Source organism: Bos javanicus, chromosome 15, assembly GCF_032452875.1.
Source record: "Bos javanicus breed banteng chromosome 15, ARS-OSU_banteng_1.0, whole genome shotgun sequence".
Classification (NCBI taxonomy): domain Eukaryota; kingdom Metazoa; phylum Chordata; class Mammalia; order Artiodactyla; family Bovidae; genus Bos; species Bos javanicus.
In genome coordinates, this window is record NC_083882.1 from 24386297 (window position 1) to 24510583 (window position 124287).

The window sequence follows — 124287 nt, forward strand, 5'->3', positions numbered from 1 at the left end:
TCCTTTTGTATATGTTCACTTCACATACACAGATCTAAAAGCCTTAGGTAAATGAATTTTTCAGTATAAAAGGGGATTGCATCAAATTTGTATTCTGGCCTTCTCTGGTTTTGATGCCCATTTTATCAACTATCCTTTCTCGATTACATTTCAAAGATCTCGAGGCCAAGTTTCAATCAGGCTGCTGCTGCTAAGTCACTTCAGTTGTGTCCAACTCTGTGCGATCCCATAGACGGCAGCCCACCAGGCTCTCCCGTCCCTGGGATTCTCCAGGCAAGAACAGTGGAGTAGGTTGCCATTTCCTTCTCCAATGCATGAAAGTGAAAAGTGAAAGGGAAGTCGCCCAGTCGTGTCCGACTCTTCGAGACCCCATGGACTGCAGCCTACTAGGCTCCTCCGTCCATGGGATTTTCCAGGCAAGAGTACTGGAGTGGGGTGCCATCGAAGCTCAAATAGCCAAGAGTTGTCCTTGGATCCCATAGGATCTACAAGGAGGACCCATGTCATCATTCATCCATCTCTTTGAACAAATGTTACTGTCCACCTACCACATCCCAGGCATTGTGCTAGCAACCAGGAGTAAGACAAAACTTGTCCCTGCCCCTCATCTAGGCAATTAGGGGACACAAATATTGACAGGGAGTCACATCAGTGGAAATTGTAATTGTGACAGACTTTACAAACTTGGAAAGGTACATGGTTCCATGGGCTTCCCTGGTAGCTTGGTGATGAAGAATCCACCTACCAATGCAGGAGACATGGGTTTGATCCCTGGGTGGGGAAGATCCCTTAGAGAAGGAAATGGCAACCCACTCCAGTATTCTTGCCTGGGAAATCCCATGGACAGAGGAGCCCGGAAGGCCACAGTCTGTGGTGTTGCAAGAGAGTCGGACATGACCGAGTGATTAAACACCACCACCACATAGTTCTATACGATCATGCAATAGGAGGACTTTAACCTAGTCAGGTTCGATGAGTGGGTACCCTAAGGAAATGGTAACTGGCTAAAAGCTAAAGGGTGGACAGCAGTTCTAGATGGAAAGAGAAGAAAGTGTAAGGCAAGGCTGGTGAAGTAGGAAGGAACCAGACCTTGCAGGGCCTGTAAGGCCTGAAGAACGTTATCTGTGTTCTTAGAACCACAGGAAGCCAAGCATGGGGCTGGGAATAGGAGCTCAGCTGACCTGCAGCAGGAGCCCACCCCACTTTCCTAACACCTAAGGCTATGGTTTTTCCAGTGGTCATGTATGGATGTGAGAGTTGGACTGTGAAGAAAGCTGAGCACCGAAGAATTGATGCTTTTGAACTGTGGTGTTGGAGAAGACTCTTGAGAGTCCCTTGGACTGTAAGGAGATCCAACCAGTCCATTCTGAAGATCAGCCCTGGGATTTCTTTGGAAGGAATGATGCTAAAGCTGAAACTCCAGTACTTTGGCCACCTCATGCGAAGAGTTGACTCAATGAAAAAGACTGATGCTGGGAGGGGTTGAGGGCAGGAGGAGAAGGGGACGACAGAGGATGAGATAGCTGGATGGCATCACTGACTCGATGGATGTGAGTCTGAGTGAACTCCGGGAGTTGGTGATGGACAGGGAGGCCTGGCGTGCTGCGATTCATGGGGTCGCAAAGAGTCGGACACAACTGAGTGACTGAACTGAACTGAACTGTCCCTGTGCCATATCCCTGCCACATAGCTGGGTGGGGTTTAAGAATGACAATGCACTTTCACATATCTTGTGCTTTATTTACTGTTATTTTGAGGGTTGGTGTTTTGTTTTTTGAGCTGGGGAGAACAGATATTGTTTTCCTAATGAGGAAATGAAGAATTTAGGCAACATGCCCACAGTGAGTAATTAGCTGGCAGAGACTTGAATCCAAGGTTTGGATGCTGCCGAAGTCTTTCATCACCCCGCTGGTTGCTTCGTGGGGGTGGGCTGCCGACAATCCACCAGAACAAAGGAAAAACCAGCACCCCAGCAGAAGAAGAAAAAAGACCTGTCAGAAAAATCTCGTTCTCTGTGCATTTGTTGGGGTCTAAACAGGGTCTTTGTTGTCAGATAGCTCACCTGCTCCTGCTGGTGGCTTGCAGCCCTCACCCTAATCCCCAGGGTGCAGGTGCTGACGATGTTTTCCATCAGCATGTGATTATGGCTTCCTCTGCAAAGAAAGGGCACAAACTAACATCTGTTAAAAAAAAAAAAAAAGTCTGTTTTTCTAACTCTCCTTTAAAAAGGACACAAAGGCATTAAACAAAAAAAATTCGGGAGTGGAGCAGGCCCTGTTGATTGATTCCCAGGCAGTCAATAGCATGTCATCCCCTGAAGGAAGTGATCTGCATTCTGGACAGAGTCTACTTTTCGAGAAAGAATCTGAGGAAGAAGATGTTTTTCACCTAAAACTGCCACGGTGCTTTTATCTACCTGCTACTTTGTAGGGAAAATAATGAGAAATAAAAATAGAACTCATTAAATCTTAGCTTCAGCTCAGTCTTTTCTCATACATTTGTGGCAAATTAGCATTAAAAACATTTCTTTGTTGTGGTTACACATGGAGAAGTGTGTTGTCATATGTATGAAAAACAGAAAGGGACATCAATCAATTAAGGTTTCAAGCCAAAAGCTTTTATTATGTGCAAGGCATTTTAAGAAAATAACTCAGGGACTTGCCAAACTTAATGCAGTTAGAATTTGATGAGTTCCGTGTTATCTTCTCCACTGGCCTTCCTTTGAATGGTGAACATTTCACTATTTGCAAAGAAGGCATTCCAGGAAGTTCCTGTTAAAATATTCATCTGTTACCCTTCTGAGCCTCTGGGACTAGCTCTAAGGGGAAAGTCGCAAGGGTGAGACACATTTTGGAATGGGAGGAAAATCAGAAATAGATCCATGGGCTTCTGGACTGGAGGTGTGTCTTAGCAGCTAGGGTTAGGGTAATACAACTGTTTAGTCACTGGCCTCTGATGAAGAACTGAAAGAAACTGGAATCACACTCCACTCTACTAATTGATGGATTTATTTTTAAAGCCAGGTGTTCTTGCTACCTTGTCCATATTTATAGTTGCCCAGAATTTTGAATAGTACCTCAAAGCTAAATCCAGTGGGCGACATATGCCTTGGGTTCTTCAGGAAGCCCTGTTTGCTGGACAGAGGAGCCTGGTGGGCTACAGTCCTTAAGGCCAGCAAAGAGCTGGACACGAGTGCATTGACTTAGTACTAGTACTCACTCTAAAGACAGGGGCTCACCACTCCTGCTAGGAAGTAAACTGGTGGTCAGCCTTCACACAGCCCGCCTAAGAGAAGCACCCAGACTCATCAGGGAGGATTCCTGGAAGGGAATTCACAACAGTTGGGAGCACTGTGATGTCTCCACCCTTCCTTGTGAGGGGGGCAGCAGGGAGATGGACCACAGGAGAACCACTCACAGATGCAGCTGCTCCCAGCAGGAAAGACGGTATCTGAAACGTACGCATCCCACCCTGCTGAGCGGCGCAAACTCCTGGTGGCCGAGGCACAGAGGAGGGTGCCTGAACACCACTGGAGCAGTCCGTGGCAGGGGGCTGGCTGGCTTGGATGGGGCGAGGCAGCAGTCCCCCTGCCTTTGACTAGTGCATGGATGGCTAAGTTTTCTGTAACCTGAATGGGTGCCGGGGAAGGCAGCCTAGGTGGCACTGTCCGGAGCACTGCTGGAAGGTGGGAGTGGCGAGAGCAGGAGCTGAGAGGATTGGGAGAGGTCAGTCACAAAGTCCCAAAGCTGCACCAGGGAATGATGTGGAGGTTTTGCACAGGGTTCTCTTTAGAACTGTAAAATACCCAACACAAGAGCTAGTAATTGGATTCCTGCCATAAAAAAAAGCCAAGAAATTATTTTTTAAAACATTGATTGATTTGCTGTAGTGGGTCTTGGTTGTGGCATGCAGCCTCTAATTGTCCAACCCAATCAGGGAATTGGTGTTTTCAAACTGTGGCACTGGAGAAGACTGTAGAGAGTCCCTTGGACTGCATGGAGATCAAACCAGTCCATCCTAAAGGAAATCAACCCTGAATATTCATTGGAAGGACTGATGCTGAAGCTGAAGCTCCAATACTTTGGCCACCTGATGCGAAGAGCCGACTCATTGGAAAAGACCCTGATGCTGGGAAAGACTGAAGGCAGGAGGAGATGAGAGGATGAGATGGTTGGACTGCATCCCCAACTCAATGGACATGAGTTTGAGGAAACTCCGGGAGATGGTGAAGGACAGGGAAGCCTGATGTGCTGTAGTCCATGGGGTCGCAGAGTCGGACATGACTGAGTGACTGAACAATAGTTCTTAAAAGAGCTAACAAAGCCCAACAGAAAAGTATTGCAATGCCAGTTAACCAGGGACAGGTGAATCCCAGTCTCCAGGGAAGTCATGGAGAAGTAATGTAACCTGCCCAAACTCTTGAATCATTCCAGGTCAAGGGTCAGGTTGGTTCTTTTCCCACCTTGTCCCCAACATCCCTTCCGCTCATCCTTCTTTTTCACAACCCTTGAAATATGTAAAACCATTCTTAGCCTGAGGCACTTTCCTGACCCTAAAAGAAATCTAGCAATACCTAAGGCAGTCCCAGCACCCTGCTGGGTGGTCTGAGCAGATCCACCTCTACAGATGTCCAGCTGTTCCTTTCTTCACCAACTACAGATTTTCAAAAGCTGATCAGGAAATAACTAATGTGAAAAGGCACAAAGCAGTCGAGTAGTTGTTAATAACACAGGTTATGACATGAGACACACCAAGGACAAGTGTCCTGGCTCCACTACCTAGGACACCTGTGACCTTGGGCAAGCCAACAGTCCTCATTATCATCCCAGGGTTGTTACATAACTGTGCACAGCACTCAGTAATGACAGGGATTTAAAAGCAAAAGGCAAATGGTAAATAGTAAAAGCCTTCCCAGGTAGCACTAACAGTAAAGAACCCACCTGCCAATGCCAAGAGACGTGGGTTTGCTCCCTGTATTGGGAAGATCCCCTGGAGGAGGAAATGGCAACCCACTCCAGTATTCTTGCCTGGAGAATCCCATAGACACAGGAGTCTGGAGGGTTACAGTCCATGGGGTCGCAAAGAGTCAGACATGACTGAAGCGACTTAGCACACACACAATCAATGAGTAAGAAAATTAATCAATTCCCCATGAAAAAAATCTTTGCAGTGAGTTTTAAAACACAAAAGCACCTCTGAATATCTGTAAAAGATGGCTTAACCATTCATTTGACCAAAATATAAAATATTCAGCTTCAAGAAAAACTTTTTTGCCTTCTGAATCAAATTACGATGTGAATACACTCAAGTGCAATGCAACAGCAAATGAGAGGAAATCAGACACCACTAGGCGTTGCTCAAGAAGTGACTTGCCTTTGTGAAATGGGAGTATCCCCTGCCCTATCTAGAAAGGAGGTCACAGCCAGCTGTGGTTCAAGGCCTCCAAATGTCCGTTTCTGAGCCCAGAGGGCCCGAACAGGGAGAACAATGCCCCCAGACAGCTGAGATGCATAGGAAAGGAATGAGTTCAGTGAGCCCAGATGCTTGCACCTTCCCATAGAGAAGAGCGCTGAACTCTTTGTGATAGCTGGTTTTCCTTAATTATCAGTAATCTTTGATGTTCAGACTATCTACCTCTCTTTGGTACAAACTTCTATATAACCTGACTCCTTTCCCCGTCGCCTCCTTGGAGCAGTTTCTCGGGGCTACTTGAGAGGCTGCCTCCCAGGCTTGAAGTTCTAAAAATTCCCACCGAATAAAACCTCTCTCTGCTTTCAGGTTGTGACTATTTTTAGTTGACACTTTTCATTCCCATCAAGCTTCTTAACCCTTTAATCTGCTCTTTTCTCTGTAAGAAGAAAAACTGAAACATGAGAAATGCTTACTGAGTCCATCCATTTCCAAAATAGAACATATATAAACAAAGGCCATACTGCATACCAAAGGTAAAACAAATACTTTTATTGCACATTTATAAAATCTGCATAGTTGTATCAAGTCTTTGACCCTCCCACAATTCCCCTGGTAATCTTTAAAATTTGGTTAAAACACAATACCCAATCTGGAGCCTTCTAAAAATGGTCAACGGGATATTTCTCTCTCTACATATACATATATATATTTTTTTACAAACCCACATCCCCTACTTTTTAAAAGGAAAAAAGGGGGTGGGGTGTCATAATGTTCTTCTGGACCAGCAGCAGCCTTAGCCATGTGTTTTAGCCATTTTCAGATGCTAGAAAAATTTACCTTTAAATAGTTAACAACTCTGAAAATGTGATCTTTAGTCAAGTTTCACAATGCTGCTCTTCCATCTGATGTCCTTAATGCTTTCTCCTTTCTTTCACTCGGGACTGAGTATGAGGTTTTCTGGTTTATTTAAAAATATAAAATAAAATCGAAGGAAGAAAGGAGAGGCAGCCTTCTTTTGACTTTTCAGCCTCTTACTGCCACATGACCTTATGTTCTACCCACATGTGAAAGGGTGGTGGCTCATCAACAACCTATTTTTTTCATCTCCTGTCAAGAGCCGGGCAACAACCCATTTTTTCATCTCCTCCCTTGCAGCTAATTTTTTTTAATGTCATCTGTATCTGATAAAATAACGAGTAGCTGTTCATACAGTTCAGGTCCTGATGAATCACCCTTTTAGTCTGCTGTCAAAAATACTGATGCCTGAAGGATACTCTGAGGCTCAGAAAAACCCAGGCTGTCTTGCAGGGACAAGAGACATTTCAGGGCTTCTGCCACAAATCAATGCCTTAATACACTGGTTCCTGCCTTTTTTCGTGAAATTGCTTCTATGATTCTGTACCTAAAAAGTGCAGTTTTATTTTCAACCCTTCTTTACACACACAGCATAGTTAGGATCTCGATCTGAGTCTCACTTTCCCACCTAATCCCTTTCCCAGGGTAAACACTGTGACAACAGACTTCTGTGCAACAGACGGTCAACCAAAGACCAGACTGGGTCTTGAACACGTGGGGGCTTATTTCACTGTCACAGCTGACACTCCTTGAATTGACTCCATGACAGCTGCAAATCGGCTACAAAGGTCATAGGGAGAATTGGGCCGAATAGTTGGAGGCTCCTTTAAGACAATGATTTCTGCAGAAGGATCTAGAAGTCTGGGTAGAAACTCCCCTAAGCACAGCTGCAGATTTTCTGTGGAGGGAAAATAGATGGTTAGTATACAGCTAAATAAATCTCTTGAGTTAAAACTACTAAGTCTGCAACAACCTCCAAGTTCAAAGCATTGTTCTGGCCAGCTAATGACAAATGACGATTCCTTCAGGCCAAATCAAGAGCAAAGACCTATTTGCCGACTATAGCAGTTTTAGGTCATTGTTTTAAGGCATCTGACATGCGGCAGGATAACACTATATATTCACTTCATTATGGACATGTCTTCTAATCAATCATCCTTTAAAATTTGAGAAAGTACCATAAATATAATGTGCTGTGAACATACTACTGCCATAAAGATAACGCTGGTCTTATCCTTCAATTAAAATATACCAGTGTGTACATGGCATTAAGTAAAGGTATAACGTCACACACAGTTTAAACAAAAACTGAAAACATTAAAATGAAATTCTTAGTTACTAATTATTATAGATTTTTTCAATAAATATCATAAACTTGAACACTTTGACAAATCACCAGAATATCTTTACATCAGTGAGCAACAAAGAGGCTTCATATTAGGATACATAACAACTTTCTAAGTCAACTAAACTCGCCTAAAAATATCTAGTTTTAGGCTCTCTCTCCAAAATGCTTTGGACAGGCACAAACATCCCATTTACTAATTTATTAACCTTGAAGGCATCACAGTTAATAAAATGTTTATGTCTTGCAACTTCAAGTCACAGGAAAATTTAATTATGGCACTGACAGGTAATCAAGCCGCATAAACAGATTTTTTTTAATATTTAAACTACAAAGTTCAAGTTCAGATTTTGGCAGATGGAAAAGTAACAGCAGTCTAACATTGCTGGAGCACAGTGATATTTTTTTCCAAATAGAGCTGTGTGGCTAGCTGTGGAGGTGATTCAGCAACCAAAGAGGAGGTAAGGGGAGGCTAAGGACAGGGGTTCAGGGTCCTGTTCCTTGTTTCAATACAACAGATGTAATTTTCATGCATTTATATGCTCGGGGATTCCAATCCCTTAAAAAGGTTTGACAACCAGTGCTACAGAGTCCATCTGTCATTTCTAGAACTCTCAGGGGTCTTAGAAATTATTAGCAATGGCAACAAACAACACACCTGCGATATCCTGCCCAAGGTAAGAGCACCAGTGGTTTCTCATGACCTCAATGGCATCCAGGTCATCCTTGGAGATGTCATTATTAATGATAAGGTGAATACAGGGAATGATCAGCTCATTCATCACATTAATACCCTCTGTTACAGAGTGCTCATCGTTTGTTTCAAAGAGAGAAGCTGCTTTGGCATTCAGCTCCTATGGATAAAAAACAGTGGGGAAAAAAGTCTCAAAAAGAAGACAAATATTTAAACAAGTAGTTCCCAAACTTCACTGTACATTGGAATTGCCCGGGATCCTTAAAAACCACAGATACCCTAACACACTCATGCTGCTTTGATTGGTATTTGGCTGACCTAGGCACTGGGATTTTTTTTCTTTAAATGCCCCCAAGGTGATCCGAATGCAGCAAAGCCTCTTACCAAGTGGCCTAAACTTATAAGTCAAGGTCATATTTAACACCTGCTTCTATCAAAAGACCTATTTGATGGTTCTCACTCTTCACCAAAACTCAAAAATCACCTGCAGAAGACAAGGTGGTGCCCAGGCCCCTCACCAGGAGACTGGTTTAACCGTCTGAAGGAGGCCTGGGCACCAACATGTGAAAGCCCCTTAGGTGATTCTGACACACACCGGGAACTGAGAGCCAGAGACGGAAAGAAGCCAAATCCTTATTACTGCCTTCCTGTGGCAGCTGAGCAGGACGTTCAAAACATAATCTCTATTTGGTGATTTAAAAAATAAAAGCACTTGCGGTCCATCAAATCTACAAGGCTCCCTTTTCAGCTTCAAAGTGCCCTGCCGTATCTACAACTGACACAGGAATCCAAGTATAATAAGAAAATGAAGCTTCTGAGATACATACATGTCACAACTTAATCTCTTCCATTTGGCATTAACGAGAGGTAGTGGCAGAAATGCGGGCCTGACTGCTCCTTGGTGGAGGGTGATCCTGCTGGGTGGCAGGGAGGCCCAACGCAAGCTTAGCCTGAGGTTAAGCCGCCTCTGCAGTTTTCTGAAGACAAGCACCTGGAGGGACCCCTGGGGAGGCAGACAGACTATGGGTGCGCCTTCCCACACAGCAGCCAAGTGCAAAACGACCGGGCTAGATCTCCTGTGGTTTATGACAAGAATGTTAACAGAATGGCAGGATCAATCCTTATGGTTCAAACCTTTTAAAAACTGGAGTCTCTTTAGACATCACTAAAGCTTCTCATCTACTAGCTTATTAATTAGGGAACATAGAAAACACATGTTTATTATATGCTTACTGTGTGCCAGGCACAGAGAAAGGCTGACTAAGAAGAGGGTCTATGCTCAAGGAACTCACCATCTTGCCGAGAGGCGTGTGATATATAAGCTATGATGCAGCACACATGAAGAGCACCAAAAAGGGGAGATGAGGTTCTCACCTAATTTCTATCAGGGGCGGAAGAAGAATGATGTTCACTGAAGTAACTTAATCTGTTTCAATGTAGAACTACTCTTGAGGGTTTAGAACAATCTAAAACCTGCAGGAGGTTTTTTTTGTTTTATGTTATATTTCTTCCTGGCTTCTAGGAACAGAGGTAAATAAATACAATAAAACACAAAAATTGTCAGGCTTTATACAGAGTACACACCAGAAGGCATTTTCTTCGGTATAAAGCGATCACCGACTCCTTTACGCCCCGCTGGGGCCCCTTCATCAGCAGAGTGGCATTACTTTGGTAGGCATACACCAGGTAGGAAAGCGCTTCTTGGTACCTGAGAAAGTTATCGATGAAAAACAGCTCAGTGCTCCTTTCCCAAACCCAGGGCTTAGTCCCCATCACTCTCTAATACAAGAATGGAACTGGCTACAGGGATGGAAAAGTCTTAAGCATGGAGGCAGCATGGTGCAGGTGGAAAAGAGGGCCAAAGACCACAGCCAGCCTCAGCTCCTCTGCAAACTGGCCGAGAAGCTCAAGGCTAATCATGGCACTTCCCTGGACTTCTGTTTCTCCCAACTCTACAACAAGGAAGTGGACGAGAGGCTCACTACGGTCCACACTGACTCTAAAATTCATTTTCTGAGTTCATTTTCATTTATCACGAAGAAAATTGGCCATTATATCTCTCAACCAAGAAATCTATCATTATATAAAAGATGAAGATACATGTTTGATGTTCAGTGCAAACGTGAAGCAGAACACTGAAAAAGGTAGAGACACGGTGGGGGTGTGGAAGGGGCTGTGGTCCTTAGAGTTCCTGGTGGGCATCCACAACCAGTACGCTCGGCAACATGAGTCGCCACTTACTTTCCTTTCTGATAGAGTTCCAGGCCTGTCAGCAGATACACAGACACCTTTCGAAACAAACTGTAATCTTCATGCCACTTCTGAAAAGGAATGACAGCCATTCATGATTCTGACCAAAACTACTTCTACCCTTTTCCCCACAGCAAGTTTCAAACTCAGTACTAATACTTACGGAGCTCATATGGCCCAGCACAAAAACAGGAGACACAAAAGCTTTCAGATAATAAAGTACTGGACATTTATGATAAAAGTCTACCGCTGACCTTAATTTTCCATGTCCTGTTCCTGCCGCCGAGCAACAGAAATATTCACTTCACATGAGCTTTAGAATTTCGGATCTTAACTTCCAACACCCACGCCAAAGTCATTCAGCTCTGGTCTGAATGAATGGCCTCCCGAGTTCTGAGGAAGCCATTCAGATGAGGGAAGACAGAAGGTCAAGGCCGCTCCAATCTCAGGAACAACACTAACCTTGCCTGGGGGGGTGGGGGGTGGGGGCCAGGGGCGATGAGTAGGGCACACCGAGGTGGCACACAACAGTGTCGTACCTACATGATGTGTTTTGTTTTTGGAAATCTGTAGTCAAGCGTGCATTTTAATGCATAAAAATTTAGTTTTGAATACAGAAATATTAGAAAACTGTATTATTTAAAGCAAACCAAAACCACGAAGTCACGAATTATATTGCCTAGGACAAGGCTGCTGCTGCTGCTAAGTCGCTTCAGTCGTGTCCGACCCTGTACGACCCCATAGACAGCAGCCCACCAGGCTCCCCCGTCCCTGGGATTCTCCAGGCAAGAACACTGGATTGGGTTGCCATTTCCTTCTCCAATGCATGAAAGGGAAAACTGAAAGTGAAGTCGCTCAGTCGTGTCTGACTCTTAGCGACCCCATGGACTGCAGCCTACCAGGCTCCTCCGTCCATGGGATTTTCCAGGCAAGAGTACTGGAGTGGGGTGCTACTGCCTTCTCTAAAGTGAGTATTTAAGGGAAATGAAGTGCTGATCAGCTGAAGAGAAGAATGGCATAAAGAAACTGGCCATTCAAAGGGTTAAGAAAAGATCATTCATTCTGACTCAGCTTTTTTTGAAAGGTGGTGGGAGTCTTGGCGATAATATAAAATTGTTTGCTTTATAGCTTATAAAGTTTATTAGTATTACTACAAGTTGTACAAATTGGATTATAAATATATTGGTGCATATGTATAATTTACTATACGAGGAGGAACATATTGGAGAAGGAAATGGCAACCCACTCCAGTATTCTTGCCTGGAGAATCCCATGGACGGAGGAGTTTGGCAGGCTACAGTCCGTACGGTCACAAAGAGTTGGACACCACTGAAGTGACTTAGCACGCACGAGAAGAACACATAAATGACAGCCCCAAATGTTTCAACAGCTTGGCCTCCTTACCTTTTTGTTTGTTTTTTAATTGTTAGGGTTGCCTTAGAAATTTATATGTTTGCTTTGTAGACGTAAAGAGAAGACCTCACCTTGTACTCTTCCATATTCATGTCATCAGGACCAATCTCCTTCAGTTTTGCTTGAGCCACCTTCATAATACTGATCGATCTGTGGACAAAGTTAAGAAAGCAATGACCATTTCCCCTCCAGAGGACTAAGTCAACATAGAAGGAAGGGTGGTTCACCGAAGTACTCCCTTCTCACCTTTCATCATAGCTAAGGTTTTTATCGGCAAATTGTTCCAGAAGGGTCCGCTCTACTACCCTTTTAGGCGCTTCATTTTGGAAGAAGTAGATGAGCACGTGCTGAAGACGAGGATCACTGTGAGAGGTGGGGGTCTCCTTGGCGAGCTGATAGAGCCTGGAGTACTCTTCATGGAATGCCTATTGAAGACAGAACTGGTAGTCAGAAAAGGGGGCATGGTGGGCTTATACACACAGAAACCGCTGCCTAAGGGGGTTTTCATCACTCTAAGAAGACTTCTAAGAAGTTCTTATTGAGGAATGACAGAGGCAACTGGAGCCTATAATCTCTTTGCCTTTCAAAAAAGAACAAAACTCCTCTAGCACCAGAGACATCCTGTACTCACAAGAAAATCATTTTCCTCATACAGTGCTCAGAAAAACAAAAGTTTTAATTGTTTCAGGCGTTTATCTTTGAGTACCAAGGACCTGAAATTTAAAAAGCCAAATGTATTTCTTTTCTTAAATTTTATTCAAACACCTTAAAAAGCATGGCCTACTTTCTTATATCACAGCCTCCAAATTACAAAGGCAAGGTCTCACTCACAGCTTTATTAATAGGCACCTCCTAAGAACCAGGAGGTTACTCCAGGCCAGGTGTGACCTGAGCACCGAGGCTGTGTTACTGCCACGAGAGGAGGAGCCATCAGTGCCGTGGAATGGCTGGGCTGTTGGCCGGGCAGCAAAGGGAGTTTTACGTTTTACTTCAATGAAAGACATTTTTTTAGCATCTGATATAATCACTGCCCCATGATTATGATCCCTGTGGTATAAGGATTAGAATTTAATCCTAATTAAATGAGAATTTAAAAGACAAGACAAAACAGAGATACCTTAATAAGCCCTGCTTCAGACCCATCTCGGTCAAAGGTCTGACGGGCTTTAGCTATGGCCAGGATGACCCCTTGCATGGCAGGGCTCAGCATCACCTACCACAAGAGGACACAAAACACAGAGAGAAAGCAGAGAAGAAGGGTTCAGAAGAAGACTGTGAAAGAAAGGTGAACAGACCGCCGCAAGGAAGTGGGGCGGCGTGCTCCCCAGCCAGCGGCCACTGCAGGGGCAGGCTCACACACCCCGCTCCACACTAGCGGCCCCTGGCCCTCTGCACGACCACAGACCTTGCCCATGACCAGCTATTCCTACAGACGCTCTCTAATTTAGCAGATGAATAAAGAGGTATGTCTAAAAATACCTACGATGTGGCACTGCTATACAATCAAGGTAAGTTACAGCTCTCAGAGGGGAAAGGTCTGAGGTGAGAATTCCACCTGAGTTCCGAGGTTTGGGTGTCCATCCTAAATACATCGGTCTTTCAGAGCTTTTATCTGGGTGAACAGCACATTTCAAACAGTCTGAAACTAGCAGGTGCACAAATAGGACTTTATAATGTGAAAACCTTGCAATGATTAAAAAAAAAACCATCCCACAGAAACCTGAGGACAGGATTCAGGACTGTTAGTGTGTGGTGACTGCTGCAAAGAAGGCAGACAGCGAACAGCCTGGAAATCTGCAGCTCCTCCCCGGAGCTTCCGAGTTAAAACCAGGTCAACTCACATTTGACCTGCTCACTAGACAACTGAAATTTTCATATTTGGAGGAAATGCAATAGGCTAATATTACCAAAGACTCCTAATTTAAAAGGCAATTTTGTGTTCAGGATATGACGCATGGAACTAAATTCTACCTTTCTGAGCCACCTGGACTCCACAGTGGCCTTGTAAGGACAGGTCTGAGTAGAGACCTGCTGGCAGCAGTGTGACTAAGGCCCTCTTGCCCACCACCTGTGTCTAGGAGAAAACACTGTTGCCAAACACCTTACACAGCTATGCTTAGTCACTTGAGAAGGAAATACAAGACTGACAACAGACAGCTAGACCCTGACTCATCTCTGTACCTCCTCATCATATCCATCTGCATCAGATCTAACCAGAATCCTTCCCACACTGGGAATCTCGACTTCAGAGACCTCAGCATTAGGCTGGGCAGCAGACTCTGCGTCACGAGCCTGTGGGGGCTGCTCTGACTGCTCTGCAAGGTTTGTTTCCGGGGGCATGGGCTTCTTGGGTTCAGCTTCCTTAAGCTGTGGCAGCAGAATGGAGAGAAAGAGTAAGAAAAAAACAGAAATAAAGAGGGATTGGTTAAATGCAGCAGACACAGAATAACAGAAAAGTGAGAAAACTGTGGCAATTATTGCCGAAAGCCCACCCCTCCAGATTCTGGGCTTCCCGGCCTCTCACCTCACTCAGTGCAGCTTCTACGCCACTGTTCTCATAGGCATGTGCTGTGTTTGCAATCGCCTGGGCAGTCTGCTCCTTCACGATCACAGCGTGCTCAGAGGACAGGCACCGAGCCCCATGGGAAGAGGCTACTGAAGATTCTGAGAAAGAACAGCAGGTACGAATCAGCATCTGGTAATAAAACCACTAGAACACTCTACAAGGCAAGCAGGACTGGATACAAAGTTTAATGTGCACACCTTCTAACTCACCTTTTGAAAAAATTATGTAAATTTCCCCTAGAAACAAGTAGCTAAAAGAAACAGCTACTTCAGCAAGGAGTCACTGATGACTCTGTAAAGTTTAATGTGCTCCCAATATTATCATATTTCTTCATGGCAAAAAGGCTTCCTATAAATAACTATCCGTTAGGAAGATCACTTTACAGAATAGTTTTCATAAAATCTACCTATTAATCTTACCATAGTTTCTCCTGCAACCTGGGAAACGAGCAAGCACTAAACAGAGTGAAAGTCCAGGTAGCTAGCTGCTAATCCTTCTGCTATTACTTCTGCTCAGCAGAACTGACTGTCTAGAGCCACAAGCTAGGCTGTCAGGCTGTGCAACACCAACTCTGATCACACTGTGCAGAGCATGGCATGGCTCACTCAAAGGATGCGCACGGGGCTGGCTACGGGAGTGCAGCGTGAACTCCCCCAAGTCACTGGCATAAACAGCCTGCTCAGATACCTTGAGATGGAGAGAAGTCCTGTGATGCTGAGCTGGTGGAAGATGCCATCTGAGGAATTTTACAAGACTGCTCTTCTTCCCATTCCTCCACTTCCTGCTCAAACCTCCAGTTATCTTCCTGAATGTAATGCTTAAGTTCAACAGACAGGGCTTCTACTTCTCCTGACATCTGATCTAATTCATTTGGGGCCGCCTCTGAGGAAGAACAAAGACACAGTTAAAACAGAGTCCCACCAAGCAAAACGTCTCAAGGAAACCAAAGCTCCGTTCCAGAAAAAAAGAAAGTAAGACACTTTGTCTTTTTTCTTACTTTTAATGAAAAATACGCACATAACCCATCCATTGTCCGAAGTGCTGACAGTATCAGGCCAATAGTCATGGTACCCTAGTAACAGTGGCTGGCATATTGGAAGGGAGGGACACTGAATATTTGTTAAATGAATCAATCAATGGTAACAAGTGAGGATTTGGAATAGAGGCCAATCACAGACAAAGCAGCAAGAACAAACATTTCTTGGGAATTCAGAAAATCATTAGATTCAATGGAAATTTCAAGATAAACAGTTTTATCAGTGTAAACAGTGCCCCTATTACTGTTAAGAATATCCATCTCCAGGACTTCCCTGGTGGTGCAGTGGTTGGGACTCTGAGCTTCCACTGTAGGGGACATGGGTTTGATCCGTGGTGAGGGAAATAAGATCTCACATGCAATACAGTGTGGTCAAAAAATAATAATAATAAACTGAATTAAATAACAAAGTATATCCATCTCAAGATGGTTGAAAATGAAAACCAAGACGTTTATATTGCCTTAAAGTTCACATAATCAAGTGCTACCACAAAGCAAAGGGATACAAAGGTTAGATCAATAGGTCAATAATACCTGGGGTTCACTAAAGGCTATGATGAAAAATGACAAGGCTATCAATGACATATTCAATCTCATTTCCAACCCTACAACCGAAACAAATCATAAAAACCTACAGAAGAGTAGCACATCCACATACTGGTTGCTGTTAACTAGACTTTCAGTAAATGACAGCTCCCACTTTTTGTCTATTTCTATAGATGAGCTGTACCCGTTATAACAAGGCCCCTATATACCACCCACAGCCAGCACAATCGTTTGTACAGAAACTCCCACGAGCAGCTGTTTCTGCCCTCACACTGCAAACACGTAATTAGGACGATCAGTTACTGTGAAGTGAGCGGTCTCTCCATCCCCTACCCACCAAGCCCAAGAAAAAGATCACTTGCTGCCCAGACAAAATGCCTTGTATGCTTCCTTACTTATGCAGCACAGTGAAGTTTGAATATTAAAAGAAGACGCCTTGTATGATCTCAGATGTGAAAGAAGAAAGAAAGAGTAATATACATGGAAAACAGCACAGAATCTGGAACCAGAATATTTACTGGCTGTACGACAAGTACAGAACCTCAGCTGGAAAATGTGGGGGATAAGAATTTCTGCTCTGCCTCCTCCGTGTTAAGAGTTAATAAGTTATTAGAGAAATAAAGCTTGAAAGCATGCAGTGAGGAGGAAAGTACCAGCATAAATGATAATTATGATTACTGTTAGTATTAGTAGCAGTATTAGGAGAAGTCTGAAAGCGCTGAGGCAAATCCACTTGTAAAATCTAGCTATTCTCCAAAAGGTGCAAAAAATACACACACAAGAATGTCACTAAAAAAGGGAAAAACTAGAGGCAGCTTAAAAGTCTATCAACAGGAGGCTGGTTTAATTAATTATATATATATATATATCTTCCATGCAATGGAAATTATTTTATAGTTGTTAATTGGAATAACTTGGTTCTATTTATAAAAATAGAGATTACTAAGAAAAACAGTGAAAAAGATGCCAAACAGAATGGAAAAATATCCCATTTGGTGGGAAAAAATGGGGTGTACATGAGATATCAATAAATAAAACCTAGCATCTGCACAGAACATTTCTAGAAGACTACCTTAGGAGCCTAAGAACAGATATTTGCTGGGCTCAAGGAAGTAGGAAAGCAAACTTATTTTTCCTTTTTCTTCTCTTTTATACGATTTGTATTTCTTAAACACATCATTACTTTCTAATAAATCCGAGTTGTTTTTTTTTTTTTAAACTACAAGACTGTTCCCTTCCCTGAGAAGTACAAAATCTCCCCTAGCCTGGCCTCTGCTTATAGTATTTTTACCTGCATTGAAGTGGGGCAGCTTGTCGTTAATATACATCAGGCAGTAAGCACTAACATTTCTCTGGCCCCCATAGGAATCTCTTTCAAGTTCTTCCCAGGAAGACTCAGTAACAGAGATGTCGTTGTACTTGAGCCAGACTTGTCGCGGCTGATTATAGACGTAGGCCCAGTAGTGCCCCGCGTTTGCCTGTCCTTCGTGAACGAGGACTGCGTGCAAGCGATAAGGCACCTGCAAGTCAGAAAGCATTCCCCGTGTTAGGTTAAAGCAAAGTCATCCGACAGGGGTTTACGTCACGAAAATTCCAAAGTGTACCCAACCATAAGACCTAAGAAAACTGCCCATTTACACGTGTGTTTGATGTAGGGTTCACATCAACAAAACATCTTGTTGATTCAAGATGAACTAAAAAAAACACAGTAAATTTTTTTAAAGAATAGAAAATAGAAAATGGTCAACACCCAAGATTCACGTGGTGCATAACTATGGTTTCCTGTGACCCTCCTCCTGGGAGAACCTGAGGGTTCTCCTCCCACAGTCCCTCGTTTACACAGAAGCCCGTGGAGGGCAGTCCCCTAACTGCAGCCTCTTTCCCGTCTATGCCCAGAATGTTATTCTAAATAAAAACATATGTGGAAAGTAAGAATTTCTAGCATGCCTACCTATCTTTTGGAATTAAGAGAGACATAAAGGTTAAAAATCATACTGCTAAATGAAGGATCATGAAGGATCATGGTACTTTACAAAGGATGGGGAACCAGTCCCTGGTCAGGTTTCCTCCACTGTACTGCTTAATTACCATTTTATGAGAAATTTTATTAATATTTAACAACAAATCTTTCCAATACATGGAAAAAATACCATGTGGCAAACTCAAGACAACTACATTTTACATCCTGTTGGTGGTAGAAGGAAGATACACTGCTTTTTTTTAGCCTAAAATATAGAATAACACATATTTCTTTCCAAAATTAATTTTTATATCTTAGGGAAGTTTCCATTCAGTTTCAAAGAAAACCATCAACTTCTCTGTCTGTATCCCATTAGCACCATTAGAACATGCCTTGACTACTTCCCATCAATTTTCATTCTACCTGACGGAGGAGAGGATCACAGTACATCTGCTCAATAGTCTGGGTAGTGCTTGCAATACTGTTCTTTAAGTCTGTTAAAAAAGAAAACTCAGTTATAATGATTTCATCCCACGTCACACATGCAGCTTTAGCTCTGCAAAGACTACAGCTTCTCTGTACCTGAGGTTTTCACCCTTTCAGCTTCTATGAACCATAAGGAAGCATGCAGTTTTAAAGCAGCTAGTCCTTTAGGTTACAAAGGCTTATAGTTTAATATAACTACATTAAGATTTCTAAAAAAAACTAGAGAGGAATCTAGATTTGTATCATTTACTTATTTATTGCTCCTAGATAAAAGGAGAAAGAAGGGGAGGACGAGAAACAAGACAAGACCAAAGGATTTTAGGAACAAAATACTGAATAATGTGATTTTACACTGCATGCATTAATCAAATATTCTTTGCCTCCTTAACTGTCAATAAAGCATACTGTATGTAGAAAAAATTTTTAAAGTGGAAATTCAGGAAACTGCAATTCTAAGTTTGGGTCAACTGAAGTCAGAGTTCAGATAAACTATGGGAAAAGAAATCCAGCAGACGCAGAAAATTCTCTAAGGTGAGTGGCATTGTGTGTCCAAGATACCCAGGAATTTCCAGAAAATTTGAGGAAGGAATCTAGGGAAGAACTTTTCATGGTTATATTACTAACGCAAAGTGTCTGACACTCATTGTAATTACACATTACAAAGTGTAATCTCACAGGGAACAAAAAGTACCAAAGAGGTCAAATTCCTCAATTCAACAGAATCCATGGCCATGACAGGATGTGTCTCCAGATGCCTAATTTCCATGTATTCACACAAACAGAAAAGGCAAAGAGTAACCCTCTGACAAGCAGAAAGAGCCAACCTTGTATATCCTGTTCAATCTCGTTCCTCCACCTCTGCAGGCAGGTCTTAACAAAGTTTATCTCCTCATCTGTGACTGTTCGAGGAGCTGGGTGTGCGGGCATTTCCACGGAAGAACGGGGAGGTTTAAGTGGCTGCTCTGCCATCCTAGACTTGCGTACAGAATCTTCAGAGGAAGAAAAGGTTCCTTCAGCTTCCTGAGACGTGCTCTCTTCACTTGTACTGAAGGAAGATTAAAAAAAAAAAAATGCTCAGATGATAATTTCCGAACTACGCATGTGTGCTCAGTCGCTAAATCATGTCCGACTCTTTGGGACCTCATGGACTATAGCTCTGGAGGAGGGCATGGCAACCCACTCCAGTATTCCTGCCTGGAGCATCCCATGGACAGAGGAGCCTGGTGGGCTACAGTCTATATGGTCACGAAGAATTGGTCGGATATAACTGAGGCGACTTAGCATACATGCATGGACTGTAGCCTGCCTGGCTCCTCTGTTCATGGGGTTTCCCAGGCAAGAATACAGGAGCAGGTTGCCATTTTCTCCTCCATTTCCAAAATACATCTTTGCCTAAATTAATGCACTCTGTAAAGCAAGCTGCTCTGTGGGAAAGCACAGCTACAATTTAGTGAGTGTTTACTCTATAAAGTTACTGAGCCAAACCTTTCCTTTACAGGCATCAGCAGCAGCAGCAGCAGCTGATGAGGAAGGTACTATCACCATTCCTATTTTACCAACTTTCAAACCTAAGATTCAGAGAAATAAAGCAGTGTTCCCAAGTTCACCCAGCTAGTAAAGGACAGGGAGGGATTACACTCACATCCGCCTGAATTTACAAGTCTATGGTACCTGCTCTGTAACCACTTGTAACAATGAACCTTCTTCTCAAGAAGAAAGGATGAGAAGGAACATGGAAAAGAGGAGATGGGGAGTGGAGTAGTTAAGGGATCAACTATTGTGTTTCCAAGATGTAACTGACCAAAGTGAGATGGACAGGTGGATCCAGGAACAAAATACACAGAAGAAAAATAGCATCAGCTGTATACCCAGCACGCAGGAACGCAAACTAGGTGGCGCTCTGGGAAGGCACAGGGTGCAGAACTTACAGGCAGACAACTCCAGCTCCACCGCATCTCAGCTAAACACCCAAGGAGACGGTAGCAGCCTTGGGTAAGGAATCTAACACCTCAGCTGAAAGAGGTGGATGTCAACCACTTTACATCATTGTTATAAACTGAGAATAATGTATGTAAAGTAACTGTTAATTTATCTACTAATTAACTACCGCCAAAAAAACTGTACACAGACAAATCAGCAGGAATACAAACAAATCTAATGGTTCTTAGGTTTCTGTTTCACACCAAAACTGAAGAACATAAATTTCCCAGCTCTGACTTAAACTCTCACTCCCCTTCCTCCCTGCCTCTCTCCCATATACAAAATAACAGAGCAAACCTCTTTTCCCTGAGGACCTATAAATATGGGAAAACAAAGCCAATGTAAGCAAAAGAGGAAATGTCTCAATCTCAAAAAAGATTACACACATACACACACAGATAACTTTAAAATCTAATATCAGTCAGTATCGTTTCATATTATTAAACAGATAAAACCACTTTTTAAAAATTAAAATCATTTATATTTTACAAAGGACATGAAAACAGTCTACAAAAATCCAAACACACACATAAGTAGAGTACAAAAGTAAAGGAACCCTCCCTCCACCCCGTGCCTAGCGCCATCTCCTAGAGATAACTGCTATTACCATTTGGTATGTTCTATCCAAACAGGCACTCTGCACACACGTGAATGAATGAATAGTAACACGTGTGTGTGTGGGAGGGGCGGCAAAGGAATGATTGGGTTTCTTTTAAAAACATAAAAAAGTCTAAACTCTTCTATAGGCTCTAGTGTTTTTGCTAGCCAGGACACACAGATCACATTTGATCCGAGCTGGCCCCACTGGCTCCTCCAGACCACAAAGGCTGCGGCACAGCTGAGCCAGAAGAGAACCAAGGCTCGCGTGCCATGGCCTCTCTGTCTCTTCGCTGGATAAGCCGCTGGAGGTTGTCCTCTTCAATTTCTAGCCAGTTCTTTCTCTTATTCTAATTTTCTACTTGTAAGTAAGTTTCCCTTTGCTTGGTGTTTACTTAGACGTGCAGACTCCTTCATAGCAGACGAGTGAATGCCATGTTTTAGAAAATCAGTGGCTGACTTTTCCTCTGGGCAAGGCCTTTCATGGCAGTTAGCTTATAGCAAACTCCGAGCCAGGTGGGCCTGGCAGAGAATGAACACTGTTCCAGACAGTTCAAGACGTCTCTGTAATAATCCCAACTATCCCTTGGGTGAGACGAATACATGAGTGGGAATAATTACGAACAACTCACTCAAGTGGCAAAACCCTTCCCTGAAAGACAAAGAGCTCGTGGCCCGTGAGCTCTCACGGGGCGAGTGTTTGTCGGGTGGAGACATGGCACACAGCTCAGAGTAAGCCAAAATCACCAATATATACTATTTTAAAACTTGTTTCTGTTACCTTTCCTTGGATGTCAGGTCAGAAGTCAGGCAGTGTGCTGAAGAAAGTGGTTCTGTCATGCACGCATCACTTTGAGATGCAGAGCTCTCTGAGGCAGGTTTTGTACTAGCAAATTCAATCACGTATTTCAACATGTCCGGAAGCGGGAACCGGGCTGGGCCCGAGCCATACTTCACATACCTACGAGGCAGAGAAAATGGTACTCTAGTGCCAAAGCATCTTGTTCTTTCAGGCTCGCTACATTATTATATGGAGAGTCAACGGAAAGGCTTATCCCTAAAGGCTATACAATATTTAATATATTAATCTATAGAGCAAAAGTTTTCTAACTACGAAAGTGAAAACTGACAACGTTCTGAATCTTTACACTTGACAGAAAGCATTTCAGGTGGGCTCCTATTCAAAGTCACACCAATGGTGCTTTCTCTTAATTCAAATCACATTTAGGCTCTACTCATCAAAGTAAACTCTATTTTTTAAAGGAAGAGAGATATATTATCATTACTCAAATCTGAAAATAATGCTGTTGAACTATCAGGTTGGTGCAAAAGTAATTGCAGTTTTGAGTTGCCGAAATTTGCCATTTGATGTTGGAATATATTCTTAAATAAACGTGGTTATGTTATACATTGTAATGTGCATTTCTTGCTTTATGTTTTTTTGCTAATGGCTTATTACTTGTTGTTTATTTTATATGTGTTTTAAACTATGGAAATGATGTTAGTCAGAAAGCAAATTCAAGCGATTTTCTTATTCGAGTTCAAAATGGGTCATAGAGCAGCTGAGACAACTCACAACATCAACAATGCATTTGGCCCAGGAATTTCTAACGAATGTACAATGCAGTGGTGGTTCTAGAAGTCTGGCAAAGGAGACCAGAGCCTGAAAGATGAAGGACATAGTGGCCGGTCACCAGAAGTTGACAATGACCAATTGAGAGGATCACTGAAGCTGATCCTCTTACAACTACAGGGTAAGTTGCCCAAGAACTCAGTGTTGACCATTCGATGATTGTTTGGCATTTGAAGCAAATTAAAAAGGTAAAAAAGCTCAGAAAGTGGGTACCCTCATGAGCTGACTGAAATCAAAAAACTTGTTACTCCCAAGTGTCATCTTCTCTTATTCTACACAACAAACCATTTCCTATGGTTTGTGATGTGCAACAAAAAGTGGATTATACATGACAACCAGCGACAACCAGCTCAGTGGCTGAACAGAGAAGCAGCTCCAAAGCACTTTCCAAAGCCAAACTTGCACCAAAAAAGGTCATGGTCACTGGTGGTCTGCTGCCAGTCTGATCCACTATAGCTTTCTGAATCCCAGTGAAACCATTACATCTGAGAAGTATGTTCAGCAAATGGGTAAGATGAACTGAAAAGTGCAACGCCTGCAGCCAGCACTGGTCAACAGAATGGGCCCAATTCTTCTCCATGACAACGCCCAACCAAACGTCACACAAACAACGCTTCAAAGGCTGAACAAACCGGGCTACAAAGTTTTGCCTCATCTGCCATATTCACCTGACCTCTCGCCAACTGACAACCACTTCTTCAAGCATCTCAACAACATTTTGCAGGGAAAATGCTTCCACAACCAGCAGGATGCAGGAAATGCTTTCCAAGAGTTCATTGAATCCGAAGGTACAGATTTTTATGTTACGGGAATAAGCGTACTTTTTTCTCGTTGGCAAAAATGTGTTGATTGTAATGGTTCCTACTTTGATTAATAAAGATGTGTTTGAGCCTAGTTATACTGATTTAAAATTCAGGGTCTGAAACCACAAATACTTTTGTACCAATCCAATGTACCCAAGGTTTTTTTTCTTTGCTGCGTTTTAGATCAAGTAATCTGAAATTAGGAAAAATGAGAGAGAGAAAGCTGGAAATGGGAAGTAGGTGTTGACAAAGGTCAGAGTTTAAGTCCTATGTACACTATGATTCACGTACTCATTTAACAGTGCAGACCAGGCATAAATTACTGAAGATTTCTTTGGAATCAGTAAATAACAAATGTCTTCGGTATGTAATCAAAATAACTAATTATTTTAGTAATACCCAAAGTTCTGCCATTACTAACACATGTTACACTAAGAAAAGAGATTTACTTTAGTGAATTCTACAGTTCACTGCAGTAGAGAATCTAAATGGTACATAAGTTGACTTACTGGTATAGGTAAACTATAATTCTGGGATTCCATTTACAAAAGGAGAGAATCACATTTTTCTTCTCTGAATAAAGTGAAAGAAACAGCCACAGAACTAGGGAGAAGTAAAACTGTCTGTTTCTATATCAAAAAGGACATTATGAAATGAAAAATAAAATAAAATGCAACTCAAAATCAACCACATGTTAGAGGATATGTAGCAAAGACACTTCATCCTCTCTAATTTAAAAGAGAATCAGAATGATTTCTCCTGTGGATGTGCCTGCCACAGAGAGTTTTGGCTTTCAAAGAAAAGGATATTGAATATATAAAGCTAGAGGAACTTTAAATAACTGTTTCTGGTCTTTAGATCTGTATCTTTGGCTTACTTTCAGCTATCAACTTATCTAAACTTGACTGATCTTTCAAGATCTATTTTCTCCATGGTCTTCTTTCAGCATGTCATTCCCTTGAACACTGAAGGAACATCTCCCATCTCTGAACTCCTTGTCTATCCCACAGACATGGTAAATGTCTTCTTAAGCACTGTTTGTTGAAAGAATTTATTAGTACATGACTGCCTTGGACCAAAGGAAACATCTTTCTAGAACTGAAGCACTGATAATCTGTCATAAGATTTTAAGCCATCATTTTTCATCTCTAACTCTTTCCAGGTTTGTTGTATTTTAACATGATATTTATACAAAATTTCAGGAACAAATTTTCTTTGAGAAACTTATCTTCAATTCTAAGACATAATCATTTTCCTGTTCTTCTAATGAATTCCTACATACACTGTATTAATTCAGTAGAATTAGAATGAAAGTGGTTTCAAAAAAGATGTCTACACTGTACACAAGAAATCTTATTTTTAATATGATATCAAGATACTTTTACAGAAGAAATGGTGAACTTTTTTTTTTAAATAATAAAAGTAATACATATACCTGGTAAGAAAACTCAAATTCAAACAAGGGTAAAACAAACCATAAAAGCCATCCATTCCCACCTCAGTTCTACTACATAATGGTATCCATTAGCAAGTTCCTTGCCAAGATTCCCAGAACTGTGTCACACATAGACAAGCAATTTTTCAAAAGTAATTACTCAAGTAAAATTATCCAAAAATTTAAGTCACTTTATTTTAAAAAGAAAGTCATATTCATACTACAGAAAATACTCCTGTACGCTATTTAAAATCTAAATAAGTCAGAATGCCTAGCTGGTTACTGGCAAATTGAGTATTTTTCAGCTAAAATACATCCAATATACCAGGTATGTTGTATGAAAACAATTATAACTTTCCAATCTTATAAAGCAACACTCAAACTTTTAAAGTAAAATATTGCTATAGGTATAAAGTCCTGTAAACCACTTCCAAGAGTATCTGAGGACTCAATTTCCAGCTTAAGTCTATTAAGACAACGAGATGATGGATCATAACAAGTCTTGGGTAAATTCTTCCTAAGTGAGAGGGAGGGAGCTGGGAAGTGGCACCCAGAGGTGCAGGGTCTTTCTCAGGCTGGTATAGCGGGGTTTGCCTCTCAGGGAAATCACTGAGCTAGCAATGAAGCAGTCAGAGATGGAGTAGTGGTAGCAGCAAAAATAGTAAGTAGATAAAGGCAAAAAAAAAAAAAAGCCACTGACATTGTATGGAATCTCCTTTCTAAACTAATAGTCTCTGACTAGAGAGAAGTTACACTGATTCCTTCTTAGGAAGTCATAGGGTGACTTCACAAAAGCAGTCAGCAAGAACAGATGAACAATGATTTCTCCACAGGAGAAAGGACTTCGTATGTATCAAAAATACAAGCCCTCTCTTTGAGTCAGCACTGCTGACTTGTTTTACCTTCACCAGGCACTTCAAAAACTGCTTTCTCAAGACAAAGGGATTAGAGTTTTGTGATAGTTACCTCTCCTGTGTTTGTGAACAAGATGGCAAGGACAGCAGAAAAAGTAAAGAGCTATGAAATCAGAACTTGGCTTCTCTTCAGTACACTGTCAATAACTCACCATGTGACTTGGGTCAAAGGTGTCCTGGGACCACCACTGCCCATCTTAAAGACTGTTTCACATTTTCCTTATCCATTTTATAAAATGTATTAGTTAATACTTAAACTCACAATTAATTTTTAGATAAAAGCAAATTATCCAATTTTAATACCCCATTCTAAGTACAAAGGTGTCTATGACTCACCTTTCCAGTTTTTGCTGCAGAATTTTTATTTCTTCTTTGAGTTTTCGAATACAATCTCGCTTACTTCGAACAAGCTCTTTGCTCCTGTACATATACCTAAGCAAATAATAATCCCACAAACACAATTTATATTTAAAAATATTAATAACACAAAGTTTCAGCAAACTTTGGATACAAGGAAACTACCTTAATCAGACACAGGGTTAGTTCTATGTTAGCTCTATGAAAATACAGAGCTAACATCATATTTAATGATGAAAGACTAAAAGTCTTCCCCTCTAAGATCAGGAACAATCCAAGAAGGACCACTCTTGCCTCTTCTATTCAATGTTTTTACTGGAGGCATAGTCAGTGCAATAAGGTGAAAAAAAAGAAATAAAAGTCATATAGATAGAAAAGGAAGTAAAACTGCCTTCATTTGCAGATAACAGGATCATGTACATAGGAAATCTCAAGGAATCTACAAAAATGTATCAGAACTAATAACTGAATTTATTAGTAATGCCAAAAGACACAAAGTCAATTAAAAAAGAAAGAGGAAAAAAAATCTATTGCATTTCTATATACCTGTAAAGGACAAATGAAAAGTACATTTTTTTCCAAAGCCTTATAACATCAAAGGCAATAATTATTTAGGAATAAACAACCAGATATGTGCAAGAACTATACACAAAAAAATTATAAATCACTGCTGAGAGAAATTAACAAACAGTTGAATAAAAGAAGCTATACCATGCTCATGGACTAGAGGACTAAAAATTGCTAAAATGTCAATTTCCCCAAATTGATCTATACATTCAACACAGTCCCAATTAGAATCCCAGTAGCTACCAGGGGTTTTGACAAGATGATTTTAATACTTAGATAGAAATGAACTGAGAATAGCCAACACATTTAAAAAAAAAAAAAAACAGTAACACAGTAGGAGATTCATACTATCTGATGTCAAGATTTATAATAAAATCACAGTAGCTAAGAGAGTGTGGCACCGGCATAAGATTACACAACAGACAGAATAAAACCTCCAGAAAAAGACCCACAAATGTAAGTCCAACTAATTTTTTTAAAAAGTATCAAGGTAATTCAGTGGGGAAAAGGGAGCTGTTTAAACAAATGATGCTGATATATCTGGATATCCACATGCTGCCTGACTGCCTCCTACAAAAATATCCCCTTACCACATACCATATATGAAAATAAACTCTAAATGGTCATAGACATGAACATAAGAGTAAAGGTCACAAAATTTCTAGAAAAAAAGTATCAAAGACCTTTGTGACCCTGGGTTGGAAGATTTCTTATTTAGAATACAAAAAGGGCAACTGATATATTAGACTTCATCAAAACTAAAAACTCCTGCTCTTCTAAAAATACTAGTAAAGAAATGGAAGAGACAAAGATAGATTTATATTCATATCTAAAATATATAAAGAAGTCTTACAACTCAGTATGAACACAATCAACCAAACTAAAAAGTGGACAGAAGACACCTCCCCTAAGAAAACATATAAATGACCATTAATTACGCACACAAAAAGATGCTCAGTGTCATTACCATGGAAATACAAGTCAAAAGAAAAATAAAGATATCCCTATAAACCCAATGAACAGTGAAAATGAAAGTCACTCAGTCATTTCTGACTCTCTGCGACTCCATGGACTAGCCCGCTAGGCTCCTTTGTGCATGGAGTTCTCCAGGCCAGAATACTGGAGTGGGTGCTAGCCATTCCCTTCTCCAGGGGATCTTCCCAACTCAGGGATTGAATCCAGGTCTTTCGCATTGCAGGTGGATTCTTTACCATCTGAGCCACCAAGAAAAGCCCCAATAAACCCAACAGAATGGCTAAAATTTTAAAGACTGATAATTCCAAATACTGGTGAGGACTTAGAGCAAATGTAGCTTTCATACCCTGCTGACAGAAACACAAAATTGTATAGCCACTTTAGAGAACAGTTTAGAAATTTCTTATAAAGTTAAAAACATACTTTTCATACAACAACCAGAAATCTCACTCCCAGGTATCTTACCCAGAAGCACTAAAAGCCACACCAAAACTTTTATGTGAAAATTCATATTCATAATAGCCTAAAACTGGACACATCTGAAATGTCCCTAAACTAGTTAATGGAAAAAATATTGTGCTATGTCCATACAATGCAATACCACTCAATATTAAGAAAGAAATCACTGATACGTGCAACAACACACATGAATTCCAAAAACATTATTCTAAGTGAAAGATGATGACCACAACAGGGTGCATAATGAATATTAATGTCCCTAATTGCAACACTTTATAAATGACAAAACTAGAGGGCCAGAGAATAAGTCAGTGGTTGCCTGAGGGTAGAGGGAAGGGACTGACTGTAAAGGGCATGGGTGATGGAAATATTCTGTATCTTGACTGTGGCAGTGGTTACTTGACTGCATATATTCATCAAAACTCATTGGCTGTACACTTAAGAATGGTAACATTTCTTTGTATGTAAACTATACGTTGATAAAACAGACTTAAAATTCTGTCAGTCTGTCTAGTATTTTTTTCAGGAATACAAATAGTATTCAGATGAGAAAGAAATACACGGCAGCTACTCCAAATACTGTTCATCATTGCAGAGAGCAGAGCTTTCACCTAAAGCCTAGCTACTCAAATTGTGGTCCAGAGATCAGAAAATAGCATCACCCTGAGAACTTCTTACAAAGGCAAACTCTTGGGCCCCCACCTAGATCCACTGAATCCAAATTTGCATATTATCAAGACCTCCAGAAGAGTACTATGGATATTACATTAACTTACTTCTGCTACAGCACATCAAGAAGACAATCAACCACAGAACTCACCTGTCCATATAAATGATCTGAGGAAATTCAAGCTTATTGTGAATTTTCTCTGGCTGACCCAGGGACTGATTGAACTCAAATCTTGAGAGTTCAAAGGTCAACACTGGAGGTAGCTTTGTAAACCAACGCTAAATCAAGAGTAGAAATACAGGAGATAAAAGTTTAGGAAACAGCAATAGCCAGATTTAAACTATCCCTCATTAGACTCTCTTTTGGTATAGAATTTATATTCAAATCAAACTCATACTGAAATTTTTTTTTAACCCCAAATAGTTAAAACACCCACACAGAATCATGTCTTCTTACAGAATATGGTTAAACGCCCCTCAAGACCCCGAACTTACAAGCCAGTGAACAACATTTTAATTCAACTATCATCATCAGAAATAATGACCTTTAAATATGTGAACTGCACCAAAAATCTACATATCATTCACTACATCATCAGCATTTAAGAAGCTTAAAACCTGGAGAAAATAGCTAGCCCAACCAACAAATTCAAAATTGTCTAAAAAGACTAATACGTGTACACATCCTCTATACTACTTATTCACACACAATTTGAATCCCCTTTACTACTAAAAACAAAATTTGAAATAGCCTCATGATTCTGAGGGTTCTGAAAAAAATCTGTGAATTCCAAGAATTTATGGATATCACAAAGCACTTTGTCAAATCAACCTATTAAGTTACCTTGAGTTTCAAGAAAAGTACTGAGTTATTAAAAAAAGATCTCAACTGTCACTGATCATAGATGAGGAAAGACTAAACCAGGAAAGGCATTTCTGTTCAATTCACCTGTGTGGCAGAGGTTCATACCAATAACTTTAAAATGTTCCCTTTACCAAAGATGCAAATAGCTATATTCCCTCCACGTACCCTTATTGGCATGAGGTGAACCAGACAGTCTGCCTGACCTCCTCAGAGCTAAATCTAAACAGGCACTGTTTCTAAGTCACTTCAGTCGTGTTTGACTCTGTGCAACCCCACAGATGGCAGCCCACCAGGCTCCCCCGTCCCTGGGATTCTCCAGGCAAGAACACTGGAGCGGTTGCTATTTCCTTCTCCAATGCATGAAAGTGAAAAGTGAAAGGGAAGTCGCTCAGTCGTGTCCGACTCTTCGCGACCCCATGGACTGCAGCCCACCAGGCTCCTCCGTCCATGGGATTTTCCAGGCAAGAGTACTGGAGTGGGGTGCCATTGCCTTCTCCATCTATTTTTTTTAATAGAGAGGTCTGATTCTTGAATAAAAGTCTCCAGAGGTCCAAGTTGTGAATAAACACTCTTTCTCTTTTGTAAGAGCATGCGTCAGCTCTGTACAGATGACACAGATGGTATGCCTCCCAATCAGGAATCAACATGCTCCTTGAAAAGCCAGGGAGGCAACAGTTCTCTCCCCGTTCTAACACTGCTCTACAGCTAATGTACTTTGACAAGGCTCATGTCAGGCTCCCTGTTAAATTCAAGAAAGATTTTCCTCCTCTTTTAAGTAATTACTGGACTGGACTCATAAAAAGCACAATTCTGTTTCAAAATGTATGATGAAAGGAGAATAATTCAAGCTATGTGGTGCTGGCAATTATGCTACAATATAACTCACTAATTCTTAACCCAATGGGAATGTTGAGATATTAATTACCCTTACCCGTCCTTCACCTTCCCCCTTTCTTTCCAACCCACAAAAACAAATAAATGAATCTTAAATTTAAAAAAATTTAAAGAAAAGGCAGAATTTACAACTGAGAACAGTAAATACTATAATAGGGAAGATATTCTAAATGGCATACCATAGGAATTAATCACTGTACTTTTACCCTCCGAAAATATGGAGGCAGTGGGTTCTCCCTACTCAGGTACAGGTAGGCTTCAACAGAAAGAGAGAAACTTGATCATACTTAAAACATCAGAGGCAGCATACAACCTTTATATGATTAACTCAAATTATACAAGAATTTAATTATCAAACACTAAGACTCACTACTCTTACCAACTCATGAGACACTTCAGACTAGTACAAGTCCTGCTAAGTGTAAAAAGTTATTTAATACATGATGTGAAAACAGCCTGCCCAAAAGCTCAGTCCTATTTAACTGGCTTTGTCATTGGCAAAAGCAAAAATATCCAACTCACCTCTTGTCCGTACTTCACTGAATGATCGGAAGGAAGCAGCTCAATGTCACCCTCCACCATGGCCCCTTCTAAACATTCGTCTAAGTTACGATAACCGTTTACCTGAAGGGGATACTGGCCGAAGGTCTCATTGTTACAAAAGGGCTTTCCTAGGCAAAGAGACAGATTGCTTTTTTAAAGGCATCACTACTGCTTTCTAAAGCTTTTTTCCTGGCACCACAGAAACAGTATCTTCTTAATTCAGCAATTTGCTGAAATCAGGTTAGAAGTATACATGGCCTTGATGAACCAGTGGATCCATTCACAGATCACTGACAACTGCTAACCTCATAAAAAAGAAAGACAACCAGAGATAACATGCCTCCTAATCAAAGACTGTCCCGCCATCTACAGATTAGTCTTGACTAATGAAAAAGCCTTACCTGAATCTGGCCAAACTCTAGATCCAACTATCAATTTATGAAATGATGAGCAGAGAGGAATATGCTAAACTATATCACAGATAAGTGAGAGCAAAATTCTAGACTGTAGAGAATATAAGAGAACAACCCAATTTCTTTAAAAAAAAAAAAAAATGTATTTCGAGGAAGAAAGAATGGGAGGACGGGATAGTCTGTAGATTCTGGAAAAAACTGAAAAGACATATATCACCAGTCACAAACGAACCACATTTGATCCTGATTAACACAAACTGTAAAAAGTATACACATAGGGAAGTGCACGTATCTTTACATACGTAAAATTACTCATTTATATACACAAAAAATTATAAAACAAATAGGGTATTGGAACACTTGGCTAGTTGTATACAACAGTAAGAAATGCTGTTTTGGGGAAGTGATGATAGTCGATTATAGATTGTTTTAAGGAGGCTATCAGAAGGGTAAAAGATGACAAGGGTTAGATGCGGAACGACTGGCCATGTGTCCAATGTGCAGCTAGATAAGCCACTAGAAGAGATACACATTTTTGGCAGTCTGACTCAACGGAACTTTGAGCTTAGATATTATGTCTGAAAAAAACAGAGAAAACTGATAAATATCAGTGTACGTCTGATATTAATACCAGGTTTGGGCTGGGCAATATTATACAATTCAATATAACATCTCTGCAACAAACACTGTGCCCATTTTGCAGATGAAGAGACTGAGGATTCATGATCCAGGATCATGGAGCTTGTCCATGGTCACACACATCAAAGAGGCAGAACTAGTATTCAGACCTGCATTTGTCTGACTCTCAAGCCTCTCCACAGTAAATACACATGTGGTCACAAGTTGAGAATTAACATTTAGAGCAGAGGATTTACCTTCACGAATCCCTTCCGTGAGGAAAGTACCATAGAACAGCTGCACCATTGGATTTTCAGATTTGTTCCTGGGATTGCTACTTTTAAAACAAGGAAACAATTCTGTACCATTTGGATGAGGTAAGCAATATACTAAACCAAACAATCATTCAAAAACAAAAATAAAACATTTTCATTAAGAGCCAGGTATGGTCTAAAGGATTAGTTACTCACTGAACAAGTTTAGTTCAAAACCTCACTGATCAAGTATATGCCCAGCACTGTACTAAATTCTGGAGACACAAAGGCATGATTGCTCGTCTTAAGGAGCTGAAAGTCTAATAAGTCATACATGCAAATACATGTATGTGTGTCTGTTCAGTAGATAACATCCATATCCAGTGACAGAAGTATATAAGGTACAGAAGTTGTACAAAAGCAAGAATGAGCCCTCTTGTGCAGTTTTTCAAATGAAAAAGTTTTCCTGGTGGCACAATAGAAATGGAAAGAGAAGTTTATTTCTATAATCCCTTCTTAAATGTACTGGAAAGCTGTTTTATGATACATACTTCTTCCATGTAGAGTTATAAAAAAAAAAGCTTAGGAAACAAATACCTCTGCATCTATATTTGGTAAGAGGTATTTATATTCTTTGCCTTGAATTTTACTTCTGTCAGTAATTGAAACAATTAAATTCAATGTATTCATATTACAGCTCCATTCTCACATCAAGGATTGATTTGACCTTTCAATACATTTTACAGCACAGGTGTTGACTTTTGAAAGTTAATAGCTATGGCCCTTTTAGTAAAAAGTTACAGGTTAATGTGATTATAGAGGGGAAAGCCAAAGGCAAGGGGGATAAACAATGACAAATATGAGTGGTTACCCCATGGGGTTTGGTAAAAAATCAGTACTTTCTACTTGAGAAGAATAATCTTCTCCTGTATCATCACCCTCAGTGAACTGCTATGAGTAGGAGAATGCACAAATCCGCCGCACTCACTTAACATTAACAGCTAGCTGGAAGGCGTCCTCCAGCCAATCCAGGAGCTTGTGTGTGAACTCACTCACATCTTGCTGTAAGAGAGGCACAAAGCGCAGAAGAGTTAGACTCAACACTGTATGTGGGCAAATGAAACTCTGCCCTTACCCCACCGATGAGTAAGGCTCTATGACTGCACAAGATTTCTTGTTCAGGTCCAAATATCATGAAGATACAAGGAGCACTGGAGCCCAAGGCTGCAGACAGCACACGGGGAGCTAGGATCTCTGACTAGAAGGAAACGCAGCCCCTTCCAGCCACGGCTATTTGTAACAAACTATCAAACACTTCCAGCTAGGCCTTTTAGAAGGTTTCAAAGAACAGACTGTATGGGAGATTTGTGGGGAGAAAGGAAACATTTTTAAATATTCTGAGAATTCTGTAGAACTGTAGGACCTTTAGACAAACAGAGGAGAAAAAAAAGTAATTGTATGAACAGTGCTAGTTTTGATTTTAACAGGAGATAGGGAAAGGAATAGACTTGTGACTAGACAAGAAAGATCGCTCAGAAAAGCTACTGAACTCGGGTTTAGACAGTTTTAAAATTAGGATTTCGATCTGGGCCATTCCAAGACAAAGGTGCAGAAAAAGGACGGACTTTCTTTTCCTCTGTGACCCTTTGCCATGACTCACTGAGGTATCTTCCAAACTCCTCCTTTCTAATTCAGCAGCCCCTGGAAAACTCTATTCTTTCTCCTACTTCTTTCCTTTAGCACCGCCAGCCTCCTCTACACAACACACACGTGCATGTCCGTCCTTTTCACCGCCTGTTCCTTAAGCATTATAAAGGGCAAAAGCGGGCACTGAAGCCCCACACCGTCACGTTCACAGCTTATTCTACAGCCGAGACAAAGCAGCATCACAGTGATGGTCGCAAGGCATCACTGCAAGCTCCAGGACGAGAGGCTTCCTGTACCTGCTGTTCCTCAGGGGATCGGAACGCTCCCTTTAAGAGGTCCAGGGCTGCTGAAGGGTCGACAAACTTGCGATTTGATCCCATCATCAGAGCAAACAAATATTGAAGCTCCTGCATAAACACGACATTTCTCTTTTCCTGCAGGAAAGATAGCCATACATACTTATAACCTCGTATTTGGAAAATCAGAACACGTAAAGAGAAAACTGTTAACAATCACTCCCTAATTTACATTTATGAAGATCTGGATCAGAGTCAGGTCTCAAATTGTTACCAGCATTCTGATAAGGGCTGTGGTGGGGACTGCCCTAAACCCAAGCCTACCTGTGTACTGACAGAAGCCAGAGACAGAATGCTATCAGAAAGCAAAAGTGCTCCCTTTCTAAAGCCGCTGCCCTCCCTCCTGCTGGGAACAGCATCACCATGGTGAAACCTTGGCGGGGCAGGGTTGATCTGGGCAGAAGGCTACCCCCTTTGGCAAGAATGAGCTGAAATCTCTTCTATGATGGTCCAGGCCTCCAGCGTCACGTCATCTACTCTGCATCACTCAGTGCAAATGGCTGAAGGAGCCTGAAGGAGGCCCAGTGGCAGAAAAGCTGAGGCCACCAGAGTGACTCGTTGCTTTCTTAGAACTATTTTTATCATTTTATTCCTGCTTAACTTCGCGTTTTTGTAAATCCTTATTTCTTGTCACAAAGAAATAAAAGGGGTCATCAGGAAATGGAAACAAATGTTGCAGAAGCCAGAGAACATCACAGTCACCAGCTTTAACCAAAATCCAAAGGTCTTTGGGATGAAAGGGGCTGAACAGTGAAGAGTCCTCAACATCAATTTACCGTGTGACTTGGACAATTTTCAAGTACGTTCTGTGGTAGACTATAGCTGAGGACAAGTCTTCGGAATTCAGGCAATTGAAACAGAGACTGAAATAAAGAAGGAAATGGATTAATAGCCTTTCTTTCAAAATAACTGCAGCAAAAAAATATTTTTTATCTTAAAAATATGTGTATAACCCATTAACTTGGTAATTCTATTCTAAGGAAATAATGGCTATGTACAAAAATTTAGCAGGAAGAATATTAATCCTTTTTAGAGAAAAACTAGAAGCAACCTAATGGCTAATAGGAAAAGATTACATAAACTACAGTGCACCTGCACAGCAGATTATTATACAGTCATTAATACTGCAGAAACAACGTTTTCATAAAACGGACACATACACAGTAAAAACGAAGGCTCCAAAGTGACATATATCAACATGGATGCATCTCAGAAACATCCCGTGTAGAAAAGTAAGAGTATATGCTGTGTACATGAAGTTTAATCATATAAAACAACACGGTACACTGTTTAGGGTTACATACCCCTGTGGGTGTATCTAGGAAGGTGCGGAAGGGCACAACAGGGACTCAACAGTACAGGGATTTGAAACATTTCTTTCTAAAACTGGGTGGTGAGTACAGCTGTGTTCATTATTCTCCACTCTGTCGTAAGTACTGTATTTTAAGACATTATAATAATAGATATCTTGGACTGGCAGAATTAGGGAAAGGAATTCCTTTTTATTGCTTGTAAATTACACATTTTTCCAACTATGACTAACTAACTCTCTTTTAAAAGTTGATGTTTTAAAAAACCTCTTGTATGACCCTAACTCCTCATCCCAACATACTCCTCCAGTGAAAAAGCCTTCTAGCCCATAGACCGGAACTCTTGAAGGGGCAGCCTGGGTGGACAACAGGCCTCCAACCTCCCACACTCCATCACAAGCTCTGCAGGTTTCAGCCAACAGTACACCTGGACTGGGAACATCACAAGCTCCACTGGGATTCAGCCAACAGGAGGAGTGGACACCTGGCCTGGCAACTTCAGTCAGGTGAGGCTGGGATAGCAAAGTTCTTTCTGGAGCCAGGCCTTGGGAATGCTCAGCTCTGCTTGCCACCTGCTCTCCTCTCTTCCCACCTCCCCTGTCTACCTAGCCCATCTCCACTCCTCTCAGTTTCATCCCTGTTCTGCTAACAGGAAAGTTCCAGGAGTTCTCTTCCACCGTGAGAAAAATGGTTTTACATTCCCAAGTCTCCTCACTGCACGTCTGCAGCTTCACCAAAGTCTGGTGTCCCCCAAAGATGCTGTGATTCTTAAAAACGACGACAGTGTGAGTTAACGTTACTCACATTTCCCAGTCCGATACCGACTGGCCGTCCACCATCTGCTGCTTCTCCTGAAGTCTTTCTAGCACTAATTACATCCTCCTCCTCCAGGCATCAGAGTTTAGAACTTCAGAATAATCTTTTGACCCCTTTCTTTTTACTAACCACTGACATCCAGTAAGAAGGCCGTTGCACTCTGCCTCTGGGGCACTATTTTATTCATAACCACCTCCTCTCCCTCAGTCCCAAGCACCTAATCCAACTCCCTGCTCTGCACACATCATCTCCCTGCCTCCAGAACCTCCTCTCTACCAGCCCACTCTCCACACAGGTCCTTCTCACTATCTTTCTAATATGTGTGACCAAAACAGAGCTCCTGAGTCACTGAAGACCGTCACGTGGTGAGAGGTCTTCTGACTACCCCAAGTCCGCCATCCTTCCTAGGTGACTTTATGGGACACCCTCTCAGCTCTGCCCTGGGAATAAATCAAGGTTCCAACCTCTCCTCCACTCCCACGGCCACCAGCCTGGCCCCGGCCAGCACGCCTCGTGGTGACGACTGCGGCAGCCCCCTTCACACGTCTCAGCACTTGCATCCTCACCCCTCCATTCTGCTCTCCTCAGGGACCAGAAGGAGCCTTTGAAAACTCACGCCAGAGTCCATCACTCCTCCGCTCAGAACCCGCATGAGACGCCCCATGTCACTCAGAACAAAAGTCAAGTTACCTCTCCAACAACACCTCCAATGACTCTCACCTCCACTCCGAGCATTCCAGCCACTCAGGACTCTGAAGTCTCCTGAACATGCCAAGCTCGCGCCCATGCTGGGGCCCTACGAGGAAGGTCCCATCGCCTGGAACACCCCCAACCCCTGCCCCCGCCCCCGGCAGCTATGGGCTCTCCCCTTTGCCTGCTGCCCAGGCATGTGCTCCAGTCTCAGCCCCTCAAGAGTCCTGGCCTGATCTCGCAGTCGATGTGGGAAACTCCTCCCGCCCTCCCAAGGCAGCTCCAGTCTCCCTCACCCTCCTCTCTTTCCCACCACACCGACCACAGTTTAACATAGTATAGAAACTTAGCTATCTAGTTACCTAGTTAAGTTTTCCAGCAATTTATTATTTTCTATTTACTGTTCCTTGTCCATCTTGCCTCATAACAATCTACCTTCCTAAGGGCAAGGCTTAGTCTGGGTTTGGTTCAATTCTGTATCTCAAGTGCTCAGAACAGCACTAGGCACACAGCAGCTGTCTGGCTTATATTCATGGAGGGAGCACAGGTACTTTTGTTCAGCCCGGGGATCTCCGGCTGGCTCCCTGAGCATCTTACCTCTCGTGACCTACTCCTCGGCTCCATCTCTACACCCTCATCCACACCCAGGATATGTCAGTACCTGAAACAACTGCCAGAGGTCAGACCTCAAATTCAGAACACCCCCCTCCGGAACCATAACCTGTCCTCTGGCTCATGTGTTCAGTGGCCCAGTGGCCCACAGGAGATTTGTGCTTCGACGTCATCAGGAACCCAAGCAAATGAGTATCTTCCTTGTCTCCCCAGTCATTACCTCCTTCCTGTCATCATTCTGCCCTCTCCCCAGCTTTGATCCCATGATCTTTAACCACCCTTCATTAAATTCTCAAACTGCCCTTTCGTTCTTTCATCTAACCCAGCAAATCCTCCAACGTAAATGAACTTAATTTTCCACTTAAGCAGTGTGGAGCACTGCCAAGAGAAAAAGTCTCGATAAAGCAGGGCACACTGATACCACTATGCGTTTAAGTCTATAAGCTCAAGCAGAGCTTCATATTTTTAGAAATTCTACTGCTGTGGTCTGGTGCCAACTGGTTTCCCGCTGTTGACAACTCTTTTTAACTTTCACCCTCTTAAAGAGATTCTGTCATCTTTTCCACGCTGTCTCAGAAAGTGGTGCTTATTTCAGAGGAAAAAATGACAATTTAGGAACCATTTCAACCTGAGTTAGCAGTCATCACTTCTTCCTTGTCCTCTGCTGTTACTCTGCTGCCCTCTTGCTACTGGAGACCAAGCCCTCCCCACACGCTCCTTGTCCCATCTTCCCATGCTTTCTCTGAAACTTTTCTCAGTTGTCTCCTCATCATCATCTCTCACAGGAGGGACGTCAACTCAGGGCGGGGTTTCAGTCTTGGTCAATCTCTCTCCCTCTCTTTCAAAAGGAAAGAACTGACTGGCATCCCTAATTCCCAATGAATGCCCTATAGCCTATTCTCGACACAGAAGCCAGTGAGCCGCTTAAAGCGGAAGCAGACTCACAGGACTTGTCTGCTCCAAACCTTCCGACACTTACCACCTCTCATAATTCCTGAGTCCTCGGCATGACCCCCAGGTTTCCCCGTACCCCCACCACCGCTGTTGTCACTGCTGTCTGCTACTCCCCCTTGGTCACACTCAGTCCCAGCTTTCTCCCTATTTCTCAACGTACTAAGCTCCTGACCCTGAGTCTTTGTACTTGCCGTCTGCAGCATTCTTTATGTGATCATAAGAAACATTCTTCATGTAACGACATGGCCCATCCAATGCCTCGCCCAAGTCCAGCCTCTGCTCGGATGCTCACCGTGGCAGAAAGGCCTTACCCAACCCCCTTGAATGAACAGCACCCCTTTCCTCTCTAGTCCCTCTTACTCTCATTCGTCTTTATAGTCCTTAGCACCACCTGATATGTAATTTGTATCCTGTATGTCCCACTCTTTTCAAACTCCCTGGGAGTGTGGGCCTTGTTTTATCTACTGCTGTTTCCCCAGCGCTAAAACAGTGCCAGGCAAGGAGTCAGTTGAAGGAACCCATGGGTTTTATGCGTGGAAGCAGAGGATTCAGTTTTTGGCTGAGCAGTTGGGTTGCTGTCAAGTACAATGAAGGAGAAGCTTGCAGGATGGGGTCAAGTGCTGCACTGCAGCCACGTTAAGTTTAAGAGGCAACACGCTCCCCAGGGTAATTCATCCATCCATCCACGGGGCTTGATCACCAACTACAGGCTACTGATTCCCAGAATTTTATCTGCAGCCCAGGTCCTTTTACTGAACAACAGATTCACAAAGACAACTGCCTACCCAGTAGTCCATGTGGACCCTACAGCTCAGCATGTTTTAAAACTAACCAAACCCCACGTTTAACACACATGCAAATTATTCCTCCTCTGGTGTCAAACGGCACTGCTGCCCACCTGGTAGCTCAAGTCAGAAATCTGGTCTTCCTCAACCCTTCCTGCACATATCCCTACTAGGCTGCCTGCCATGCTCTATACATCTGATCTCCTGAACACCTTGAGAATGTTTTTATTCCCACCTTCCACAGTTTATGCCACTTTTCCATTCCAGGCCGCGACCATTTCCTTCCTGCTTGGTCCCTTACAATAGCCTCTCAAAGACGGGTTTCTCCTTGTTAATTAACTCGTGCTCTGCTGTAACACACCACTCACTCAACCTATTTAAAAGCACAGAAGACTTTGTTTTCAGTACTGCCCGCTTTAGACACCAGAGCGTCTAGGTCCGAAACATAAGAAAGTAACCGAAATACAATCATACCGTGGGGAAAATGCTCCAGTTTTATTTATCTTTCTCCATTTTTTTCAAAGCTGTTTTTCTCATATTTCAGCTTAATACATTACAAAACTATCTCCAAAAGACACAGTTGTCTCTTAAAAATTTCATACCTGAATAACAGCACTAAACCAACATGTATTGCCAACATTTTTCAGCCCAACTGGCCAACCATCAACTCGTCTCCAGTCATTGGGATTGGGATTTTCTCCCCAGACTTCACAGCGTTTTCTCTTTGAGCGTTTAGTTTCTGCAGAGGTTGCCTCGTGCATCCTATATTGTGCCAACATACCACACATCAAAAAGAAAAGAGTTAAACAACAATAAGGAGGCTGTAGATAACCTTTCATAGGAAATTCAAAATGCCAGGTACACTACTAACTGGGTTATCACTGGGCATATCATAACTTTAGTTTTAACATAAATGAAAAGTAAGGTTTAAACATAAAGTTGTTAACATTCTTCCTAGCAGAGATTATTACCAGTAAGGCCTCTGATGGAACCGAGTTGAGACTCAAGACTATTAAAAGTTTTACATTTCAATGAAAGTGCCTTATTTCAGACTTGCCATTGAAAGAGGTAAGAGAGACACTGCGAAAGATAAGCGCCTCCAAACTGTTTCACACACATATCATGGTCCTAAGCAACTCCACAACAGGAGGTGATCAACGTGTCTACAAACTAACATGCCACCCCTGGAACTGGGTATTTGTGAACAATACCAACACTAAATCAGTACCAATTCAAAAAATATATCCGTCTAGTCACTTCTGAGACAGGGGAGTTAATGATAACTTTCATTTTCAAATAGCCAACAATGTAACTCTCAAAGTTTACAAAGGCTCAAGGTTTATGAACAGAATACCAACTCATAGACACCTTAAAAAAAAGAGAATATGTATTTATCAGATATTTGCACTAGTTTGGTTTCCATCCTATCAACTGAAAACTACAATACCTTGCAGTTTCTACTCAACTCAAAGACAGCAGGCTGCAGTAAGACTCTTATCATATTTAGCTTCTTCAAAAGTGAACCAAAGAGTAAGTAAGCTAACATGAATTTAAATTTTCTCGTAAAAGAAGTTTCATTTAGGTGCAATTAAAGAAGCCTGGCAGAACTGTCTTCGACCTACACACTAAGGTGTGGCGCAAAGATTATAAATTAAGTCAATAACCTGTTAAGATCTCTTCCATCAGCTTGAATTTTGGGGGACTCCAGCAGACTCAAAGCAATGGCAGCCTGAAGATCATCCTTGCTATCGTGAGTAAGGTCTATCACTTCTGTAAGATAAACAGAAATTTAATTAGTCTACATGCAGGAAACACTGCCTTTCTGTCTATATTGTCTATATTGAAGGCAAAAAGGTAAAAGCAGTCACAAAATTAGCTCTCACTACAATGGCTCATCTGTGAAAAAACAACTTGATTACTCCTTGCCAGAGTCAAAGTAATAACTTACTGCCACACTGTAACCTTAAGATTAGCTAACAGTACAGTAACAACAAGCTGCTGAAGTACAACGAATCAAACACCCCCTTTTGCAGCCTTACTTCACAGGGTCAGAAATATATCCCATACCTGAAGGTTAAATAATGTACTTGTTGTAAAGTAGCAGGTAAAAGTTAAACATTCAAAAAAGGGGTACTTTCGATCTCACACAAACTACTCTAGAGAATAGGGAATATACTCCTCAACCCACTTTACACAGCCAGCATAACACCTTGTCACATCCCGAGCCAATCAAGGACAGTAAGAGAAAGGCAAAATGACAAGCTCACGCACGATCACAGACGTGAAAAGCCTGAATATAAGCAAACAGAATCCTGCTAACGCACCACAAAAGATTATATATTAAGACCAAGCTGAATTCACTGTAGAAATGAAATACTGAGCTACTGTTAGAAAAGAGACTGGTAAAATTCATCATCTAAACAATTAAAGGAAAAAATGATCATCTCAATAGATACAGAAAAAAGTATTTGATAACATTCAACCTCTATCAAGGAATAAAAACTCCAAGCCAAGTAGGAAGGGAAAAAGTATTTTTAGACTGAGAAAGAATTATCCATGGAAAACCCACAGCAGACTTTATACTGAATTGTGAAATTTCCTTTAAAACCAAGAGTAAGATGAAGATGTCTCTTGTGAGGGCTTTTACTCACCGTGGCTCTCAAAGTTTCACGTAGTGTGATAAGAAAATAAAAGTTGAAAAAATAAAGAATGCAAAGTAAGAAACAAAACTCGTAATTCACATATACAATGAAGCCCAAAATAATCTATGGAAAATGGGCATAATGAATAATAAGAGGTGGTTAGATAAGCCATCAATGAACAAAAGTTAAATGAATTTCTATACATGAGCAATGAAATAATTTATAAAGACAAAAATCACAAAGAACACAAAACTAATAATCAAGACCTTGTCTACCAGCCTAAGAATAAATGTATGGATCAATGGAACAGAATCAGTGGAACTGAATTGACGGTCCAGGAATAAACCTCATGGTTGTAGTCAACTGATTTTCAACACAGGTACCAAGGCAATTCAACAGAGAAAAAATATCTTTTCAACAAAAGGTGCTGGGACAATTGGATAGCCACAGGCCAAAAAATGACTTTTAACTCTTTCCTCACATCATTTACAAAAATGAACTCAAAGAGTGGATCAAACCCTCAAGATAAGAGGTAAAATAAGTCTTAAAATAGGTAAATCTTCATGACCTTGATTAGACAATGGCGTCTTCCAGATGACACTAAAAGTACAAGAGTTAAAGAAAAAACTGATAAATTTGACATCATCAAATAAATACTTTGGGCTTCAAAGGATACCATCAGGATAGTGAAAAGACAACCCACAAAATGAGAGAAAAAATTTTGCAAATTGTCTATCTGATAAGGGAACTATGTACAGAATACATTAATTCCTGCAACTGAAAAATAAAAAGACCAACTTTAATATAATAAAATAATACATAATTAAAAAAAAAAACTTTAAATGGGCAAAGAATTTCAATGGACAATTCTCCAAAGGAGATACACAAATGGCCAATAAGCACATGAAAAGATGTTTCACATCATTAGCCATTAGGAAATTCAAATCAAAACCACAATGAGATTAACATTTCACACCCACTTGGAAGGCTAAATAACAAGTGTCAGTGAAGATGTGGAGAAGTTAGAACCTCGTGTAGTGCTAGTGGGAATGTAAAGTCATGCAGTTGCTGGGGGAGCTAGAGGAATGGAGTTTGGCAGTTCTTCAAAACGTTAAACACAAAGTTTCATGAAATTGATTTTCTGGATATGACACCAAAAGCATAGACAAAAACAAAAATCAACAAACACAGCTAAATCAAGCTTTGTAAAAAACTTTAAAAGCATGAATGGACACAATCAAAAGAGTGAAAAAGACAATCTACAGAATGGAAGAAAATATCTGCCTATCATATATCTGACAGACAGTTAATATCCAGAATATATACAGAACTTCTACAACTCGACAACAATAAAAACTCAACTAATCTGATTGTAAAATAGGTGAAAGACCTGAATAGACGTTTCTCCAAAGATGATGTAAGATGGCTAACAGGCACATGAAAGCATGCTCAGTGTCACTGTCGTCAGAGAAAGTGCACAGTAAAACCTCAATGTGCTGCTATCGCCTCACGTCCATTAGAATGGCCATCAAAAAAACCACCAAAAACCGGAAAATAACAAGTATTAGCGAGGATTTGGAGAAACTGGAACTCTTCTGCGTTGCTGGTAGGATTATAAAACGGTGCAAATGCTACGGGAAACAGTACAGAGGCTCCTCAAACAATTAAAAGTCGACTCCCATATGGTCTAGCGATTTCACTTCTGGGTACACATCAGGGTCTCAGAGCTATCTGCACATCCAAGTTCAAATGGCTCTACTCACAAGAGTCAAGAGGTGGAGCAACCCCAATATCCATTGGCAGATAAATGGATAAACAAAATCTGGTATACATATACAATGGAGTATTATTCAACCTGAAACAGAAAAGAAATTCTAACATGCTACAATCTGAATGAGCATTAAAGACCTTATACTAAGTCAAACAAGCCAGGCACAAAAGGACAAATACTCTACGATCCCACTTATAAAAGGTACTTAGAGTAGTCAAGATCATGGAAAACAGAAATAACAGAGGTTGCTAGGAGAGGGAGTAATAAGGAATTACTGTTTAATGGGTACAGGTTTCAGTCTTACAAAACAAAGAGTTCTGGAGATGGATGGTGATGCTAGTTGCACAATGACACGAATGTACCTAATACCAGTGAATTGTACGCTTAAAAATGGTTATGATAGTAACTTTCATGTTATGTGTAATTTACCATAAGGAAAAAAATTGGAAAGAAAAGAAAGTCACATGCCACTGCATCAATGAACATTGAGGACATTATGTTAAATGAGATAAGCTAGTCATGAAAACATAAATACTATATGATTCCACTTATATGAGGTATTTAAAGTAGTCAAATTCATAGAAGTAGAAAGCAGAAGGCTGTTACCAGGGATGGGGTAGAGAGAGAAAAGGGTTGCTTAATGGGAATGAAGTGTCAGATTTACAGGATAGTTCTGGAGATCTTTTACACAATAATGTGAATATACTTAACACTACTCAAATATGCACTTAAAAATGGTTAAAATGTAAATTTTGTTAATGTGTTTTTACCACAACTGAAAAAAAGAATTCTAACTAATAAATTACAAGGTAATGATATATAAAATATTATCATTTTGAAATCTCCAATAAAATAAAGAATCTAAGCAATAATCACCAATGGTGGCTGGAAACACTAGGTGGGGAATTTTACGATAAACGAATCAAGCTGACAACCTGAACACACTAACAATTTTAACAACACAAAAAGGGGGTGACTAGACATTATTTGCTTCTTGATATGACAAAACAGGAGAAATATACACAATACTACCTATGACACTGTCATGCCAGATAAGCACCTAAATTAACAGGAAAGACAGAGGACATAAAACTTCATTAAAGTACACCACAGGACTGCAAACAGCAAATTCCAGAATGTATGAAACACGACAAAAAAAGAGATGGGGAATGTATAGATAAAAGGAACCTTAAAATCATTTCAAACATATTTTAACATATTATTTTTTATGGAAGTATAGTTGACTTACAATGTTTCAGGTGTGCAGCAAGATGATTCAGTTATACAAATATACATAATTTTTGAAATTATTTTCCATCAGAGGTTATTACAGGATATAGACTATAGCTCCCTGTGCCATAGAGTAAACCTTTGTTGCTTCATGCATTATCTGTTTTTTAATCAGAAATCAAGCATTCTATTCATACTAAGTCAAGCAAGTGGAATCAAAATGTCATAATTTTTTTAGTTAGGCAAAAATTCATCCGTTTTTTAAAATATATATAATACATGTTTATATATATGTATACAAAAGATGTTCTACTACACCTGATAAAGGCTTGAGAAAGAAAATTTTAAAAAGAGATGGAAAAGTTGGAGAACATAAACTAAATGAAATGGGAGTACTGAGTATGAAATAGAAAAAGTGAAACAAACTAGATAAAAGGTCATCATATAGTCCAGTTGTTTTTATTTAAAATTTTTTTTTACTTTTTTAACTTTACAATATTGTATTGGTTTTGCCATATATCAACATGAATCTGCCACAGGTATACACATGTTCCCCATCCTGAACCCTCCTCCCTCCTCCCTCCCCGTACCATCCCTCTGGGTCGTCCCAGTGCACCAGGTCTTTTGAACTCTGTGGGAGAGGGAGAGAGTGGGATGATTTGGGAGAATGGCATTGAAACATGTATAATATCATATATGAAACAAGTCACCAGTCCAGGTTCGATGCACAATACTGGATGCTTGGGCTGGTGCACTGGGACGACCCAGAGTCCAGCTGTTTTTAAACATGACTGCTCATTAGAAACATATCTGGAGCTCTGGAGAAAATAAGCAATACCTGAGCATTTGTATTTTTCAAAAAATTTCAAGATAATTCTGGTATGCACCTGGATTTTAAAAACTGATTTTTTTCAAAGGCTTTTCTATTATATCCTAGTTTTGGTGATATCGAGCTCATTTTTCTGTTGCCAATCATGATATAATGGTATTAAACGAGTTATAGTTACATAATCACAATAGTAAAAGATGTTTATATGTTTTCACAATCAATAGCCAGAAAAAGAAAAAAAGATAATTACAATTGCAAGCCTTAATGGGAACATGATTAACTGAATAATATAAAATAATTATAATATAAAATAATTACATACAATTTGGGGGGGGGGTCAAGCAGAGTGATTGGTAAATGGAAGTGCATACATGCACATGTTTTCATCTCCCCAGCAAGTCTATGTCTTTTGGTTGATGCATTTAATCCGTTTACATTTAAGGTAATTATCGATATGTATGATCCTATTACCATTTTCTTAATTGTTCTGGGTTTATTTTCTGTAGGTCTTTTCCTTCTCTTGTGTTTCCTACCTAGAGAAGTTTCTTTAGCATTTGTTGTAAGGCTGGTTTGGTGGTGTTGAATTCTCTTAACTTTTGCTTGTTCGGAAAGCTTTTGATTTCTCCATTAAATCTGAAGGACAGTCTTGCTGAGTAGAGTATTCTTGGTTGTAGGTTCTTCCCTTTCATCACTTTAAATTTATCATGCCATTCCCTTCTGGCTTACAGAACTTCTGTTGAGAAATCAGCTGACAGCCTGACAGCTGACAGCCTTGTAGTGTTTTATTTGTCTTTAATTTTGTCAGTTTGATTACTGTGTGTCTTGGTGTGTTCCTCGTTGGGTTTATCCTACCTGGGACAGACACTCTGTGCTTCCTGGGCTTAGCTACTTCCTTTCCCATGCTCAGGAAGTTTTCAGCTATTATCTCTTTAAGTATTTTCTCAGATCCTTTCTCTCTTTTCTCCTTTGGGACCCCTATAATGTGAATGTTGGTGTGTTTAACATTGTCCCAGAGCTCTCTTAGGCTCTCTTCATTTCTTCTTTCATTTTTCTATATTCTGTTCTGTGGCAGTGATTTCCACGACTCTGTCCTCCAGGTCTTTTATCCATTCTTCTGCCTCGGTTATTCTGCTGCTGATTCCTTCTAGTGTATTATTCATCTCTATTTGTCTGCTCTTTAGTTCTTCTAGGTCTCTGGTAAACATTTCTCGCATCTTCTCAATCTTTGTGTCCACTCTCTTCTGAGATCCTGGATCATCTTCATTATTATTATTCTGAATTCTTTTTCTGGAAGGCTGCCTATCTCCGCTTCATTTAGTTGTTTTTCTGGGATTCTATCTTGTCCCTTCACCTAAGACATAACTTTCTGCTTTTTCATCGTGATTAACTTTCTGTAATACAGTTTTTGTTTTGGCCATCTGTGAGACTGTGCTACTTCTTGCTTCTTCTGTCCCCCCTCTGATGGCTGAGGCTTATGTAAGCTTCTTGATGGGAGAGTCTGGTGAAAAATTTGATGGGAAAAACTGGGTCTTGCTCTGTTGGGCAGAACCTTGCTCAGTAAAGCTTTAATCCAATTATCTGCTGATGGCTGGGGTTGCACTCCCTCCCTTGTAGTCGTTTGGCCTGAGGTGACCCAGCCCTGCGGTCTACGGGCTCTACAGTAGGGTTAATGGCAACCTCCAAGAGGGTTTACTCCAAGGGGGCCCTTCCAGTGGCCCTGTCTCTGTGGTGAGCCCCTGCTGACCCACGCCTCCACAGGAGGTCCTCCAACCCTAACAGGGAGTTTTGGTTCAGCCTCCGGTGGGATCACTGCTCCTCTTCTCTGGTCTTGGTACGCACAAAATTTTGTTTATGTCCTCCAAGACTGGAGTCTTTTTTTCCCCTCAGTCCTCTGGAAGTCCTATAATCAAATCCTGCTGGCCTTCAGGGTCAGATTCCCTGGCCTTCCAGTCCCTTTGTCGGATCCCAAAGACGGGAGAGAATTTCTTTGGCGTTATTGTTCTCCAGCCTGTGGGTGACCCACCCAGAAGATATGGGATTTGATTTTTTTCATGACTGTATGCCTCCTGCTGTCTAACCTTGGCTTCTTCTTTTTCTCTGGATGTGGGGTATCTTCTTTTGGTGGGTTCCAGTGTCATCCCGTCTGGCTGCAAATTTTTGCAGGTTGTCCTCCTGCAAAGCTAGTTGCAATTTTGGTCCTCTTGCAGGAAGAAATGAGTGCACATCCTTCTATTATCTGCCATCTTGAGCCAGACTTCAAACATAGCTTAATGTTTTATTTTATGTGGGTCATTATACTCTCAAACCAAATACCAACATATTGTTCATGAGACAAGCAGGGAAATTTCTACAATAGTATTTGATGAGATTAAGAAATTGTTATTAATTTTTAAGTGTGATAATGTAGTAGTCATGGAAAAAAAGGTATTCTAGAATTTTTTTTATTTTTTTTAATTTTTTTTTTATACATATGACTGATATATATAGTATATATCACGTATGTTTTTTTTTTTTTTTTTAATTTCAGGTATACACGTGCTCCCCATCCTGAACCCTCCTCCCTCCCCCCTCCCCATACCATCCCCCTGGGCCGTCCCAGCGCACCAGCCCCAAGCATCCAGCATCGTGCACTGAACCTGGACTGGCATCTCGTTTCATACATGACATTTCACATGTTTCAATGCCATTCTCCCAAATCTTCTCACCCTCTCCCTCTCCCACAGAGTCCATAAGACTGTTCTATACATCAGTGTCTCTTTTGCTGTCTCGTATACAGGGTTATCGTTACCGTCTTTCTAAATTCCATATATATGCGTTAGTATACTGTATTTATGTTTTTCCTTCTGGCTTACTTCACTCTGTATAATAGGCTCCAGTTTCATCCACCTCATTAGAACTGATTCAAATGTATTCTTTTTAATGGCTGAGTAATACTCCATTGTGTATATGTACCACTGCTTTCTTATCCATTCATCTGCTGATGGACATCTAGGTTGCTTCCATGTCCTGGCTATTATAAACAGTGCTGCGATGAACATTGGGGTACACGTGTCTCTTTCCCTTCTGGTTTCCTCAGTGTGTATGCCCAGCAGTGGGATTGCTGGATCATAAGGCAGTTCTATTTCCAGTTTTTTAAGGAATCTCCACACTGTTCTCCACAGTGGCTGTACTAGTTTGCATTCCCACCAACAGTGTAAGAGGGTTCCCTTTTCTCCACACACTCTCCAGCATTTATTATTTGTAGACTTTTGGATCGCAGCCATTCTGACTGGTGTGAAATGGTACCTCATAGTGGTTTTGATTTGTATTTCTCTGATAATGAGTGATGTTGAGCATCTTTTCATGTGTTTGTTAGCCATCTGTATGTCTTCTTTGGAGAAATGTCTATTTAGATCTTTGGCCCATTTTTTGATTGGGTCATTTATTTTTCTGGAGCTGAGCTGTAGGAGTTGCTTGTATATTTTTGAGATTAGTTGTTTGTCGGTTGCTTCATTTGCTATTATTTTCTCCCATTCTGAAGGCTGTCTTTTCACCTTGCTAATAGTTTCCTTTGATGTGCAGAAGCTTTTAAGTTTAATTAGGTCCCATTTGTTTATTTTTGCTTTTATTTCCAATATTCTTGGAGGTGGGTCATAGAGGATCCTGCTGTGATGTATGTCAGAGAGTGTTTTGCCTATATTTTCCTCTAGGAGTTTTATAGTTTCTGGTCTTACGTTGAGATCTTTAATCCATTTTGAGTTTATTTTTGTATATGGTGTTAGAAAGTGTTCTAGTTTCATTCTTTTACAAGTGGTTGACCAGATTTCCCAGCACCACTTGTTAAAGAGATTGTCTTTAATCCACTGTATATTCTTACCTCCTTTGTCAAAGATAAGGTGTCCATATGTGCGTGGATTTATCTCTGGGCTTTCTATTTTGTTCCATTGATCTATATTTCTGTCTTTGTGCCAGTACCATACTGTCTTGATAACTGTGGCTTTGTAGTAGAGCCTGAAGTCAGGTAGGTTGATTCCTCCAGTTCCATTTTTCTTTCTCAAGATCGCTTTGGCTATTCGAGGTTTTTTGTATTTCCATACAAATTGTGAAATTATTTGTTCTAGCTCTGTGAAGAATACTGTTGGTAGCTTGATAGGGATTGCATTGAATCTATAAATTGCTTTGGGTAGTATACTCATTTTCACTATATTGATTCTTCCAATCCATGAACATGGTATATTTCTCCATCTATTAGTGTCCTCTTTGATTTCTTTCACCAGTGTTTTATAGTTTTCTATATATAGGTCTTTAGTTCCTTTAGGTAGATATATTCCTAAGTATTTTATTCTTTTTGTTGCAATGGTGAATGGAATTGTTTCCTTAATTTCTCTTTCTGTTTTCTCATTATTAGTGTATAGGAATGCAAGGGATTTCTGTGTGTTGATTTTATATCCTGCAACTTTACTATAATCAATTAATTAGTTCTAGTAATTTTCTGGTGGAGTCTTTAGGGTTTTCTATGTAGAGGATCATGTCATCTGCGAATAGTGAGAGTTTTACTTCTTCTTTTCCAATTTGGATTCCTTTTATTTCTTTTTCTGCTCTGATTGCTGTAGCCAAAACTTCCAAAACTATGTTGAATAGTAATGGTGAAAGTGGGCACCCTTGTCTTGTTCCTGACTTTAGAGGAAATGCTTTCAATTTTTCACCATTGAGGATAATGTTTGCTGTGGGTTTGTCATATATAGCTTTTATTATGTTGAGGTATGTTCCTTCTATTCCTGCTTTCTGGAGAGTTTTTATCATAAATGGGTGTTGAATTTTGTCAAAGGCTTTCTCTGCATCTATTGAGATAATCATATGGTTTTGTTTTTCAATTTGTTAATGTGGTGTATTACATTGATTGATTTGTGGATACTGAAGAATCCTTGCATCCCTGGGATAAAGCCCACTTGGTCATGGTGTATGATCTTTTTAATGTGTTGTTGGATTCTGATTGCTAGAATTTTGTTTAGGATTTTTGCATCTATGTTCATCAGTGATATTGGCCTGTAGTTTTCTTTTTTTGTGGGATCTTTGTCAGGTTTTGGTATTAGGGTGATGGTGGCCTCATAGAATGAGTTTGGAAGTTTACCTTCCTCTGCAATTTTCTGGAAGAGTTTGAGCAGGATAGGTGTTAGCTCTTCTCTAAATTTTTGGTAGAATTCAGCTGTGAAGCCGTCTGGACCTGGGCTTTTGTTTGCTGGAAGATTTTTGATTACAGTTTCAATTTCCGTGCTTGTGATGGGTCTGTTAAGGTTTTCTATTTCTTCCTGGTCGAGTTTTGGAAAGTTGTAGTTTTCTAAGAATTTGTCCATTTGTTCCTCGTTGTCCATTTTATTGGCATATAATTGTTGATAATAGTCTCTTATGATCCTTTGTATTTCTATGTTGTCTATTGTGATCTCTCCACTGTCATTTCTAATTTTATTGATTTGATTTTTCTCCCTTTGTTTCTTGATGAGTCTGGCTAATGGTTTGTCAATTTTATTTATCCTTTCAAAGAACCAGCTTTTGGCTTTGTTGATTTTTGCTATGGTCTCTTTTGTTTCTTTTGCATTTATTTCTGCTCTAATTTTTAAGATTTCTTTCCTTCTACTAACCCTGGGGTTCTTCATTTCTTCCTTTTCTAGTTGCTTTAGGTGTAGAGTTAGGTTATTTATTTGACTTTTTTCTTGTTTCTTGAGGTGTGCCTGTATTGCTATGAACTTTCCCCTTAGGACTGCTTTTACTGTGTCCCACAGGTTTTGGGTTGTTGTGTTTTCATTTTCATTCGTTTCTATACAAATTTTGATTTCTTTTTTGATTTCTTCTGTGATTTGTTGGTTATTCAGCAGCGTGTTGTTCAGCCTCCATATGTTGGAATTTTTAATAGTTTTTCTCCTGTAATTGAGATCTAATCTTACTGCATTGTGGTCAGAAAAGATGCTTGGAATGATTTCTATTTTTTTGAATTTACCAAGGCTAGCTTTATGGCCCAGGATGTGATCTATCCTGGAGAAGGTTCCATGTGCGCTTGAGAAAAAGGTGAAATTCATTGTTTTGGGATGAAATGTCCTATAGATATCAATTAGGTCTAACTGGTCTATTGTATCGTTTAAAGTTTGTATTTCCTTGTTAATTTTCTGTTTAGTTGATCTATCCATAGGTGTGAGTGGGGTATTAAAGTCTCCCACTATTATTGTGTTATTGTTGATTTCTCCTTTCATACTTGTTAGCATTTGTCTTACATACTGTGGTGCTCCCGTGTTGGGTGCATATATATTTATAATTGTTATATCTTCTTTTTGGATTGATCCTTTGATCATTATGTAGTGACCTTCTTTGTCTCTTTTCACAGCCTTTGTTTTAAAGTCTATTTTATCTGATATGAGTATTGCTACTCCTGCTTTCTTTTGGTCCCTATTTGCATGGAAAATCTTTTTCCAGCCCTTCACTTTCAGTCTGTATGTGTCCCCTGTTTTGAGGTGGGTCTCCTGTAGACAACATATGTAGGGGTCTTGTTTTTGTATCCATTCAGCCAGTCTTTGTCTTTTGGTTGGGGCATTCAACCCATTTACGTTTAAGGTAATTACTGATAAGTATGATCCCGTTGCCATTTACTTTATTGTTTGGGGTTCGAATTTATACACCATTTTTGTGTTTCCTGTCTAGAGAATATCCTTTAGTATTTGTTGGAGAGCTGGTTTGGTGGTGCAGAATTCTCTCAGCTTTTGCTTGTCTGAGAAGCTTTTGATTTCTCCTTCATACTTGAATGAAATCCTTGCTGGGTACAATAATCTGGGCTGTAGGTTATTTTCTTTCATCATTTTAAGTATGTCTTGCCATTCTCTCCTGGCTTGAAGAGTTTCTATTGAAAGATCAGCTGTTATCCTTATGGGAATTCCCTTGTGTGTTATTTGTTGTTTTTCCCTTGCTGCTTTTAATATTTGTTCTTTGTGTTTGATCTTTGTTAATTTGATTAATATGTGTCTTGGGGTGTTTCGCCTTGGGTTTATCCTGTTTGGGATTCTCTGGGTTTCTTGGACTTGGGTGATTATTTCCTTCCCCAGTTTAGGGAAGTTTTCAACTATTATCTCCTCAAGTATTTTCTCATGGTCTTTCTTTTTATCTTCTTCTTCTGGAACCCCTATGATTCGAATGTTGTAGCGTTTAATATTGTCCTGGAGGTCTCTGAGATTGTCCTCATTTCTTTTAATTCGTTTTTCTTTTATTCTCTCTGATTCATTTATTTCTACCATTCTATCTTCTAATTCACTAATCCTATCTTCTGCCTCTGTTATTCTACTATTTGTTGCCTCCAGAGTGTTTTTAATTTCATTTATTGCATTATTCATTATATGTTGACTCTTTTTTATTTCTTCTAGGTCCTTGTTAAACCTTTCTTGCATCTTCTCAATCCTTGTCTCCAAGCTATTTATCTGTGATTCCATTTTAATTTCAAGATTTTGGATCAATTTCACTATCATTATTCGGAATTCTTTATCAGGTAGATTCCCTATCTCTTCCTCTTTTGTTTGGTTTGGTGGGCATTTATCCTGTTCCTTTATCTGCTGGCTATTCCTCTGTCTCTTCATCTTGTTTAAATTGCTGAGTTTGGGGTGTCCTTTCTGTATTCTGGCAGTTTGTGGAGTTCTTTTTATTGTGGCTTTTCCTCGCTGTGTGTAGGTTTGTACAGGTGGCTTGTCAAGGTTTCCTGGTTAGGGAAGCTTGTGTCAGTGTTCTGATGGGTGGAACTGTATTTCTTCTCTTTGTTCAGTCGCGCTGTGGGGAGGGAGGGAGGGAGGGATGGATGCTGCAAACAAATAACACTGGCGTGCGCTCGCAGTGCCTCAGCCACACTGGGTCTGCCCCCGCTCACGGCGCGTGTAGCCTCCCTGCCCACACTGCTCGGGCTCTAGGTTGTTCCGCCGGGAACAATCCGAGGCTGGCCCTGGGTTGCATGTACCTCCCAGGTCCAAGCCACTCAGTTTCAGGCACTCGGGTAGTCCTCAGAGGCGCAGACTCAGTTGGGCCTGAGTATTGTGCTCTTCCCAGGTCTGAGCAGCTCAAGTGATGAGGTGTTTGGCGAGCGCCAATGCTGCGACTTATCGCCTCCCCGCCACTCAGTTATCTGGGCGTAAAACCGGCGCACCTTCTTAGGCAGATGTTAACCGTCCAGACCCCCAAGAAGTTTTAGTTAGCAAAGAAGCCTGCTTACAGTTTTATAGATAATGTCTCTCTGGGGCTGCGATTGCCCCCTTCCAGCTCTGGCTGCCTGTCACCGGAGGGGGAAGGTCTGCAGCCGGCTACCTCTGTTCAATTCTTTGTTCCGTGCGCGGGCCTGGCTGTGTCTTAGGTTGGGGCTGGCTTTTCACGTGATAGATATCCCACAGTCTGGTTTGCTAGCCCAAATTATTTCGCTCAGATAGTGCTCAGGGTATTCAGGCCAGATTCTTACTCTAAGCGATGCAGCCCGCGCTGCGCCTCCCTGCCCAGCCCCAGCTTGTTAATGGCGCGTGCAGGCATCTGCGCTGCTTCTCCGCTGGGGGAGTTACCGTAGGACTCGCAATCTTCGAGTTTTAATTGTTTATTTATGTTTTCTTCCTGTTATGTTGCCCTCTGTGCTTCCAAAGCTCGGCACAGATTCGGCAGTGAGAAGGTTTCCTGGTGTTTGGAAACTTCTCTCTTTTTAAGACTCCCTTCCCGGGACGGAACTCCGTCCCTCCCTCTTTGTCTCTTTTTTTGTCTTTTATATTTTTTCCTACCTCCTTTCGAAGAGTTGGATTGCTTTTCTGGGAGCCTGATGTCCTCTGCCGGCATTCAGAAGTTGTTTTGTGGAATTTACTCGACGTTTAAATGCTCTTTTGATGAATTTATGGGGGAGAAAGTGTTCTCCCTGTCCTACTCCTCCGCCATCTTGGCCGAATTTTTTTTAACTTAAGCACAAATTGTTATATGATCTAGCGATTCCACTCCTAGGTATATACCGCAAAGAATTAAAAACAGAAATGAAGTAAAATGGAAAACACGAAAATAATGTACAGAGCTAATACTACAGATCAGTGGTAAGTACTACCTTTTCAATAAAAGGTCCTGGGTAGTGAGGGGAGGTGCTGGGGGGCAGTGATAGATCTAACTATATTTCTATCTTATTTCTTACCAAAATAATCCATTTCAGATGAATTAAATATTTAAATATGAAAAGCAAAACATTACAATTTTAGAAGAAAATATAACAGAATATCCTATGACACCATGGTATAGGAGTTCTTAAACAAAAACCATAACCCACAGAAGAAGATTAATAAATGAAAGCTATTTATTAGCTCATCACCACGGAGGAAAAACACAGGTCATTAATAAGAAGGTATTTTGCAAAGCCCAAGTCCAGAAAGACGGATTCATATCAAGAAAATAAGGTCACTATCAGTAAGAATATCAAGAATCAATACCAAGAAACCAACAGAAAAACCAGTAGATACTAAGAGAAATGTCACATGAAGAAACATGAAGGTCAAAAGGGAAAAGATGACCAGTATCATTATTTAAGTTTTTTAAATTCTAGTTAAAAACAGGACAATCATTTTACATCAAAAACACAAGCAACAATTTTATAGTCTAACAATCGTAAGAGCAAGAGTTACCCTCAAACTCTATTCGTGGGAGTATACATAGGTTAAAAAATCATTTCGGAAACTAATGTCACCAACGCTGTGTGCTTAGCCGCTCAGTGCTCAGTCGTGTCCGACCCTTTGTGTCCCCACAGACTGTAGCCTACCAGGCCCCTCTGTCCACGGGGATTCTCCAGGCAAGAATACTGGAGTGCGCTGCCTTTCCCTCCGGGGATCCTCCCAACCCAGGGGTCAAACCCAGGATTTCCGCATTACAGGCGGAGTCCTTACCATCTGAGACACCGAATACCTACTAAGATGAAGACAGGCATGTTTCAGTACTCACCGATTACATCCCGAGTTTTTAAACACTAAAGAAACTCTTGCATACATGCACAAAAAAACGCGAATTAAAATAGCTCACAGTAGATTTGTTCATAATGGCAAAAAAATTCAAAACAACTCCAAAGTCAATCAACAAATATATCAATTCTCTTGTGTATTCAGACCAAGAAATACTATACATGAAAAGAAATAACTACAGGTATAGCCAACATGGATGCATCTCAACAAGAAAAATATGGATTGAAATAAGTCACTGTGTTTTAAAAGACATATAGAAGAATATTCACAGCAGCAGCACTCAGAATAGCTCGAAACTGCCCAAATATCCATTAATACCACCTGACCCAGCTGGCAGATCCTCCTCCCAGAAGCCTCTCTGGTCTCCAGAGTACCACTCTCTGGGTCTTCCTGCTATGCCTCCATACACTCTTCACTGCCCCCTCCACCTTCCCCAGACATCTCAACATCGTAAGTACCTACTGCTGAGACACGAAACCTTTTCTCTTTTCTATATCCGCTCCCTAGGAGAGCTCATCCTTTCCCATAACTTTATGTACCATTTACAAATTTATGATTTCAAGTTTTATCCAGGTCCAGCCCAGCTCTCTCCCCTGAACGGCACACTTGGATTGCCACTGTCTTTCTGACACTCCACCTTGATGTCTAACAGGCCTCTCAAATTTAATATTGCCAAAATCGATCTTCTCATTTTCCACCCCAAATCTGCTCCATCGGTAATTGTTCCCATGTCAGTTAAGTACAGCTCCACCCTTTCAGCCGCTTAGGAAAAAAACCTGGAGTCACCTTTAGCCCTTCTCTTTTTTGTCACAGCCCCATCTCCTGTGTAAGCAGATCCTGTGCAGCAAGCATGTGTCACCCTTCTACCACCGCGCCCTGGCCCACACTGCCCTCAGCAGCAATAGCTTCTTGAACAGTGCTGGGCTCCCTTCTCTGCCCCATGCTCACTACTCCCTCCCACAGTTCTGTTCTCAACATAGCAGCCAGAATGATCCTTAGGGAGTGGAAACCAGTTTACAGCATGCCTCTGCAGCAAACTCTCCAATGGCTGGTCCTCCAGCTCAGAGTACAAGCCAAGCAGCTATGAAGCCTCTGCATAATCTGCCTCCCGTTCACTCCCTCCATGGCCTCATCTCTCACAAGGCAGCAATTCTTGTTCCTTTTGTTCATCTCCAGTGCCTAAAAGAGTGCTTGGCACCTAACAGGGGCTCATTAAATAACTGCTGAATGAATGGAACCATTTAAGTGCTGAGAATTGTGCCTGGCACCTCATTATGGCTCAGTAATTAGCCATGATTACCATTATTTCCGAAGGGTTGATGTGATGGAAAGGACACTCACAGAAACTCATCTCTTAATTTCTGCTAGTTCAGAAAAGGGCCCAGCCAGGATATACCTACTTGCTAATTCCTCTTTGCTAGCAGCACTCCCCTCTTCTTCAGATGGTTCTGCAGCAGTCTCTTGGCTGGGCTCTTTAACTCTTTCATCAGTGAGAAGGCTGACGGCCTGGGTGATGTCACCATTACTGGCCTAAGAGGAGGGAAAAAAACAAATTTCAAAAGTCAAACATCACGGCATTTAAAATAAACAGCAAGTGAGTTTGGGGGTTATAACTCCTTACTATCCTGGTGTCATACTAAATCTAGGTATAATTCTAGGATATACGGTAGGAAACGTGAAGCGATGCCATCACACTCCCAGGTACAGGAAGGGAGTGGCATGCGCTGATTCCCCACAACACGCAAACAAGAATGAAACCTCACTGCTTTGGATACTTCTCCTCCCAACTGCACAAAGGCTAAGGCATGATGTATCAGACTCCAAATGAATCAGCCCCAACAATAAAGGTGCCGAACAGTCATCATATTCTCTAGTGGTGACCATATTTCTATTTCGTCTTAACTTTTTAAACTTTCCTTAGGTAAAACTTCTAACATATACAGCAGAAGTGGGAACATATAACTGAATCCCAAGTGCCCATCACTTGACTTCGATAGTCACTGAGCCACAGTCAATCTTATTTTATCTCTTCTGCCTCCTCTCCTCCAGATATTCTGAAGCAAATCCTAAGCATCTTATTACATCATCATCATTCAACATTTCAGAATGTATCTTTAAAAAAATATACAACCCACAGTGTTATTCTCACACAAATCACCAGTTTAAACTGCCCTGACTCATTTATTTTTTAGTTTGAATCAGGATCCATAAAAGGTCCATACAGGGCAGTTAGTTGATATTTATCTCAAATCTCTGCAGAGTTCCCTGCACTGTCTCTTTCACCCTCAACTTTTTCTTGCTCTTATAATTTATAGGTTGAAGATACTGGGTCATTTGACCTCTAGAACTTCTGTCCCTATACATATGCACTTTCATTTTGGCATAAAAATAGCTTGGACTGACATAACTATGATATGAACAACTGTTCTAAAACCTGTTGACTCAAAGAGGCCTTGAAACTAACCTTCAGAGCTTCATGAAGAAAAGAAGGGTCCTGAATGCCTGTGATTTCTCTCAGTTGATTTAACAGCATTTGGCAGCTCTGTATTTCAGAAACAAAATGAACATAAGACATGTGTCAATCAGAAAGTAAACCGGGATACATGTAACGAAGAGACATGAACATCTAGGGTAAACAGGCTTGAGAACTGCATTTCTTACTTTAAGAAACCAACAAGCTCCAAGCAACAAGGTACTGACTGTCAGACACACTGTGAAATGTCAAATGTATTACTCTTTTAAAAGCTTAATCACAGAAAATGCTTTTGATACTTGTGGAAGAAATACAAGTGACAAGTAAAACTACAAATGCATAAAACATTTAAATGTAACATTCTAGCCTTAATGGACACTTAAAGTGCCTCCTGTTTCTCTGTGAGCAGTGCGTAAGTAGGTCACTATAAGGAGTCCAGGGAATTTGCATGGATGTGAAGATGTGCTATTTTAAGTTGCACTGCACATGCCATTTGTGTGTGTCATTTTTCACTGACAATAAGTTTCCGATCATGTAATTAACAAACACCAACAACGTCACATTTGAAACTTTAGGTCTGATTGATTAAAAAGAAGTATAGATAAAGCTGGAATTTTCTGAATTACAAATAAAATTCCAGAGAGAATAAAGTATGGAGTGTTTTCTCTTCACTAATCTGAATCATGGCAAAACCTTCCATGCTATGAGATCAGTTTATAACCCCTTTCAGCCTCAAAGCCTTCACTAAGCATTTGGTCCTGTTTTGCACAAAGACAAAAGTTAACACAAAACACGTATTTACAAGTAAGCTCAACTTAAACGGTCGGTTGGCCCAAGTGAAGACACAGTGATCTTTCAGATGAATACTAAAAATGAAATAGTTCAAACTTAGTCCAGCCAGCAGAAATCTAATTTATACTATTCTTAAGGTTATCCTAGAATGAAGCCCCGAATCAACAGCTGATGTTGACCACTAACTATCTTTTGGTTAGTGCTGTGTCTCCAAGAGGCAGTCTAGTTCCCTGCCAGCTGTAAGAGAAACAGTATCCTCTGTTCTTCAACAGCTGAGGGCCCAATGCAACACTCAAGTATCACGAACTAGAAAAAACGAACTGAAACACCCCTGTGCAGTCCTCAGAAAAGCATCAACAGTCTTTCTGTTCTAGTCACAGGCCATGGTCATAGGCTCGAAATGGAACCCTACCCTGCTGAGCCCAGCAGTCCTGGAGGCTGGGCATCTGTCTCAGGCAGTCACTGCCTGGGCACTGGGAGAAGGACTTTTGCACTAAGAAGTGTCCAGAGCTAACCTTGGAAAACACTGAAAACACCCAGCATGTGATGTTTAGAAAAGTAATGCATCAAAAAGTCTGTTTTCAAATGAATCCTAATTCCGTGATCATACTGTGTTGCTGCTGCTGCTGCTAAGTCGCTTCAGTCGTGTCTGACTCTGTGCGACCCCATAGAGGGCAGCCCACCAGGCTCCCCGTCCCTGGGATTCTCCAGGCAAGAACACTGGAGTGGGTTGCCATTTCCTTCTCCAATGCATGAAAGGGAAAAGTGAAAGTGAAGTCGCTCAGTCGTGTCTGACTCTTCGCAAGCCCATGGTCTGCAGCCTACCAGGCTCCTCTGTCCATGGGATTTTCCAGGCAAGAGTACTGGAGTGGGGTGCCATTGCCTTCTCCAGATCATACTGTGTAAAAGTGTGCAAATCTATATAGCTCAATCATATCCAATTTTCTAAAAAGTCCAAAATGACGTATCCAAAAAAGGATGGAATAACAACTGCGAAGGGGAAATGGGTAGTGTATCAACCTTGAACTGGAACCAAGGAGAGAAGAGTGGGATAGACAGACACACCTTCACCTCAGACCACTCAGTGTTTCAACAAAAGACAATGCCAGGTGGAATAACAGCTCACTCACACTGCTTACTTCCCACCAGGTGCTGTTCAAAGCACTTCAGAGGTATTAACTCATTTCTCTCTCAGAACAAACCTGTGAGAGACACACTGTGGCCGTCTGACAGAAGACTGAGGCACAGAGAGGTTGAGTAACTTACAGAAAGTTACTGCTAGTAAGGGTTGGAGCTGGGACTGGACCCCAGGCTGCCCGACCCCAGAGTCTGCACCCTAACCTCTATGCCATGCTGTATCTGAGAAGACGAAGAAAACAGGCAAAAAACACCTACTTAATGCAAAACAATGCAAATATTTTATTCTTAAATTTTGACCTTGATCTTAGCAAGTTTCCTATTTTTATTTTAGCTGCCTTTATAGAAGCACAGTTTTGATTACTTAGTAGAACAATCAGTTCCAAATAAGCTACCATCAGGAGCTAGAGATGTAAACACTAGAAGATACTGAATCTAAGGTGCCATCAGTTATAAAATGGTGCCACCAAAGAGAAAAACTGCTGCTCAACTATGACACAATACCTTCACGACAATCCTAGGAGACACATGACCTGGTCACATCAGCTTCTCGTAGCTCCAAAATGTCTCATTTATGTTGAGAAACACAAGTCACCCTGCTTCCAGGTGCATAGCCTGGCATGCATTAGGTAATTCTTTTGCATATTTCTCAGCAACAACATCAAAAAAGGCTTAAAACACCTACAGTATCTCCCTTTCTGAGGTCCCATGATGCATTCGATTGTAGTTTTGCAAGAAAATCTCAACTTGCAATCATTCCTCCAAAGACAAATATTTTACTTCACATAAAATCAAATCTGTACCCTGCTGTTCTGTTTCTATGCTTTTCTTCATAGTTTTTGTTTCACTGTTGAATCATAGTGTGATCTTTTTAAAGTCGTTTTAGACGGCAAGTAAACTAACCATGCAGTACCAACAGGGTGTGTAACCTGGCTGCCATGGTGGCAGGAACAGCTATGACCAAGCGCACATGTGTGTAGACCATAAAAACTACACCACATGTGCTATGTGGAGGATAGTAAATTAAGGAGCATCTCAATTTCAGAGATCTCAGAATGCCGAATAAGTGCTAATCAACGAAATATGGTATTCAAATGATAAGTAACTTACTAACCATTACATGTGGCCACAGGTTAAAGTCCCACTCCTCTGTCTCCACGCTGAAAGAGGTAGCAGCAGACATTAACACATCTAGAATACTCTCAGGAAAGGAAACTCAGGTTCCCTTTTTTTTAAAGCTATTGGGCAGAGATGACAACGACATAAAATCATTCTGTGCAGCTCCAAGAACAGTGTTATACTCATCTCATCTCCCTCAAGAACTCTGTGTGTGTGCTAAGTCACTTCAGTCTGACTCTGTGTGACCCTATGGACTGTAACTTGCTAGGCTCCTCTGTCCTTGGGGATTCTCCAGGCAAGAATATCGGAGTGGGCTGCTCCGCCTCCGCCAGGGGATCGTCCTGACCCGGGGATCAACCCTCGTCTCCCACGTCTCCTGCACTGGCGGCAGGTTCTTGACCACTAGTGCCACCTGGGAAGCCCCATACTATTCAAGGACTCCAGCCCCTTACTATTCTCTGCCCTTTCTAACGTCCCATGCTGACGGAACAAACGAGCCTGTAAAGGAATGGGACTTACTATCTTTACCTGCTATTTCTCCCCATGTAGACCTCTGTTTATATGTGAAATTCCTGCCTCCATAAAGACAAGAATCACACAACACGCTACCTAATGTGAATTACCCACAGGACAGTGCTGTTCACAGTTGTAACCAACACTTATTGAACGCCTTTCTGTCAGGAACTTCGGATGCCTCATACATCATGTAATCCCTGAAACAACCCTAAAATAGTCAGGGATCACCTTCATTGTGCAAATTAGAAAACTACGGTTTATAAAATCAATTTTGTCATCAAATATCTTAATTAAATGATTACTCAAAAATAACCATTAAGATTCTGAACAGCACATTTCACAAGGAATAAGCTATGCTATTGGCACACATGAACAAGTGCTATTACATGACTCAGTCCTATAAATATTTAGCTAAACCTAAACTCTCAGTAGCACCCACAACCCAAATCCTGATCAGGGCTTCCCGGGTACAGACAGTAAGGAATCCACTGCAATGTTGGAGACTCAGGTGCGATCCCTGGGCCAGGAAGATCCCCTGGAGTAGGAAAAGGCAACCCACTCCAGTATTCTTACCTGTACAATTCCATGGACAGAGGAGTCTGGTGGTATATCTGACATTTTAATTTTACAACAACAGACAAGCTAAGCTCATTGTGCATAGATAACTCACAGTTTCTCCTCAACTTCACACGAAATTGATTTAAATATTAACTTCACCATAACTATGATGCTACAAATAAAGCACACACCCAACAAGAGACAAGACAAAGCCTGTGCTCTAGTCATAATGAAGTCAAATAACTGGCAAGAGCCAACAGGTCTGCATTTCCTTAACTAAATACAGATTATTTTCATAAAACAAAGAGCACTCTCTTTTCTTGCCCAGAGGCAGTAAAAAAAGACAGGCACACACAAATCTCTAGAAAGAGCTCAGCTACTCCATGGTTTTGGTGCAAAGCTTCTCTCTACTGAGGTTCTCTTACAGCAAAGATGGCAACTCACCTCATCATAAACAATAAACAGGATTATTTGCATGGTAAAAACATTAAGTTATCAAGTTTTGTAATAAACAACTGGCCTAATCCTACTGCAACTAAATTAAAACTCCTTGATGAGCACACTACTGCGATTACTAATCTCACAATCTTCAAAATACCCAGTTTAGCACTGTGACAAGGGTGCTTTCTAGATGATTCCATTCCTTCAAACAGGAATGCTATTTTCACCATTCTGATGCACACATTTACTGATCTCGATTATCTATTTTTACAAGGACATTTCTAAATTTAAAGCTAAGTAATTGATAAATGCTACTTTATTCCAAAGAAATACCAAGGTGTGCCTAATAAAATTCTCTCCAAAGTCAAAGATCTGGTTTTCCAATTTTAAAATAAACCTTAAATATCCAAGGAAAGCAAAGGGTAACTCTAGGAGTCAAAGAAAATACACAGCAGCAACTCCAGAAACCCAGACTATATAACAAGAGTCTTAGCACAGTCTGAGACTGCCGCTAACCTTTCCAACTTCCACGGAAAAAGTCCGCAAAAGCCCTGCTATTTTTTCAGTTTTTATTCCAGTAACAACTCTATGTTGGTACAATTTACTCATAACATGGAAATCTAAAGTGCCTTATGACTCCACAAATGACAAACAGCCATTTTTTTCTGGATAAAACTGAATCCCCTGAAATCGATAATTTATTTTAATGGTGCAGAACTTAGGTACATGATGAAAATCACTGTTTCAGTTCATCAACTGGCTTAACGTTTTTAAAAAGCATTAAAAGCTTTTAAAAGTTAGTCAATCCTAAGTGGTTTAGAGGGGTATGAACTAATATTAAAAGCAAGGAAAAAGAACTAATCATTATTTACTCAAACTTTTTCATCTCTTTTGTCCACATTCCCTGAGTAGAAAATTCTAACAGCACAAAACGATATAAAATGAAAGGGAAATTTCCCTGGTCCTTCCATCCAGTTCCATGTCCCAGGAGTAATCACTATTAATAGTTTCTGACATCTTTCAGCAACGGTCTATGCACACGAACGTCTTCTTTCATACTATACACGACGTCCTGCACCTTTTTTTCCCTTACTTTAGAATACACTAAGACAATATTTTTTCATTTCTTTAAATACATATATGCCTCAACCAAATACAGGAAACAGGTCCAGGAAACTAATATGATAAGGTCTTATGAAACGCATCTTCAAAAGTTTAAGAAAATGCCATTTAGCAATCTATTTGCTAAATGAGAAACTAAGAAAATACAGGAAAAGATATAGAAAGCAAGTTTACACACTTATAGTTTCAGAAACAAAATTCTATGTTATTATTAGATGGGCCTCAGTGTGTAGTTTCCATCTTTTATAAATAACAGGGACCAGAGAGGTGATGGAGAAGGCAATGGCACCCCACTCCAGCACTCTTGCCTGGAAAATCCCATGGACGGAGGAGCCTGGTGGGCTGCAGTCCATGGGGTCGCTAGGAGTCGGATACGACTGAGCGACTTCACTTTCACTTTTCACTTTCATGCACTGGAGAAGGAAATGGCAACCCACTCCACTATTCTTGCCTGGAGAATCCCAAGGACAGGGGAGCCTGGTGGGCTGCCGTCTATGGGGTCGCACAGAGTCAGACACGACTGAAGCGACTTAGCAGCAGCAGCAGAGAGGTGATGTGGGATGGGATTATGAACAGTTCTAAATGTCAGGATGAGTTTAGACTTGATCTAATGAACAACATAAAATCATTACAGGCTCTTCAGCAGGGAAGAAATGTGAGGGGCAAAAAGGCATTTTAAAGGGATTAATCTAGCACATGTTAACAGCTAGTTTAAAAGTGGTTAAAATTAGGAAAAGAAAGCTTAACCATGAGTTACAGAGCTACTGAATAAACCAAAGATGATGAAAGCAGTTGGAAGCTGGTAGGAAAAATGGAATGGTAGAGTACGGTCTATGGGTTTTTCCAACGGCTCAGTGAGTAAAGAATACACCTGCAATGCTGGAGACATAGGAGATTCAGGTTCGATCCCTGGGTTGGGAAGATCCCCTGGAGGAGGAAATGGCAATCCACTCCAGAATTCTTGCTGATAAATCCAATGGACAGACGAGCCTGGCAGGCTACAGGCCATGGGGTCACAGGGATAGACACAATTGAGCGACTAAGCACTAAGAGTATACTCTGTACATCTCAAAGAGTGAAGAGATGAAGCTTAGTCAAGTATTTGAAAATGGATTCCTAAGAGAATGTGACTGACAAAGACATAAAAAGAAACCATAAAAAAAATAATGTAGTACACCATACTAACACAATGAAGGGGGGGGGGGGAGTCATCTTGATCAATGCAGAAAAAATACAACACATTTGATGATATAAATAATTGGGAAACTAGGAAAAGAACGGCATTTTCTCAATGTGATGAAGGACCTGTATTTAAAAAAAAAACTCAGTTAACATCATGCACAGTAGTGCAAGACTGAAAGAGTCCCCCTTAAAATCAGTATTAATACAAAGAAGGCCATTTTCACCAATGTTATTCAACATTATACTAGAAGTTCTAGCCAGAACAATTAGGCAAGAAAAATAAACAAAAGACACCTACATTGGAAAGGAAAAAGCAAAACTATCTCTATTTACAGATGACATGATATATAAAACACCAAAAAAATCCACTAGAGCTAATAAATAAATTCAGCAAAGTTGAAGAGCATAGGATCTATAGAAAAATATCAGCTGTGTTTCTATACAGTAACAGTGTACAATCTAAACAGGAAATTAACAATTCCATTCATTATAGTTTCCAAAAGAATAAAACACTTCAGAATAAATTTAACCAAGAAGGTGAAAGATCTGTATACTAAAAACTACATAACACTGAGAAAAAAAGTAAAGGAAACTTTCATAAATGGAAGAACATCCAAGGTAATGGACGGGAAGACCGTATTAAGGTTCTCCAGAAAAACAGAACCAACAGGGCGTGAGTGTGTGTGTGAAGAAATCCTGTGTTCATAGTTTCCAGTATATGTGAGTTAAGAAATTTATTATTACAAATTGGCTCTTGGGATTTTGGAAGCTGAGAAGTTCCAAGATCTACACTGGCTGGAGAACCAGCCAATGGGGTCATTTTAACCTGAGTTGGAAGCCTGAGAACCAAGAAAGCTGATAGAACTTTCAGTCTGAGGGCAAGAGAAGACCTGCACCCAATTAGGTAGGTAATGTTTCCTCTTTACCAGCCTTTACTGTTTAGGCTTTCGGTAGCTGGGATGAGGTCCAAAGACACCAGAGAGAGCAATCAGCTTTATTCACCCTACTGATTCAAATGCTAATCTCATCCAGAAGCACCCTCACAGACATAACCAGAATGTTTGACAAAACGTCTGGACACCTCCTGGTCTAGTCAAGCTGACACATAAAATGAACCATCACAAAGACTTAATATTAATACGTTAATACTACCCAAAGTGATCTACAGATTCAATGCAATGTAAAAAAGATCAATTCCAATGACCATTTTTACAGAAATGCTGACCATATCCATATGAAATCCATATGGAATTTCACAAGACGCTGAATAGCCAAAACAATATTGAACAAAGAGGACTCACTCACACTCTAAGATTTCAAAAGTTACTGTGAAACTAGAGTAATCACGACAGTATAGTATTGGCATAAGGACAAGCAGATGGGCAAATGAATTGGAATTGGGAGTCCAGAAGAGAGTCATAATCTCTGGTCAACTGATTTTTAAGTTTTTTAAAAAATTCTATTATCTATTTATTGATTTAACTTCTGGCTGTGCTGGGTCTTCACTGCTGCACACAGGCCTTCTCTAGCTGCGGCAGGTGGGGGCTACTCCTTGTTGCAGCGTGCAGGTTTCTCTCTGTGGTGGCTTCTCTTGCTGCGGGGCACGGCCTCTAGGCGTGGGGCCTCAGTAGTTGTGGCGCGTGGGCTTAGTTGCCCTGTGATCTATGGGATCTTCCAGGACCACAGATGGGACCTGTGTCCCCTGCACTGGCAGGCAGTTAACAACTGGACAACCAGGTAAGTCCTGGTCAACTGATTTTTGATAAGGATGTCAAGACTATTTGATGGGGGGAAAAAAAGCCTCTTCAAAAAATGGCATTCAGGATGGTATAAGCATAAGATTGACAGTATTTAAGAGCAAAATTTGCAACAAGTACTAAAGTAGCCATAGAGATTTAATGTAAGGTTTACAGAACATCATAATAATGCACTATAGGTATGTGATGTGATAAATATCAGAAGAGCAAACATATTGTAATATATACACTTACCCAAGGAACATGATGTACACTTTATGTTTACACACTCCACAAACAAAAATGGTGGTAGAACAACTAGATATACACTTGAAAAAGAATAAAGTTTGACCCCTACTTCACACAATATTCAAAAACTAACTGAAAATGGATCAACATCTAAAGTAAAAGAGATAAAATTATAAAACTCTAACAAGAAAGTTAGAGGTAAATCTTCAGTATCTTGAATTTGACAATGGATTCTTTTTATATTATCCCCAAAGCACAAGTGACAGAAGAAAAAAATAGGTAAGTGGCATTTCATCAAAATTAAAAACTTTTATGCAACAAAGGACATTATCAAGAAAGTGAAATGACAACCTACAGGATGGGAGTAAATATTTTCAAAACATAAATCTGATAAGGGTCTAGTATTTCAGATTATATTAAAATTCTTACAATTCAAAAACCAAAGACAAATAAACCCAATTCAAAAACGGGAAAAGGACTGAAACAGACATTTCCCCAAAGAAGAGATACAAATGATCAATAAGCCTAAGAAAAGATGCTTAACAACAACTGCCATTAGGAAAATGCAAACCAAAACTAAATGAGATACCACATCATAGGCAAAGATGACTCCTATAAAACAAAGCAAAAATGGAAAATTACAAGTTTGGAGAGGATATGGAGAAACTGGAATCTTTGTGTGCTGCTGGTGGGAATGTAAAACAGTAAAGATGCTGTGGTCAAGTCTGACGGTTCTTCAAAACGTTATATATAGAATTACCCTATGAGCCAGCAATTCTACACTTAGGTATATACCCAAAATAATTGGAAGCAGGTATTCAAATATTTAGGGCTTTACATGTGGCTCAGTGGTAAAGAATCCACCTGCAATGCAGGAGACACAGGTTTGATCCCTGGGTCAGGGAGATGCCCTGGAGGAGAGCATGGCAGCCCACTCCAGTATTCTTGGCTGGAGAATCCCAAGGACAGAGGAGCCTGGTGGCTACAGACCACGGGGTTGCAAAGAGTCAGACATGACTGAAGTGACTTAGCATACACTCAAATATTTGGACATGAATGTTCACAGAAGTACTACTTGCAAAAGCCAAAAGGTGGGAAAAACTCCAATGTCCACCAATGGAAAAATTACATCTTACATCAGGTAAGATGTAACAGATATATCTGTTATTCAGTCACTCAGTCGAGTCCAATTCTTTGCAACCCCATGGACTGCAGCATGCCAGGCTCCCCTGTCCTTCACTATCTCCTGGAATTCACTCAAACTCCTGTCTATTCATGACGGCAATGCCATCCAACCCATCTCATTCTCTGCCGACCCCTTCTCCTCCTGTTTTCAATCTTTCCCAGCATCATAGTCTTTTCCAATGAGTCAGCTATTCACATCAGGTGGACAAAGTATTAGAGCTTCAGCATCAGTCCTTCCAATGAATATTCAGGGTTGATTTCCTTTAGGACTGACTGGTTTGATCTCTATGCTATCCGAGGGACTCTCAAGATCTTCTCCAGCACCACAGTTCAAAAGCATCAATTCTATCCAAGGGACTCTCAAGAGTCTTCTCTGGTACCATGGTGCAGAAGCATCAATCCTTCAGTGCTCAGTCTTTTTTACGGTCCAACTCTCACATCTGTACATGACTACTGAGGTTATTGATATTACTCCCGGCACTCTTGGTTCCAGTTTGTGTTTCATCCAGCCCGGCATTTCGCATGATGTACTCTTCATATAAGTTAAATAAGCAGGGTGACAATACAGAGCTTTGACATACTCCTTTCCCAATGTGGAACCAGTCCATTGTTTCATGTTTGGTTCTAGAGCTGAGTATCAGCCATTATTGAAAGGAATGAAGTACTGATACATGCTATAACTTGGATAAACTTCAATAAACTAAGTGAAAGACACAATACACAAAAGGTCACATATTATACGATTCCATTTACATGAACTATCAGAACAGGTAAAACGCAGAGACAGAAAGCAGATCAGTGTGGCCAGCGGGGAGAGTGGAGGGGAAATGGGGAGGGACTGCTTGGTAGAATTCGGTTTTCTTTTGGGGTGATAAAAATATTTTGGACCCAGACAGAAGTGGTGGTTGTGCAATGTTGTGAATATACTAAATGTATACTTTAAAATATGTAATTTATATTATATGAATTTCACCTCAACTGAATAAAAACTGAGCTTTGCATATGTACATGCATACACACAACAAAAAAGAAAAAAGACACCAGGAAAGTACTAACTTGGGCAGGAATATTGGAAAAAGGAAATATTTTCTTAGGATATCTCAAATTTAACCTACCAACCATTATGTAGCAGCTGCTAGCATCTATTCACACAGATCTTTAATCTGGCTATGAATGTCTGGCATTTTGACCTCTGTTTTTATTAGAAAGCCTTGATGGTGGCAATAGCACCAGGTAGCCCCGACTGCACCACACATTAGCCTCTGGGTAAATTTCAACTTTCTTGAGCATCAATTTCTACAGCTGGAAAATAAAGTATACCATAAGCTTTGACAGCACAGGTGTGACTGTGAAATGAAGTAATGGGTACAGGAATTGTTATTAAAATGAAAAAATGAGTTTTTAAATGTAAAATACTGTGATCTGTCCATCTTAACAAAATTCATCTACAGATTATAGTAAAAATACTGATATCCTAGAAAAATAATTGCCTTTGCCAGGGTTTTAGTTTTATTACTTACTAGTTGGGTCACTTTGCAAATTCTGCTTCACACTAAATTTTATTTCATAGGGTTGCTATATGGGTTCAATGAGAAATATATGTTAAAGTGCTCCATAAATTGTCAAGGTAGTCAAAAAGTTTGGTTCTAGAGAGACATGTACTGCAGCAGGCAAAGTCAGAATGGCATGAAGTCTCACCTATGCCATGCTGCGTGTGCTCAGTTGCTAAGCCATCTGACTCTCTGCCACCCTATGGACTGTAGCCTGTAGTCCCGCGAGGCTCCTCTGTCTGCGGGACTTTTCAGGCAAGAATACTGGAATGGGTAGCCATTACCTTCTTCAGGGGATCTTCCCGACCCAAGGCAGGAACGCTGCTTCTTCTGCCTTCATCTCCTGCATTCGCAGGTTGATTCTTTATCATTTGAGCCACCTGGGAAGCCCCTCAACCGTGCTACTTAGAATTTATTCTTGAGTGAGTCATTTTTTCAAATGCAATACAGAGACAGACTTTGGTTTAAAATTTTCTTATTAGGACCTTGTGAGTTATATTAATATCTGAGGCTGAGTTTTCCCACAGTAATAAGACATAATAATTCATACCTTATAGGGTTTTTATAAAGATTAAAAATGTACCAAAAACTGGCATATGGCAGATGCTCTAAGTATGTATTTACAGGGCTGGTATAGTAACTGTGGGAAAAGGAGTGAGGCAGCAAATGTTTATCTCAAGTAGAAATGCTCAAAAAGCATTTGGAAAAAGAGGAGTTGAAGTCGTCTGCAACTTGGGATCAGACATGCAGATCTGGAAGCAGTTAATAAAAGGACAGTAACAACAAAGAAAGCAAAGGTTCGCCCCTAGCAGAGAAGAAATGTAGAAAAGCCAGAAAAATAAAGGCCTCAGGGCCTTCCTTGGTGGTGCAGTGGCTGGGACTCTGAGCTTCCAATGCAAGCGGCCCAGGTTCCACCCCTGGTCAGAGAACTAGATCCCACATGCTGCACGTCACAACTAAAGATCCTGCGTGCAGCTAAGACCCAGAGCAGCCAAATACATACACACGTGCATACAAACACACACACATGAAGCACGGGGCCCAAAGGTCCCAGGGCAGAGGGCTCAGGAAGTCCAGTAGCAGCAACACTGGGCACACTTACCAGGACACGGAACCAAAGCCTGAGGCCAGGGTTCTGCCACAGACTGTGATCACGAATAAATCAACTCCCTAAACCAGTTACTATATTTGCAAAACCAAGAAAGCTGTAGTAGGGGATTTCCCTGGTAATGCAGTGGATAAAAATCACCTGCCAATGCAGGGGACAGAGGTTTGATCCCTGGCTCAACAAGATCCCACATGCCACTGAGTAGCTAAGCCCGAGTGCCACAACTACTGAAGCCCTGGCACTCTAGGGCAAAGGTGCAGTATGGAATTCCTTGGTGGTCCAATGGTGAGGACTTGGCACTTTCACTGTTAAGGGCACAGATTCAATCCTGGGTTGGGAACTGCTGCTGCTGCTAAGTCGCTTCAGTCGTGTCTGACTGTGTGCGACCCAATAGACGGCACTGGAGTGGGTTGCCATTTCCTTCTCCAATGCATGAAAGTGAAAAGTGAAAGTGAAGTCACTCAGTCGCGTCCGACTCTTCGTGACCCCATGGACTGCAGCCTTCCAGGCTCCTCCATCCACGGGATTTTCCAGGCAAGAGTACTGGAGTGGGGTGCCATTGCCTTCTCCGTGGTTGGGAACTAAGATCCTACAAACTTGTGCAGCACGACTCCATCCCTCCACACGAAAAAGAAAAAGCTGTAGTACATAAATTCAAACATCTTTTCCAGGGCTAGTTTTCATAAAAGTTATAAAATGATGTCATCAGTTCAGAACTGAGGGCTTACTGTGGTACATCTGTGATGAGACCATGGTGAATGATTCAAGAAAACATGCTGGAATTTTTTTGTAAAAAGCAGAACAGTTGGTAATAACCAGTAACAAAATCAAGAGCCAAAATAACTATCAACCAAAAAGTGGCCATGAAAAATCATCACAAATCAAACCATGAAAATGGGACTTGAGAAAGAATTTGAATAAGCAAGGATGTAGAAAGAACTAGAACTAAAAGGTCACTGACCTGACCAGAAGGTGATTAGTCACTGGTCACCTCCAAGAGATCCATTTCACTTGCTACTAAAGCCTACTGCTGGCAAGGCTCTCGTTGGGTGCCCTCGGAGATGCTGATCACATAAAACCACTCACTGCCCTACAATCTAATCTTCTGTTGCCTGGTCAGCCTCTCTGTAGGCCTGTGGGCAATCAGCCCTCATCCTGCTGGAGCCTAAGTGATCCCCAGAGTCACCTGCTAACTGGGCTTTTGCAAAGTTGCTGCTGCACCTCAAGTAAAATCTGGGAACCAACTCACTTCAGCCTGGGGAGGGGGGGCCTCCTACCAACCAAGAGCTAAACCTTGCCTAGGTCTGTATTTTTCAAATTATCTACAAGGAGCTGGAATTACATTGTAACTGGAAAACTGTTTTAGAGAAGAAACAGGTGGACTTACAAGAAAGTAAACAAAATGAAAGACAGTAAACAAAAATAAAGAACAAGGCAGAGACGATTTTGCTATTGTTGCTATTTTGTTTGAGGATTGAGGAGAAGTGTGCATAGCTGAAGGGAAAATGGGAATCCTTTGGAGCAGAAAATTGATCACTTTCACAAAGTTTATCACCCAGGGATCTTGTCAAAAAGCGATTCTGATTCTGCAGGTCTACGGTGGAGGCCCAGACAGTGGTATGTTGATTTGTCCAGCCTACTTATTGCCTTAGTAGAAATATTTCAACTGAGATTTCAAGCTACTAACATGAGGTCATTGAACACAGAGTTGGGAAGAAATGTATACAGTCACCTGGAGAGGCAGTACAAGTACAAGCTGGCTCCAGCACACCCAAATTTCTACATTTCTGACAAACTCTTAGGTGATATGCATGCTACTGGTCCATGGACCATATCCTGAGTCTCAAAGATGCAGAAGGCAGTGAAGGTACCTGGGAATTGGGCTAGGATAAAGAAGATGAAAGAAAACTTAGGCGAATGGGGAGAAACATCATCTAAACCAGGGTTTCTTAAGCCCCACTGACATTTTGGGCCAGACAACTTCTTGTTTTGGGGAAGGGGGGGCTCTCTGTACACTGCAGGATATTTAGCAGCATTCTTGACTTCCACTCACTAGATGACAGGAGTATTCTTCCCTAGGAGTCACAATCAAAAAGGTTTCTAGATACCACTGATTTAGATTCATCTCTAAAAGAGGGAAGAAGGGAAGAGTACATCTTCCACTAAGAGAAAAGATTCTGAAGGGGGGAGGACCCCAAGCATGAGACAGAGAGCTCTTTAGGTATCAGTTAGCTCATTCAAGTAGAAAGGAAGATAATCTATTGAGAAAGACTGCAATGAGAACTGAAAATTTAAAACATCAGGAAGAGAGTTCTACAGACTAACAGGTTCTAACCCAAGACCATGAGTCCATCAACTAAGAAGTAGGATCAGAGATTTCTTGAGCTCTTGGGAGTTAGAAGTCCCTGGGTTCAACCTTGGCTGTACCCTTTACTAGGTAAGTAACCTTGTGCAAATTATTTAACAAGAAATAAGAAAACTTCCTGAAGCTGTCCTAAGTACTGAGATAATATGTTAAGTTGTGAGCACAGTCTGGCATATAGTACATGATCAATCAAGGTTATCTACTACTACTATCAGCATCATTATTCTCCTTGAAAAATATGTTTCATCTGGCTATTGCTTTAAATTTCTTTGATGAAAGAAAACACATGGCAAGATCTTGCCTGGTGAGGTGTTACTTGTCAATGGGTTTTATAAATTTACTAAAAGTACTGTGTGAGTAGCAACTGTTTGTAGCTGGAGGCATGAGAGCTGTGGATGCCAACCAAGCACTCACTCACTGATGTTCCAAAAATTACAAGTAATGAGACAAAATAAAAGAGTGTAAAACCAATAAATCAAAAGAAGGCACTAAATTTTCTCAGAAACAGGTTTTCATAGGGCTTCCGTTAGCAGGACACATGTGTGATGAGCCTTAGTATAGCTGCCAAGGTTGACAGGTTTGTAAGAGCCAATCTGACTTCAAATTACTTGTCCTACTGAGGTAGGAGACAGTGGGTCTCTGGGCTGGACACCTGGTGGTTGTTAAGTGGAGTAAAACTGAGCCTTTGTTCTCAACCAGACACTCGAAGGACAAAGCTAGTGGTAAAAGCTGAGCGCTGCTGAAGCAGAGATAAAGTGCCCGCTCCTGAGGTCAAGGAAGACTTCCCTGTCTGCACATGAGAAGGAATGCTTTTGGGGGTTGAAAAGGGAGGGGACCCCACTCCATAGTAAGTGTGGACATGCACCCACAGGCCTCTACAGTGGGAACTGTCTCAGCAAAAAGTTGCACACGCACCTTGGGCAGGATCCATAGGCCAGTCAGGCATGGACAGAGAAACAAGATAATCGGTCAGAGGTAAACAAAGACCTGGAAGGACAGTCCTACATAAATGATTTACATCAGCTCCTCCTCATCCGGGACGGCCGCACATCTCTCTGGGCGTGTCTCTGAATGCCTGTGCTCCTCTGCAGGTGTGCGTCGCTGCCTGACTTCTGACTTATGGCACCGCTCCTCATTAGAGAGGATGCCCACACGCTGTCCGGTGTGTATCTCCGCCCTGATTCTGAGCTGGATAAACAAGCGCTTTTCCTGTGCGCTCTCCCATATATTGTGCTGTGTCTCTAATAATAAACTTTGTATCTGTTTTTATATGTTTTGCCTCCTTGAAATATTCTTGCTTCAAACAGGGCCAAGAGCCAGCGCCACTTTGACTCTAGCCTCTAGCCCTTGGTGGTCCAGTGGCTAGGACTCTTGGTTTTCATCCAGGTTGCTGCTAAGTCACTTCAGTCGTGTCTGACTCTGTGTGACCCCATAGACGGCAGCCACCAGGCTCCCCCATCCCTGGGATTCTCCAGGCAAGAACACTGGAGTGGGTTGCCATTTCCTTCTCCAATGCAGGAAAGTGAAAAGTGAAAGTGAAGTCACTCAGTCGTGTCCGACTCTTCGAGACCCCATGGACTGCAGCCTACCAGGCTCCTCCATCCATGGGATTTTCCAGGCAAGAGTACTGGAGTGGGGTGCCATTGCCATCCAGGTTACCCAGGTTTAATTCCTAAGCAGAGAACTAAGATCTCTCTTCAGGACTGCTCAATGCTTTCCCTCCGAGAGCACTACAGTAACAGTAAACGCTGCTGCTGGGTTTTCATCTAAGTCAAGAACTGATTTAAATGGTGCATGCTAACTCGCTTCAGTCTCGTCCGACTCTTCGAGATCCCATGGACTGTAGCCCGCCGGGCTCCTCTGTCCATGAGATTCTCCAGGCAAGAATACTGGAGTGGGCTGTCATGCTCTCCTCCAGGGAATTTTCCCAACCCAGGGATCGAACCTGCATCTCTCAATTCTCCTGCATTAGCAGGTGGATTCTTTACCACTAGCGCCACCTGGGAAGCTGCGATTTAAATGGTACCTACCTCTTTTAGACTCAAGTGCAGACTGAGAACAGATTTCAAGAGTACTGCGTTTTCGTCCCACTCAAGTTCTTTGAGGCTATAACAGATTCTGCCTGTAGCATGTACGCTGACCAATAAGGGAAAGGAAGCACTCTAAGTTTTAAATAGCTGCTGAGTGTCAGGGGAGGAGAGCTCCCCTCAATTAGAACAATTCAAGATCCTTTAAGGACAATAAAGAATTGCTTCACAGAATTTAAAATAGAGTTCATTCTAACATGAAACTTAAGATGAAGAAAATACCAAAATTTTTCCTCTGAGATGGGAAAGGTACTTCTCATATAAGACTCCTTCATTCTAGCCTGCTAACTTCAGGCATTTTACATTAGAAAAAACCAAAAGGGCAAACATTATCAAGCATTCCAAGCTTATCATCTGTCTGTATGGGGCGAATCGCTGGGAAGAACAGTAAATGTCACCACTCTGCAGGTTGCCAGGAATCAGGTCCTCCAGCCAGCCACAGCCACTGGAGTTCCAAAGCTTTCCAAAAATAGCTATGACTTATATACAAGTGTTCATAAAACACCTCACACATGAACGTTTAAACCGAGAAGGCTGAGACAGTGGTCATCTCTCAAACTGCGGCAGAGGTAAATGCAGTTGCTGCTGACCAAAAGGCACATGGTCTCAGCCAACAAATTTAAATATGACTTGCTCTCCCTTAAAATAACATGACGATCTCAAAACTAAGATTTTCCCACCTGCTTTTAAGTCACTGTCCTTTAAACAAACAGAACTGATTTGTGAAACGAGAGAAAATCCTGACTCACATTCCAAGGGTCATTTGTAAACGCCTAACAATATTTCTATTAGAAATCAGCACATGAAACACCATTTGCCTACTTTCATTTTAGAGCCCAGGACCTGGAGGTATCTTTTACTACAGGAATTTAAAAAGGAAGTGCGGTCACTTTATACTCCATTGGTCTCTTGAGTGTCCGAAGAGGGGGGGAAAAAGGAGGCGTAAAAGGTTTCTCACATGGAGGTATCTGACAGCTCTGTACTGTAAATAGATAGTTTATGAAATTCCTCACTTCCAAACTCGCATTTAAATACTTCCCATTCTGTCTTGAAAAAGTGCACCACTTGACGGGTGACAGGGTAGTGTTAAGTTAGAACATTCCAAAGTAACATTAGAAGACATTCTCAAATTGCCCACTTCCCAAGGTTTTTTTTTTTTTTTCCCCACAGACATTAGCCTTTTTTCTCTCAAACCAGTGTTCTTTTCCTCTCACCTTCTTAGCCCAGAAACCCCTGTATTGATTTCAATCTTCTTAGATACTAGGACTAGGAAAGCATTATCAGCATACCTTCTATTCATCACGGTGTTCCTCCCCCTTCCTTAAAAATCTACAGTGATGAATGCAGTAACTGGGGAGGCTGCTTTCTGCTTAAAAATATGGGGGGTGGGGAGGGAAATGTAGAAGGTAGGAAGTGGTAACAAGGACCCTTGGTCTTTCACACGGTGTACATAAAATCCTCGCTTTAACTTAGATAACTTCGGTCTGCTTTAGACTCTTAAAACAGCACTGCCCTAAAACGGATTCGGAAAAAAAAAAAAAAAAATCCAGCAAAGCCGCCCCTTTCCGAAGTTTCGCGGGGGCCAGGAGCGCTCTCTTTAGAGATCCCTGATGCAGACAGCAGCCCACGTCCAGCCCTTTATTTTTGATATCCCAAATTAGCTAATCTCCCTCGAACTTCAGCCCGTCTCTGGACCCCAAGAAGAGTCCTCAATCTCTGCGAGCGAGCCTTGCAGAGACTTCAGCTTCCTCCCGGAGCCCCGGTGCTCACCCCGGCCGGAGCACTGCCCTCGCCCCCGCCGGGCCCGGGCGCCCTCCGCAGCCCCGCGCCCCATCTCCGCAGGCCCGCCCGCCTGCGCCCCGCGCGGCTCCCGCCTGGGCCCCGCACCCCTACCCCGTGGGACCCGGAGCCCGCCCCCCCGGTTCGCGCTCGCCGCCGCGAGGCCCACCGAGCCGTGGCGGTCGGTCGCTCCGGCCGCGTCGTCCTGCTGCAGCTCCGCAGTCATGGCCGAGACGCCCCTCCGTGGGTCACCCTCCTCCCGCCGCCGCCGCCGCCGCCGGCCCAGCCTCGCCGGAGGAGGAGGAGGAGGTGAAGGAGGAGGCCCCGCCTCCGCCCTCCACCCGACTCGAGCCCCGCCTCCGCCCCGCCGCGCGCCGGAGGCTCAGCCCACACGCTCTGCCCCGGGCCTGCGCGCGCACGCGAGGCGCGCGGCCGCGGGCCGAGCTGCTCTGCGTGCTCCCGCGTACGCCAGGCTCTGACCCCGCGCAGGCCACGTGACCCCGGCCCCGCCCCTGCCTAACGGTCAGCTTGTACGTCCGTCGGGCGGTCTGCGGCCCGGAAGTGGTGGTGCCGATCCGGGACCCTCCTTTCCCAAGTCTCTTTCTCCGGTGTCGGCCCTCAAAACCTCCTCATTTTTCGGACTCACCGCCGGCTCAAGACTCCTCACAGACGAGTTAAAGCTACTCCCTGTTTTGGGAACCTGTCTTAGGGAACGGGTAATAGAGGATGCCCTACCTCACTGGAGTCGTTTCCAAGTCCAGTGACGCGAAAAAATGCTTCGTCCTTAAGAAAAGGGAAGACTGAGACTCGACGGAGTGGGCAGACGTCCAAATAACTAACTGAACGGACCAGAACTTGTGTTCACTGATGATTGGGGAGGTACCCTGACACCGACCTGGGCCTGGGGAGCAAGAATCGCCACATTGTCCCATTTTAGATTTTCTGACGTTCAAACTAAAATTTCATAGTATTTTGTTAAGCTTGAGCCGGATACATATGATGGCATATAAAGAGCTAAGGTGCCCTCAATTTATTTTCAACAATTTGGTGGAAATGGTAACTGCTAAACCCCACTTCACATTCAAATGTACCACTTGGCTGTTCCAAATCTGTGTGGAGGCTGGGTAGGGAAGGATCTTTTAGGGCGTACAACTGATATCGTTGCCCTGGTCAAAGCCCTTGGGCAGCACCTTCAGTGTGAATTTTATGTGGAAGGTGGCCTTTCCTGTGCTCCTGGCATTGTTGTCCATGTGATTGTGATGTTTCACCTGTAGGCCTTCCTAGTCTGCATGTGAGCAGTTTGAGGCAAAAGGAAACAGGTACAGAGCAGGTGCGTCTCCCATGGGAGACCCGATTATTCTCAGGAGCCTGGGCCATGACTGTTGCTACTTCCTTCACCTGGAGCCCTTGCCTGGCAGGTCGGGTGTGTATTTATGTCTGATGGTTGTAGGACTTTTTATGCTTGTGGCTTTGTCTTTTTTTTTTTTTCCTCATGTGTAATCCTGTGTTCCTGGCCTCAACTTGGAGAGGAGGGAGTCATTGCAAAACAAACTGATTTCTCAGTCCAGTTGATTTGCAGCGTTGTGTACTTATACATTGCTCCTAGAGCAGCTCCTATGTGCCTTTGCAATTTTTAGGAAATTGCTTATTTAATGTGTTTAAATGAGCTGGAAACTCATAAATCTTGTTAATGAAATATTTCCTTAAAAGACCACCAGAGATCTGTACTCCTATATCTGAAAGATGTATGTACAACCGTTTGGTAAATAGAGGTCTCTTGAGTTTTGAGTAAACGTCTTTCTGCTATATGGTTCTAAACAGTGCTCCGAATGTAATAAATCTGATAGAATCTGAGAGCTGTATATGTGGTAAATCCTCTTAGCCCCCTTGGGTTTAACTACCGCCTGATCCCAGACATGGTGATCAGCTAGAGACATCCTGTCCAACCAGAGTATTTAATGACCACTGTATATCATTGCTTTGCCATGAGTTGTCAATCTTTATGGTGATCATATATCAAAAGTAGGTATCTTGGAAAGTGCTGTCACTACAGAAAACCCCTTCTCATTTTCCCTTAAACCCATACTTGAAGCTCCAGATTAATTGCATTATTAGTTGATAATCCTCAAGAATATTCAGAAAAAAAAAGAAATAATAACAAGCAATAGCAAATACTTGTTTAAAAAGGGCATCATTTCCAGAGTATTTTCCCAAAGGAAAAAATTGAAAAAAAATGTTCCTTTCCTGGAAAAGTTTTTGTCCCAATGCTGAATTATTTTCTGAATCAGTGGATTTATACTTCTGCTTCTGATTTACCTCAATTCCAAGGGTATAGTTTCTTTTAATAAAATGATCCCACTTCGGTGTTACTGAATACTAGTTTGGAGCTTGTGTGGGCTAAATGAGAATGAAGGGGAAATGTTAGAATAAGAAAAGCGGAAAGGAAACAAAGATGTTTACATATATTTCGTCTCTGCTTCACCCTGTGAATAGTTTTGCCACTGGCTTCAGAGCAACTGGATTTGAAAGCTGCTGGCTGAGGCTGATTGACAGGTGTGAATGTTTTTTGAGCTATGAATTCCTTTCCTGGAATGATCTGGTCGGGAATGTCCTTAAGAGCCAGCTTCTCAGCAGTTAGGAAATGGTCTTTCTTACTATGGAGGAAAGAATATGGATATTTCTGTTACAACCCCTAGATAAAAGAGTTGGATGATGTATAAGGTTAAATATAGATGTTAAAAAATATTTGAGGAAAGGCTTTCGTTTTGCCAGTCAATAAATGGGTTTCCAACCTTTGTGAAATGTATACTGTAGGCAGTGTAGTTTGTGGAGAAGTGAAACAACTTTCAGTGAAATTAATGAGTTCATTTTATAATAATTTGAGAAGTATTTGGTCTTGGTTCAAAATAACATCAAATTTCCTTCTTTTTGTATCTCTAGAAAAGACAGAGAAACACTTTTTTAAAAAGCTTCTAGAATCTATTTTCATGAAATTTATGAAAACCTTAAACTCTTGGGATTCAGTTTTTCTTTTATAAGAAAGTAAAAACAACTTTAGCCTCCAGATAAAAACATAAAAATAGACAACTAGAAATAAGCCCATTTTTGCAAACTTCAGTTTTGACAGCATTGTAACCCAGTGGGGATAAGATGGATTTTAAATAAATAGTCCTCATTTCTTCATATAAAAGTTAGTTTTGGACTCTTAGGTTATAAACAAACGTAATCAAAGCTTAAATATAAAAAAGCAAAATTTAAAACTTATGAAACATTTCATTGGAAAATCTCTACTCTTAAGGCATGGGGAACTTTCTTAAATCAGAGACAAAAGCATAGCCCATAAAAGAAAAGATTGATAGCTTAAATATATTAAAATTAAGAATTTCTTATCATCAAAAAGTACCACAGGAAAAATGAAGATACCAACAAACTGGGAAAAATATTTACAACACATATAATTGATAACATATTGGTCCCTAGGACAAATCTCTAGTTTCATTTGACATGATTAACATATTGGGCCTGGTAATTCTTTACTGTGGAGACTGTGCTTTATAGGATGTTTTAGCATCATCTCTGATCTCAACCTGTTACATGCTTCCCCTGCCAAGTTGTGTGACCATTAAAAATGTCTCCAGACATTGCCAAATGTTTCCTAAGGGGCAATTTCTCCTCCATTTGAGAATCACATATTTAAACTACATGAAAAATGATATGTCAGACAAAGACAAATATTCTACATAATGTGGAATCTAAAATACAAATGAATGAATATGACAAAACAAACAGATTCAGATATAGAGAACAAATCTAGTGTTGCCAGTGGAGAGAGGGAAGAAAAGAGGGGCAAGATAGGGGTAGGGGATTAAGAGAGAACACTATGTATAAAATAAATAAGCAACAAGGATATATTATACAACAGGGAAATATAGCCATTATTTTGTAATGACTTTTTTATAGTTTTTTAATTATATTTTTAATTGGAGGATAATTACAGTATTGTGTTTCTGCCATACATCAACACGAATAAGTCATAGGTATACAGATGTCTCCTCCCTCTTGAATCTCCTTTCCACCTCTCATCCCATCCCACCCCTCTAGGTTGTCACAGAACACCAGGTGTGAGATCCCTGCATCATATGCAAGTTCCCGTGGCTGTTTCACATGTGGTAATGTATTTGTTTCACTGTCACTCTGTCAATTCGTCCTTCCCTCTCGCGCCCCCACAGTGTCCACACGTCTTCTCTGTGTCTGCATCTCCATTGCTGCCCTGCAAATAGGTTCATCAGTACCATCTTTCTAGATTCCATATGTATGTCTTTATAGACATTTGTTTCTCTGAATTAATTCACATTGTATAGTAAGTTCATCTGCCTTATTAGAACTGACTCAAACGTGTTCCTTTTTATGGCTGAGTAATATTCCATTGTATATAAGCATCACAACTTCTTTATTCATTCATCTGTTGATGGACATCTGGATTGCTTCCATGTCCTAGCTATTGTAAATAGTGCTGCAGTGAACATTGGGGTACATATGTCTTTTTCATTTATGGTTTCCTCAGGGTATATGCCTAGTAGTGGGATTGTTGGATCATATGGTAGTTTTCTTGCTGGTTTCTTAAGGAGTCTCCATAGTGTTCTCTATAGTGGCTGTGTCAATTTACATTCCCACCAACAGTGCAAGAGGGTTGCCTTTATTCCACACCCTCTCCAACATTTATTGTTTGTAGATTTTTTGATGATGACCATTTTGACCAGTGCGAGGTGACACCACTGAAGTTTAGATTTGCATTTCTCTAATAATGAGTGATATTGAGGATCTTTTCATGTATTTGTTAGCCATTTGTATGTCTTTGGAAAAATGTCTGTTCAGGTCTTCTGCCCACCTTTTGATTGGATGAGCTGCTTGTATATTTTGGAGATTAATCCTTTGTTGTAATAACTTTAAATAGAGTGAAGTCTATTAAAATATTGAATTACTATGCTGTAAACCTGAAACTAATATAATATTGTAAATCAACTATATTTTAATTAAAGATAAGTAAATTAAGTGAAAAACTCTTACAAATTAAAAGACAATGCAATAGAAAAAAAAAATGCTAAAGGCCTAAGCAAAGCATTTCACAGAAAAGGAAATACAAGCATACAAAAAGGAGCTGAGGACTTCCCTGGTGGGTGCTTCTACTGCAGGGGGTACAAATTCTATCTCTGGTTGAGTAAGTAAGATTCTGCATGCCATGCAGGGCGTGACAAAAAATAAATTTTTAAAGGTGCTAAACTCACTGGTAATCAGGAGCACATGAATTAAAGTGCATCATTTCATCCATTCAACTGAAAAACTACTTTAAGTCCACATTAACAAGTGTTGGTGAGAATGCAGAGCAATGAAAGAACACGTTACACTGTTTAGTAGTGTAAATAGCACAACCACTTTGGAAAACACTTTGACATTAGCTACTAAAATTGGACTTCCCTAGTGGCTCAGTGGTAAAGAATCCATCTGCTGATGCAGGAGTCACAGGTTTGATTTCTGGGTCAGAAAGATCTCTTGGGGAAGAAAACGTCATCCCACTCCAGTATTCTTGCCTGGGAAATCCCATGGACAGAGGAGCCTGGCAGGCTACAGTCTGTGGGGTGGCAGAGAGTTGGACACAACTTGGCAATTAAATAACAACTAAACTTTGAAGTCATGCATGGCTCATGGCCAACCATTCCTCCCGTAAGTAAGTATCCTAGAAAGATTCTTGAACATTTTTACCAAAATATATGTACAAAAATGTTCATAACACTTTGAACAGCAGGCAAAACAGGAAACAACCTAAATAAATCAACAGTATATAAGTATATAAATTGCTCAAATCTTGTATAGACATTCAGTGGAACATCATACAACATCAAAAAGGAATGAATGATAGCCATGCAATAACATGAATGAAGCTCAGGATCATGGTCTTGTGGGATGAAAAGCAAAGCACAGACGATGACATACAGTATAACTCCATTTATACAAATTTTTTAAATGTTAATATTTTGTCTATGGAGACAAACATGATTAAACTACAAATAAAAGCAAGAACACTATAAACCCAAAATTCAGAATAGAAGCTGTGACAGAAGTGATGGGATGGAGAAGAATCATATAAGGACCTTCAAAGATACTGATAATGTTCTATTTTCATAAGTCAGGTGGTAGATACATGAGTATTCATTAAATCATTTTATATGTGTTCTATAACAACGAAAGATCAGAACTACACTCATCAAAAAATAAAGCTTAAAAGCAAACCATCCTCATTCTCTAATAGCATTTCTGTGGTCCTCACAAAACTGACAAAAATCTCAAATTTACAGAAAATAAAACTATTATGTGATTGATAAGGCAGTCTTGCCTAATAAGTAGAAATTGTAAGTTGACTATCTTCAAGATAAACAAAAATTACCATTCCATTTTATGTAGGATGTGCCAAAAATCCAGATTATAGATTTTAGCAAGTCTACATTGTAAAATATTTTCCCTTTTAGCTCCTAGCTCTTTGCAAAAGACGTCTGTGGGTTGACCGAAAAACAAAACACACAGGTGCAGTTGAGAATTGTGTTTAATTCTGTAGCTTTAATGAGGGGTATAGCCTAGGATACAGCCATGTTCTGAGGAATTGTTCCAAGGACGTAAGGGAAAAGGATATATAGGAATTTTTGCAAAAAGGAAAAAGTACTCAAGCATTGAAAGATTACTGCTAATCACAAAAAAAGACATCTCAAGATGATTTTAGTATTTTTCTATGTAGGAAAGATGTAAGAGTCTGGGCTTAACTGAAATTATTCCTTTGATATACATCTTATCAACAACCTCAGATATGCAGATGATACTGGTCTAATGGCAGAAAGTGAAGTACTAAATTGCCCCTTGATGAGGGTGAAAGAGGAGAGTGAAAAAGCTGGCTTGAAAGTCAACATTCAAAAAACTAAGATCATGGCACCCAGTCCCATCACTTCATGGCAAATAGAAGAGGAAAAAGTGGAAGCAGTGACATTTTATTTTCTTGGGCTCCAGAATCATTGTGGATCATGACTACAGCCATGAAATTAAGACATTTGCTCCTTGGAAGGAAAGCTATGACAAGCCTAGACTATATTATAAAAGCAGAGACATCACTTTGCTGACAAATGTCCATATAGTCAAAGCTATGATTTTTCCAGTAGTCATGTACAGATGTGAGAGTTGGACCATGACGACTGAGCACCAAAAAACATGCTTTCCAATTGTGGTGCTGTAGAAGACTCTTTTAGAGTCCCTTGGACTGTAAGGAGATTGAACCAGTCAATCCTAAAGGAAATCAACCCTGAATATTCTTTGGAAGGACTGGTGCTAGAGCTGAAGCACCAATACTTTGGCCACCTGATGCAAAGAGCCGACTCATTAGAAAGACCCCAGGAAATGATGCTAGGAAAGATTGAAGGCAGAAAGAGAAGGGGGCGGCAGAGATTGAGATAGATAGTATCACCGACTCACTCAGTGGACATGAATTTGAGCAAACTCTGGAAATGGTGGAGGAGTGAAGAGCCTGGTGTGCTACAGTCCATGGGGTCACAGGTCAAACACCATTTAGTGACTGAACAACAACATGTGTGCTATCAAGGGTCAGAATCTTTTCTCTGCCTAAAATTCCCCTCAGGGCACAACAGGTGGCTTTATGGCTGCTACATACTTTGTTTACTGAAATGGCAGGCGGGACCTACTTTGTCCACATGTGTCATAGTTGGGACCTTGCTTCAAAAACAAAAACATGACTTGGGATAAAAACCAGAAAGCTACCACCCAGGAAAAGCAAATAGAAACTTCTATAATGCAGCGAGTACTGTGACATAAATTTGGGCCCCAGGTGACTTAATTTTTTTTCACTCAGGATCACTATTAAAGTAAAAAATATTCCTCCTCAAAATATCAGAATGGAAAGAATGGATGAGGCAGAAGTGACATATAAATTTTGCTTTTTTTTTAATGATCAGATACTTGACTCTTGAAGTGGGGGGCGTTTTTAGAGGAAGTGATAGCTAACTTTACTGAGCACTATGGACTAGGTGATGTTCTGAGTGCTTTGCGTGTGTTACTCATTTCATCCTCCCAAGTAAGTTCGATTGTTTTTTTTTAATACCTGCTTCACAAGTGAGTATAAACCACCACAGAAAGGTTTATTTGCCCAAGGACTCGACTAATAAAGGTAGAGACAGGATTCTAAGCTAAGCAATCTCTTTCTCTCTCTATAGCCTGAGGTGAGATATAAAGATTCTGGTTTAGAGAAACCCTAGCTGCGAAAGATGAACAATTAAGAGAACAAAAAGCCTTCAAAGACTTCTCTGAGGAGGTGCTATTTGAGTTGAGAAAGACAATGGGGATTTTGGCACGCAGAAGACCATTTACTGTTGGGGTGACCACAGGTCCCGGATTGCTGGTGCAATTCTAATTTAACCCTATTTTCCAAGCATGATTGTTAGTAGCTCCACCTTTCTCAAATGTATAGGTTTGGGTGATAAATTATATATTATATCTATTTATGGAGCATTTTAACCTGAATTTAAGCAGTGATCCTAGGGAATCTTAACCATAGTATTTCCCGAAGTATTTCTGAGCGAGTATCATTCACAGCTAGAAGGAATAGAGGGTAGCCTGCTGCTGCTGCTAAGTCACTTCAGTCGTGTCCGACTGTGCGACCCCATAGATGGCAGCTCACTGGGCTCCCCCATCCCTGGGATTCTCCAGGCAAGAACTCTGGAGTAGGTTGCCATTTCCTTCTCCAATGCATGAAAGTGAAAAGTGAAAGTGAAGTCGCTCAGTTATGTCCGACTCTTTGCGACCCCATGGACTGCAGCCCACCAGGCTCCTCTGTCCATGGGATTTTCCAGGCAAGAGTACTGGGGTGGGGTGCCATCGCTTTCTCCGGAGGGTAGCCTAGAGTGAGTGAATTCCCTGCCTGGAGTCCCATGCCCTTAAGGGGCTGTAACTCTTTCACTTTTGTAAGCTAACCTTTATTGGCAAGGGCTAGATGGCCTCAAGGCCAGCCCTGAAGAGATGGAGACATTGTGGAGTTGGGGAGAGGGTGGATAAATAAATGGTCTCTGCCTCAGGGGTAAAAGCTAAGGGCAGAAATTAAATGGGGCTTTCAGCCCCAGGGGTTCACTGGTGGCTCAGACAGTAAGGAATCTGCCTGCAATGCAGAACACCTGGGTTTGATCCCTGCGTCAGGAAAACCCCCTGGAGGAGGGCATGACAACCTGTTCCAGTATTCTTGCCTGGAGAATCCCATGGACTGAGGAGCTTGGAGGGCTACAGTTCATAGGGTCACAAAGAGTCGGACACAAGTGAGCAACTAACACTTTTTAGCTCCCATTGGAGAGGAAAGTTTAGAATTTCAGACCTGAGGAGGCAAAGGTGAGAACACTGGAAGCTCTGAAACAATTATTTGTTGTACTTATTGTCTCTAACACTTCTCCAGAGTAATCTCCAGCAAGCAGCTTAAAACTAAAGGAACAGGGTGCTGAATAGACTGGAACCCAGCTGTTTTTGTGAGAAACTGCAGCACTATAGAATGGGTGTCAGTGGCTTCAGGGAGTTCACATATTGTCTTCCTGAGGCCACCAGATTAGAGAGATGGTCTCTGCAAATCAAGGAGCTCTTGTACCAAGGAGTAAAAAGCTTTGGGAAAGTATTTCCGTTTAAGATTGTTAGTCATGTTGGGACTTCAGTGGTCCTCAGGTTAAGAATCTGCCTTCCAGTGCAAGGGATGCAAGTTCAGTCCCTCGTCAGAGAACTAAGAGTCCACATGCCAGGGGGTAACTAGGCTAGTGTGCCAGAAGTAGAGAGCCCGCCCATGCAGGCAAAATTAAAAATAAAATCGTCAGTCTTGTTATTTGAAGAAGAGGATTCTCAATTTTTGTGCCCTCAACTTCATGAAAAGATGAGCAGTGATCCTAGTAACTTATTTTATGCTAAATCGTTATTTTGATGGCAAGTCAAGGAGAATGGGCAGAGGGCAAACCAACGCTGTGATTTGTTTCTCAGTGAGCGGGTTCTGAGCTCATCTGATGAACATGAAAATACTGTGACATGAACTGACACTTGAAAAAGTTTTTGTTTTTACAAATGCTAAATATGCATTGTTCAAACTAGATAGGGTAAAGAGCCCCTACTCCATTAGCCTGCAGACATTACTGAGTAAGTCTGCACAATCAGAGCAGATTCTAGAGATTTCCTGAAGCAGAAGTTTGTTAGAGTGACATTTGTGTTTCCTTTCTTGGTTAGCTGTATTTAGTCATGCTAGAAAAACTATGGTACATCTTATGCCTTTTCCATTCTCGTTCACGTGTTAGTTGGGAATCTCTATTGGTAAAATCTAAAAAACGGAACAATTCAAGGATAAGATATCTTTATCTTAAACTAACCTACTAGAGCTATTGTCTCTTTTACAAATGACATTAAAAGTAGTTTTATTTTTCTCACCAAAGAATTTATATTTTAAATTTTTACTTATAGTTCTTATCTATTTTTACTTTCAGGTTTAAAAAATTAATAATAATGAATCATTATTTTATGATTATGTTCAGTTCACAGAAAGTGATACTTTCCTTCTGTATTACTGATAGAGAGTTGACTTTTTTTTTTTTTTTTTAGCTGCACTGGCTCCTCTTTGCTGCCTGCAGGCTTTCTCTGGTTGCAGTGAGCGGGGGCCTCTCTCCAGTTGCAGTGCATCAGCTGCTCACTGTGGTCGCTTCCCTTAGGGAGAACAGACTCTAGGCTTTAGGAACACGGTCTCTGGAGTTGTGCTGCATGACTTAGTTGCCCTATGGCACGTGGGATCTTCCTGGACCAGAGATCCAACCTGTGTCTCTTGCATTGGCAGATGGATTCTTAACCACTGAACCACTAGGGAAGTCCTTGACTTTTAAAATAAACGTAAATAAAAGTGTAGCAATCAAGAGTATTGCTTTTGACACGGAGGAATAAAATCTTAACAAACCTACCCTCCAACAGATAACAACTATAAACTCTGGACAAAAACCAACCACTTGAAGGATCTGAGCATTAAATATAGGTCTTGAAATCAAAATGTGGAAGAAAGTTCTGAGAAAGGGTGTGTGCCCCATTAGGCAGCATTATCCTAACAACAGGCTATAATTTCAGCATGACACAGGGTGGTTGAAGCAATTATAGAAAGCCAATCAGATTTCTGGACTGATGAACCATAAACCAGAGCTTGGGATATTTAAATACAGCCACTCAAAAGCGAGAAAGGGAATTGTGAGAAGGAGCAAAGTAGAGTAGAGCATTCTTGGGTTCTTGTGTAGACTCTGCCCAAGTCTCTGGCTGACTCTTCTCCCATAGACACAAAGTGCCTCAAAAAGGACAAAAAAAAATCAGCTGAGCTTTGAGCTGTTACCCACCCTAGAAGAAATAGTTTAAAGTTTGAATATAACCAAATTAATTTCACTGCTAAAACAAAAACGTTAACACACACACATACACATCTTTTCTTCCTTTTAGATGTAACAGAATCTAGTCTGAACAAAATAATAATGTGCAGCATACAATAAAAAAGTACTAGATACATAAAGAACCAGGAAAATGTGACCCATTCTCAAAAGACAGTCAGTTCAGATCAAGATGTTAGAATTATCAGATAAATGTTCAATGAAGTAAAGGAAAACAAACGTAATAAATAAAAAATTAGAAAACCCCAACAGATAGCAAAATATAAACAAGACCAAAATGAAAAATTTAGAATTTAAAACATTCAGTATTTGAAATAAAAGAGTAATTGAATTGGCTTTATAACATGCTACGTATTTATGTAAAGGAAAAATATAATATTTTGTTATAGTGTAAATAATACGTGTAGATCGAATACATATGACAATAACAGGAGCTAATAAATTGAACTAAGTGATTACAAAGTTACTACATTTCATGGGAAGAAACAGTCCTAACTCTAAAAGTGGACTGTGGAAAGTTAAGAATGGATATTTTAATCCCTAGTACAATCACTAAGAAAATTAAGTAAAAGGTATAGCTAAAATGTTAATTGTTATTCAGTTGCTCAGTCATGTCCCACTTTGTGACCCCATGGACTGCAGCATGCCAGGCCTCCCTGTCCCTCACCATCTCCCGGAGTTTGCCCAAGTTCATGTCCACTGCATTGGTGATACCATCCAGCCATCTCATCCTCTGACACCCTCTTCTGCCCTCAGTCTTTCCCAGCATCAGAGACTTTTCCAATGAGTTGGCTGTTCAAATCAGGAGACCAAAATGCTGGAGCTTCAGCTTTAGCATCAGTCCTTCCAATGAGTATTCAGGGAAGATTTCCTTTAAGATTGACTGGTTTAATCTTGTTGTCCAAGGGACTTTTAGGAGTCTTCTCCAGCACCACAGTTCAAAGGCATCAATTCTTTGGTGCTCTGCCTTCTTCATGGTCCAGCTCTCACAACCGTACATGACCACTGGGAAGACCATAGCCTTGACTACACGGACCTTTGTCAGCAGAGTGATGTCTCTGCTTTTCAACACACTGTCTAGATTTGTCACAGCTTTCCTGCCAAGAAGCAATCATCTTCTGATTTTATGGCTGCAGTCACCATCCACAGTGATTTCAGAGCCCAAGAAGAGGAAATCTGTCACTGCTTCCACTTTTTCCCCTTCTATTTGCCATGAAGTAGTGGTAAAGAGGAATAAAAAAACTTGCACCCATTAGAAATAACCTCATGCTCCTTCTGCTTCTGCAACTAAGCTAACTCCTTGCAAAGTCATGTAAGTTACATAGTTTTGGGGGAAACAAACTTACAACAATACTAGGAGCTGAACCTTATCTCTCTCACCCTTGTCAATTACCCAGGCCCTGTAATCCTGTTTAACAATGTTTATTTGTGTAAAGGTCAGGCATGCCCTCTGCTCTGTCCTAACCTGCTGTTCCCACCTGCATGAAACCCCTAGTTTGAACTAGCGTATTAACAGTCAACACTGCCCACTAAATCTGGTGTCATGCACTATCTATTAAAACTCTGTAACACCTTTGTTCCGGGCTCAGAGCTGGAAGTGTTATGCCTCTGGGCCCACCGGTGTAATAAACCTGAGTTCTCCAACTCTCCAACTTGGTTTCTTGGTTTCTAGATGAACTCTGCAAGAATGAGGCCAGATGCTGGGATCTTAGCTTTTTGAATATTCAGTTTTAAGCCATTTTTTTTTCCACTCTCCTCTTTCACCCTCACCAAGAGGTTCTTTAGTTCCTCTTCACTTTCTGCCACTAGAGTGGTATCATCTGCATATCTGAGGTTGTTGATGTTTCTCCCATCTATCTTGATTCCAGTTTGTAACTCATCCAGCCTGGCATTTCTCATGATGTGTTCAGCATACAGGTTAAATAAACAGGATGACAGCAGACAGCCCTGTCATACTCCTTTATAAATCCTAAACCAATCAGTTGTTTTATACAGCTTTCTAACTGCTGCATCTTGACCCTCATATAGGTTTCTCAGGAGACAGGTGAGATGGTCTGGTATTCTCATCTCTTTAAGAGCTTTCCACAGTTAGTTATGATCCATGCCATCAAAGGCTTTAGCATAGTCAATGAAACAGAGGTAGATGTTTTTTTTGAGTTCCTTTGCTTCCTTTATGATCTAACAAATGCTGGCAATTTGATCTCTGGTTCCTCTGCCTTTTCTAAACCCAGCTTTAATACCTGGAAGCTCTTGGTTCATGTAACACTGAAGCCTGGAATGCAAAATTTTAAGCATGACCTTACTAGCATGGGAGATGAGTGCAACTGTCTGATGGTTTGAACATTCTTATGCTTCCCTGGTAGCTCAAAAAGCCAACAGGTAATCTTAAACAGGAGTTTTGAAAGTGAAAAACTGAAAAAAAAAAGGCAGAAAAGGAGGAACAATAAATGAAACAAATATAGAAAGCAAATCATAAAATGGAAGACCTAAATCCAACCGAATCAATAATTACTTAAAATGTTAATGGAGCAAACATAACCAAAGACATAAATTAACAAAATGTAATTAAAAGCAAGACCCAACTAAGCTTTACACAAGAGATGTACTTTAAAAACATATGTAAATGGATGGAAAAAGAAGAGATATACCAATTTACCATGTGCAATGGACTAAATGTTTTTGTCCCCTTTAAAATTCATATGCTGTTAACCCCCAGTGTAATGGTATTGGGAAGTGGGACCTCTGGGAAAGTAAGTCATGAGGGTAGCGCTGTCATGAATGAAATTAGTGCCCTTATAAAAGAGGCTGAAGAGCACTTTCTAGTCCTCTTTCAACTATATAAGGATACAAGTAGTCTGCCACCCAGAAGAGGGCCTTCATCAAAGCTTGGCCATGTTGGCACCCTGATCTGGACATTGATCCTTTAAAACTGAGAAATAGGTTTCTGTTGTTTATAAGCCACCTAGTCTATGGTATTCTATTACAGCAGTTCAAAATGATGAAAGACATCCTGCAGCATAACCATAGGAAGGCTAGAGTGGCTATTAATATTGGACAAAATAGATCTTATGACACAGAGGGTCATTTTATACTGGAGAAAGCATCAACTAATCAGGAAGCTGTGAAAGTGAAAGTGTGAGTCGCTCAGTCATGTCTGACTCTTTGCCACCCCTGGACTGTAACCCGCCAGGCTCCTCTGTTCCTGGAATTCTCCAGGCAAGAATACCAGGGTGGGTAGCCATGCCCTTCTCCAGAGGATCTTCCCAACCCAGGGATTGAACCCAGGTTACCTGCATTGCAGGCAGATTCTTTACCATCTGAGTCATCAGGGAAACATATAATAATCATAAATGGGTATGTGCCTAATAACAGAGCTTCAGAAATACATGAAACAAAAATTGAAAGAACAAAAGGGTGGAGGAACATACAATTCTAAAATAGTGGTAGGAGATTTTAACATCTGTAGGAAGAGGTAGAACGAGACTCCCCCCCAAAAAATCAGCAAAAATATAATCTGAACATACTGTCAACCACCTTGATCTAATTGATGTTCATAGAATGCTACATCCAACCAGAGAATACACATTCCTTTCTAGAGGTGCTTTCACAACAATAGATCAGATCAGTCGCTCAGTCATGTCCGACTCTTTGCGACCCCATGAATTGCAGCACACCAGGCTTCCCTGTCCATCACCAACTCCCGGAGTTCATTCAGACTCATGTCCATCGAGTCAGTGATGCCATCCAGCCATCTCATCCTCTGTCGTCCCCTTCTCCTCCTGCCCCCAATCCCTCCCACCATCAGAGTCTTTTCCAATGAGTCAACTCTTCGCATGAGGTGGCCAGAGTACTGGAGTTTCAGCTTTAGCATCATTCCTTCCAAAGAAATCCCAGTGCTATGCATTAAAAAAAACTCTCAAAATGAAATTATTATAATCATATGTGATCTTTGACCAAAACAAGAACTAGAAATCAAAAGCAGTAAAAAATTTAGAAAACATCCAAAAATTTTAAACCAGCAACTCATTTATTTTTTATTTTTATTTATTTTTTTAATACAGCAACTCATTTTAAATGATACATGGCTCAAGAAATAAATCAAAAGAGAAATTAGAAAATATTTAAAACTGAAAAATAGTAAATCCACAGTATATCAAAATTTGTACGATGCCATTTATCCTGTGCCAAGAGGAAATGTATGATTTTAAATGCTCATGTTAGAAAGAGGAAAAAGGTCTTAAATCAATGACCTAGTGTTCCACTATAAGACTGTGAGACAGTCAAAAAAGAAGAGCAGAATAAACTCAAAGTAAGCGTAAGGAAGGAAATAATAAAGATAAGAGGATAAGACAATGAAATAGAAAACAGACAAAAGAAAGAAAATAGCAAAGCCAAAACTCTGGCTCATTGAAACCAGGCATAGAAGGAACATACCTCAACATAATAAAAGCCATATATGACAAACCCACAGCAAACATTATCCTCAATAGTGAAAAATTGAAAGCATTTTCTCTAAAATCAGGAACAAGACAAGGGTGCCCATGCTCACCACTACTATTAACCATAGTTTTGGAAGTCCTAGCCACAGCAATCAGAGAAGAAAAAAATAAAAGGAATTCAGAGTGGAAAAGAAGTAAAACTCTCAGTGTTTGCAGATGACATGATCTTCATATAGAAAGAAAACCCCAAAGACAGCACCAGAAAATTACTAGAGCTAATCAATGATATAGTAAAGTTGCAGGATATAAAATTGACACACAGAAATCCCTTGCATTCCTATACACTAGCAATGAGAAAACAGAGAAATTAAGGAAACAATCCAATTCACTATTGCAATGAAAAGAATAAAATACTTAGGAATAAATTTATCTAAAGAAATAAAAGACCTATATATATAGAAAACTATAAAACACTGATGAAAGAAATCAAAGATGACACAATTATATGGAGAAATATACCATGTTTGTGGATTGGAAGAATCAATACAGTGAAAATGAATATAGCACCCAAAGAAATCTATAGATTCAATACAATCCCTATCAAGCTACCAATGGTATTTTTCACAGAACTAGGAACAACTATTTTCACAGTTTGTATGGAAACACAAAAAACCTCGAATAGCCAAAGCAATCTTGAGAAAAAAGAATGGAACTGGGGGAATCAAACTGCCTGACTACAGACTATACTACACAGTTACAGTCATCAAGACAGTATGGTACTTGCACAAAGACAGAAATATAGATCAATGGAACAAAATAGAAAGTCCAGAGATAAATCCACAAACCTAAAGACACTTTATCTTTGACAAAGGAGGCAAAAATATACAATGGAGAAAACTGGTCAACCACCAATAAAAAAATGAAACTGGAACACTTTCTAACACCATACACAAAAATAAACTCAAAATGGATTAAAGATCTAAATGTAAGACAAGAAACTCTTAGAGGAAAATATAGGCAGAACACTCTTTGACAAAAATCACAGCAAAATCTTCTATGACCCACCTCCCAGGGTAATGGAAATAGACAAAAATAAATAAATGGGACCTAATTAAACTTAAGCTTTTGCACAACGAAGGAAACTATAAGCAAGGTGAAAAGGCAGTCATGAGAATGGGAGAAAATAATAGCAAATGAAACAACTGATAAAGAATTAATCTCCAAGCAGCTCCAATGAATTAATCTCCAATTAATATATAAGTAGCTCATGCAGCTCAATACCAGAAAAATAAATGACCCAATCAAAAAATGGGCCAAAAAACTAAACAAACATTTCTCCAAAGAAGACATACAGATGGCTTGCAAACACATGAAAAGACTCTCAATGTCACTCATTATCAGAGAAATGCAAATCAAAACCACAATGAGGTATCATCTCAGGCTAGTTAGAATGGCTACCATCAAAGAGTCTACAAACAGTAAATGCTGGAGAGGTTGTGGAGAAAAGGGAACCCTCTTACACTGTTGGTGGGAATACAAATCAGTATAGCCACAATGGAGAAAAGTGTGGAGATTCCTTAAAAAACCGGAACCAGAACTGCCATCAATTCAGTTCAGTTCCATTGCTCAGTCATGTCCAACTCTTTGTGACCCCATGGATTGCAGCACACCAGGCTTCCCTGTCCATCAGCAACTCCCAAAGCTTGCTCAAACTCATGTCCATTGAGTCGATAATGCCATCCAACCATCTCATCCTCTGTCATCACCTTCTTCTTCTGCCCTCAATCTTTCCCAGCATCAGGGTCTTTTCGAAAGAGTCAGTTCTCCACATCAGGTGGCCAAAGTATTGGAGTTTCAGCTTCAGCATCACTCCTTCCAATGAATATTCAGGACTGATTTCCTTTAGGATTGACTGATTTGATCTCCTTGCAGTCCAAGGAACTCTCAAGAGTCTTCTCCAACACCATGGTTCAAAAGCATCAATTCTGAACTGCCATATGACCTAGCAGTCCCACTGCTGGGCATACACACCAAGGAAACCAGAACTGAAAGAGACACATGTACCCCAGTGTTCATTGCAGCACTGTTTACAATGGCTAAGACATGGAAGCAACCTAGATGTACATTGGCAGACGAATGGATAAGGAAGTTGTGGTACATATACACAATGGAATATTAGTCAGCTATAAAAAATAACATGTATGAGTCAGTTCTAATGAGGTGGACGAAACTGGAGCCTATTATACAGAGTGAAGTAAGCCAGAAAGAGAAACACCAATATAGTATATTAACACATATATATGTAATTTAGAAAGATGGTAATGATGACCCTATATGTAAGACAGCAAAAGAGACATAGATGTAAAGAACAGACTTTTGGACTATGTGGGAGAAGATGAAGGTGGGACGATATGAGAGATTAGCATTGAAACATGTATATTACCATAGGTAAATAGATAACCAGTGCAAGTTCGATACACGAAGCAGGGTGCTCAAAGCTGGTGCTCTGGGACAACCCAGAGGGAAGGGGTGGGGAGGGAGGTAAGAGGGAGGTTCAGGATGGGGGAATACATGTATACCCGTGGCTGATTCATGTCGATATATGGCAAAAACCAACACAGTTTTGTAAAGTAATTAGCCTCCAATTAAAATAATTAATTTTTTTGAAAAAAAGGAAGCATACTTTGGAAATTTGTTAACCCTCATGAATTGTGTTGGAGAAGGCAATGGCACCCCACTCCAGCAGTCTTGCCTGGAAAATCCCATGGACAAAGGAGCCTGGTGGGCTGCAGTCCATGGGGTCGCTAAGGGTCGGACACGACTGAGGGACTTCAGTTTCACTTTTCACTTTCATGCATTGGAGAAGGAAATGGCAACCCACTCCAGTGTTCTTGCCTGAAGAATCTCAGGGACAGGGGAGCCTGGTGGGCTACCATCTATGGGGTCTCACAGAGTCGGACACAACTGAAGTGACTTAGCAGCAGCAGCAGCATGAATTGTGTTCCCCTCAAATTTACACATTGAGACTTTAATCTGTAGTGTGACTGTATTTGAAGATAGGGCATTGAAGGAAATAATTAAGATAAATGAGGTCATAAGAGTGGAGCCCTAATCCTATGACTGGTATCCTCATAAGAAGAGGAAGAGACACCAATGGCATGTGTATACAGAGAAAAGGTCATGTGAGAACAGAGTAAGAAGGAGGCAATCTACAAACCAAGGAGTGAGGCCTTAGGAGAAACATAGGCATACCTTGATACTGGACTTACAGATTACAAAAATATAAGAAAATAAGTTTCTGTTGTTTAAACCACTCTGTCTGTAATAAGGGCTATATAATGACATGAGACAGTGGTTATATGCAATCCAGGAAGTGAGTGCCAGGAATAAATTACTTTGATCTTGGATTTCGAAGCCTCTAGAGTTATGAGAAATAAACCTCTGTTTAAGTCACCAAGTCCATGATATTTTTATTATATCATGAAATAATAAAGTCAGCCTAAGCTAAGACAGATAGGAAGATTCAGTAATTGTTATATTCTTTACAAATTCATCTATGGATTCAATATAATTTCATCAAAATCTCTGGAGGTATTTTTTGGTAGAAATTGATAGGCTGATTCTAAAACTTACACAAACATACCTTATTTTATTGCACTTACCTTTATTGTGCTTTGCAAATACTGTGTTTTTATATAAGTTGAATCTGTGGCAACCCTCCATCCAGCAAATCTATTGATGCCATTTTTCCAACAGCATTGGCTCCCTTCATGTCTCTGTGTCACATTTGGGTAATTCTCACAATAGTGCAAAGTTTTTCATTATTATTATATTTGTTATGTGATCTCTAATGTTACTATTGCAAAAAGATTACTACTAACTGAAAATTGAGATGATGGTTACCAATTTTTTTTAGCAATTAAGAATTTTAAAATTAATATGCATACTTTTTTTTTTAGAAATAATGCTACTGCACACTTAATGGTCTATAGTATAGTGTAAACAAAGTTTGCATGTGCCCTGGGAAACCAAAAAATTCATGTGACTTTCTTTATTATGATAGTCACTTTATTGCAGTGGTCTGGAACTAAAGCCACATATCTCTGAGTTATGCCTATATAGAAATGTGGAGGAGATAGAATAACTAATACAGTCTTGAAAAAGAAGAACAAATTGGAGACCTTATACTATGTAATTTCAAGTCATGTGGTGTTGGCAAAAGGATATGCCAGTGACTCTCCCCAGGGACAATTTTGTCCCCCAGGAGACATTTGACAATACGTGGAGACATTTTTATTTGTCACAATTAGGGAATGGGTACTACAGGCATCTAATGAGCAGAGAGGTCAGGGACACTGCTAAATATCCTATTATATAATGCACGAGGGGCTTCCCAGATGGTGTTAGTGGTAAAGAACCCGCCTGCCAATGCAGGAGATGCAAGAGATGCAGGTTTGATCCATGGGTTTGGAAGATCCCCTGGAGGAGGGCATGGCAACCCACTTCAGTATTCTTGCCTGGAAAATCCCACTCAGACAGAGGAGCCTGGCTGGCTGTAGTCCATGGGGTTGCAAAGAGTTGGCCACAACTGTGCATGCACATGCACACAGTAGCTACATGTCACACTTGAAGTGTGACTAGTACAGGGCCCTGACTTTTAAATTTTATTTCATCTACAGTTCAGTTCAGTTCAGTTCAGTCACTCAGTCATGTCTGACACTTTGCGACTCCATGAATCGCAGCACGCCCGGCCTCCCTGTCCATCACCAACTCCGAGAGTTTACCCAAACTCATGTCCATCGAGTCGGTGATGCCGTCCTGCCATCTCATCCTCTGTCATCCCCTTCTCCTCCTGCCCTCAATCCCTCCCAGCATCAGGGTCTTTTCCAATGAGTCAATTCTTCGCATGAAGTGGCCAAAGTATTGAAGTTTCAGCTTCAGCATCAGTCCTTCCAAAGAACACCCAGGACCGGTCTCCTTTAGAATGGACTGGTTGGATCTCTTGCAGTCCAAGGGACTCTCAAGAGTCTTCTCCAACACCACAGTTCAAAAGCATCAATTCTTCCGCACTCAGCTTTCTTCACAGTCCAACTTTCACATCCATACATGACCACTGGAAAAACCATAGCCTTGACTAGACGGACCTTTGTTGGCAAAGTAATGTCTCTGCTTTTGAATATGCTATCTAGGTTGGTCATAACTTTCCTTCCAAGGAGCAAGCGTCTTTTAATCTCATGGCTGCAATCACCATCTGCAGTGATTTCAGAGCCTAAAAAAATAAAATCTGACACTGTTTCCACTGTTTCCCCATCTGTTTCCCATGAAGTGATGGGACTGGATGCCATGATCTTCATTTCCTGAATGTTGAGCTTTAAGCCAACTTTTTCACTCTCCTCTTTCACTTTCATCAAGAGGCTTTTGAGTTCTCTTCACTTTCTGCCATAAGGGTGGTGTCATCTGCATATCTGAGGTCATTGATATTTCTCCCGGCAATCTTGATTCCAGCTTGTGCTTCTTCCAGCCCAGCGTTTCTCATGATGCACTCTGCATAGAAGTTAAATAAGCAGGGTGACAATATACAGCCTTGACGTACTCCTTTTCCTATTTGGAACCAGTCTGTTGTTCCATGTCCATGTTGCTTCCTGACCTGCATATAGGTTTCTCAAGAGGCAGGTCAGGTGGTCTGGTATTCCCATCTCTTTCAGAATTTCCCACAGTTTATTGTGATCCACACAGTCAAAGGCTTTGGCACAGTCAATAAAGCAGAAATAGATGTTTTTCTGGAACTCTCTTGCTTTTTCCATGACCCAGCAGATGTTGCCAATTTGATCTCTGGTTCCTCTGCCTTTTCTAAAACCAGCTTGAACATCTGGAAGTTCACGGTTCACGTATTGCTGAAGCCTGGCTTGGAGAATTTTGAGCATTACTTTACTAGTGTGTGAGATGAGTGCAATTGTGTGGTAGTTTGAGCATTCTTTGGCATTGCTTTTCTTTGGAATTGGAATGAAAACTGACCTTTTCCAGTCCTGTGTCCACTGCTGAGTTTTCCAAATTTGCTGGCATATTGAGTGCAGCACTTTCACAGCATCATCTTTCAGGATTTGAAATAGCTCAACTGGAATTCCATCACCTCCACTAGCTTTGTTCATAGTGATGCTTCCTAAGGCCCACTTGACTTCACATTCCAGGATGTCTGGCTCTAGGTGAGTGATCACACCATCATGATTATCTGGGTCATGAAGATCTTTTTGTACAGTTCTTCTGTGTATTCTTGCCACCTCTTCTTAATATCTTCTGATTCTATTAGGTCCATACTATTTCTGTCCTTTATCGAGCCCATCTTTGCATGAAATATTCCCTTGGTACCGCACAGAAGTGCCCGGGCTGCGATAGACCATGCAGAAGCATGGCCAAGAGGAGCTACCCCATGCCTGAGGTCAGGGGCGGCTGCCAAAAAGAGCAACCTCACATCCAAGGAGCGGCAGCTGCGTGGGCACAGGAGGGCCGAGAGGAGCTACTCCACATTCAGGGTCAGGAGGGGCGGCCATGAGAAGATACCCCTCATCCAAGGTAAGGAGCAGCGGCTGCGCTTTGCTGGAGCAGCCGTGAAGAGATACCCCATGTCCAAGGTAAGAGAAACCCAAGTAAGACGGTAGGTGTTGTGAGAGGGCATCAGAGGGCAGACACGCTGAAACCATAATCACAGAAAACTAGCCAGTCTGATCACATGGACCACAGCCTTGTCTAACTCAGTGAAACTAAGCCATGCCTTGTGGTGCCACCCAAGACGGCTGGGTCATGGTGGAGAGGTCTGACAGAATGTGGTCCACTGGAGAAGGGAATGGCAAACCACTTCAGTATTCTTGCCTTGAGAACCCCATGAACAGTATGAAAAGGCAAAATGATAGGATACTGAGAGAGAAACTCCCCAGGTCAGTAGGTGCCCAATATGCTATCAGTGGAGATCAGTGGAGAAATAACTCCAGAAAGAATAAAGGAATGGAGCCAAAGCAAAAACAATACCCAGCTGTGGATGTGACTGGTGATAGAAGCAAGGTCTGATTCTGTAAAGAGCAATATTGCATAGGAACCTGGAATGTTAGGTCCATGAATCAAGGCAAATTGGAAGTGGTCAAACAAGAGATGGCAAGAGTGAACATCAACATTCTAGGAATCAGTGAACTAAGAGGGACTGGAATGGGTGAATTTAATTCAGATGACCATAATATCTACTACTGTGGGCAGGAATCCCTTAGGAGAAATGGAGTAGCCATTATGGTCAACAAAAAAGTCTGAATTGTAGTACTTGGATGCAATCTCAAAAACGACAGAATGACCTCTGTTCGTTTCCAAGGCAAACCATTCAATATCACGGTAATCCAAGCCTATGCCCCAACCAGTAATGCTGAAGAAGCTGAAGTTGAATGGTTCTATGAAGACCTACAAGACCTTTTAGAACTAACACCCAAAAAAGATGTCCTTTTCATTATAGGGGACTGGAATGCAAAAGTAGGAAGTCAAGAAACACCTGGAGTAACAGGCAAATTTGGCCTTGGAATGTAGAATGAAGCAGGGCAAAGGCTAAGAGTTCTGCCAAGAGAACACACTGGTCATAGCAAACACTCTCTTCCAACAACACAAGAGAAGACTCTGCACAAGGACATCACCAGATGGTCAACACCGAAATCAGATTGATTATATTCTTTGCAGCCAAATATGGAGAAGCTTTATACAGTCAGCAAAAACAAGACCAGGAGCTGACTGTGGCTGAGATCATGAATTCCTTATTGCCAAATTCAGACTTAAATTGAAGAAAGTAGGGAAAACTACCAGACCATTCAGGTATGACCTAAATCAAATCTCTTATTTTATCTTAGTGAATTTAAATTTAAATAGCAATGTTAGTGGCTGCCATAGGGGATAGTGCAAGTCTATGCAGAGAGCTGAATGGGTGGGTAAGGAGTGGGAAAACACGGGCACGGCATGTAAGTTGGGCAAAAATTACAAGTCCCTGTTGTGTGGGGTGGATTACTTTATAAAACATTTTCCTTCATAGTGAGAGCCAGTGCCGGGAGCCGGCATATTGCATATTGAGTGCAGCACCTTCACAGCATGATCTTTCAGGGTCTGGAATAGCTCAACTGGAATTCTATCACTGCCAGGAGCCAGCGTGAGGAACTCCGCCAGTGGCAAAGGTCGTGAGGAAGGAGGCTCGGCATACGCAAAGGCGGGATCGAGCCTCAGGAGTCCCCGTGGAAATTCTCGAGCATCTACCTCCAAACCAGAGTCTGCCTACTTTCTGCTTTGTGCTCTCACCTACACCTCTGACTTCACAGGCAGGCTGTCCCCCACTACCTCTCTCTGAAAGAAGAGTTAGCTTACAGCTCCAGTTAATAATTCCTGGGTGTGACAGTGTTTCAACCTACAAACTCCTTTGGAAATCCTCTAGCCTGCCTGAATAGGTTTTTCCAGCCACATGTGATTGTTCAGAGCCTCCCAACTGTGAGAGGCAGGAGATGTTCTAAACTGTCTAAACACAGATTTTTTGAGTAGTTAAAAGATTGATTAGAAATTGTATTGGTGAAGGGTTTTTCACTTATTGGGCCAATGTTTGCTGCTGAGTCTCCATACTCCTTACCTACTGTGTCCTTGGCAGTGTATTGATTGATATAATGGGTGTATAGAAATGTAAGTAGTAGCCTCAATGTTTGTAACCTTGGACCCTTGAGTTAATTCTTTTCTTGATTGAGCCCACCTCACCTTTGCCCTATAGGAATGCAGCTTTGTCCAATGCTTTTTTGGAGGCTGGCGCCTGACTTTGGAATAATCACCTTTAGAGAAAAATAAGTTTCTTAAAATGTTCACAGGCCTCTGGGCCAGAAGATGATGCAAATCACCTGAACTTTTGCATATGATAAGTTTCCTGGCTTCGATTAGGACCAGGAACTGCTGTCCTTGCATGACTCCACCCCTTCCCCCATTATCCTCTTTGCATAACTTAAGGTATAAAAACTACTTTGGAAAATAAAGTGCGGGCCTTGTTCACCGAAACTTGGTCTCCCCATGTCGCTCTCTCTCTCTCACTCTGGCTGAGTCTCTATCTGGAGCGCAGAACCCACCATGCTTACTAATTATGCCTGGGCTTCTAAGATCTGACTGGGGAGGCCTCAGTGTCTCCTCTCCTTTGGGAGAACGGAAGGACGCCTGTGGCCTACGTAAGTGGTGCAAACTTCTTGTCTTGAAGTTTTATTGGTCTCCTGCGTAAACCAAGCTACTCAGCCTCTTTTCTCCACTGAATTTCCTCACTGAGCTATCGTCATTCTATTGCTCTTTATATCTTTGATAAATATTTAAATAAATAGGTCGCCTATGCCGTCTCTCCTTCGAATACCCTGGATCAGCCAGGGCTGGACCCCGGCAAGCCAGGATCTCTGAGCTGTGGCTTCTTGAAACTTGGCACTGTGGAGGAGTTGTTGGAGGGGGAGTCAGGTGGGTGATGCAGGGGTAAAGAATCTGCCTGCCACTGCAAGAGATATAAGAGATGTGGGTTTGATCCCTGGGTTGGGAAAATCCCCTGGAGTATGAAATGGCAACACGCTCCAGTATTCTTGCCCAGAAAATTCCATGGACAGAGGAACCTGGCAGGTCTATGGGGTCGCAGAGAGTCAGACACATCAGAAGGGACTTAGCACGCACGCATAATGCACAGGACAACAAATGTCTCCACAAGAAAGAATTATTTGGCTCAAGACATCAGCAGTGCTGAAACTGAGAGGTCTTGTGAAATTGAGAAGCCTTGTGATAGACAAATGTATCAATGCAACAGCGCAAGAGTCCAGAAATAAATTTACAGAGTCAACTGATTTTCAGAAAAGTGCTGATCCAATTCACTGAAAAAGCATTTTCAATAAATGATGATTAAAAATGGATATTTGTATAAAAACAATGAATACTATATATATAATATTATAGTATTACACTTATATTAATATTATAGTATTATGCTATATATTATATACAACAACTAATTCCATATTGGCCAAAGATCTAAATGTAAAACCACTGTGGTGGCTCAGTGGTAAAGAATCTGCTTGCCAATGCAGAAGACACGGGTTTGATCCTTGGTCCGGGAAGGTCCCACAGCTGTGGAGTAACTTAGCCTGTGCACCACAACTATTGAATCTGTGCTCTAGAGCTCGGAAACTGCAACTGCTGAGCCTATGTGCATAACTACGGAAGCCTGTGCTCCACAACAAGAGAAGCCATTGCGGTGAGAAGCTTGCACAGCAACGAACATTCAGCACAGCCAAAAATAAATAAATAAAATTATTTTTAATGTAAAACTAAAATTTCAATGCTTCTAGAGACGAGACAACATAAGAGAGTATCTTTTCTACCTAGACACAAGAAAACATTTGTTTGACAGAACATAAAGAATGCTCAAACTGCAGCACAATTGCACTCATCTCATACACTAGTAAAGTAATGCTCAAAATTCTCCAAGCCAGGCTTCAGCAATACATGAACCGTGAACTTCCTGATGTTCAAGCTGGTTTTAGAAAAGGCAGAGGAACCAGAGGTCAAATTGCCAACATCCGCTGGATCATGGAAAAAGCAAGAGAGTTCCAGAAAAACATCTATTTCTGCTTTATTGACTGTGCCAAAGCCTTTGACTGCGTGGATCACAATAAACTGTGGAAAATTCTGAAAGAGATGGGAATACCAGACCACCTGACCTGCCTCTTGAGAAACCTATATGCAGGTCAGGAAGCAACAGTTAGAACTGGACATGGAACAACAGACTGGTTCCAAATAGGAAAAGGAGTACGTCAAGGCTGTATACTGTCACCCTGCTTATTTAACTTCTATGCAGAGTACATCATGAGAAACTGGGCTGGAAGAACTACAAGCTGGAATCAAGATTGCTGGGAGAAATATCAATGACCTCAGATATGCATATGACACCACCCTGTGGCAGAAAGTGAAGAGAACTCAAAAGCCTCTTGATGAAAGTGAAAGAGGAGAGTGAAAAAGTTGGCTTAAAGCTCAACATTCAGGAAATGAAGATCATGGCATCCAGTCCCATCACTTCATGGGAAATAGATGGGGAAACAGTGGAAACAGTGTCAGATTTTATTTTTTAGGCTCCAAAATCACTGCAGATGGTGATTGCAGCCATGAGATTAAAAGACGCTTGCTCCTTGGAAAGAAAGTTATGACCAACCTAGATAGCATATTCAAAAGCAGAGACATTACTTTGCCAACAAAGGTCCGTCTAGTCAAGGCTATGGTTTTTCCAGTGGTCATGTATGGATGTGAAAGTTGGACTGTGAAGAAAGCTGAGTGCGGAAGAATTGATGCTTTTGAACTGTGGTGTTGGAGAAGACTCTTGAGAGTCCCTTGGACTGCAAGAGATCCAACCAGTCCATCCTAAAGGAGATCAGTCCTGGGTGTCCATTGGAAGGAATGATGCTAAAGCTGAAACTTCAATACTTTGGCCACTTCATGCGAAGAATTGACTCATTGGAAAAGACCCTGATGCTGGGAGGGATTGGGGGCAGGAGGAGAAGGGACGACAGAGGATGAGATGGCTGGATGGCATCACTGACTCAATGGACGTGAGTTTGGGTAAACTCTCGGAGTTGGTGATGGACAGGGAGGCCTGGCGTGCTGTGATTCATGGGGTCACAAAGAGTCAGACACAACTGAACTACTGAACTGAACTGAAAGTACATTTAACATAAAAGAAGAAATTGATATATTGGCTTCATCAAAATGAAAATCTTCTGTTCCTCAAAAAACTATTAAGAAAAGCTACAAAGTTGGAGAACATATTTACAATAAATGTATCTTATAAAATTATTTATAACCTGATATATAAGGAATGCCTACAGATTATTAAGAAAAAGATAGCTCAATTTTAAAATGGGCAAGATACTTGAACACATACTTTACAAAGTAAGATATATGAATGACCAATATATCAGTAGTCACCAGGGAAATACAAATTAAAACTACAATGTGATATTACTACCCAGCCACTAGAATGACTAAAATTTAAAAGACTTTATTAAGTTTTGGAAAAGATATGAAGCTCAAACTCATATACATTACTGGTGGAAGTAAAAGGTGGTAAAACCACATTGGAACACTGAGAGTTTCTTCTGTTTTAAACATACACATGTTCTAAATAACTAGCAATCCATTCCCAGGTTTTTACCTGGGAGAAATAAAAAGTGTGCATCCATAAAAAGACTTGAATAAGAATGTCCATAGTATCTTTATTCATAATAGTCCCAAATTGGACATAACTGAAATGTTTATCGATAGGAGATTGGATAAACAAATTCTGTCATATCCAGGTAATAAAATATTGCTCAGCAATAAAAATCATATAATTATTGTTATACATAACAACATTTATAAATATAAAACAATATATTTGAATTTCAAAAACAAAAACAATGTAATTGAATTTCAAAAACATTTAATTGTGAAAGAGAAGACTGGCATGAAAGAATACACTATATATGATTCTAATTATATAAAACTCTGAAGGCAAAGATGTGTTAAACAGAGTAGAAAAGGAACATGAAGAAAAATTTTGAAAATGTGCTTGATTGGGATATTGGTTGCTGCTGCTGCTGCTGCTAAGTCACTTCAGTCGTGTCCAACTCTGTGCGACCGCATAGACGGCAGCCCACCAGGCTCCCCCGTCCCTGGGATTCTCCAGGCAAGAACACTGGAGTGGGTTGCCATTTCCTTCTTCAATGCATGAAAGTGAAGTTACTCAGTCGTGTCCCACTCTTCGTGACCCCATGGACTGCAGCCCACCAGGCTCCTCCATCCATAGGATTCTCCAGGCAGGAGTACTGGAGTGGGTTGCCATTGCCTTCTCTGGGGATATTCATTACATGCTGGGAAAGACTGAAGGCATGAAGGAAAGGGGGAAACAGAGGATGAAATGGTTGGATGGCATCATCATCTCAATGGACATGAGTCTAGAAGAAACTCCTAGAAGAAAACATAGGCAAACACTTTTGATAGGATAATGCAAATCAAATTTCATAGCAAATTTCAATGCAAATGCAAATAATTCATAACAATTTTGTTTTTGGATCTGACTCCTCAGGCAAAGGGAGAAAAAAACAAAAATAAAATAAGACTTAATTAAACTTAAAAGCTGTTGCACAGCAAAGGATATCATCAGCAAAATTAAAAGACAACCTACTGAATGGGAGAAATATTTTTAAATGATATGTCTGATAAGGGGTAAATATCCAAAATATATAAACAGCTTATATAATTCAATAATAAAAAACTAAGAACATGATCAGAAAATAGAAGACCTGAATAAGTATTTTTCCAAAGACGTCATACATGTGGCCAACAAGCAAAAGAGAAATTGCTCACTGTTACCAGTTACCAGGTAAATGCAAATCAAAATTACAATAAGATATCACTTCACATCTGTCAGAATGACTATTACCAAAAAGACCACAAATAACAAATGTTGGTGAGGATGTGGAGAAAAGGGAGCTCTCATAAACCATTGGCGGGACTATAAATTGATGCAGTCTCTTTGAAAAACAGTATGGTGGTTCCTCTAAAACCTAAAAATAGAACTACCATATGATCTAGCAGTTTCACTTCTGGGTGTATATTCAAAAGAAAGAAAACTAATTCAAAAAGATACATGCATCCCTGTGTTCATAACAGCATTATTTACAATAGCCAAGATGTGGAAACCACCTAAATGCCCATCAACATATGAATAGATATAGGCACGTAGAATGGAATACTACTCAGCCACAAAAAAGAGGGAAAATTTACCATCTGCAACAACATGGAGGAACCTGTAGAATATTGTGCTTAGTTCCAGTGCAGGGAGAATGGGTTGGATCCCTGGTTGGGAAGCTAAGATTCTACATGCCTTGCGACCAAAAAAACAAAACATAAAAAACAGAAGCAATACTGCAACAAATTCAATAAAGACTTTAAAGTGGTCTACATTAAAAAAAAAAAAAATCTTTAAAAAAATTTTTATAAAACCAAAAAAAAAAAATCCCAACCTGAATCCATGCTAATTTTAATAAATAAGATTTTTTGCTAGGAACTTACCAATTTTTCTGAAGTTTGTAGCTTTAGATTTCCTCTGAGGACTAATTATATAATCTGGAGGAAATTCAATCTCTAAGAGTCTTTGAAAGTTACAGACTAAGGATATGAAGGGTTGGCATATTTAGTAGTGATGGAGCACCCAAGAATTTTAGTTTGAAGGATCATACTAGGCTTGTTTCATTACAATCAATAAAAGCAAGTTGAATAAATAAATAAAGGAGCAGATATTGTTATGAGCTGACTTGTGTACACCCGCCACCCCCCACCAAATTTGCATGTAGAGGCCCTAACCTGCAGTACCTCAGAATGCTACTACATGGAGAATATGTGGAGCCAGGGCCTTTCAAGACGTAATTAAGTTAAAATAGGGTCATCAGGGTGGCTGTTAGTCCAATACGACTGGAATCCTTATAAAGAGAGAAGATCAGGACACAGGAAAAAAGGCCAAGGGGCAGCAATGTGAAGACACAGTGAGAACGTAGCTCCCTGCAAGCCACGGAGAGAGGACTCAGAAGAAAGCAACGCTACTGACACCTTGACCTTGGACTTCCGACCTCTAGAACTCCGAGAAAATAAATGTCTACCATTTAAGTGCTCCCCCCACCCAGTCTGTAATATTGTGTTATGACAGCCCTTGCAGACTCTACATATATTATCTGACAAGCCTCAGAGTTGAATCCAACAGTCATTTATTGAATATCCACTGTACCATTTGACTATGCCCAGTGCTGGCTGGATGATGAAGGCACGGCCTCTCTCCCTTAAGGGGCCTCTAGTTCGGCGAGGTAGACAATCATGGTGGTGAAGAATAATTTCACACAGGCTCAGAAATGTATATGCACCATCAGCTCACATCCTTTACCTAACTGAAAGATATTTGGGGCATAAACTTAGCACCTTGCCAAACTAACATGGGTTTGTTTGTTTGTTTCTATTTTCTGTGCCAGACTTTAGTTGCGGCACGTGGGATCTAGTTCCTGACCAAGGATCAAACCTCAGCCCCCTGCACTGCGAGTGTGGAGTCTTAGCCACTGGACTACCAAGGAAGTCCCTACCATAGTTTTAACAAAGGCTTTTGACTTCCCTGGTGGCTCAGACGGTAAAGCATCTGCCTACAATGTGGGAGACCCGGGTTCCATCCCTGAGTCAGGAAAATCCCCTGGAGAAGGAAATGGCAACCCACTCCAATACTCTTGCCTGGAAAATCCCATGGACAGAGGAGCCTGGTAGGCTACAGTCCATGGGGTCGCAAAGAGTCGGATACGACTGAGCGACTTCATTTTCACTTTTTAGTTGCAAGCAAGAGAAACCAGCACAAAACAGCTCCCAGTGAAAAGGAGCAGCAAGGGCTTTTTTTTTTTTTTTTTTTTTGAACCACAGGCAACAACCTCTTGGTGGTGTAGCTGGGCCACACAAGCTTTGAAGCCAGTTCTTGGAGACATGTCGGCAATCAAGGTCATTCCTCTACTTGCTGCACACTGGCTTCTCATCCTTGACCTCTCTACAGGTCTGTTTTCTTCTCAGTCTCAGTTGTTCATCATTCGTTGCTTCTCTGTGCAAATGGACATCCACCCCCCACCCTCGCTAACCCAGCCCTGGGTCCTTGACACTTTTCCAGTCCCAGCACCACTAACCAATTGGCTGGTGACTTATTGCCCAAGTTCTGGGAGAGAGTCTAGTGGTCCACTGGGACCATCCCTTGTCCTTTTGGCTCGGATCAGGGTGGGTGGGAGAACAGTCCACGCATGGCCATTGGAACTGGAGAAGAAGGCCATCCTCGAAGGGAAGTGAGACAGGGCGAACATCTCGACAGCTTCTGTTTACAAGAATCAGAGTAGAATTCAATAATATTGAATGAAGGGAAATTCATTCCATCCATCTGTAAGTGAATCTATTTGCTTTGATTTAAACATGTGATTTTCAGACCTGATTGCACATGTCACCTGTGGAGTTTCAAAAACATGCCAGTGCCGGGTCCACCTTTTACCATAATATCGGAGTCTGTGAAGGTGGGGCCCATGTAATTTTTTTTTTAAGTTTTTAAATACTCCAGTGATTCCCGACATGCTGCCAGGATTGCAAACTTCTTGTTTAGGCTTCGTGCCATTATAGTTTAGACTTCAGATTTTGGATTTTATATCTTATTCTTAAATGATGTGATCAAGTTAGAAATCATGTACCTCTGCTAAAATTTCATCAGAAATGCAGATGACACCACCCTTATGGCAGAAAGCAAAGAGAAGCTAAAGAGCCTCTTGGTGAAAGTTAAAGAAGAGACTGGAAAAGCTGGCTTAAAACTCAACATTCAAAAAACTAAGATCATGGCATCCAGTCCCATCACTTCATGGCATATAGATGGGGAAATAATGGAAACAGTCAGACTTTATTTTCTTGGGCTCCAAAATCAATCACTGTGGACGATGACTGCAGCCATGAAATTAAAAGACGCTTACACCTTGGAAGAGAAGCTATGACAAACCTAGATAGCATATTAAAAAGCAGAGACATTACTCTGCCAACAAAGGTCCGTATAGTCAAAGCTATGGTGTTTCCAGTAGTCATGTATGGATGTGAGAGTTGGACCATAAAGAAAGATGAGTGCTGAAGAACTGATGCTTGTGATCTATGGTATTGGAGAAGACTCTTGAGAGTCCCTTGAATTGCAAGGAGATCCAACCAGTCAATCCTAAAGGAAATCAATCCTGAATATTCATTGGAAGGACTGATGCTGAAGCTGAAGCTCCAATACTTTGGCCACCTGATACAAAGTGCCAACTCAATTAAAAAGACCCTGATACTGGGAAAGTTTGAAGGCAGGAGGAGAAGGGGCTGGCAGAGGATGAGAGAGTTGGATGGCATCACTGACTCGATGGACATGAGTTTGAGCATGTTCTGGGAGATGGTGAAGGACACGTAAGTCTGGCGTGCTGCAGTCCATGGGGTCACAAAGAATCAGACATGACTGAGCAACTGAACAACAACAACTGCTAAAATTTATAGCAAAATCATCATTGAGTATTTTGGGGCAAGAAGAGCTTTCTTTGGCAGGGGCTAGTAGCTCAGTTGGTAAAGAATCTGCGTGCAGTGCAGGAGACCTGGGTTCAATTCCTTGGTCAGGAAGATCCCCTGGAGAAGGAAATGGCAACCCACTGCACTATTCTTGCCTGGAGAATCCCATGAACAGAAGAGCCTGGTGGGCTACAGTCCATGGGGTCGCAAGAGTTGGACACAACTTTGCTAAACCACCACCAATATTAATTTGAAGGTAACTTTTAATATTTCTATATGATTTGTTGTTGTTTTTTAATTGCTAAGTTGTGTCTGACTCTTTTGTGACCCCATGGACTGTAGCCTGCCAGGCTTAGGTTCTGGAAAAGTTGATTATCAGTTTCTTTGGAATGTAATAGTCTTCTGGAGAAGTAATAAAATTAGTGCCTCCCACAAATCTTCGTGGACTCTGCAGTGGAAACCTCCAGCAGTCTTCCCAGATCTCAGATTTCTCTTCACTGTTTCTGGGCTCCCTTCTCTGAACTTCCGTGTGCTATCGCTTCCAAATGCCAATACCTGGAACTTTCATAGGCTTCCCAAGTGGCGCTGGTGGCAAAGAATCCACCTGCCAATGTAGGAGACACTAGAAACATGGGTTTGATCCCTGGTCGAAAAGACCCGTGGGAGTAGACAATGGCAACCTACTCCTGTCTTCTTGCCTGGGAAATCCCATGAATAGAGGAGCCTGGTGGGCTACAGTCCATGGATCACAAAGAGTCATACGGGACTGAGCATACACACACACACACACACATGTAAACATTTAATTAAAGGGGGCTTCCCAGCTGACTCAGTGGTAAAGAATCTGCCTGCCAATGCAGGAGCCGTGGAAGACTGGGGTTCCATCCCTGGGTCAGGAAGATCCCCTGGAGGAGGCAATGGCAACCCACTCCAGTATTCTTGCATGGGAAATCCCAAGGACAGAGGAGCCTGGCGGGCTACAGTCCACGGAGTCGCAAAGAGTCAGACACAACTGAGCAGGCACGCAGTCAGTTAGAACTTTCATAGAGCTTCCCTTGGACTATTGAAGTTTGTCTGCCCAAGAAAAGAGCAGGAAATGCCTGGGAGTTCACCCCTGACGACCCCATCCTACCCCCACTCCCCCTACCCCGGCTCAAAGCCAACCACTGACAGGTGTGGTGTGCCAGCCAGGCTCCCTTACTAATGAACAGTCTTTTAGTATGGTTTTCACTGCCATGTCAAGCTAAAGCCATTGTTTCTCCCTAGTTATTTCTATTGTGAGTACTTCTATAATAAATATGAGTTCACAAATTCTTATCTCGGATATTTAATAAATATATAATAAAAAACAATTTAAGACAGTCAACTTCACTTAATTGTATTCTTTCTGTGTAATATTATCCCCTTCATGGGTCGCAGCCTTGTCGTGGCGAGGGGGGTTGCATAACTCAATGAAGCTGTGAGCGGTACTGTGCAGGGCCACCCGAGACAGACGGGTCATAGTGAAGAGTTCTGACAAAACGTGGTCCACCGGAGGAGGGAGTGGCAAACCACTCCAGCATTCCTGCCTCGAGAACCCCTCGGACAGTATGAAAGACAAAAAGATAGGACTCTGAAAGATGAGCCCCTGGATCGGAAGGCATCCAATGTGCTGCTGGAAAAGAGTGGAGGGCAATTACTGACATGCATTCAGTAATGCTATTTATAACCTTCCAGATAAAGAGCATCAAGGCTTTACGTCTTCCTGCTCTTAGGAACAGAGTAGGGAAGTAACCCCTTGAGAAGTCACCGAGTCACTGGGAAATTCCCAGGAACAAAGCGTTTGGAGGAAGGAGAGTAAGTAAACAAGCAGGGAGGCATTGGTTGACGTTTGTAAACAGAGTGGAAGTAGATTAGATAGGTTGGTGTGAGTTGATGTTGGGGAATATAAAGAGGGATATTCAGAACAAAGAAAAAAGAGTGGTAACACGAACAGAGGTCAGATGGGACTTGAAAATCACTTAAAAGTGCACCGTGTAATAAAATAGAAGACAGCTTGGCGATTCCTGGGGCTGCAGTTATGACTGCTGCCACAAGGAGGCGCGCTCTGACCACACTCACTTTGCTCTTCTGAGAGCGTTCCATTTTCCCACTCCGCAGTCTTCAAGGGTTCTAACTAGAGGTCTGTCACACTCCAGCCATAGCAGCCAGCCTATTATTAGTGCCAAGTCTTCCTCCTGGAGCAATGACAGTGTAAATTTCAGCCGTGGCAGAAAGGGGACAAATACAGCTGTTGTGAGTTTTAGGATAATTGCTACAGGCCATTTGGAGACAGCTTTATAATAACAGCACTTAACATCGACTTATACAATATTTCACTTTTCTGTTTAATTTTCCCCCTTGACACTTTTTAACACGAACTTGTTAATCCACTCAACTCATGTGAACCTGGAATTCTCTGCCCCCTAGTTTTACAAAGTGGGGCTTGCAAGCCCCCTGAAAAGTATGTGCTTTTTTTTTTCCTTCTCTTTAAAAAAAAAAAAAATTTTTTATTGGAATATAGTTGATTTACAGTGTTGTGTTTGTATGTACATACTTTAGGATTCTTTTCCCATATAGGTTATTACAGAGTATTGAGTAGATTTCCCAGTGATTTCACTAGGTTCTTTTTGATTATCTACTTTATATATATGTGTGTGCGCATGCTTAGTCGTTCAGTCGTGTTTGACTCTTTTCGACCCTGTGGACTGTAGCTCACCAGGCTCCTCTGTCCATGAGATTCTTCCAGGCAAGAATACTATAGTGGAGTGCCATGCCTTCCTCCAGGGGATCTTCCCCACCCAGGGATTCAAACCCATGTCTCATGGATCCTGCATTGACAGGTGGGTTCTTTGCTACCAGCCCACCTGTATAGCAGTGTGTATATGTCAGTTCCAAACTTCCAGTTTATCCCTCTTCCTCCTTTCTCCTTTGGTAACCATAAATTTGTTTTCTATGTCTTTGAGTCTATTTTTGTTTTATAAATAAGTTCATTTGTATCATTTTTTTTTAGCTTACACATTTAAGAAGTATCATATGATATTTGTCTTTCTCTGTCTTACTTCACTTAGCATGATAATCCCTAGGTCCATCCAAGTTGCTACGAATGGTATTTAGAGCTACCGTTGCTCTTTCATCTCACTGTCGGCTTCCTTCTGCTCTCCAAGGTCTCTCCCCGCCTAGCTGACTATGATCTTCACCCAGAACAAATGCCATTTGTAAAAAATCCTCTCCTCACCTCCCCCACATCCAGGCTCTTCCCCCATCCTCCCCACCCACCCCTCCCAGAACCAAACGGCATGTGGGATCTTAGCTTCCTTCACTGGACCACTAGAGAAGTCCTCTTTTATTCCATCTTCCCCGGTTCACCCATCTGCTGGCATTTATCTCACTGTATTCTAGGTGTTTCTTATCCATTACCTTCACCCCAAGATCCTTGAACCCTCTTATCTTTAGGTCTCCAGTGTCTACCACAGTTCTCCATACAGTGAATGGATGAACAAGTAAAACAAGCTCTAGAAGGTCAAATCTCTTGCCTATCTTGAGTCTAAAGCAGAGACTGAAATATCCTTAAATTTAGACTCAAACCAGAAAAATCTTACTGGCCACTGTTATTGACCATTTCCAGGCCTCTCCACTCCTGAATGAACCTAAACAGAAAGTCCTGGGCTCTGTGGTGAGCCACAGGTCACAGGAGACTCCCCAGTGCGGGCACAGCAAGACTTCAAGGCTCATGACCTGTGCATAAGGCCTGGCCAGCATGGCACACTGAGCAAGTCTCCACGTTTATCCTTTGCATGACTTGCTGGCAGGTTCTGGAGCAAACCAAATAAAAGCAATCTTGATCTAAACCCAAATCATCTTTTTCCCCCATCCTTCACGAGGTGGATAGTGAGAGAAGAGCATATTGGATGTGCTTGTGAAAAAGCTAGGCCCTTCTTGGTACCATCTTTCTTGCACAAACCAAAGTTCTTTTCTATTTATTAATTCCTTCTTCCCTCTCCTCTTTCCAACCTTCTCAAACATTTAATGAGCACTCACTAGGTACCAAGCTCTGTGCTGGAGACGTAAAGATGAATAAGATACAGTGCTCTGCCTACAAGGACTCCACAGAATCCTGAAAGAGATAGAGTAAACAAGTAATGATAATACACTTGAATAAGTGCTGTCATGGAGGGGTCTGTGAAGCCTTGTAAGTTCAAGGTCCTAAGTGTGTTAGTGGGTGTTTAGTGACCAGCTGGTGGGAGGGACCCTGATTTTTAGTGTTTGCTGGTTCCCATGTGGCAAATACTCCCAGCATGGCTGATTTCAAGCTACTAACTAATATCATTGAACGCAGAGTTTGGAAGGGATGTATACAGTTCCACCCACCACCCCACCTTTTCTTTGTCATTCTGGATGATTTCAGGATCTTAGTTCCCCAACCAGGGATCGAACCCATGGCCCCTGCAGTGGGAGCGTGGAGTCCTAACCACTGGACCACCAGGGAAGTCCCCACTGTTGGCCCGTTTGATGCAGTAAGAGCCCGTTTCAATAGACCACCATGATTTCTGCCCCGTGAGATTCTGAGCAGAGAATTTTATTCCTTGCTGTGCCTGGGTTTCTGACCTAGAAAACTTTGAGGTCACAAATGAGCTTTGTTTTAAGTTGCTAAGTGTGTGGTAATTTCTTGTGCAACCATAGAAAACTAAAGAGAGCCTATTATACCCTTTTTACAGATATGAAGAATGAAGCTTAGAAGCAATAAGCAGTTTGACCAAAGCCATGAGCAGCTAACAAATGATGGAGTTGGGAGGCAAAATAAGATATGTCTGACTCCAAAGTCTGGAACCTTAGCTCCTACGTTCTCATAGAAAACCATGTCACATAACCACAAAAGGTCAGGGTCATGAGGGGTCACCCTATTTGTTTATTTTTAGGGACCAGAAAATGCACATTAGTATTAAAAAATGAAATCCTGTGCAAGGAAAAAAATCAAATGTTGAATGTAGCCTTGAACTTGAAGTGGAACCCAAGTGGTTACCTTGATATTTATTTCAGAGGACAATGCTATGGAGCAGAAGAAATTTCATATGGGACTCTGCTCATTAAATATTTGAGTTTGGCTTCAGCGACCATTTCTGCTTTCCTCCTCCAGCCTGACCAGATGTGCTCAGAAAATTTGGTTCCCCCTGAATATGTACATCTGTCAAAATTCCTGTCAATTTTCGCACGACTGCCAAGGGAGTGAACAAAGAGAGTTAGCGATTAACTTCAAAGAACTTTGTTGGAGAGGAATAAAGATATTTAAGGCCTATTTTGTGAACTAATTGCATTTGCATATTTATGGGATTTACTGATACAGCAGTAATTAAAAACTATTTAGTAGTCTTAAAGGACACATAACTCAGTTGCTGTTTGCATAATAAACACTTCCTTATTATGTTTGCATAATAAACCGTCTCCCCCTGCTTCTTCAAAAGACTGGCCCATCTAAAGGGTGTCGTATCTTACTTGGAAATAATGGAAAACAAAGTGGCAAGGGCTCATGGGAATGTGGAGAGGGGACCTCTGAAATAAATATATTTCTAGGTGCTCTCTTAATGATTGACCTGGCCTGAACTGCTATTAGAGAATGGCAGATTTAAACCTCAAATTGTCTTTCTTTTTCCCAGGTGATATTTAAGAAGCCTTACTGAGTATCGCCTGACAATTCCACTTTTTTTACTTTAATACCCTGATTTGTTTGAAGTGCATGAACAGGGCTCACCTTTTACTCATCCTTCCTAAAGAGATGTCTTGTGTGTGTGCTCAGTCGTGTCTGACTCTTTGTGACCCCATGGACTGTAACCCACCAGGCTCCTCTGTGCATGGTATTTTCCAGACAAGAATACTGGAGTAGGTTGCCATTTCCTCCTCCAGGGGATCTTCCCGACCTAGGGATCAAACCTGTGTCTCCTGCGTTGGCAAGCAGATTCTTTACCACTTGAGTTGCCTGGGAAGCCCCCTAAAGATATGTCTAAGGATGCTTTTGAGCTGTCGTGTTGGCAAAGACTCTTGAGAGTCCCTTGAAATGCAAGGAGATCAAACCAGTCCGTCCTAAAGGAAATCAGTCCTGAATATTCATTGGAAGGACTGATGCTGAAGCTGAAACTCCAATACTTTGGCCACCTCATGCGAAGGGCTGACTCATTGGAAAAGACCCTGATGCTGGGAAAGATTGAAAGCAGGAGGAGAAGGGGATGACAGAGGATGAAATGGTTGGATGGCATCATGATGGATATGAGTTTGAGCAAGCTCTGGGAGTTGGTGATGGACAGGGAAGCCTGGTGTGCCCTGGTGTCCATGGGGTCGCAGAGTCGGACATGACTGAGTGACTGATTTGAACTGAAGGAGAGTAAAATCTTTGACTGATGGGTGGTAAGAAACAATGTGAGTAAAAAGTACTGAATTTAGTCAGTGAGAAGAGATAGTTTCCATGGAAAATTAAAGGTTGAGCAAGGGACAGACACCAAATGTAAGGGCACTGAATATATTAACTAAACCCAGATGGGACAGTAAGGTTGGGAAAAGAAAACTCTGAGCCATCTGGTGGTGCAGAGCAGGGAGATCAAGGGAAGATCAGGAAGGATTTGGACGCAAACTACTTCGAAGACAAGTCACTCATACAAACCTTTCCTGTCTCAGCAGAATTCATCATCCAGTAAAAAGCTGTATAAAGCTGTAATAGGCAGGATCACCAGACTGTTGTTAAATTAGCTAATGAAGGTCATAATGTACCTGTATTACACATCATTAGCAATGGCCTTCCAGTAACAGATGGGTGTATGAGAAGGCGAGACAGAAGGGAGGACAAGCATGTCCTGGAGGGGTTGACTTAGAGCCATGGCTTACTAAAGTGTGTGGCAGGATGATAATGTTGATTACCGTTTCAATTAAACCTTTGCATAAAGGCAAGCTTCTGTGTCCCCTGCCCATGACAAAGTGCACTGCTGCATGCAGCTTGCCTTTCTCCTGTCCTAATTCATCTCTTAGGTGGGAACCAACAGTTCAGAGCATTTGTGGAAAGTGATGGGACTTTGAGGCCCTGACCAGTCCTCGGTGATCTTACCTCTTGTGCAGACCTGCTCAGTCTCTCGTGTCTTACTCTTTGTGACCCCCATGGACTCTAGCCCTCCAGACTCTGTCCGTGGGGTTCTCCAGGCAAGAATACTGGAGTGGGTTGTCATGTCCTCCTCCAGGGGATCTTCCCAACCCAGGGATCAAACCCGAGTCTCCTGCATTGCAGGCAGATTCTTTACCTCTGCACCAAACACTTTCTCTCAAGGTTATTTCTGAAACTTTCCTTAACTTTGTATTCCGTTTCCTCTGCTAGGTTACATTTCCTTTTTTTTTTTTCCCTGAAATATGTTCAAATGCACAGCAAAATTAGAAGCGTAGTAGAAATAACTCACTGCCCTCTCCCTGCTAGCCATTTGAGAGTTCTTTGCAAACATGATGACCTTTCACCTGTGAGTACTTAGAGAGTTATTCTTATGAACAAGGACATTAATTTACATAATCTCCATACAGTCAAAATCAGGAAATTAACATCGCTATGTCACTACAGACCCTGTTGAGTTTCACTAGTTCACCTCAAAATGTTCTTTATAACAAAAGTATCCACTCGAGAACCGCACACAGCATTGAACTGTCAGATTTGTTTAATCTCCTTTTGTTTGGTACTGTTTCTCAGTCTTTCTTTAACTTTCATAACCTTGACTCTTTTGAAGATTACATGCCGGCTATTTTGTAGAATGTCCCTCAATATGGAGTTTCCTCCAGGATACATTCAAGTTATGAATTTTTGGCAGGATGAAGACAGAAGATTGCATCTTCTCAGATCCTATCTCCTGGTGTACAACTCATAACTGGTGATGCTCATTTTCATTATTTGATTGAGGTGTTGTCTGGCAGGCTTCTCCACTAGTAGATTTTTTTTTAATCTCTGTAATTAATGAGTATTTTGTGTCTATGTCCTGTTCCTCATCAAACTTTCACCAACTGGCTTTCATCACCCATTGATGTTTCTTCTGTAAATTAGTTATCACTGTAAAGATTCCATTCTTTCTTCTACATTTATTAGCTGGCATTCTAATTTAAAGGAAAGACTTTCCCTTCTTCACATTCATCTCTTTATTTAAATCAGGATAGACTTGCGGAATATTTGATATCCTATTTTGTAGGTTATAATTCTTTGCTATCATTGTTGGTTTTGAAGCTCCCGTCATCAAAGATTGGGCCAGAGAGAGCCCCTTCAAGCTGGCTAGGTCCGTGTATCCCATTCCCATAATTTCTTTAGTACTTCTTTATGCTACAAGGAGGTGTTCTAGGCTCTTATATTATACTTTCCTGTCCCAGCCCTGAATCACACATTTCTCCATTTCTTCCTTGTAGGTAGGTGTGCTGTTTAGAGACCAAGTTCTGGGTGTTAGGCGTGCTCACTGCTGTTGGGGTGTCCTTGCTCACAGGCCCTCTAGTGGACAGAGCTAGGAACATACGCATTTATGAACAGAGGCACACACGCACCTTTACATTTGTGTTTATTTCTGTATTTCGCCACACGTGTTGAAAACCAAGGGCTCACTCTGATACTTCCAAAACCAGCGCAACACTACAGGATTCATCCTAGTTTTCTCCCTTTCCGTGTTTGCAGCTTCTTTCACCAACAGTGGGAAACCAATCAGGCTACACTGAGAGACAGCTTTGTGATTCTAAACAAAGGGATCAAATAATTAGGAGAACAGGGATCAGGTATATATTTCCCCTCTCAATTTGTTCCGTGAAAACTTATCTCAAACCAGTGGGCTCTACATTTGATTTAGAGTAAAAAGCAGGCAGATGCTGGAAACGGTATGAAATTTAATTTTTGTTTCTAGAGCATCTAGGAGTCTACTAATGGAAAATAAATTTATGTGGAATGATGCATCTTTTTTTCCTTAATAATTAACAGTGAATGGGGCTCAATCGAAAACTGAAAAAAAAAAAAACTTTTTAATGAACATTAAACTTTTGTAGTTTCATCTTTAATAAGCCTATACCCATGCTCTCTTATGTAGTTACTTTCTGAATTGTGGGCAGTGAGAATTTAAGAAGCATTTCTGTCTATCAAAAAAAAAATCAATGTTTCTTTTAATGAAAGGGGGTTAGGAAAAACAAAACACACTGTTCCCACTGTACTGTTTGCAGTTGCTGTTCATTTGATGATATCAGGTTTCCATTAGCTTAGTGTAATTCAAGAGTCCAATAATCATTGTCAAATGCTGAAGATGTTCTGCATAAGTCTGATTTAGAACAGCTATTTGGATCTCAATTATTAATGAAATTAGTGTCCTGAATGTCAGCAAGAGCATTGCCTTAGGTAAAGGCTGTAAAGGAAATCATATTAGTGTGGAATTTCCCCTCCTTAGGGGCTCCTCTTAGATTACATTATTCACTTAGCTATCTCCTGTCAGGGAAATTGAAATGTTGGCCATGATCTGATCCTGGGGCAGAACCAAATGGAGAAGTTAAGGGGTATTGCAATGGCATCGGTTCCAAAACATTTGTGTGGTGTTGGTACTGCCTTTCGTCCCGTTCAGTGTTTACAAAACAGCATCAGCAAGGACGGCATAAACCGGCAAACAGAGAAGAATGGAGCAGAAAGGAGCTCTTTTAGGAAAGACTGAGTGACACTCTACCCAGTAGGCAAGCTGTGTTTCTCATCTTCAGGACGTGCCTGGGGAATACTGGCAGGTGTGATGGCTCCCCTGTGGCCCTTCGTCCTGGCAGCTGCCTCAGGTGAGTGCGTCAGTGGTTTTACTAGCATCGAGTATTCACACCTAGAACCTAGAGACAAGCCTTTCTACGTTGTGCTGCGTAACTCCTCACAAGTGTTTGCTTTTATTTACCATCTGTAAAATGCCAGGCCTGTGAATCTACAAGGAGACCAACACTCTGTTGTGACTTTGCTCCTACAATTATAGGTGCGTATATCCATAGGGCCACACACAGTGGGGCCTTCCACAAAGTTAAAAGTATGCTCTGAAATGTTAACAATTGTTGGATAAATTTCTCCTTCCTTAGAAATCAAGCTCTCTTTACAACAATTGATGTTGAGGGTTTGGGGCATTCTGTTTCAGATTTACTTTTATGTCTGAAGAGTATATTTTTATTATCCAAAATAGTCTTGGTCTTTAGAAGCCCATGGAGAGAGTCCCTTGGATCCATCATAGCTGCAGGCACCTGAGTGTCATTTTGGTGTTAGGGTTTTACATCTAGTCCTACAAAGTCTGTATAGACGTGGAGTATTTCTCTAAAGATGAGCTGTAGAAACTTGCATGTTTTGAATGTACAGTTCCCCTAAAAAAATACTTAAGAAACCAACACATATATGTTGTGTGTGTATGTATATATATATATATATTTCCCCCCCTACATTTCTGGAATTAAACTTCCATGGTGCCAATATTAACTCTACCCTATTGAACCATTTGAGTTAGAATACAGTTGGTTCCTAGAAAACATACACAAATTAAAAATTTATGTTCATGCTAGTGTTTCCCAACACCCCTTGTTCCTGAAGGTTCTCCTAGAGCTCATATCTGAATTTCCATGTTTTAAAATATAACTGAAAGTAGAATGAGTCGATTACAGAGATGAGGAAGGAATTTGGTGGCCAAGCAGCTGGAAATTATTTTTTTATTGGATAGAGAAGAAAAATAGCCACTTACCATTAAAGTTTAAAAATCCTGGATGTTGAACTTAAAGGATAAAAGCATCTTAATTATAAAAATGAAAACAGAGGAAATTTCATTAAATGCCAAATGGGTTTCTTAGCAGAAAATAATTGTCAACATTAAACGAAGCAAGATAAAATAGAAAAATGAAGGTTTTGAAAATAGAAGAAATTCTTCTTAATGATTTCTCTTTTTAATGTTTTGTATTACGCTTGATTTTTGTTCTAAATGTGGCAGAGAAAGTGTTTTAATAGCATCTCATAGTCAGCACTTGACCATAAATCATACTGAGAACGTTCGTTGCAGAAAAATTTACTCTTTGAAAATTTTACTGGGTTAATATCAGGTTGATTTATAAATATAAGAGCACTTAACAAACCACCAATTTAGAGCTGAACCCAGAGGCAGTGTGCTGGAATAGGATAGGAGGCCTGAATTAGAACCTCGTGGTCCTATCACACTGCTCACCAGCCATGTGACCCTGGGTGAGTCCATGTACCTCAGAGATTCTGCTTCCCTGTAAGTTAACTTTTTATTTTGCATATTCATGAAGGCCAAATAAGAAAGCGTTATGAAATCATCAGGTGCAATGCAAATTTAAGATATTGTTGACCCCAAAACACACAAACCCAGAAAATAACAATGAGCTGTTTCTTTTCCAAAACTGTACACCATGCAACTCTTCCTTTTTGTTTTAAATGTTATTTATTTATTTTATGGGAGTATAAGTGCTTTACAAGGTTGTGTTAGTTTCTGCTGTAGAACAAAGTGAATCAGCCATGTGTGTACATAAATCCCCGCCCTCTTAGCCCTCCCCCTCAGCACCATCCCACCCCTCTAGGTCATCACAGAGCGTGGAGCTGGGCTCCCCGTGCTGTACAGCAGGTTCCCACTGGCTGGCTGTTTTACACATGGTAGTGGGCGTATGCAAGTCTTCCTTTTGAAGGGCTACTCACGCTGTTCCCAGGATTCTCAGGGAGCCAGGTCGGTGTAGTATCAGAGTAAGAGCTTGGTCTTTGGATCCAGATCTGCCTCGTTTCAATTCCATCCTCTTCGCTTGCAAGCTGTGTGATCTTCAGCAGTACTAACCTCACCAAGCCTAGAGTCCCTCACCTGTGAGTCCTAACAGGGTTGTAGGGTACCTATCTCATAAAGCTCTGGTAGAAGTTACATGAGATAATTTACATAAAGGACTCAGCCCAGTGCCTGGCACACAGCAAGTCATTTAATCAGTATTAGATATTTAATAATACCACACACCTAAACCTTGTAACCTCTCAGATATATGTATTGTTATCTATTGTTCAATAGAAATTGATCAGAGACTAGATAGGAAATTCAGGCAAGTCTTTACTGGGGCCCCTGCTGCAGCAGGGAGAAGTTACACAACAGGTTCCCTAGCTCACACTCAGAGCTGAGCTGGCTCTTTACATGGGATGAAGCTAGGGGCAGGTCTGTGATCGAGCCAGAGGCGTGGCTTAGGTGTTTTGCCCACCACTTTGGTAGTGTTGTAAGCAGGGGGCAAACACGGTACCCTGCTTTTGCTCCCCACTCTTCAGAAGTGGCATTTGGGATTTTGGTCTTTTTGTATCTTGTTCATAATTTGCCCCAACTACACATGCACATGGTTATTTTTAGTCCCTTATAGCTTCTTTGTATTCTGTTTCTCCAGGAGACGTTTGCCCAGGTACAAACACTACAGCAGAGGACCCTAGGTCCCAGGTCCCAGCCTGTTGCAGTACTAGTCTCTTATATCCTAAAGGTGGTATACTCATAAACCAGAAACAGCTCTTTTCATCAAAGTGCCCAGAACACTTTAAGATAGGTGTGTATGTAACTCATTGAAATAAGGAAAGCAAAGGAATAATTCTATTATATTCTTATCTTTTTAAAACCTCTCTTTACCTAGAAGTGCTTCACAACTCAGTTCATAACACATTCTACTTTTCAGAAATCTTACAAGTGCATTGTTTGATGCTGGTTATTAGCATTCAAGGAGGCAGTGCTAGTGTGGTGTCTTTCCTGGGTCTGTTGATAGCCTCCATCAGTGTCTGTTGAAACATCACTGAACTGTGAGTCATTTAGTGCTTGTGTGAATGTCACATTAGCTTTCAAGGGGCATAATTTACTGTTAATTAATGGTCACTTAAATCCTTAATCTCTCTCCTGTAATTGATCTTTCTCCTCAGGCAAATTTGTATTCATAGTAGAAATGTAATTTATTATTTCTTCCCATTTTAAACAAAGAACTGTTTCCCCCTGTAGTTTATTTAGCCATGCTTCCCTTTGCTTCTTTTCTCCTATCACTCCCGGTTTCTCTTTTGTTCTTGTTTCCAGCTTCCAGAACTTTCTCTTTTTACCCAACGACTTTGATTCATTTTTGAAAATATGTTTATCCATTAGGGACCTATATCCCCAGGAAAGATATCAGAGGGGAATTTGAGGCCCTATGAGCAGAGGGTGTAGAGAACATTCATTTCTCAGAATTATTAACTCTGTCTCGGGTGGTTTCCTATATTGAAACACGCACATTTCCGTGTTTTCCCAGCTGGGACTTGGGAGATTCCAAGCGAGGTAAAACTGAAGTTGCCCTAAGTGACATTCACAAGAAAAACACCATACTAATTTTTCTTTGGAGTCCAGAATTCTCTCCCATGGGGTCGGCCAGCAAGAAACAGTCCCAAGCAGAGAGATTGCAGGAGAAGGGGGCAGAAGATAAGATGGTTGGATGGCATCACCAACTCAATGGACAGGAGTTTGAGCAAACTCCAGGAGATAGTGAAGGACAGACAAGCCTGGCGTGCTGCAGTCCATGAGGTCACAGAGAGCCAGACACAACTTAGCCAGTGAACAGCAGCAAAACAGAGATTCATACCACATCTTTGACCATCGCAGTTCACAAAAACTAAAGATGATGCGTGATGTGA

The 124287-nt window shown here is 41.2% G+C and overlaps 1 protein-coding gene across 13 annotated transcripts; it reads right to left on the reverse strand.

Moving 5' to 3' along the window:
• Positions 1-5946: 5946 nt before the first annotated feature.
• On the reverse strand, positions 5947-77865 carry USP28 (ubiquitin specific peptidase 28). 13 transcript variants are annotated; one of them, XM_061440346.1, is made up of 26 exons: positions 77721-77863; positions 58617-58694; positions 57553-57682; positions 41374-41479; positions 40312-40471; positions 35319-35405; positions 34483-34620; positions 33528-33601; positions 32543-32619; positions 31234-31382; positions 29104-29231; positions 26262-26357; positions 21922-22101; positions 19388-19608; positions 18501-18571; positions 17409-17637; positions 15223-15417; positions 14494-14633; positions 14151-14336; positions 13087-13182; positions 12216-12394; positions 12041-12119; positions 10548-10627; positions 9891-10014; positions 8271-8466; positions 5947-7165 (listed from the first exon to the last, which is right to left on the reverse strand). In XM_061440346.1, exons 1-26 carry the CDS (start codon positions 77775-77777, stop codon positions 6990-6992), a joined length of 3432 nt encoding a protein of 1143 aa, XP_061296330.1. In that variant the 5' UTR covers positions 77778-77863; the 3' UTR covers positions 5947-6989. The 13 variants fall into 13 exon arrangements, with proteins under 13 accessions (XP_061296330.1, XP_061296331.1, XP_061296329.1 ...); XM_061440347.1 differs by having other exon boundaries at positions 14223-14336; positions 32543-32622; XM_061440345.1 differs by having other exon boundaries at positions 32543-32622.
• Positions 77866-124287: the final 46422 nt, after the last annotated feature.

Excerpts from the sequence above, each read along its gene's own strand:
- USP28 (XM_061440345.1), bottom strand. The coding sequence starts at position 77,777 with ATGACTGCGGAGCTGCAGCAGGACGACGCGGCCGGAGCGACCGACCGC. Across the intron at positions 34,621-35,318 it reads AAAATTGTCCAAGTCACACG|GAAAAGAGAAATGTCGTGTT; the intron begins GTAAATTGATGT and ends TCTTTCCTGCAG. Across the intron at positions 18,572-19,387 it reads GATTGAACAGGATATACAAG|ACTTAAAGAACAGTATTGCA; the intron begins GTTGGCTCTTTC and ends CTTTTTTAACAG.